A 141,172-nucleotide genomic window follows, 5' to 3' on the forward strand; every position below is an offset into this window, starting at 1 on the left:
CTCCGATGATTAGTGATGTGAATCACTTTTTCATACACCTGTGGGACATTTGTCTGTCTTCTTTTGGGAAATGTCAATTCAGTTCCTTGGCCCACTTTTTAAGGGGATCATTTTTCTCCTGTCGAGTCGTTTGAGTTCCTTGTATGTTCTGGATATTCGTCACCTGTCGGGTGATTAGTTTGCAAATATCTTCTCCCATTCAATAGGTTATTTCTTTACTCTGCTGATTGTGCCTTTTGTTGTGCAGAAGCTTTTCAGTTGTATGCACTGTATTTGTCTATTTTTGGTTGCTTTTGCTGCCTGTGCTTTCAAAGTCTTAGGAATTCTTTGCCTAGACCAGTGTCAAAGAGAGTTTTCCCTAGGTTTTCTCCCAGCATTTATATAGCTTCAGGTTGTTTTTGGTGTTTTCTTTTGTTTTGTTTTGTTTTGCTTTGCTTTGCTTTGCTTTGTTTTGTTTTGTTTTGTTTTGTTTTTGAGACGGAGTCTCGCTCTGTCTCCCGGGCTGGAGTGCAGTGGCGCCATCTCGGCTCACTGCAACCTCCGCCTCCTGGGTTCCAGCGATTCTCCTGCCTCAGCCTCCCGAGTAGCTGGGACTACAGGCACGTGCCACCACGCCCGGTTAATTTTTTGTAATTTTAGTAGAGACGGGGTTTCACCGTGTTAGCCAGGATGGCCTCGATCGCCTGACCTCATGATCCGCCCGCCTCGGCCTCCCATAGCGCTGGAATTAAAGGCGTGACCCGCCACACCCGGCCTCAGTTCTTTGATGTAACTCCTTAATCTATTTGCGTTCATTTTTGTATACGGTGAGAGACACAGGTCTAATTTCACTAACCACCACAGAAATGCAAACCAAAACCACAATGACATATCATCTTTCCCCAGTCAGCATGGCCACTATTTAAAAAGACACAAAATAACAGAGGTTGGCAAGAATATGAAGCAAAGGCAAATCTTACAGCCTGTTGGTGAGAGTGTAAACTACTACAGCCACCGTGGAAAAGAGTATGGCGACTTCTCAACAAAACTGAAAACAGAACTACCATTCAATGCAGCAATCCCATGACTGGGTATCTACCGAAAGGAAAACAAATCAATAGATACAAAAATACCTACTCTTGCATGTTTACTATGTAGCACTATTCACAACAGCAAAGATGTGGAATCAACTTGAGTGTGCATCAACCGATGAATGGTTTTTTAACAAGATGGTGCATACATGTATACATATATCTATGTGTATTTGTGTGTGTGTGTGGAACACAATTATTCCTTTTAAAAAAGAATGAAATCATGTTATTTGCAGCCGCATGGACGGAACTGGAGGTCATTATCGTCAGTGAAATAAAGTAGGCATAAAAAGACAAATATCACACGTCCTCTATTATATGTGGGAGCTAAAACATCTGATCGCATGGAGGTAGAGAATGGAGAGGTAGAGAATGGAGACTGGGAAGAGTGAGCCAGCAGGAGAAGGATGCAGAGAAGTGCGTTGAAGGGAACAAACCTACAGTAAGATAGAAGCAATCAATTCCGTGTTTGAGAGCAGAGTAGGGTGACGGTCCTTCACAAAAAATGTATTGCACGCAGGCGATGGACACCCTAAATATCCTGACTTAATCACTGCACATTGTATACATGTAACAAAATTTCACATGTACCCATAAATTTATATACAAAATACAAAAATTAAAATTAATAACAAATAAAGAAATATTATAATATGAGGCTCTCTAAGGTAACTTAAATTCTACTTCCAAGTCTTTGTTCTAGTTAAAAATGTAATACATCTTCACTGTAAAATGTTACAAAAATATAATTTATAAAGGAAATGAAATTCACACATAATTCCACCAAGCAGATATAATACTCCATTTAAAATCCCGGGTATTATTTCCTTTCATCCTTTTCTCTCTCTAGATAGATAGAGGCATGGGTATACATAAAGACATAGCTATAGACTCAAATAGATATAGCTGTAGATTGTCTTTACGTCTTCTAAAATTATCTTTAACTTTCGTACCTGTCTTTGTTTGCTACCAGCTCTGCAAGTTTCTTTCTGTTTGTAATCATGCGTTTTCCTTCTTTCATCGACATTTAGCAAAGTCTTCAAGACTGTATTCACTCTGATCGTGCTTTCCCACTGCCTGTGCAAGTAACAGGTTAAAGGTAAGGCTATTGTATGCTATTCCCTTTGGATTCACTTGCTTGTGACCATCAGCATTTCACTGGCTCATAGAAAGCCACCAATGTGTTGGGTGAGGAACAATGGGCAAAGGCTACCAGAGCCCTTGCTGTACTACAGACTCTTTGGGAGATCATATAATTGAATGGGGTTTCCTACAGTAACTTTACTGAAAATTATCTCTCATTTCACTTACTCATGTTAAACATTGCCTCAGATTGATCTCCGTCACAATGGCATGTTACTACTGGAAAAGGCATATAGTAGTCTGAAAATATCTGGAGATTTCACCATGTGCTCCAAGAGGTAAGACATAGATGTCTATGTACCATAGATACATCAAGGTTTCATAACTCATCTCAGTGCTAATTCTAAGAACAGCACATTGCTAATACTTCTCCACCTTGATCGCTGCCAATTTACTCCTTCTGATTACCTAGACTCGTGACAAAACATTTTCTCACTGTTTTAGGAGCCCGTGGTGTAGAATTTTCTCAAGGCCATTTGACAGCCTAAATATCACGCTTTGTTATTTCGTTCATAGTCTCAAAGAAATCAAGGTGAGAGTCTGGCTTTTAGAGAAGCGCTCAGCAGATTAAATATTGCTGATCGATACTGAGATATGGGTAGGAGTTTAACAGACGAATGAGGACGGAAAAGATGGCCCATGCCATAAACAAAATAGGATCCAGGCATGTGCAAGGGTATAGGGACGGAGAACATAGGCTCAACATCATTACTCTTAGGGAAATGCAAATCATACCACAATCCTACCAGCTAACCACCCCCCAGGATGTTTACTTTTAAGAGGAAGACAAAAATTGCTACTGTTAAAGATGTGGAGAAACTGCAAGCCTTATACACTGCTGACGGGAATGTAAAATGGTGTGGCTACTATGAAAAACAGTTTGGCGTTTCCTCAAAATGTTAAAAGTAATTAACATACGACACCATCATTCCACTCCTAGATACATAAAGAAAAATTTAAAACAGACATTCAAGCAAGTACATGTGTATGAATGTTCATAACAGCACCATTGACAACAGCCAAATAGGAGCATCCCACGTTACCACCAACAGATAAATGGATGAACACAACATGATGGATTCACCTAACGGGATACTCCGTAGCTATGAGAAAGAATGACGCTCTGATACATGGTACGACATGGATGAACTTGGAAACCATGTTACGTGAAATAGGCCAGACACAAAAGGTCACATACCCTATGATTCCATTTATATGGAATGTCCAGAAGAGGCCAATGTTAAGGATTAGCAATACTTAGAAATCAGGTTGTTATCACGTCATCTGATTACAAAACGGATGAGTGGCTGCCAGGGAAGGAGGGAGGCGGGAATCAGTAGTGACTGCCTAATGGGTACAGGGTTTTCTTTGGGATCGATGCAAATGTTGTGCAAATAGACAGAGGTGATGATTTTACAATACTGTGAATTTACTTTATGCCACCAAATGGTATGCTTAAATATCTAATTTTATGTTATCTGAGTTTCACTTCAATAAATATTTCTTTCAAAAATAACAATTCTTAGACCCATGCAATATATGTTCAAGTATTTTGAAAAATCCTAAGCGTCAATTAAATGAAAATTTCCATTTAAAAATAATCTTCAGCCCATTCATGTTTACATACAAATATGGTCCATGAAAAATAAGTCCATTTTTTACAACAACACAAGTATCGAAAGAAATATGCCAAAGAAATTATCAACAGAGTAACAAGGTAACCTGAAGAATGGAAGAAAATATTTGCAAACTGTGCTTGCTACAAAGAACTAATATGCAGAATCTACAAGGAACTCTACAAAATCAGCAAGGAGAAAGAACAAATAATCCCACTAAAACGTGGGCATATGACGTGAACAGACATTTCTCAAAAGAAGATATACAAACGGCCAAGTCATATTTGAAAAAATGTTCAACATTGCTCATCATCAGGGAAACACCAATGAACACCAGGGTGAGACAGCACCTCACCCCGGCCAGAATGACCATGATTAAAAAGTCAACAAACAATAGATGTTGGTGCAAATGTGGTGAAAAAGAATGCTTTTACGCTGCTGGTGGGAATGCAAATTAGTCCAACCCCTATGGACAACAGTATGGAGACTCCTTAAAGAACGAATAGTCGATACACCATACGATCCAGCAATCCCACGACTGGGTATCTACCCAACGGAAACGAAGTCATTATGTGAAAAAGACAGCTGCACATGTATGTTTATCCCAGCACAATTCACAATCGCCAACGTGTGGCATCGACCTAAGTGCCCATCGACTGATGAGTGGAGGGAGAAAATGTGTATATACACCATGAAATACTAGTCAGGAGTAAAAAAAAAAACAAAATCGTGTCTTTTGTGGCAACTTGGATGCAACTGCAGGCCATTATCCTGAGTGAGCTAACTCAGGAATGGAAAACCGAATACCGCATGTTCTCGGTGTGAGCTAAGCTATAGGTACACAAAGTACCCGACTTCGTGTGTTCTGGCGGTGGGAAAGGTGGCCCCTCACGGGACCTGGATCCCGCGTCCCTGTGCCTCAAGGGAGAACAGAACCTGTGACGCCTTCACTTGCCTCCCTCCATGACCCGTTCTGTGAAACTTCCCCTGCCCCCAGCGCCTAGGCCAAGGAGAATTCCCAGCCATGTTGCGAATCCTTTCTCGGTTCCCGCGTGAGATTGGGCGGGGTGTCACTGAGTGAGCTCCAGATCGACGCTGAGCCTCGGGGGATGTATTGGCGCTTCCTGCTCTCCGTAGCAAGTCGTCATCCAGCAGAACCTCGGGACGACACTTCGGTTTCTATGACAACCAAGGTAAACGTTTCTTTCCTGGCGGCAGACACACATCACAAGGATATTTACAGAGCGGACAGCTGGAATAGCTGTAGGAACGTCAAGACCAGTAGGTGTCTGCTATCGATGTGACTGTGTCGGGGGCGGTGGGGGAGGTGAGGGTGTATGTGTGAGGATGTGTGTCTGTGTGTGTGTGTGACGGTGTGTGCATGTGTGTGCGTGTGTTTGTATGTGAGGATGTGTGTGGACATGTGTGTATGTGTGTGCATGTGTGTGCGTGTGTGAGGATGTGTGTGTGTTTGGGGGTGTGTGTGTGTGTGGATGTGTGTGTGCTTGTGAGGATGTGTGTGGATATGTGCGCATGTGTGTGCGTGTGTTTGTATGTGAGGATGTGTATGTGTGAGGATGTGTGTGTGTTTGGGGGTGTGTGTATGGATGTGTGTGTGTGTGTGTGTGTGAGGAAGTATGTGTCTCTGTGTGTGTGTGAATGTGTGTGGCATTGAGTTGACTGCCCTGACTCACTGTCCTGAGGTGACACCTGTTGAGCCAGAGCATTGTCACCCGAGTCAGTCCTTTAAAGCAGAGATCCGCAAGGATTTCTGAACTCAAAGGAATGTCGCAGGTCTCCTTCAGGATGGAAATTTGCTCGCCTCCTCATTGTAAGAACGTACGATGCATACATTAGGAGAGGGAAATTTGATGCCGGCAAATGAGGAGCTACCATGGGTAGGACTGGAAGGCCTCCTGCCACTTTGAGCAGGCCGGGACTCATGCTGGGCTCATCCTGGGTAGCTGACCCTTGAGACCCATGTTCTGTAAAAGGCGAATTTCCTGGTCTCACTCCGCTAACTACCAAGAGGTGAATTGAGCGAAAATCAGCCAGGGCGCCTTCTCGATGACAGAAGCGAAAAACACAGGCTCCTTCACCAGGGCGGGCCATTGTGTTCCTATTGTCTACCAAACGACTCTGCTCTCCAGGTCGGAGAGCGGTGCAATTGTTCACTAATTGCATCCTCTATTGATGCATGCAATTAGCGAACAGAATAAGGGGAAAACTGGACCGATACCAGTTCTCACCCAGTGGTGCTACAAGTGCACTGCAAACCCTAGGAAAGCGTGAGACCTGTCTCTAAAGGTATGTTGAAAGTTTACGTGCAATTCACCAGCACAAAGGGAAGGTGTAGGAATACACAAGAATGTACTTCCTTTAGAGAAACCATCTAATACACGGTGCCTTTATTGTACTAAAGGATGCCGCCAGCTCATCCTTTGAAGGAAACACCTGTTTGGGGGAAGGTCTAAAATCACACACCCAGCAGCCGACGGGAGCTCCACAGAGCTCTGGTAATGCTAGGGAGGGGTGCTGGAGGGAGGATGCCTGCCTCTCGGTGGGAGGGGGACCATGTCAGGAAAGGGACCCCACTTTGAGAAGAGCTGCTGAGGACTGTGTTCTTTTACTTGTTCCTAAAAAGTAAATGAACCCTCACTTGAGAAAGGAATTAACACAGGGCTTCCAAAATAATTATCCCCCAAATCATGGCCGTCATTGGAAGAAATAAAAGCTCACGGTCTTCTAGTTCCTTCATCCCTCAGCTAAAGAGCAAATGGAATAGAACAAAAGTTATATACCAAAAATAGAAAATAGTCTACTGACAATGTCTTCAGGGACCTAAAATTGACTATGATGTTACAGATTGTGGACTCACTATTTATCCTGTCTTCCTTTTATTTTCATCTGCTTAGTCTCATTGTGCAGGCAGTGTTTGATTTCATTGTGAAGTAAAATAGTCAACACATTATCCTACTCATTCAATAATCTGAGAACTTGGGTTCACTCACAAAACTGAGTTGGGCTTAGTGAATGTTCCCTTTTTATCTCATAGATCCTGGTATGTGGAAGTAGATCAATATTTGCACATCATGATCTAACTGGATCTGCAATATAGACAGGTAAAGGTAAGCCCAGACAGAGATAGATGTAAACCTGTCTAGCTATCTTGCTCTATCTCTAGCCACTCTGCTGTCCATCCATCATCTCTCTGTCTTCATCCATCTCTACCTTTATCTCTATCCATCCATCTATCACCTATCTATTCTTATCATTCTTCATATCTATCAAGCCTCTATCTTCCATAAAATTATATTTATCTATCTCTATATCCAACTGTCTTTCTCTCTATATATCTCTTCATCATCTGTCTCCACCATCTATGTCTCTATCTCTGGCTCTCTATTATTCTGAATATCTATAGACCTTCTAGCTAATATATATCTTTATCCATCTCTACCTTTTATCCATCTATTTTTATCTATCCCTATGAGTCATTCAACCTCATCAATCTATATCCGTCTCTACTTGTATGCATCCATCTATCTATCTGTCTATCCATCTGTCTATCCCCCATCTATCTGCCTACCTACCTACCTCTCTCTCTCTCTAGAGGGAGAGAAAACAATTGTGCTTCCCTTAGTAGAAAATATGGGGAGAAAGTCACCAGCAAGACTTTATGCAAACCCTTGATAGAAGGTATTTGGGCAATGGGCCAACGCATGTGGTGAGAGAACATTTAACATTTTGATTTCACACACTTCCCTTCTGATGATCTCTCGTAAGGAGGCATGGCTTTGGCCATCCGAACTTAGCTGTAATGGAGATTTTGGTGGTCTGTAGAAGGCAGTCCCTTAAACTGTTTCACACCTGTAAAGATGTTGCCAGATGCCAATACTGAAGAATATTCAAATGGCTGTGCAAGCTTTAAGCTTTTAAATATGCTGTAGAAATATACATGTATAAACAGGACAAAAATTCTGGAGTGTGTGGACTCATATACTTGCAATAAGCATTTCTGGGTGATTGGATTGCTGATGCTTACTATATTTCCTATTTAGAAATTTTAGACATCTCTTTAGATGTTTCCCTGTCTATGTTTAAAATAAGAAACTAAATGGAGAAGAAAACAGCATTTGTACTGGAAGCAGAAACATTTGCAGGAATGTGTAGAGGCAGTGAGCATGGATTCTATGCATCAATGCCAGGCCCCCTGAGTTTCCAACGTGTGTGTGTGTGTGTGTGTGTGTGTGTGTGTGTGTGTGTGTGTGTAGAGAGAGAGAGAGAGCGAGAAAGAGAGGGAGGAAGAAAGGAGAGACTCTGCATTTGGGGATGTGGGTAGGCATTGACTTGGGCTTGAGGGTGCCCAGTCACACCTGTTTTGTGACATGGGCTGGCAGGTCCAGTTAAGGGGAGATTGAAGTGCCAGGGTCATTGGTGATTCCTTCTCACTTTTGTTCTGGGTCCTCAGTTGACATTTGTGCTTGACAGCCCAGCACTCTGAGTTCTCCAAAGAAGAGGGCATTAAACCTGTACGTTCATATACCCTCATCTAAGAAAGGTTTTGTACAACTTTTCCCTAAAGTATGTATATCTCATCATCATTATACATTTCATATTACATCTACCAGTGCCCGTGAACAAAGACACACATACATGCATTTATTAAGAAAATAATTATTGGCCTATGAAACCTGTAATTTGAAGTCCAGAATGCATGAGCTAAAATATGTAAGTGAGCTATGATACCCAATATTGCACAGTACCAAATATTGTACAATGGCTATGGAAAACAACAACAGGCTAGCTAGAGTATTTCGATGTGGAAGGTGGGAAGTGAAGGATTGACAAAAGAGTTGCATCTTCAGTGCACGTTTCTATAATATGGGACATTTCATTAAATAAAGTTTGGAACTATCAGGGAAACCTCACTGTACAGACGTTCACACAAATGAGGTAGGAACATGGGCATTCACAAGACAACGTGTCCAGTTACGCTCTTAGGTTAGGAGCTCCAGTTGAAGGTGATATGTGCATGTGTGTGTGCACACTGGCGCATCGGCAATGCCTTGGAAGCGGGCACATTATCATGTAGACTGAGCTTCCGTGACGTGATGTCCTTTCATATGTCTGTCTACACATCTCATATTCTATGCTAACCCATTTCATGTTATTTGAGAATCAGAAAAACACAGTAACATGACAAGATTCACCTGTCATGTTTCCTCATTTTATCAATCTTGTTGAGCACATTTCATTTCACACACACACACACACACACACACACACAGAGAGAGAGAGAGAGACTGCTAACATGGAATCCATCTGTCTTAGGGGGATGCTATCGGGAAAGCACTAGTTCCCAAGGTTCTGAAATGGAAAAAGACTAGCATACGCTAAGTGGCATAACAGGGAAATTTTTTGAGATGCAAAAGAAGGAAGAAAACAAAGATGACAACTACGTGATGCCTGAGATGAAGACGTCGGTTCTGTTGCAAAAGGGCATGCATTCAAGAGTTGGGGAGGGGAACAGGATAAATCACTTGATTGGCTTAATTTCCTATCTCTGTTTGTGTTTCCAGGTTGACATTAGGAGTGCATAGGTCCTGAGCATCTACACGTGGTGCCACTGGGTCGCCAGAAGAACAGCGCACTTCAGGGGCACAGAGTGGGGTTGAAGGGTCTGCACACCAGCGCTTGCAGTGTGAGCAGCAAGAGATCCAGCTCACAGAACCAAACCTGCTGCGATCCATGTGACACTGGGTAAGATTTCCCCATTTACTAAACATTCACTTGCATTCACTTCACACTGACATTTCACAGTGGAATTTTCCTTGCCCGTCGTTGTACAGACACTTGTTTTCAGGATAAGAGTCACTGATTTGGTGTCGGCAGGCAAAAGTTTAAAGCCACGGTAGAGAGGTGCAGATGGCAGCCAGTGACCGCTGCCTGCAGCGATCCTCACGACCGATGGTAGCCAGTAATCACCAGGATGATCGCCACGCAGCTCTGGGTTCTGTACGCTCTTGCACATGACATGGTGCCGACACCCAGCATCTGCATGTGGGAGACCTCCTCGGGCTTCCTGGGAAGCACAGGTCCATACTAGCACCCTAGAAATAAAAACATGAAGCATTTCCCCAGGTTTCCGCCCAAGGAGCCCAAAGGCACAAAATACTCAGTAAAAAACGTGGGGTCCCTGCTGGGACACCCACCTCCCCATGCAGGTGCTCCTCAAGATGGAATTGTTAAAATTAGGAGAAGGCCTTGGGTTTGCTGTGTAATAAAGCTTCTGTGGACCTTCTGTATGATCCCAAATACTTGCCATCCATCTATCCCTCTGTCTAAGACTCACTTGTCATGTTTCCTTATTTTATCAACCTCACTGAGCAGGGTGCTTCGCGTTTCACGAAAGGATGCTTTCCTGTTACATTTCTGCTCTCCCTTTACCATGTTGCAGCATACTCCAGAATTGTCCATTGGAAACACGAGTTCAAGTGCCTCAGGGAGATTCAGGAGGAGGAACACAGCCCACCCACACTGCACACCCTTTGCAGTCCGAAGGCAAAGGATGCTCTGCAGAGCAGCTTGGTTTAGGAGAGACCTGCGGTAGCAGAGGGTGTGGCAGGCAGACCCCTCGGCCTCCCTTAGCTACCTTTTCCCAGCTCATCATGGACTCTCAGTACATCCTATGCTCTTGGAAAGGCCGACTATGGCCAGCAAAGGTTTTGTGCACACGTGGGACTTCACCAAAAACGAAGCCTGAAAAGGCGATTTCTCTAGAAGTTCAAATCCTCGCAGTAGATGAAAAAATCAAGGTGAAAAGCACAGACGTGAAGACCCCAACTAAGTTTGAAATGGAAGACATTGCCGCCTCTGCAGCGGCACAGACGAAGCTCGGTGCCCCACTCAGAGAGAAGATGGGGTACAGAGGAACCCTTCGGGTGGCCCTGGAGATTCTGAAGGAGAGAACAAATCTGGGTGGAGGAAGGAAACCACACGAACTAGAGAGCACCACACCCTCTCAGCTTTCTCAAAAGGTGCCCGAAAAGCCAGCCAGCTCTGTCCCTCGTGAAGATGATTGGAGATGCAAAGGCGACTTAAGGAGGAGTCTTGGGAAGAGGGAAAACCCAAGATCACCGACGGTCCCTTCAGAGAGTAAGCGTGCCCTGCGGGATGAGAGGTCACAGGAGCCCACAGCCATTGCCCCTACTCCAGGCACCCTGCCCGGGGACAGGTCAGGGGCGCCCAGGGCCATTGCCCCTACTCCAGGAGCCAGGCTCAGTGGCAGGTCACGGGCACGCAGGGCCATTGCCCCTACTCCAAGCGCCCTGCGAGGTTACAGGTCTTGGGCGCACAGGGCCATTGCCGCTACCCCACGCTGCCTGTACAGTGACAGGTCACGGGCTCACAGGGCCATTGCCCCTGCTCGAGGTGCCAAGCGCGGTGGCAGGTCACAGGCATGCAGGTCCATTGCCCCTAAACCAGGCTCCCTGTGCGGGGACAGGTCACAGGCGAGCAGGGCCATTGGCCCTACTTTAGGTGCCAGGCGTGGTGGCAGGTCACCGGCCTGCAGAGCCATTGCCCCTACTCCAGGCTCCCTGTGCAGCAACAGGTCACGGGCTTGCAGAGCCATTGCCCTTACTCCAGGTGTCCTGCACGGTGTCAGGTCACGGGTGCCAAAGGACATTACCCCTACTCCAGGCGCCCTGCGAGGTTACAAGTCATGGGCGTGCAGGGCCATTGCCCCTACTCCAGGTGCCCTGCGCGGAGACAGGTCAGCAGCGCGCACGGCCATTGTCCGTACTCCAGGCGCCCTTGGCAGGGACAGGTCACGGGCACGCAGCGCCATTGCTTCTACTCCAGGGACCCTGCGGGGAAACAGGTCATCTGCGTCCAAGGCCATTGCCCCTACTCCAGGTGCCCTGCGCAGAGACAGGTCAGCAGCACGCACGGCCATTGTCCCTACTCCAGGCGCCCTTCGCAGGGACAGGTCACGGGCCCGCAGCGCCATTGCTTCTACTCCAGGGACCCTGCGGGGAAACACGTCATCTGCGCGCAAGGCCATTGCCCCTACTCCAGGTGCCCTGCGAGGTTACAAGTCATGGGCGCACAGGGCCATTGCACCTAACCCAGGCGCCCGGCGCGGTTACAGGTCAACGGCAGACACCGCCATTGCACCTAATCCGGGCGCCCTGGGCGGAAACAGGTCGGCGGCACGCACGGACATTGCCCCTACCCCAGGCGCCCTGCGGGGTTACAGGTCTTGGACGCGCAGGGCCATTGCCCCTACTCCAGGCACTCTGAGCGGTTACAGGTCACGGGCACACACGGCCATTTCCCCTACTCCAGGCGCCCTGCGAGGTTACAGGCCACGGTCCCGCAGGGCCATTGCCTCTACTCCAGCCACCCTGCGTGGTGAAAAGTCACGGGCGCACACCAGCCTTGCGCCCACCCCAGGTGCTTTGCGTGGTGACAGTTCACGAGCACGCAGGGCCATTGTCCCTACTACATGCGCATTGTGCGAGATAGGGTCACGGGTGGGCATAGGCATTGCCCCTATTGCAGATGCCCTGCGCGGTGACAGATCACCAGTGCGCAGGCCCATTGCTCCTACTCCAGGCGCCCTGCGCTGTGACAGGTCACGAGAACTCACAGCCACTGATCCTACTCCAGGAGCTCTGGGCAGTGACAGGTCAGGGGCAAGCAGGGCCATTGCCCCCACTCCAGGCACTTTGTGCAGTGAAAGGTCCCGGGTGCGCAGGGCCATTGCCCCTACTCCATGCGCACTGTGCGGGGAGGGGTCACAGGTGGGCATGGGCGTTGCCCCTACTCCAGGTGCCCTGCGCAGGGACAGGTCACGGGCAGGCAGGGCCATTGCACCTGCTCCATCCGCACTGTTCGGGGTTGGGTCACGGGTGGGCACAGGCATTGCCCTTCCTGCAGGCGCCCTGCACGGTGACAGGTCACCGGTGCACAGGGCCATTGCTCCTACTCCAGGCACCCTGCGCTGTGACAGGTCACGAAAACGCACGGCCATTGGTTCTACTCCAGGAACCCTGCCCGGTGACAGGTCAGGGGCGAGCAGGGCCACTACCCCTGCTCCAGGCGCCTTGTGCAGTGAAAGGTCCCGCACACGCAGGAGCATTGCCCCTACTCCATGTTTACTGTGCGGGGACAGGTCATGGGTGGGTATGGGCATTGCACCTACTCCAGGCGCCCTGCTAGGCGGTAAATCAAGGAAATGCAGGGCCATTGCTATTACTCCCGGGGCCCTGTGTGGTGGCAGGTCACAGAAACGGAAGGCCATTGCTCCTACTCCAGAGGCCCTGCACGGTGACGGGTCATGGACTTATATGGCCATTGCTCCTACTCCAGGTGCCCTGCACGGTGACAACTCACCAGCGCACACGTCCATTATTCCTTCTCCAGGCGCCCTGCATGGTGACAGGCCACCAGTGCACATGGCCTTTCCTTCTACTCCAGGCACCCTGCATGGTGACGGCTCTCAGGCACACATGGCCATTGCTCCTACTCCAGGCACGATGCGCGGTGACAGCTCAACAGCGCGCACAGCCATTGCCCCAACTGCAGGGGCCCTGCGAGGTGACAGGTCATGGAAACGCAAGGCCATTGCTTCTACTCCAGGTGCCCTGCGTGGTAACAGGTCTGACAGGTCACGGAAATGCAAGGCCATTGCTTCTACTCCAGGCACCCTGCACGTTGAGAGGTCACCAGCACTCAGGGCCATTGTTCCAACTCCAGGCACCCTGGGCCGTGACAGCTCACCAGGGCGCACATCCATTATTCCTTCTCCAGGCGCCCTGCATGGTGACAGGTCACCAGCACACATGGCCATTGCTTCTACTCCAGGTGCCCTGCACGGTGACAGCTCTCAGGCGCACACGGCCATTGCTCCTACTCCAGGCACCATGCGCGGTGACAGCTCAACAGCTCGCACGGCCATTGCCCCATCTGCAGGGGCCCTGAGAGGTGACACGTCACGGAAACGCAAGGCCATTGCTCCTACTCCAGGTGCCCTGCGCGATGACAAGTCATGGAAACGCAAGGCCATTGCCCCTACTCCAGGGACCCTGCAAGGTGACAGTTCGCCAGCACACACGGCCCTTGCTTCTACTCCAGGCACCCTGCACGGTGACACCTCTCAGACACACGAGGCCATTGCTCCTACTCCAGGTGACCTGGGCGGTGACAGCTCATCAGCGCACAGGGCCACCGCTCCTTCTCCAGGTGCCCTGCATGGTGACAGGTCACCAGCACACACAGCCATTGCTTCTACTCCAGGAGCCCTGCATGGTGACGGCTCCCAGGTGCACACGACCATTGCTCCTACTCCAGGCGCCCTGGGTGATGACAGCTCAACGGCCATTGCCCCTACTCCAGGGACCCTGCAAGGTGACAGTTCGCCAGCAAACACGGCCCTTGCTTCTACTCCAGGCACCCTGCACGGTGACACCTCCCAGACACACGAGGCCATTGCTCCTACTCCAGGTGACCTGGGCGGTGACAGCTCATCAGTGCACAGGGCCATCGCTCCTTCTCCAGGTGCCCTGCATGGTGACAGGTCACCAGCACACACGGTCATTGCTTCTACTCCAGGAACCCTGCACGGTGACACCTCTCAGACACACGAGGCCATTGCTCCTACTCCAGGTGACCTGGGCGGTGACAGCTCATCAGCACACAGGGCCATCGCTCCTTCTCCAGGTGCCCTGCATGGTGACAGGTCACCAGCACACACGGCCATTGCTTCTACTCCAGGAGCCCTGCATGGTGACGGCTCCCAGGTGCACACGACCATTGCTCCTACTCCAGGCGCCCTGGGTGATGACAGCTCAACGGCCATTGCCCCTACTCCAGGGACCCTGCAAGGTGACAGTTCGCCAGCAAACACGGCCCTTGCTTCTACTCCAGGCACCCTGCACGGTGACACCTCTCAGACACACGAGGCCATTGCTCCTACTCCAGGTGACCTGGGCGGTGACAGCTCATCAGCGCACAGGGCCATCGCTCCTTCTCCAGGTGCCCTGCATGGTGACAGGTCACCAGCACACACGGCCATTGCTTCTACTCCAGGAGCCCTGCACGGTGACACCTCTCAGACACACGAGGCCATTGCTCCTACTCCAGGTGACCTGGGCGGTGACAGCTCATCAGCGCACAGGGCCATCGCTCCTTCTCCAGGTGCCCTGCATGGTGACAGGTCACCAGCACACACGGCCATTGCTTCTACTCCAGGAGCCCTGTGTGGTGACGGCTCCCAGGGGCACACGACCATTGCTCCTACTCCAGGCGCCCCGCACGGTGAGAAGTCATGGAAATGCAAGGCCATTGCCCCCACTCCAGGCACCCTGCACTGTGACAGCTCACGAACGTGCATGGCCTTTGCTCCTACTCTAAGCACCCTGCATGCTGACAGGTCACCAGCGCACCAGGACATTACTCCTACTTCAGGCGCCCTGCATTGTGACAGCTCACCAGCGCACCAGGACATTACTCCTACTTCAGGCGCCCTGCACTGTGACAGCTCAAGAGAAAGCAGGGCCGTTGCTCCTATTCTAGGCGCTCTGCACCGTGTCGGCTCTCAGGCATACAAGGCTATTGCTTCTACTCCAGGCCCTCTGCGCGGTGACAGCTCACCATTTCACACAGCCATTGCACCTATGCCAGGGGCCCTGCGCAGTACCAGGTCACAGAAACGCAAAGCCATTTCTCAGACTCCGGGCACCCTGCGTGGTGACAGCTCAGGAGAACGCACGGCCATTGCTCCTACTCCAGGCGCCCTGCACCGTGACAGGTCACAGACACATATGGCCATGGATCCTACTCCAAGCGTCCTGCGCAGTGACAGCTCACCAGCGTGCATGGCCATTGATCCTACTCCAGGTGCCCTGGGCAGGGACAGGTCACGGGCGCTCATGGCCATTGCTCCTACTCCAGTTGGAATGCAAGCACATGTGTTGCAAAGCCCCCAAGCCTGCCAGGACTCCCTGACACTTTTGCGGCATGTTTGTGAGAAAAGGGGGAAGAAAAGGGCAAACGCCTCAACTCTTATGTCCCTGCATCCCACAGTAACGGAGGAGGGTGCATCTCTGCCTCCAGGTCTCACCAGCCCTGCGCCCCCCGCTCTGAAGGAAGAGATACAGGACAGCCGCCCGAAGAAGGCCCTGGCTGCATCCCCGGAATGTTCTGCCTTCTCGGGGAACATTCAGGACCCTGGAGAGGGTGCCTGGAAGCCAGGCTGGGCAGGTATGGCCACAGCCTCTGGGTCCCGTCAGCACAGGCTGCCTTCTTCACTCCGGCTTGCCAATAGAAAAAGGAAGCGTCCAGGTCCAGATTTTCAGAGGAGACCTCAAGGACCTCAGACGCCTGGTGACGCTAAGCTTGCTAATCCCGTCACCACCGTTCAAAGGGCTGGCGGTAAACAGGATGGGCAGCCCGCCAGCCTTGCTTTTCCACAGGAGCCACGTCCCATTGAAAGGGGAACGATGGTCTGGTTCAAATTTCAAGATCATCCGTTTTGGCCAGCCGTGGTCAAGAGTGTCAGCAACACAGACAAGACCGCGAGGGTGCTCCTGCTTGAGGCCAACCTGCACCATGGAAAGCGGGGCATTCAAGTTCCTCTTCGAAGGCTGAAGCACCTGGATTGTAAGGAGAAAGAGAAACTGCTGAAGAGAGCCCAGAAGGCCTACAAGCAAAGCGTCAACTGGTGCTTCTCACTGATTTCCCACTACAGAGAAGGACTGGTCCGGGGTTCTTTCCGGGGCTCTTTCCTGGACTATTATGCCGCAGACATCAGCTACCCAATCAGGAGAGCCATCCAAGAGGGAGACCTGCAGATTGACTTTCCAAAGGTGAATTATGGCGACCTGGAAGACTGGGAGGAGGAGACCTCCCTGGGCGGGAAGAGGCCTTGCAAGAAAATCCTCCCGGACCGGATGAGGGCCGCTCGGGACCGAGACAACCAGAAGCTGGTGGACTTCATCGTGCGGAGAAAGGGGGCCGACCCCCACCTTCTGGACATCTTGCAAGGCAGGAAGCAGTCCAGGTGGCTGACCGCGTTTCTGAAGCCACACAAGGACTTGCTCTGCATTGAAACATACCTGGAGGATGACGATCAGTTGGAAGTCGTGGCCAAGCATTTACAAGAAATCTACAAGCAAATTGACAAAACCATGCTGACTCTGATAAAGGATGACAAAGTCAGTTTTGTTCTGGAAGTTCTTCTGCCGGAAGCCATGATTTGTGCCATCGCCACACTTGATGGGCTGGATTACAAGGCAGCAGAGGAGAAGTACCTGCGAGGGCCACCTGTGCATTACCGGGAGAAAGAGCTGTTTGACAGAAATATCTTAAAGAAGGCAAGAAGGGAACCAGCAACCACCCGTAAAGCTAATTAGCTCCCCCCCTGCACCCATACCTTTGCAGGGAGCTGCCTCCTTTCTAGAATTAATGAGAACGCCTCGTCCCTTCCCCAACGCGTGTAAGTATGTTCTGGATATTCGAGACTTTGGGAACGTGAGGAATTCATTTGGGGCCCATCTCTCGCATGTGGTGGTGGCACATTCATCACCATGTCTTCATCGCAAACTCGTGAAGAGCTATTTTGTTAAACGATTGCAAACCCTTGCGTTTCCCTCAACGTCTTTGGATGTGTAGTTGTCCCGATAGGTTTGAAAGACAAGAGCATTGATTTTCATAACGTGTCTTTCGACTGGACTTGGTACTTTCATTTAGGACCTATATTCTTTTACACAAAAAGCCACTGGTATCAGCTTTTAAACAATAATCTTTAAAGCCTGGTGTATATTTTTATGGAAACATCGGTGAGACTTTTCATTCTTTTGGCGATACGCAGATAGAAACTATCAGATTCCTTTTTCAGATAATTCCTGCCTTTTCCCTGCTATGCTTGTTTATTTTTTGAACAGTAGCCCCAAGAGTTGAATCCCATGAGAGAGACATTTTCTCCTATGTTAACACGGCCTTGCCATACTTTTTCAAAAAGCAAACTGCAGGCCAAACATGAAGTTACCGAATGGCTTGCACGTAGTCCGTACGTGCATGAGTGAAATCTCAGTGTGCAGTGAGGGTCTTGTCAGCCTCATGCAAGATTGTCGCTCTGCATTTCCCTGAAATTCCACACCCTCCTTCAACGGCTGAACTGTTTCCTAGAACGGGATTCAGGCTGTCTTCATAACTGACAGTGATGGATCTTCTCCCTCTAACTGTCGGTCCCCTGTGGAGGGCAGCTAGAGCCATCTCCTTCTTGGCCTGGCTTCTCTCCACCTATGTGGCTAGCCCAACTGCTTAGGAGCCCATCTACCTGCCCATAAATTGGAGGAAAGCCAGCTCCTTGTTCTGGATCCAGAATCCCCCAAGACGTGGCCATTTGTCTCAATGCCACCGAGCTTCATCTTCCGACTTACTCACGGGCTAGCTCCGACAGGTCCCAACAATCTAGACACAGGCTGGTAAGACATTCCGGGCTGCTAGAGAAGGAGAGGTGCCAGGGCTGGGAGTTGGAAAAATGGGTCACAGGGGCAGCCTTCATTCTGCTAAGTGGGGCCGGCCCTTGGTGGAATAATATTAAACAGATGCAATTCAGACCTAACTTGTGAAGCCCACAGATTGCTAGGCTAACTTGAAACAAGATGGTTTTTGAGGACAAATGTTATGGAAAAGCCAGTTTGTTTTTCAAACTTGATGTTAAAATAAACGTGAAGGCCTTAACATGAACCTGAGTCCTTTTTTAGTTCTTAGAGGAAGTCACCTGTTCTCATGAGACCATGTTATGCATTCACATGGCCATGTGTTTGGGTAACATTGGCAGAGGAGCTGTCTGGCGTCACCTTAAAACCACTGTGTCTCTCACCTTGAACTTCAGCTGTGTCATGCTTGAGATTGTCCAAATCCATAGGTGGAGTGTCTAGGAAATATATAGACACACTTCCAAAGCAATAATAGCTTGGAAATTCTGACGAAATTTTAGAAGAGAGCCTTCCAAGTGGTGTATACATCAGACCCGACGGAACCCTCTCTAGACTCTGCCTGAGTGTGACCAAGACTCCTGGGCACACTGCCTGGACAGTCCATGTGACATCCTCATGGCCCCGGCAATTATTTGGAAACAGACTGTCTCCGTGCTCTGTGTGGACCTCACACACCGAGACAACACACTTTAGCTACTCCACAACACTGTCTCTCCGAGTCCAACATATCACCTGAGTTCAGCTTTCTCGTGGAGCCATGTTTATCTCTAGGTTCTAGTATTACTTTACTACCCCATTCATTCATTCCTGACCTTATGCTAGGTCGGGAGAGCAAGTGAGGTGTGGTTGAAGGCTCTGCTCTGAAGACCGACTTCAGGTGACATAGAAGCAGATGGGAACGTGGTGACTCAGGTGACAACCTAATCTTTAAGGTAACAAGGATGCACTGCTTCCTCCTGTCGGTGAGAAATTCTCACCAGTGTCATGGGCCAACGGCCTGTTTTTGAGAGCGCAGCCCCAGGTTCACCCAACTATGTGAGGTCATAGATGCCTGTTGGCTTGGGGTGAAGGGAGGAGACCTGGTCTCTCTTGGATGTCACTGACACCTGGGGCATCCACTGAAGAGAGGCAGACATGCCTCGGACATGCATCTATTCTCCTCCTCCTTGAATCAGGGTCACTGAAAGGCATCCGGGGCATGTGGGTGGGTTGAGGGATATATAGACTCTGAGATCCTTTCCAGCCTGAGCGGATGCTGCGGCCCCTCCATGATTCCCCTGAGCTGGATCTCCATCACAGGTGCCTGTGTGTTTGATGACAGAGCCCAGCCTGTCACCCACCCTGACCCGCTAGGTTAAGGTGACCTCCTCTTCTCCAGTCAGAAGGCAGACTGCTGCACATCAGGCCCTGATCGTAACTGTTGCTTGGCAGAGCTGCACACACACAGACGGCTCACACCACATTCGTAGGTCTCTATATCCAAGTAAGCAACTGATGGGGAAAGAGGAGAACCCTCAGATTTGTAAGGGTGACGACCAGGAGAATTCTGAATACCTAGAATCTCCTGAACCCTCACCCTGGCATTAGCAACCAACCTAACCCTTGCTAATTGGGGAGCAATCCCCTTATTCATGGAGGCTCTGTAAAGACCTCATCCAAGGGAGCTGCTGTAAAAGAAGTTGCCTTCGAGCCTGTAATTCCAGCACATTGAGAGGCCGAAGCAGGAGCATCGCTTGGGTCTAGGAGTTGGAGACCAGTCTGGGCAACATAGTGAGACTCTGTCTCTACAATAATAAACATTTAAAAACTACACAGGCCTGGTGGTATGTGCCTATAGTCCCAGCTACTCGGAAGGCTGAGGTGGGAGGATTCCTTGAGCTCAGGAGGTTGAGGCTGCAGTGAGGTATGATGGCACCCTCGCACTCCAGCCTGGGAGACAGAGCAAGGCCCAGTCTCTAAGAAAAAAAAATTGCTTGTCTTACCTGACATCCATCCCGCTAACTTTCACCGCTCTGACAAGCACAAAGTTTGAATAGGAAAGATCACAGCACAGAAGAGAAATACGGTTTCTGTTTGGGTGGGAAATACCTCATATTCAGATAAGCTGCAGAAGCTGACTAGTTCGCCTTGGCATGACCTGGGACAGCATAGGTGGGAATGGGTTTTGGGCATGCGGAACCAGCAAGACAGCAGACAGAATACAGTTCAATATAGGGGAGAGTGTATTTACATGGGAGCACGGAGCTATAAGGTGGGGTTCCCTGTCTTGGGGCTGGCCTCAGATCCTGCTGGGTTGGCAGCTTCACGTTTGGACAACAGCCTACAGTAAATGACATGGAGTTATGGGAACTGCCTTGGCAGAATATTGACCAATTGGTGAAAGGGTTGAGCGGAGAGCAGTATTAGATGTGATTCATTATGTGAGACCAGTGGCCCTACCTGTGAATGTTGTCCCCTTCGAGGGCTGAGAAGACACTCTAAAATGAGGAATTTGCTAGTGGGGTGGCCCCGGCATCTTTGAGAACCTCTGCTTTGAATCCTCTCAAAACAATGGTTGGAAGCAAGCGACGCCGCCATGGAACTGGCAGGCAATGAGAGGATTCTCAAACGGCAGGGTCCAGACGGTGACACAAAATTATCAGGGCTCAGGTGGGCACCATTGTCGTACTTGGCAGCACAATCAGGGTGGGCTCAGGCTCATTTGATGCACAGGGACCTGTGGCAACATTACAGATTGCAGTATCTAAGGGTCTGCATGTAGGGACAGCTGACTGGACTATTACTTGATTTTTATTAAAAGACTAACTTGAGCTGGCAAGCAGAAGGCTGATGTTAGCAGCTGCAGTGGAAAACCGTGGTCCCCCAACCAAGGGTCCAGATCTGTCAGTTCATAGGCCCAGAGCTTATTGATGGAAGTGGAGGTCAGAAACACTCAGCCACACATTCTCCCAGAAAACCTGTAGCTATTTACCAACATAAATAATGCAGTTCTGTCTAAAGTTCTTCTAATCGGGGATCCGGTAGTTCTTTGGACCCATCCCAAGTTTGTTTCCCTCAGGACCTAGTTGTCAATGATGTACTTTGGATGTTGCATCATCTTCATGTTGGTTCAGGCAACATTACCTAGAAAGGTACATATGGGAGCCTACTAAGCTGCTCCCTCTTTACAATACAGGAACATAGAAGTAATACCACTTCTATAGTAAAAACAAAGAGAAGACCCAAATTTCTAAATCAGAAATGAAAGCAAGGACATTACTACTTACCTTACAGGTATAAAAAAAAAGACTCTAAGAGTATATCATGAGCAATTTTACATTAAGAATGAATCTAGAGGAAATAGACAAATTATTAGAAGCACACAACTAACAAACAGGCTCATAAACAAAGAGAAATTCTCTATAGACCTATAACAAGTAAAGAGATTGGTTTTGTTATCAAAAATCTCAGAACAAATAAAAGCCCAGCACCAAGTGGCTTCACCAGTAAACTTTACCACACCTTTAAAGAAGAATTAACATAACTCCTTCTCAAACTCTTCCAAAAAATAAAAGAGGAGGGGAGTCTTCCCAACTCCTTCTATGAGGCCAACATTACCACGACACTAAAGGAAGAAAAAGACACCATAGGAAAACTACAGACAATAACCCTTATGAAAACAAAGTTTAAAAATCCTCAAAAAAATGCCAGCAAATACAGGAGGCTGAGGCAGGGGGATCTCTTGAGCCCAGGAGTTTAAGACTGCAGTAAGCTATGACGGTACCACTGCAGTCCAGCCTGGGTGATGGAGTTAAATGCCATCTCCAAAGAAAAAAAAAGTAGTAGCAAACAAAATTTGGCAGCATACTAACAGGGTTATGCACCATGACCAAGTGAGATTTATTGCAAGTAAGATCAGTGTGAGGGTGGTCCAACACGAAAATTAGACAATGTAATACACCACATTAATAAAATGAAGGAAACAAACCATGTGATTATCTCAAATGATGTGGAAAAAGCATCTGAGAAAATCAAACACTCTTTCATGATAAAGACTCTCAGAAAAATAAGAAGGGAATTTCCTAAACATGAAAAGGGTCATTCATGAAAAATCCACAGCTAAAATCACGCTCGATGGTGAAAAAATAAAAGCTTTCTCCCTGAGGTCATGACCAAGACAAGATGTTCACTTTCACCACTTCTAGTCAACAGTTTACTTGAAGTTGTAGCCAAAGCAATTAGGCAAAAAAACAAAAACAAAACAAAACAAAACAAAAAAACAAGAAAAAAGAAAAGAAAAAGAAACAAAAGACATCCAATTTGGAAAAGAAGAAATAGAATGACCTAGACTCATAGATGGCATGATCTTATATATAGAAACTCCTAAAGAATCCACCAAACAAAGCCATCAGAGCTAATGACAAAGTCAGCAAAGTTATAGGATACCAGATCAATATGCAAGATCCATTTGCATTTCCACACATTATGAACAATTTGAACAGGAAATTAAGAAAACACTCCTATTTACGATAGCCTTAAAGAGAACAAAATACTCAGGAATAAATTTAGCCAAGGAGATGTACACTGAAAACCACAAAACACTATTGAAAGAAATAAAAGACCTAAACGAATGGAAAGCCATACTGTGTCCATGGATTGGAAGATGTAATGTTGCTATAATATAAAATTGTTATTGTTTAGGGAGATGAAAATACTCCCCCAATATACCTACTTATTCCATGCAATCCCTCTCAAAATCCCAACAGCCCTTTGCAGAAATGGAAAAGCAGACCCCAAATTCCTATGGGATTGCAAGGGACTCTGAAACCAAAACAATCTTGGAAACAAACAACAAAGTTGGAGGACTCGCACTTCCCAATTTCAAAACTTACTATGAGGCTATGGCAGTCAAGACAGTGTGGTACTGCCACAAATCTAGGCATATAAATCAATGGCATAGAATTGAGAGCGCAGAAATAAACACATCCATGTGTGATCATTGATTTTCAGTAAAGCTGGCAAGGCTACTCAGTGGGGCAAAGGGTTTAGGTGTGTGATGAGCAATAAGGTTTCATAGTAGGCCACTGGGCAGGGCAATGACATTCAGTGGAAGCCTGTCAACATTTGGTAGCCACTGTCTTGAGTAGGCACCCTCCTGAGGCTGCAGGGGAGGAATAGGTCTCCTCCTTGAACTGAAGTGAACTCCATGCATCCTCCAGATGGGACAGCCTCCCAGTCTCATTTTGGAGAAGCCCAACAGAGCTCAGCATCCTGTTGCTGAGAGCCCCGTGTCCTGCCACAGACTGGCCCCCCAGCCTTGCCACCCGCCAACATTCCTGAAAACTCCTTTCTGCACCTCCCTTGCATGCTGTCACGGAAGCAGGACTTCCCCACACCCACCCCCGGATACTGCATCCTCTGAGCCCTTTCCAGCAGGGCTATTCTTGTCCACCCTCCTTGGAGCACAGGGCCCGGAGGTGGCATAGGTGACCTCCTTGCTTCTCACAGTGGCTTCCACATCATTCTCCCTCAATCCTCCCTGAAAAATACCCAGTCCCTTTGAAGTGCATGCTCTCAGACTACACTGCTAGGATTACCAGATTCAGCAAATGAAAACACTGGAAGCCCAGTTAAATTCGAACATCCCATTAAGGATGGCTATCTTGAGTAGAAGGGGTCCCATGCATTTCCAAATTTAACTGGGCATGACCACTGCCCCTCCTCACCCAGGCCAGGCTCCTCAGCCCAGAGCATGGATGGCTCTTGCCCGTCTCCTTACGATGTACTCACCTAGTTCAGCCCCCACTTTGCAGACGCAATGAAACATTCAGGACGTGCACCAGAGTTGAAAATGGGACCCACTTTTTGTCTGGTCCTGTGTTTTGAGCCATCTGTCAGGATGCTCTCTGTGAACTGGAACCCAGTCAGTATAACTCAACCATTCCTTCTTTTTTAAACCATGTAAACCATAGAGACCTCTCTTCTCCCGGCCCTTGACCCCATCAACAGCAGAAAGCGATACATCCAACTGGTTGTCCACCTCTTCCAGGAGAAGGTTCAGGCTAAGATCATTGTATGTTAGATACCCATGCGTCATAGAAACCCAACACCCCCAGCCTGTTCTTCATCACCCAGACTCTCTTCTGCATAAAGCACCGCATATGCTGCCCTTAATCTGGCTGAGATTCCCACTGCCCCTTGCTCATGCACATGCTGGGAAATGCTAGAGCCTGCCAGCCACAAACGCCTCTATCGTCACCTTCCACTGCGCCCTTCATCTGCCTCCATGCCTTGACTGTGTCGTCCCCACTGCAGCTCTCTTGGGCCCACTAATGGCTAGAGCGGCCTAAGTGGCTTCTGAAGGGGAGGGGAATGCTGGGGGGCGGTGGGGGCTGGACGGCGAAGCTGCAGAGGTCAGAAGGGCCTGGGGGCAGAGAGGGAGAGGCCGATTCCTCTCCCCGCATGACTCATGCCCTGCCCATACCCTGTGGAATGGGTGCCTCCCAGCTTCCAAGCCCCACACCTGCCTCGGAGCACCTGCCGCAGGACCAGAAGACACAGGACCGTTGTCCTACTGCAGTCAGTCATCCGCACACCTCCCTGTCATCTCCCATGCCTGGTCTTCACCAACCTTTCTGCCTTGGCTCCTCAGGCCTCTGGAATCCTCCTCTAACTCCCTGCTCTCTCCATCCTTTGCATTTCTCAACTCATAGAGTCTTTTCAGCCATGCGACCTCAGCCACTGTCACATCCCCTGCTTCCTACCACCAATACCTGATGCCAAGGATCCCACCCGCTGACCACCCCTTCTCTCTCTCCTACACGCTCACTCAATTCCCCAACAATCACTTAGCCCCACTACTACATCTCCCACCTCCTCCTTGTCTCCATCCTGGAAGGCATCATGATCACTCCTCACGCCACTCTCCTCACATCACACTCAACGTGGCCAGACCCCAGCGCAACCCTGCCAACTGGTCTCCTTTTAAATGCATCACTGCTCCTCTCACATTGCTCCTTAGAGCCACCCAGTAATCCTACTCCATTTTCCTGGTCAGTTCACTCTCCCGCTCTGCCGTTTCTCATGGTGTCCCCTCTTCTAGCCCAGCACCCTCTTCTCCCCATCACCTCAGTTGATCTTCCCAGTATGCACTAATATCACCCACCTCCAAAGAGCAGGAGCCTTTCGTGCTCCCACATCCCACTCCTGCTTCTGCCCCTCTCTTCTCTCCCCTTGCACAGAATTGCTCCTTGGAAGGGCTTTTCCCTCTCCCTCCCTGTCTGCACCTCCTCCCCTCCGGGTTCTTCTTGAGCCCACTTGTCTTACAGCTTCTTCTACACGTACCACTTGTATTACAGCTTCTATACATACCTCCCAGTGCCGTGGCTCTGGCCAAAATCCCCAGTGGCTTTTCTCTCGCCGAATCCAATATCGTCCTCTGCTCTCAAACCCTTCGTTAACATTCGATGTAATTGAGCATGCCTGCTTTTTCAAGGTGTCTCCACCTGGCTTCCGGGACATCACATTTTCTGAGGCTGTGTGACTAGAAGTGCAAGCCATAAACAAAGAGGAAGAGAGTATTGTTTTCCGCTCTCTTTGACTCTAGTTGGGCCAGACCTAGAGTGCTGCATCTCTGGTCCGACAACATTTTAAAGGGGAACATGGACACAACCCAGTCCCTATACGAGAGTGACCGGAGTGAAAAAGGAACTCCAAATCATGTCCCCAGAAAAGCCAAAGGAACGTGGGACACTTCTCTTGAAAGAGAAGACACAGGGACACGCCTTTGGCCAGTTGGGTGTGACTCACAAGAGAACTGGACTTCTGCCCCCACCACACTAGCACCAGAAGCCAGGACCAGAGAGGAAGAGACAGTTTCCCCACTAGAGAACTGGCACCCAGAACGGCAGCCGTCAGAGAAGGGAAGCTGCCACGTGGGCCCCGAGATCACTGTGACCCGCTGCCTGAGAAGCAGAGCAGAGTCCAGGGCAGCTGCAGTGTCTGGACTCTGCTGGCCGGGGTGGGGCACTTGAGGAGGGACCTGTGCAGGGTCAGGGGGCCCATGAGTCCCGGCCCAAGGCAGGGCTGCACATGCACCGGGTGAGAGCAGGGCAGAGGGCCTGGAGGCCCAGGCCAGCCTGGGTGCGGACAATGCCTGGACCACATCAAAGACAGACATCTGGCGAGACACCTAGCAGGTCACCCCTCGGCAGTGGGGACCACGCCCTGAAGGAAGGACTGCTACTGTAGTCCTGCCCAGGCAAAGCCCAAAACTGCCCTTGGGGAAGAAGCAAGGGTAAGACAGATTTGAGCGGCGCTGAGCCCTGACCAATAAGAGGGGCAGAGGGACCCTCAATCAATGGAGCATCCCGCTTCTGTCTTTCAAGTGCATCGCCCTCTTCGAAGCCTTCCTGAGGACTCATGGGAAAACGTTCTGGGAAATTCCAAGGGTGCGGTCACAGTGGTCTGCAGCCACGTCCAGAACTGCTGTGAGACCCTGCAAATCCGGGAGCTGCCCCCCAGGTTGAGGCGGCGGGGCGCACAGGAAGGCCGGGCCTGAGGCGCTCCCTCCACTGCCTGCAGGCTCCCGCCGTGGGGGCAGTAGGCTGGACCACTGCGTGTTCATTCGTGTTTCTGCATCCCCGGGTCTGACTCACTGTAGACCAGCCGGAGTGGGGGCCCCAGGGCCAGGGTGGGGGGGGAGTTCTCACACTGTGAGGCCCTGTGCCCACCTTCTCCAGCAGCAGGACCCTGGAGAGGGCCTCCCCACGGGCCCGGGGGCCCATCCCACCACGGGAGGGCGCTCCTCAGAGAGTGTCAGCTGCCTCGGGGCGGCAGGCACAAGGCAGAGGCAGCCGCCATGAGAGAGGAGCATCCGGCCGCCCCAGGGAGGAGCTACAATGCTGGGAGGGAAGGCCTCGAAGCAGCCTGGCCATGTGGCTGTGCAAGAGGGGTGAGTGTGTCTCTCTTCCACCCTCCGCCTCCCTCCCGAGGTGGTGGGGGGCGGTCTGTCAATGGAGGCAGGCAGGCCAATCTCCTGGTCCAGCTGCAGCACAGAGGGCCCACTGATGGCTAGAGCGGCCCAAGTGGCTTCTGAAGGGGAGGGGAATGCTGGGGGGCGGTGGGGGCTGGACGGTGAAGCTGCAGAGGTCAGAAGGGCCTGGGGGCAGAGAGGGAGAGAGAGGGCGGGAAGGAGAGGCAAGTGCCACACTCCCCTGCCTGCAGGTGGGCCCCATGGTGACTTGGGCCCCCAGCAGGCCTAGTGACAAAAGGCCTTCCAGGGCTCTTGGATAAACCTGCTCAGGGGTCGGGGGGGCGGAGGGTCAAGGAGACCTCGGGGAAGTGGGGGAGGCCTGTTTCTCTCATTTGTTACCAAGGAGGGGCCCCTGGCTTGAACGAGCCCTTGCTCCAGGACACAGGCACGTGGTGAGTGGGGCTGGTGGGCCAGTGTCTTCACAGACATCTCAGGGTGGGGTCAGCCCCTGTGCCAGCCACCAGGCACACAGAGAGGTAGGGGCCAATGCCCCCACTATCCAGGAGCCCACAGTCTCCCAGAGGAGACGCAAGGGAGGGCTCACCATCACCCTGAAGGTCTAAAGGCGCTGAAACAGACTGGACCCCATTAACTCTCAAATCTTCCCTCCAGGACAAAGGCCCCCACAGAGCAGAAACTTCTGGGAATAGAAGACAAGCAAGACAGGCACAGTAGGGGCAAAGAAAAGAGAAAGTCCAAATCACAATGGAGAGGGAGAACAAACGGAGAACGTATAATAGAAAGTAAACAGACAGATCGTCACAGTTCTCACAGTCACCAGAAGAGAGTGCCCTTCATACGCGGAATCAGAAAACCTAGCCTCTCCCACCCTTCCACAAGTGCAGAAGGACTCATTTCATGGGAAAACCAGTTGACAAGAGGATCAAAGGCAAATTTCGTACAAAGTTACTAAAAGAAAGAAGAAATTAAGGAGCGGAATAACATCCCTCCAAGCCCAAGTCCGGGCCTGACGGAGGCGTCCCTTAGCCCAGCACATCCTCAGCCTTGGGGATCACGAACCCCTTTGAGAACCAGAAGGGGGAAGGGCCCTTCCCTGGAAACAGACATGTATGCACAAGACCCCTAGAAGGGTGCCTTCTCTGGCCAGGCAGTCACAGGCACCCTGGCCCCATCCGTGGTCCCAGCTGGAGCCTGACTTCCGAAGGTGAGCTCTATGTTATTTCCATGATGATACTTTGTCATTGTAATAGTACCTGGGGAAGAACCAGAGCAAAACAATCAATCACTTTGTTTAGTAAAATAATTTTATTTTCTATTTCAAAGTTGGGGAGAGATTTGGTTATTTTTTTTTAAAGCAAGCAAATATTATGATGGCTCCTCAAAAAATGAAACATAAAATTACCCAGCAACCCCACTTTTAGGTAATACCCCCCTAAATTGAAAGCAGAGTCAAAGGGGTTTTTGAACATCCATTTTGACAGCATGTATTATTATTATTATTATTATTATTATTGTTATTTGAGACAAGCTCTCACTCTGTTGCCCAGGCCCAAGTGCAGTGATGTGGTCATGGCTAATTGCAGCCTCCACCTCCTGGGCTCAGGTGATCCTCCTGCCTCAGCCTCTCAAGTAGCTGGGACTACAGGCACACATCACCACACCTAGCTACCCGTTTTATTTTTTGTAGAGAGGATGTCTCAGTATGTTGCCCAGGCTGGTCTTGAACTCCTGGGCTCAAGGGATCCTCCCACCTCAGCCTCCCGCAGTGCTGGGATGACAGGCGTGAGCCACTGCACCTGGCCGATAGCAGCACTATTCGAAGTAGCCAAAAGGTGAAAGCAGCCCAAGCTCCCATCCGTGGATGAATACGCAAACCTGCTCCACGCACAAGACAGAATACGATTCAGCCTTCGAAAGGTACGAAATTCTGAGCCAAGCTACAAGATGGATGACCCTTGAGGACATTATGCTAAGTGAAGTCGGCCAGATACAAAAAGACAAATACTATAAGATTCCACTTCCATGAGGCCCTTAGAGTAGTCAAATTCATAGAGACAGGAAGTCGAATGGTGGTTGCCTTGGGCTGAGGGGTGCGGGGAGTTGGTGCTGAACGGGGACAGGGCTTTAGTTTGGGAGGACAAAGATCTCCGGTGACAGATGGTGGTGATGACTGCACAACACCGTGAATGTGCTGAACGCCTCCTAACTGTCCATTTCAAAACGGTTAAAGTGGTATATTAAAGTGGTATGTTTTGTGTGATGTGTATTTTACCACAATTACAATTGTAGAAAGGAAAAGAAAAGCTGGCCAAGCATCTTAGTTTCGGCACACTGACACTCCATGTCACAGCCAGAACGAGGGACTTCCACCACCGGGATTTGAGAACCTGAAGACGCTGGCCACCAGAGAGAGTCACCAGGCGCCAATGTCTGTGGCCCGCAGCCCGTCCCAGAGGCGAAGCTCTCGGTATCCAGGGCCGGCTCGACCTGTGGCCCGCAGCCAGCGTCCTGCAACCACAGGGAGGAACCGAGAGAGGCGAGAGGGCCTTCGGAAATAGGCACCTCACTGGCCTGCTAGAAGTTACTTGAGCACATCCATTCCTTGGCCATCACGGAAAAGAAAGTATTTTCTTCTAGCGTACCCAGAATGCTCAGCTGAGCTATCTGACCTGACCTGGCCCGGCTCACGGCCCCAGCGTGTGAATTTGGAACCTACGAGCACACTGGCTCTGTTGGCAGCCCCAACTCGCACACCCAGTCTCGTCTCCCCGGCGGGGCTCACCGCTGCTGCGTGGGCCTGTGGGGACTCCTCTCTGCTCTCCCACTGGCTGCAGCGTTAATAAATCCCCCTTCCCCCAACACGGTGCTCGGTACTGAGTAAAAATATACACACGCACGTGGAGCCCAAAACCATATTTGTCCTAGGGATTGGCTCATGCTAGATGAGAAGAATAATCGGAGTGTACACAAGCAGGAGCATTTGCTATTTCTTTTCCAGTCTATGATGAAACAGGAATGTAAACTGAGTTACTCTAGTCGGCCACAACGTGCAGTTCTGGTGTTTATCTAGCTGAAAGCCTATGTAATGTGAGCACAGAGACACATTCATTCATTCAAGAAGCACTTTGGGAGCACCCATGCTACGCCAATAAGATGGCTGGGAGCCGGGATTACAAAACACCCCCAGTCAAGGTGTGCCACAGAAGATGACAGCCCCCCAGAGGGGATCCCGAAAGCAGCAGCTGGAAGTCAGTGGGATGCGTGCTAAGATCCCAAATGGGGGAAGCCACAGGACTACAGAAGGCAACAGCAAGGGCGCCTGCCCCTACCGAGTGGGCAGGGAAGGCATCCCTTGGGAACCGTTTAAGCGAGAAAGGCACTACGAGTAGGAGTTACCCGGGCTGAGGACAGGGGTGGGCAGGCAATACCAAGCAGGGACAAGCACTTCCAGACAAAAAGGAGCAGAGTCATTGGAAGGCGGGGGATGGCAAACATTTTCTGGGCAGGGCCGGAGGGTCAATATTTTCAGATTTGAGACCTCAACTCTGCCGTTGTGGCACAAAAGCCACCCCGCAGGCACAACGCAGAGATGAAGGATCATGGCAACTTGATTCCTGGACAGTGGCATCTGCATTTCCCATCACTGTTGCCTGTCCTGAGATAATATCACTCTCCCTTTGGTCATTTAACTAGTCTCCCCGGGCTGGACACTTGGAACTTTCCCAGTCTTATGCTATCACTAGCTATGCTGCACTGAAGATCTTAAACATATTTCTTTCATCTATGAGAGGGTTCATCTGTCGGCTGGATATTCCTCCCACACAGTGGAGGGATCAAAGGTTCTGTGCATCTGAATTTTTAATGGATCTTGCCAAACTGCCCTCCATGGGAGTTGTGCCAATGTCTACTCCTGCCAACAACCAGTGGGGGCATCTATGTCCCATCAGGCTCACCAACACTGTGTGATCTGACATTTAGAATTTAGCCCATTGAATCAGTAAAAACAAGCAAACCAACAAACAAAAAGTGATTATCTCAGTGTCTTTTGATGTGCAGGTCTGGGGATGTGCATCTTTTCATAGGTTCAAGAGCCTCTTGTATTTCCTTTCTTGTTAACGGTCTGTTCACATCCTTTACCCATTTTTCCCACTGGGTGGTTCATCCTTTTCTCTGTAAGAGTTCATTGCATATTGAGATGGGAGTTGGAGATATTTTTCCCTAGTGTGTCATTTGTCCTTTGACTTTGCTGATTGTATTAGTCTGTTCTCACATTGCTATAAAGAAATGCCTGAGACGACTGGGTAATTTATAGAGAAAAGAGGTTTAATTGGCTCACGGTTCCGCCGGCTGTGCAGGAAGCACGGTGTTGGCGTTACTCTGCTTCTGGGGAGGCCTCAGGAAACTTGCAATCATGGCAGAAGGCAAAGGGGGAGCAGGCACGTCACCTGGCCAGAGTGGGAGCAAGAGAGAGAGTGTGAGGTGCCACACACACTTTAAAACAGCCCGATCTCACAAGAACTGCTCACTGTCACGAGGACAGCACCAGGGGGATGGTGTTAAACCATTCATGGAAAATCCACCCCCAGGATCCAATCACCTCCCACCAGGCCCCACCTCCAATACTGCAGATGATAATTCAATATGAGATTTGGGAGGGGACACAGATCCAAACTACATCACTGATGATGGATCGCTTTGCCACTCACAAGGTTTGGCTTGGCTTTGTACCTTTCTGTTACAGAAGAGACTGTCTAAATCTCATGAAGGAACAGGTGTCAGCGGTGGCAGAGATCCGAGTTACCCCGAGTTACTGGTGGCGAATCTGTACGCGTCTGCAGTAACTGCAATTCTTGCCTCCTCAGAAGAAAGCATTCAACTGAGGGGTATAGGGCAGAAAGGGGGACCGAGGTGAGTTCCAGAGAAGGAGTGTAAGTTTATTTAAAAAGGTTTTAGAATAGGAAAGAACCCTTGGAAGAGATCCAAGTGGGCACCTGAAGGTCAAAGAGAAAGAGAAAAAAAGGGCCTTTCCCCTTGACCCTGGGACTTTATAGGCTCACATATTTCCCATGATTCTTCCCTTAGGGTGGGCTCCCTGCACGCACCGTGTCCTCCTTACCCTTGAGGACTGCACCTGCCCAGTGTGTTCAGGGATTTGTACGCATGCCCACCTCAGGCTTTTTCCCTTTTTCCGGTGGCGTGTATCCGCAAGATCATAAAATACTTCAGCATTTTTGTCTCTTAATGTGCGTGCCCCGGAAGTTGCTTCTCCCTTGGGGCCTGCCTTTAATCAACACTTTAATGTTAACAGGTGCGGACCGTCAGGAACTGGCCTCTCCCTGGCGCCGGCACTACTTTTAGAGAGGCGATGCGATAACTGCTGAACCATCACGGGACATTTCCAGTGGGTAGGGGGAAGAGCCCTCCCCTGCCCCACTCATGGCTAGCTACCTGTATAACACAGGGACTTGATCCTAAAGGCAATGGAGGGCTGACACCGAGGTGTTTTCAGCAAGGAAGTGACCCGGTCATGGGTCCATGTTATTTGTGAAGCTCATTCTGGCTACAGGGTGGTGGAGGGACTGGAAAGGGACTGAAATGGCCCCAAAGAGACCAGCTGGTGGCCAGGACCGGGGTGTGGAAGTTGGGGCGAGTCAAGAAGCATTTCTGAGTGGATCTATGTGATGGGGAGAGGGTGCAGTCCAGGAGCAGGCCAGCCTCTGGGCTTGTCCAGCTGGGTCACTGTACGGATGTCCATGATGATGCCGTGGAATGTAGAAGGAAGAGCGCAGCTTCCTTTTCCTTCCTTCTTTTATTGGGGTGCAGGGGAGACAATGAGTTCTGCATCCTACAGGGACCCTTTTCTTAAACCCCACAAGGAGCCGAGTGCCACGCCTCTGTGCTCCAGGGCAATGGCCTGTGCAGTGCCTGTTTCCCTCAAGAGCCTCCCCCAGGGCAGGGACGATGCTTTAGCCGTATGTGGATCCCTAGTGCCTAGCACAGTGCCAGGCACTGAAAAAATACTAGAAAATAATGCTTACACCAGAGGAAGAGAGCTCCCGAGGGGAAGATAAATCTAAGTCATTAACAACAGCTCAGAGGACAGGATACGTGCTCTGGAGGTGGCACCATAGGCCCACAGGCGGGGCTGGGCCTGGAGAATGAATGAACGGATAAGTGAATGAATGAGGTGCCAGGCAGAGAGGAGTCCTTTCTCCATCCCCTGCCAGTGTCTCTCAGGCTTCCGTCTTTCCTCGGCCCTGCTCTTCTCAACAGGCCATGTCCTACCCTCAGCTCCAAAGGCCACTTGCTCATTCTGTGTTCAAACTTCAAGGTCAGTGGTCCACAGAAAGGAATGGTGGGCGGTGCATGGGTGGGGGACAGGAGAAGAAGGGCCATAGAACCTCCCTTATTCCAACACCACTTTCTGAGTGTCTAGTTTGTGGATGTTTCATAGGATAGTAAGTACCATATACAGCAGTGACGTGTGTGATTTAGACATATCTAGGTGTGCACTTCTTTGGTGGGGAGGTGTCTGTTGGGTCCTCCAGGGATGCCAAAAGAGCCTTAGGAGCGCCAGTGTCTGCCTGCCCACAGCGGGAGATGGAAGCAAAGACGGCCCCTTGGAGGGGCCCCGTGGTGAGCAGAGATAAGAGGTGCAGGCAGACAGGAGGAGTTTGGCTGGGTTGGGGGGATGTTTTGTGGCGGCAGCATCATTGATATATGATGAGCTGGGCAAGGAGGAGCTGGGCAAGGAGGAGCTGGGCAAGGAGGAGCTGGGCGAGGAGGAGCTGCCACCACAGAAGCAGTTACAAATCCGTAAGCTCTGCCTCAAGCAGCAGTAGACTCAGCACCCGTTTCCTGAGCGAGCACAGTGTGGCCAGCAGAGTTCAAGAAGGAGAGTGGCATGGCCCCTGCCCCCAGGAGGCTTGCAGCAGGGGGTACCCCTCTAAATACATCTGCCTCTGTGTGCTTCCCACGGCTGCCATAAGAAAGCACCACAAACCAGTTGACCTAATCACTCCACAGAAAGCGATTCTGTCCCAGTTCTGGAGGCCAGAAGTCTAAAACCAAGCTGTCTGCAGGGCCGTGCTCCCTGGGAAGGCTCCAGGGGATGATCCTTCCTCGTCTCTCCCAGCTTCCAGTGGCCCCAGGTGTCCCTTGGCCTGTGGCCTCCTGGCCCTAATCTCCACCTCCTTCTTCATGTGGCTTTCTCCCCTGGGTCTCCACGTCTGCGTTTCTCCTCTGTTTGGTTCCTACAAGGACATTTGTGATTGGATTTAAGGCCCACTCGGGTAATGTAGGATCATCTCCTCTCAAAATGCTCAACTTCATGATCTCTGCAAAGACCCTTTTTCCAAATAAGGTCACATTTGCCAGATCAGAAGGTGAGGATGAGGCCATGTGTGTTTTTTTTGGGGGGAGGTGCAGGTGGGGGGGGCACAATTCAGCCATGACCCTGGCCCTGTCTCAGCTTGTGCATGGCTGTGCTTCTCAGGGGTTGCCCTCTGCCTTGGAGTCCAGCCCGAGAGGCGGCGGGAGGCTTTGCCACACTCACTGCATCTGGAGGATTTCCCTCGGCTAGAAAGAATGTGATGGGGATGAAGAGCTGACTGCCTGGAAGTCTTCGCATGCTCAGTGCCCTTGGGGGCACCTCCTGGGACTGAACTCTCTGATATCCCTGCCCTGCCTTACAGTTCTGGAGGTCAGAAGTCCAAAATGGGAAGTTCTAGGGGAAGAATCCTTTTCCTTGCCACTGCAGGCCCAGGGAGCACAGAAGTCAGGGAGAGCAGAGAGGAGAGCTCCTGGCCCAGATTAGCAGAGCCTGGCCTTTGCCTAGGGGCCCCCAGAATCAAACAGGGAGCCATAAGGATGCCAGAAGTATCTCCTCACCTCATCTGCAGGACCCAGCCCTTGAGCAGGGCGCACAAAACTCAGCTCGTTACCGCCTGTGGTGGCACAGTAACAGCCCCCAAAGATGTTCGTGGCCTAACCCCTGGAAGCTGCACATATGTTACCTTACATAACAATAGCGATCGGGCAGATGTGAGATGGGTGGGGAGATTATCCTGGATTGGCCAGGTCCTTACACTTGAAGGACAAGGGTCCTTAAGTGAGGGAGAGGGAGGAAGAAGAGTCAGTGTCAGAATGATGCCGCCAGAGAAGGACTCAACCGGACATTGCTGGCTTTGAAGACGGAAGGAGCCAAGAGCCAAGGAATTCAGGCAGCCTCAAGATGACAGGAAAGGCAAGGAAAAGGGTTCTTCCCCTAGAACTTCCCATTTTAGACTTCTGACCTCCAGAACTGTAAGACGATAGCTCGGTGTTGCTTGAAGCAGGCGGGTTTGTGATAATTTGTTACGGCAGCAACGGGGAACGAAAACACCACCTGCCTGCAGATGCACATCTGCACCACACTGCGGAGGTGGGGGTTGCTTTCACTGTGGTAAAATAGACATAACATTACATTTACTATTTTAACCACTCTAAAGTGTACAGCTCAGTGTCATTAAGTACATTTGCAATGTTGTGCAACCACCATCTCTATACCCAGTTCCAAAAAGAATTTCATCATCCTCACAAAGACTCCTCCTCCCATTAGCAGTCATGCCCCATTTACTCCTCCTCCCAGCCCCTGGAAACCACAAATGCACTTTCTGTCTCTATGGATTTGCCTTTCTGGGCGTTTCATAGAAATGGCTTCCTGTAATATGTCAACATTCGTGACTGACTCCCTTGTCTTTTTTTTTTTTTTTTAAATTGTAGTGAACTACACATAACACAAGATTTACCGTTTTCACCATGTCTAAGTGTAGACTTCAGTGGCACTAAGTACATTCACATTGTTGTGCCACCATCACCACCATCCATCACCAGAGACCTTCATCCTTCCAAACTGAAATGATGCCCCCCGCCCTTTAAACACTAGCTCCCTTTCTGTCCCTCCCCTGAGTCCCTGGCACCCACCATTCTACTTTTTGTCTCCATGAATTTGACTGCTCTAGACCCTCATATAAGTGGAATCATAGAGTATGTTCCCCTCTGTGACTGGCATGTTTTGCTCAGCATAACGTCTTCAAAGTTCATCCATGTTATAGCATGTGTCAGAATCTCCTTCCTTTCCAAAGCTGAATACTATTCCATTGTGTGGACATACCACAATTCGTTTATCCATTCATCTGTCAATGGACAACTTCGTGTCGTTTTACAGCCCCAGTGCCTGCATGTTTGTAAATTTAATGCAAATTTATCGAGTGGGTAAAGTGCTGCCCATTCTGTATTTGTACAATTGTCATTCTAGACTATAAATGCATCACTGCACTTGTCCCACAAAGTAAAGCTAGGTATTAACTGCCCCTCTAAGCCTTGTGACAACTACAGATTTCATGAGCTCGAGCAGCTTCATCAAACTTCACGCTTGAACAGAAGACCTGGATGCACAGGACTGCTCAATGTAACGGAAACTTCAAGCTGCAGTTTGTTACACGTGGAACATTTTTTAGTTATTCCCAGGTAGTAACCTGGCTGTGACTATCAGAGACCAAAGATGTTTAATCTGGAATTGTAAGGAGATTTTGACAGTTGAAGACATATTCCAAGAAGAAATAAACACACACACACACACACACACACACACACACAGAGACAAAACTTTAGTGAACGTGTTAGCCGTGAGTGTCATTTCCTGCTTCCTCATATCTTAGAAGGTTTCATATACTGATTTACTTTAAGTACCTGCCTGCATGTCACTTACCTACAAGGTAAGTATCATTGCTCCTGTTTTACAAATCGAGAGAGAGAGAGAGAGAGAGACGTAGAAAGGTTAAGTGGCCCAGGGAACCAGCTACTGAGAGATTCTACCAGATTGCACTTTGCTTCTCACTGCCCCAAGCTTTCTCCAAATGGGGTCCCAGTTCAACTCTGTTTCTGAAGAGATGAAATCTCGGCCAGGAACAGTGGCTCACACCTGTAATCCCAGCACTTTGGGAGGCCGAGGCAGGCGGATCACTTAAGGTTGGGGGTTCAAGACCAGCCTGACCAACATGGAGAAACCCTGTCTCTACTAAAAATTCAAAATTAGCCAGACGTGGTGGCACATGCCTGTAATCCCAGCTACTCGGGAGGTTGAGGCAGGAGAATTACTTGAACCCAGGAGGCAGAGGTTGTGGTGAGCCGAGAGGGCACCATTGCACTCCAGCCTGGACAACAAGAGCAAAATTCCATCTAAAAAAAAAAAAGAAAAGAAAAACAGAAAGAAGTACATACATTCTGGGATGAGGTCCAGGCACTGATACAAGTTTAGAGCCCCACCCACATGTTCCTGTGCAGTTAGGGCTGAGAACCACTGCACCAAAAACCTATGTTTCTCCTGTTGGTGGTAATGTAAATTAGTGTAGCCATTATGGAAAACAGTATGGGGCTCTCTTAAAAAAGAAAAAAAAAAATCTACAAGTAGAACTACCATATGATCCAGCACAGCAATCCCACTACTGGGTATATATCCAAAATAAGGAAATCAGTAGATCAAAGAAATATCTACACTTCCATATTTATTGCAGCACTATTCACAATAGCCAAGATATGAGATCAACCTAAGTGTCCTACTGCTGGTCCTATGTATAGGACTCACATGAGTCCTACATATAGGTCTCAGCCTACCCACTGAGACCTGACAAGGAAAATAGGCAAGAAAAAATATGAAAGCACAATTCATAGAAGAGTAATTTACCAATTAATGCTTCAAACAACATCCAGACTCACCAGTCATCAAACACAAATTAAAATTAAAATGATATGTCACTTTTCACCTATCAAATTAGTGAAGGTTGTACAAAAGCAATAAGGAACGCTGGACAAGGCACATTCAGAAGGGACGCTCACTCAGACACTGCCCATCGAGTGTAATTTGGTAAAGGTTTTGTAGAAAGCAATCTGACCATGTTGAATGAGACCCTCAAAATGTATTAATGCTTTGAGCCAGTAAAGGAACATTTAGTATCTATCCTAAAACAAACCAGAGACTGAAAATATGGGTTTAAATGTAAAAATGGTCACTGCAGCATCATTGAAAACAGTCAAAACAGGCGAAAAGCCAAAATGATGAACAAGGTTCTGATTGGTTATGTACATCAGAGAACTACACTACAATGTGAAGAATTATTATTTAGATATGAAAAAGAATTCTTAAGGAATTTTAATTGTCATGAAAAAATGATTCAGTGGAGAAAAGCAAAACTGAATATACAGAATGGTCCTAAGTATGTTTAAAGATACACACTTGCCCCTGCTAAGAAAAAAAAAAAAAAAAAAAATGACTGAAAGGAAAGAATACACTAATGACATTAGAGTTAGGTTTCAAGACAATAAATAACATTTGGTTTTCCATGATAAGCACAAGTGGCTTACATAACCAGCAAACAATAAAAATCTAGCTTGTTTTTGGTAAATACTTTTTAATTGTTTCCTTTTCTACGTTTATGTTTGGTGGTTGCCTAAGGGTCTTCTTGGTCATGCTCCAAATAACCATGGCTGACTTTATGTGCATTACTTCATACCAGGCCATGCTGCCTGCTCCCCCTTTGAGCATGAGCTTCTCTGGGGAGAGACCGGTTATTGTATCCATTTACAAGGGGAAAAACTGAGGCTTAGAGGGGTGAAAAAATGTACCCAAAGATCATATGGCTAGGAAGTACCAGAGATGAGCCTCTTCACCAAGCCTAGCTCTGCCCTCAGCATTGTTTACTCACTGTCTCTCTCCCTTTCTCTCTTCCTTCTCTCTCTCTCTCTCTCTCTCTCTATCTATCTCTCTCTCAGCTGCACCACTCTAACCAGTTGCAAATCCACTCAACTTTGGAGAAACCACATAAACAAGAAGGGTAAAATCCAGAGGGAACACTCCAGCCTGCTGAGACTTCCACTGTCCCAACAACCCTAAAGGTTATAGAGACATCCTTGAGACCATTTTTAAAGTGTGAGTCACATTGCAGGGATAGAATGCTGAAGCCATCCTACTCAACAATAGGTGACAGAAGAAACAACACAAGAAGAGGGGAAATGGGAAAGGCGGCAGGCCCTGCTTCATCCCAAATCACCCCTATCCTCACCTCCAGGGAAGAGAAAGGGGTACAAGACAAAGGAGATGATTGATGGGGCTCCCTACCCAAGCTAAGCTGTTCTCACTTCCACATCCCTGCTTGTCCCTTCTCCCTCGCCTGGCCAGGCATGTCTATACATATCTCCAAAACTCAAGAATCCACTGGATTTCTCTTGCACCAGGCCTAACGTCACTTACAGTTGGAAGCTGTTGATCCTGTTCCTGAGAATGAAGAGACACACTGTAGTTCTATCTTGACAGAGATGGCCCTCTTTCGTGAATCACGACAGGTACAGATGGCATGTGGCAACATGGGAAAAGAGAAAATAGAATAGCTAAGAAACTGATACTCAGAAGATCATAGAAGAGGGCTCCAGTTCCATGGTTCCAAAGACCCCCTGAATAGCCCCAGGACAATTCAACACCAACATGATGAAAACCAACTCATCCCTCCACCATGTGGTTTCTCCCATAGTCCCTGTCTCCGTTTGTGGCACCTTCCAACCCAAGTGCCAAGCTAGAAACAGTAGAGTCATCTGTAACATTTTCCTTTGCACTGCCAACCACATCCTATCATCCTCACTGTCTCCAGCCCCAGGATATGGCTCTATCCCTTGAGGTTTCCCGACCTCCAGCCCACATTTCCCTCAATTACCCAGCTCAAGTGTGACTCCTGCTTCCTGCAAGACCTACAGAAAGAAAATCACAGTACATCCAATCTTATATCCTGCCTTTTTTCTATTTAACATATTTTGAACAATATTCCAAGCTAAAAAATAGTTTTAAATGTCATGTTAATGGTTGCATGACATTTCATTGAATGGATAATTTATTTAGCCATTGTTGGATGTTGGTTTGCTTTTGATATTTTACAGTTAAAATGGTACTGTGATGAAAAAAAAAGACACAGCACAGAAAAGTTCTCCAGGTTAAATAGATAGGAACTAAAGAAACACATAGCATAAGATAATGGGCAAGTCAGCAGTCATGGGATCCAGTAAAAAATTAAAGGAAATTTCTGTGGGCCTAAACGGCATCTATTCACATCAGGAAGCCAGGAGCACACCTGGAGGCCAATGCTACTAGACCACCCTCCTTGGTAGTGTCTTATGGTATGATAAGGGGGGCTGGAGAATAAACCCTTTGTATGCCTATTTACCACAACCCCCTCCCAGCACCCAGGACAGGGACCTGCCATTGTTGCCATAAAAGAAGCCAGAGTCTCCCTTCTCTCTCCTGCTTCAGGAGGTGGCACTGCCACATCTTGAGGAAAGAACAATGATAAAATCTGCAACACCCTATTGTTCTTAGACAGTGGAGCCTCATTCCAGCATCACTCTAATACCAAAACCAGATAAAGACACAACACAAAAGGAAACTGCAGGCCAATATCCCTGATGAACAGAGGTGCAAAAATCCTCTAAAAAAATGCAGGCAAACTAAATCCAACAGCACATCAAAAAGATTATTCACCATGATGAAGTGAGATTTAGCCCAGAGATACAAGGATGTTCCAACATAACAAATCAGTAAATGTGATGCAACACATCAACAGAATAAAGGACAAAAACTAAATGATCATCTCAATATACACAGAAAAAGCATTAGATAAAATTCAACAGCCCTGCATGACAAAAACTCTCAACAAATTAGATATAGAAGGAACATACCTCAATGCAATAAAGGCCATATATAACAAACCAACCCACAACATCATATTGAATGGGGAAATTTAAAAAGCTTTTCCTCTAGGAACTGGAACAAGACAAGGATGCCTACTCTCAACACTCTTGTTCAACATAGTACTGGAATTACTAGCCAGAACAATTAGGCAAGAGAAATAAATACACAGCATCCAAATTGGAAAGAGGAAAGTCAAATTGTCCCTCTTTGCTGATAACATGCTCATATATACATACATGCATATATATACATATATATAAAGATTTCACAAAAATACTCTTAGAGCTGAAAAATGAATTCAGTAAAATTGCAGGATACAAAATCAACATACAAAAATTAGTAGCATTTCTATACACCAACAACAAACTAGCTGAAAAATAAATCAAAAAAGCAATCTCATTGTCAATAGCTACAAAAACAATCAAATGCCTAGGAATAAACTTAACCAAAGAGGTGAAAGATTTCTACAAGAAAAACTATAAAATACTGGTGAAAGAAATTGAGGAGGACAGCAAAGATAAAAGGCATCTGTATTAGCCCATTTTCATGCTGCTGATAAAGACATACCTGAGACTGGGTAATTTATAAAGAAAAAGAGCTTTAATGGACTCACAGTTCCACGTGGCTGGGGAGGCCTCACGATGATGATGAAAGGTGAAAGGCACGTCTTACATGGCAGCAGGCAAGAGAGAATGAGAGAACCAAGTAAAAGGGGTTTCTGCTTATAAAACCATCGGATCTCATGAGACTTATTCACTACCAGGAGAACAGAATGGGGGAAACTGCCCCTGTGACTCAATTATCTTCCACTGGGTCCCTCCCACAACACATGGGAATTAAGGGAGCTACAATTCAAGATGAGATTTGGGTGGGGACACAGCCAAACCATATCAGCATCCCATGTTCATGGACTGTAAGAATTAATATTGTTAAAATGACCATACTACCCAAAGTGATCTACAGATTCCATGTAATCTCTGTCAAAATACCAATGACATTCTTCACAGAAGTAGAAAAGGCAATCCTAAGATTCGTATGGATCCAGAAAAGACCCCTAATAGCCAAAGCAATCCCAAGAAAAAAGAAAAAACTGGAGGCACTACACTACCAGATTACAAAATATACTACATAGCTATATGCTATTGTTTGGATATGGTTTGTTTACCTCTCCAAATCACATTTTAAAATTTAATCCCCAGTGTGGCGGTGTTAGTAGGTGGGAACTAGTGGGAGGTGTTTGGGTCATAGGGGCAGATCCCTTATGAATGACTGGCTGCCACCCTTATCTTCACAGTAGTGAGTGAGTTCATGCTCTATTATTTCCCATGAGAACTGCTTGTTAAAAAGAGCCTGGCACCTCCTTCTCTCTCTCTTGCTTGCCTCCTCTCACCATGTACATGCCAGCTCCCCTTCCCCTTCTGCCATGATTGGAAACAGCTTGAGGCCCTCACTTGACTTTAATGCCAGTGCTATGCTTCTTATACAGCCCACAGAACCGTAAACCAAATAAACCTCTTTTCTGTATAAGTTACCCAGCCTCAGGTATTCCTTCATAGCAACACAAAGGAAATAAGGCACTGTAGGAACCAAAATAGCATGGTACTGGCATAAAAGCAGATAAATAGACCAATGGAACAGAATAGAACACCCAGAAATAGAGCCACATATTTACAGCCAACAGATTTTTTTAAAAGCACCAAGAACATTCATTGGGGAAAGGACAGTCTCTCCAATAAAGGGTGCCAGAAAAACTGGATATCCATATGCAAAAGAAAGAAACCAGATCCTTATCTCTCACCTTATACAAAAACCAACTCAAAATGGATTAAAGACTTAAACCTAAGACCCAAAACTATAAAACACTACTAGAAGAAAACATAGAGGAAATGCTTCATGACATTGGTCTGGGAAAAGAATTTATAAATAAGACCTCAAAAGCATACAACACAAAAGCAAAATTAGACAAATAAGATTATATCAAAATAAAAAGCTTCAACACAGAAAAGGAAACAATCAACAGAGTGAAAAGACAACCTACAGAGTGGAAGAAAATATGTGCATTCTATTCATCTGACAAGGGACTAATATCCAGAATATACAAGGAACTCAACAGCAAAAATACAAATAATCTGATTTAAAAATGAGTAAAAAGCAATCTGCCCGCCTGCTTGGGGCCAGGAGTTCAAGACAAGCCTGGCCAACATAAATAGCCCCATCTCTGCTGGGAATACAAAAATTAGCAGGGCATGGTGGCAGGTGCCTGTAGTCCTAGTTACTCAGGAGGCTGAGGCAGGAGAATTGCTTGAATCCAGGGAGTGGAGGTTGCAGTGAGCCAAGATCATGCCACTGCACTCCAGCCTGGGTGACAGAGTGAGACTCCGTCTCAAAAAAGAAGATGCAGTCACCTGCCTTGGATATCCCACTTCCCCTCCAGTGGGCTGGAATGACAGCATGATACAGACAATAATATCACCCTAGGAGATGCTGGAGCAACAACAGAGAAGGGGCTTAGGTCCTGGAGGACCTTTCAGAACAAAGCTGCCTACTTCCCCTGAATAGCCCACTATCGTTTAGACCAGGGGTGTCCAATCTTTTGGATTCCCTGGGCCACACTGGAAGAAGAAGAACTGCCTTGGGCCACACATAAAATATACTAACACGAATGACAGCTGATGAGCTAAAAGAAAAAAAAAAAAGTCACACAAAAAAATCTCATGTTTTAAGAAAGTTTACAAATTTGTTTTGGGCCACATTCAAAGCCATTCTGGGCCGCATGCATGCCACAGATTGGACAAGCTTGTTTTAGATTGTTCCTTGAGAGAAAAATGAACTTCTACCTTATTGAGTCTCAATATTTTTGGTTTCTTTGTTACACAGCTCAGTCTGTACTTTACTGATACTAACATATACATATGCTGTCAATAAATGTTGACTGTTCAATTATAAATTTAAATGATGAAATCTGAGAATCAACAATTGTTAGCCATGTCTACTATGTCCATTTTTCTATTCAATTTTCAAAAATGCTTATGTTACTTATAAGTTATCTATTATATTTGCAACACATATTTCTCCCAGTTTGCATTTTAATTTTATAATCTGTTTTGAAGCATAAAGCTGGAAAATGTTGTCAAAATGTTAGCTTAACTCTAACCTAAAAAAAAAAAAATTGAGTAAAAAATCTTAACAGACATTTCTCAAAAAAACCAGAAATAATCAACAAATGTATAAAAAATGCTCAACATCACTAATCATCAGGGGCATGCAAATCAAAACCACAATGAGATATTGTCTCACCCCAGTTAGAATGGCTATATTGTCAAAAAGACAAAAAATAACAAATGCTGACAAAGATGCAGAGAAACCAGAACTTTTATACACTATTGGTAGGAATGCAAACTAGTGCAGCCACTGTGGAGAACAGTATGGAGGTATCTCAAAAAAACTACAAATAAAACTACCACATGATCTGGCAATCCCATTACTGGGTATATAAAAAACTACAAATAAAACTACCACATAATCCAGCAATCCCATTACTGGGTATATACCCCAAAGAAAGGAACTCAATATATCAAAGGGATATCTGCATCTCCATGTTTAGTGCAGCACTATTCACAATATCCAAGATATGGAATCAACCTAGATGTCCAATAACAGATAAATTGATAAAGAAAATGTGATATCTATACACAATGGAATATTACTCAATCATAAAAAAAGAATGAATTCTGTCATTCGTGGCAACATGATGAGCCTGGGGGACATTACATTAAGTGAAATAGGCCAGGAACAGAAAATTAAATAATGCATGTTCTCATTCATATATGGAAGCTAAACAAGTTGATCTCAAAGAAGTAGAGAGTAGAATAGTGGTTACTAGAGGCTGGGAAAGGTGGAGGGGAGAGAGAGTAGGAAAGGATTGGTTAAAGGATACCAAATGACAGCTAGATGGGAGGAATGAGTTCTAGGGTTCTATAGCACTGTAGGGTGACTACAGTCAACAATAATTTATTATGTAGAAGAGAGGATTTGGAATGTTCCCAACACAAACAAATGATAAATGTTGAGATGAATAATATGTGAATTACCCTGATTAGATCACCGTACATTGTAAGTATTGAAACTCACTATGTGCCTCATAAGTATGTACAATTATTATGTGTCTATTTAAAAATTTTTAATTAAAAATAAATAGTGGGTGGAGACTCATGAAAAGTTTCAAATTGGTGGAAACACATTGTCCAGAAGTGGCTGAGGCATGTCCAGCGCAGACAAGAAAGGCAGGAAGACAGGTCGGAGGCTCAGACTCTCCAGGCTGAGTTTGTGAAAGAGTTAGAATAAGATCTATCTTCATGATGCTTTTGAAGCTACTTGGTTTTAATTCTAGGATTCAATGAGAGATGTAAGAAATTAGATTTGATGTAAGGAAAGACTTGGCATTTGTCCCACCCTTGTGGTTAAGTAGTCCAAGTGGAAACTTTCCATGATATTCCAGTAGATCTCCCAGGGTAGGCCCTCCCAAGTGGCATGAGGAAATATGCCCTCAGTTTTAGGGCAAAAATTGGTGATTCCTAGCTTTTTATGATTGCAGACCCTTCTGGAAATCTGGTGTATTTTTGATGGCTGCTTTTGTGCCACAAGGGCAGAGTTAAGTAGTTGTGACAGAAAATCTATGCTATCTTCTCTTTCAGGAAAAACATGCTGACCCCTGGTGTGGATGGCTGCGTTTTTCTTGTCTTACAAGGTAGTGAGGTGATTTTAAATGTTCGAAAGAACTGTGTGTGCTGCCTCACTATCTTAACCCATCCATCTATCCACTCTGAAGATGGCTACTAGCTGGTTGGCCCAAGGTGTGTCTAACCCATGGAGCCAGTGCGGGAAGCAGGGAGCAGGGAATCTTTTGTGGTTCTTTTCTGTATTCTTTGGAGAATGGTGAACAGGCTTTTACAGACCTAAGTAAGCTGTAGAGTTTTTGGTGTTGACTCTAAATAAAAATCAGGGAGATGATGAAAGAGCCAGTTAAGATATCTTGTTTTCTAACAAAACTGAGAAAATGGGTTATTTGGCCACCATGTGTGACGTTAGGTAAGGAGCCACTCTCTTTGGGTATCGGTTTCCTTGCAGGTAGAATGAGGGGCACTAGGGAGATGCCCAAAGTTCCCCTCCAACTGAAAGGCACTCGAAGAGCCTGTGATTCTCTCCAGTAGGTGCCCAGTTGGCAAAGTAAGTACAAAGGAGTAAAGCTGAGATTTGAATCCAGGTTCACGTGCTCCAAAGCTCTGCCCCATGGATTCACAAATTGGGGGCAAGTTTAAGAACCACAGAGCCAGACTGAAGCCTAGAGACAAGAGGATCACATACATTTGTGGGGGCTTCAACTGGCTCTTGCTGTAGTTAGCTCCTGCCCCAGGGCCTTTGCATTTACTGTCCCTCTGTGCTAGACCATGCCTCTCTCATTATCTCCACAGCTGTCCACACCTCCTGCAGTTGTCTGATCAAATACCACATTCTCAGGGACCTTCCCTGACCACCTTTTACAGAGTAAAATAGCAACCCCCTCCCCATGTTCCCCAGCCCCTTACTCTGCTATACAATCAGTTCACAGCACATCTCTCCAGCTGACATGTTTAGTGTAAATTTCCCTGTTAACTCTTTTGTTGTCTGCTTCCCTCCATTAGAATGTCAGCTCCAAGAGGCAAAGCTGTTTTGTTCACTACCATATCCCCACAGCCTCTGCCAGTGTCAGGCATGGAGACAGAGCCCGGTCCTTTTTGGGGCACGGATGTGAAGCATAATGGGGACCACGATGGCCCATGGCACTGAGACTGTGTGCTAACCCCTGTGTTGCTACTCAGAATGCCCTGCCAGAAGGACACTAGTGATGAAAAGCCATGCATTTTTCATATGTGAACCGAAGGCAAGAAGTTCCCGGATACCAGCCTCCATGCTGCTTTTAAAGCCCTCTGTCTCCAGGGATGACAGCCTCCTGCCCTCTTTGGAAGCTGTTGAGTTACCATCCAGCTACCTAATTGTCCATAAAGAGGAAGTCCTTCACTCTCCTGAGAAACATGCACGTGAGGACTGGGGAAACAACGCATGAATGCAGGTGACTGCTACCTCCTCCAGAGCCCTTCTGACATGGTCACCCAATTCAAGCATGTACAGAGGACATTCATCAATTCAAATGTCCACTGGAGAAAAACCTATGGCCTCCTAGCCAGCAGCTTTCCTCCTTTCCTCAGCCCATTAACCCACTCAAGGCTTCCCATGCTTTAAAAACAAATGAATGAACAAACACCATGAAATGCTCCTTCCCTTCATCCTGCATCCATCTAGCAACTGCCCCGCCTCCCTTCCCCTTCAGAGCCAAACTTCTAACAAAAGAGTCTGCACTGGTCCTGGCCCGTGCTGTTTCCTCACTGCCCATTTCTGCCTCTCTCCTGGGACCAGCACTCACCCCCACCACTTCCCCGAACTGCTTTTGCACTGAGGTTTCAACCATCGCCCATTTGCCCGTGATTCTCAAATCTTTCCCGTAGTCTCAAACTCTCTCCTCACCTCTCAACCTACATTTCCAGCTGTCTAGAAGGCATTTCCTTTGGGTTATCTCCTGACCACTGAACATGCTTAAAACTGACCTCATTAATTCCCCGTGAGCTCTCCAGCTTGCCTGAATTCTCGACAGCAGGGAGTGATAACCTCACCTCCAAAGCTCCTCTGGCTAGCACTGCTGAAATCTCACTCTTTCACTTACTCTTTAGCCTCAGTTTCCTCATCCTTAAAACAGGGATAATAACTCAGAACCTGAAGGGTGGTTTATAAGGGGTATAAATACTTGAGGTAGGTGCCTGGTAACCCATCGGTAGTCCACAGATTATAGCCATTATTACCCTTGACTCCTTCCTCTCCCTCACGTCCCCTACCCAATCCTGAACAAGTCTTGGCAATCTCACCTCCTAAATAGGACTAGAACACAATCATTTGTCTCCAGGCCCACTACCCTGAAACACAGACAAGTCATTGTAGATTCTTGCAATCACCCCAAGGAACTCCCCAGAATCCACCCTCTCCTGTACCAATCCTATCTTCCACCCAACCACCACACTGAGCTTTCAGAAAAGCAAACCTTGTTGACATAAAACTGCTTCAAAGCCTTCCAAACATCTGCAGTGCCTACGGGACACAAGTCCAAAATCTTTAACGTAGTCTCCATAGTTCTTTGTGATTCGGCATAGCACTCCTCCAAAGCTATCCCCAGAAGCTTCTATGCTCTGTCATTCCTGTGAACCTCTGAAAATAAGCTACCCCTCATCCTATCCATTCATTTCACAAAGCTCTACTGACCACTTACTATGTGACAGGCACTGTGCCAACTGCCATCCTAAAGAGTTTACCATCTGCTGGTATAGGCAGTGCTCTGCAAAGGACAGAATGCCAGGGGGCACAGAACAAGAGGTCATGGGTACACCTTCAGCAGTGAGCCAAAAAAAGAGAGGATGGCAGGAACAAGCAGACGTGGTCAACCGGGACATCCTTGACATTTCTCTCTTGTAGTAGCCTTGTGAAGTCATCCTTGAATGTCAAGTTAATCATTTGTTTCTCTTGGCTCCCACAGACCAACTGAACAGCCCTCTCCAGGTTTTCACATCTGCCTCCCCACTAGCTGGTGGGCTCTTTGGGAGAAGCCACCGTGTTTTTCCAGAAGTGGAGACTTTAGGACCTGGGGGTGCTCAGTGAATGGATAAAAAGAAGTTGGTTCTAGCTTTACATGCGTGCACCATACATGTGTGTACAAAATCTGCCTGGAGGAGCCTTCTAGACTGCCCACACTAGGCCAGGTGTGGGAGGTCTGGAAGGCTCCTCCAGGCAGATTCATGCACCCCCATTGTCCTGAGAAGCTCTCGATTTCACAGTCTCAGCTGTCAATCACATGCTGTGGTTATTGGAGTAATGTGTCTCACTGCCATTAGCCTGCAGGCTGCATGAGGCAAAGGACTGTGTGGGCCATACTCACTGTGGTGTCCGGCACACAGGAGTGCTCAATAAGAAATCCTTGCTGGTAACTGAAATTGAGCAGGCGGCATCATCTCTTTGTTTTATATCTCCCACAGCACCAAGCACCAGAATAAGCCCTTAGTAACTAGATACTCGTGGAGTTGGACTTATTAAATCACATATATTCTCAAATGACTCCACTGCAAATGATCTCAACAAGTCAGGTCAGCAAAGGAAAGTGATGGTGATGCACCACATGTGAGGAGAAAGTGGATTTGAATTCCTGGCCCTACCAGAGAGCAGCTGTGTGGCCTTGGCAAGTCACCCAGCCTGTCCACCTCTGTTTCTTCACCTGAAAAAAAATGGTCATACTGGATTCCCATGAGGTGTCTATGAAATAACCAACACAGAATGTTTAATACATGTGTCATGATCACTCAGCATCTGCTTCAGTTATTGTAATTACTGTGAGTGTAGTCACGGAATTCAGTTTCCTCCTGGCCCCTGTCACCAGGGCCCGCCCTTGCCCCCAAGCCATCTTATTGACTAACTTCTCCCCTCTTCCCTCACATAGTCAGTAGCAATGAGCTCACCATCCAATGACCCTTTCATCTGAGTTCCTCCTCATCCACCTACTCATTCACAGCCTGGGGCATTCAGCCTAGGCGCTAAACCCCACACATTCACACCAGGTGTCCTGAGCAGCTAGTTATTGAGAATGGCTTCTAGTTATTGGGCCACTAAACACAATAGTTACAGATTTTTCATTCCAAAGGATTGGAATACAATGGAAAACTGAAATTATGCTCAAAGTTATACTCAAAACCTTGGAGTCCTGGTCAATTCCAAAGCTGCCTGGATCTTTCAACAGCCTTAATCTTGCATGGTCCCCTGTCCCTGATCCTGGAATGGTGGCATTGCCACCTCAGTTTCAGACATGTTTCTCAGCATCATCCTGGCCATGTGACTAAAATGTGGACTCCAAGGCCCCACCGTAAGACTGATTCCGAGAACAGGACCGAAGCCCTAGCATTTGCATTTCCCTAGGCTCCCTGAGGACCCGGATGCTGGGGAGGGGCTGCTGCGTGGAAGTCCAGGCCTGCGGTGCATCTGAGCAGACCCTAGGTGCTGCAGGGTGCAGGGTGCAAGGTACTCACTGTGCCTGTGGAACACCTGTAACTGTGCTGCTCAGTGGCTCCAGAGCCCCACGTTCTGGCCTTTGCCCATGTGACCACAGGCTCCTGCACCCTGGGATCCCTGCCTGCCACGCCCCAACCACCCTGCCCCCTCATAGGAGCTGGTTGGACCCCATGAAGTGCCGCCCAGCCTTCTCGCCCCGGGGCAAGGCCCAGGCAGGCAGGAGCCGGGCTGACTGTAGGGGGAGGCCCCTCTGGGAAAACCACACTGCTGCTTCCCACCCCACCTTTGCGCAGCGCGGAGTGTGGAGATGCACAGAGTGACGCTGGGGACACCTGGAACAGCAATCCCAGCAGTGATGGAAAGGACAGACAGGAGTGGCCACTGAGGTGCAGGAGAGACTGTCTCTTGTAATCTCACTTGCTCGCTCCACCCAGAGAGCACATTTTATGATCCCCATTCTGCAGATGAGGAAACTGAGGCCGGGAGGTGGGGAGAGAGTGGTGCTAGACGGCGACAAGGGGCAGGCTGCAGAGGACTCCCGGGTCTGACAGTGCTCATGGAGGCAGCCGCAGGCGGGCCCTGGGGGCTACGTGGGACTGAGTGCTGCCTACACACTACCCCATTGATGTTCCCTGCACTCCCAGTGAATATCTTTATTATGGTCAGTTTACAGATGATGAAACTGAGGTTCCAAAAGGTTAAGAGCATTGCTCAGAGTCACAAAGGTACTAAGTGGTGGAACTGGGCCTAGAATTCAGCCAACCACACAAACCTCTGTGGCCCCAGGTCTCCACCTCATCTCCCATCATTCCCCCCAGCACTGGCCCAGCAGTTCTCCAAATCCCGGAGATTCTGTCCTGCCTGCACGCTTTGGGACACACCCTTTGCCCTGTCTGGAATGTCCCCCTCCCTGAACTCCCTTGGGAAATTCTCCAGATATGCTCACAGTACATGGATTTCTCTGTGACTCGTCCTCCTCCCACTGCAACAATCCACCCCAGCATTCTATTTGCTACTCCAGTAGCAATGATCTCAGTTTACTGTGCATACTTTGTTTTGTCTTTATCTGTATCCCATGCTGGGTTCTTACTTTCCCAGGGAAAGTGACCTTGTCCTACTTATCTTTTTATGCCCAGCAAGCACGGGCTTACAGAAATGCTTGCTAAAGACTGCTCTGTATTGCCTAACTTGCAGGGCCCTCCACAGCCCTGGCCTAACCACTGTTCCATCGTTATTTCTGGGCATTCTGTTGACTCATCCATGCTACTCCTGATTGCTTCGCATGCAGTAACAGCATCACACAGGACAGGTGCAGCAAGGAGAACCCGCAGACATGAAAGGCATGGTTAACGCTAACAGTGACCAGGGTCAGGGCAAGATACATGTCCGAAGGACCCAAGAAGTATGGGCTAACACTGCAGTTCTCACATCTGGGTCCAGGGACCCCAAAGGGTCCCCCAGACTGTTTCAGGCAGCACTTTACAAGATCAAATCTCTTTTTATAATGACACGAAGAGATTTTTGCCTTGGCTCTTTTCTTCTTGCCCAAGGATACCATGGAGTTTTCCAGAGGTTACCTGAGTGTGATGCCAAGTTGCGTGGAAGTCAGAAGCAGATGAAAATTCAGCTGTCTAATATGTTATTGGTGTTAATGTGCAATGCTTTTATTACTGTCATCTTTCAATAAGTGAAATTTTTATTTTTATTTTTTAATTTTAATACAGCAAAATGTATACTGTGTGTATAGATAGAGATAGAGATAGAATCTCCACATAAACAAACATTCTTTGGGGTCTTAAATAAACTGTAAGAGTGCAAAGGGGTGCTGAGACCCAAAAGTTTGAAAGCTGCTCAGTTAATCTTGCTTCATTTGATGCTCCAAAATGAAATGCAGTTAAAAAATAAATAAATAAAATAAAACAACAACAACAAAAAAACCTTTCATGTCATGTTAGGTTGGGGACAGGGTGGTCTTTATCTTTAAAGACAACTTTGTTTTGTTTCTTCTGTGATGATGGTGCAGGTACCACAGAACGCAAACTTAGGAGAGCAAGTGTGGAAGATTTTTGTAATCCATGTGAAACATCAGATATTTACATTAACAATTTTTATGTCCTGATTTTTAAGATCTTTCTTCTTTGTTTTTATACAAGAGGGTCAAATCGATGCAGCACAAATAGGGAATTGTGGGTTCAGCTTGAAAACTGCCTAAGATCAAGAACTGGATTGTGTAAGTGTGCTCCAGTTGCCGTGACCAAGACCCCACAGGCTGGGAGGCTGAACCGACAGAAATGGATGCCTCACCATTCCAGAGACTGCAAGTCAGAAATCAGGATATGGGCAGGGCCACACTCCCTCTGAAGGCTCTATGGAACGATCTGTTCCAGGCCCCTCTCCTAGCTTCCAAGTACTGCCTTGGCTTGTGGCAGCAGAACTCCAAGCTTCACCCTGGCATTCTGTGTGTATGTATGCATGTCTTTCCAAATTTCCTCTTCTTGGAAGGACACCAGTCATATCAGATTAGGGCTGATCCTAATGCCCTCATTTTAACTTAATTACTTCTGTAAAGAGCCTATCTCACCTTCTGAGGTGCTGGGAGATTAGGGCTTCAACATACCTTTTTTTGCGGGGGAGCAGGAGGGGAAACAATTCAACCCATAAGAGTGGGCAATGCCACAGATTTGAGAAATTATAAAGGAAAATGGTATGGGATAAAATTATGGGGCTGAAATCAAGGAAGCAAACAGCACATTTCGGTTCATGGTAATAAGGAACTAGAGAAGGTTTCCAGGGCAAAACCTCGCAAGACCTTGTTGTGTTGTGTTTTGTCACCATACACATGAGAATGTTACTCAGGGAACTGGGTTTTATGCTGTGAAGTTCCTTGCTGGGCCTCATGGAAGCTGGGAACATTGTGTTGGGCTAAGGGGGTGGGGGTTACTTTCTGTAAGACAGCCATGCTCAGACAGTGCAGGTGGGGAGAATGATCTGGACCTACAAGTTTTAGAATCAATTCCAAGACTCTTGCACCAAAAGTCCAGAGGAGGGTGGAATGTACAGCGAAGGAGAAAAAAGAAGAAAAGTGGAGTTCTCCAGAACTTTAACATCTTCTACAACTACAGACCTCACCGCCATTTAAAGCTATAGCTTGCAGTGATGAGAAGTGTTGCTAGGAATCAAATGAGTTTGGTTAGCAAATTTAGGGAATGAAATCTTGTAAAGGAAGACAAAGTGAGGAAGAAAACACTGCCAGATTTTGCACTGTTGCAACCATGGTAATGACTTGAGCCAGGAACCTAGGTGGAAGTTGACCAAAGGAAACCCAGCACCCACCATTCCTCATGGCCTTGATGAGAAAGGCCATGGCCATCAAAAAGAGCTGCACGTAAAGGGGGAGTCAATGCTGTCTACCTAATCCAGCTTCACATAACAAATTGCTACCAATTTTGAAGCTTAAACCAACATGCAGTTATTATTGCACAATTGCCCTGGGTCAGGGGTCCAGGCCTAAATTAACTGGGTTAAGTTAGGCTGCAGTTAGAGTGTTGGCTAGCTGGGTGTTATCTGGAGGCTTTGGGGGAGAATCTGATTCCAGGCTCACTAAAGTTGCTGGCAGAATTCAGTTCCTTGAGGTGGTAGGGCTGTGGTCCCCATTTTGTTGCCAGCTGCCTCCTGGATTGTTCTCAGCTCCTAGAGGCCTCTCTCCAGTCCATGCATGTGCCTCCCCGACACTCTCAAAACTAGCAATCATGTGTTGAGTTCTTCTGATGCTTTGAATCTCTCTGATTTCCCCTTCTGCCCCCAGCAAGGAGAAAGATCTGCTTCTAAAGGCTCATGTGCATCCTAAACCAGGCATAGCAGAGAACGCAAGATAATCTCCCTATTTTACGGACCACTGATTAGTAACCTAATTGCATCTGCAAAGGCCCTTTTGCCATGTGACCTCACAGATTCATGGGTGTGACACAAGGAGGTCATGGTAGCCCTGTGTCTCTGGGGAGGCTATCTTTGAAGACTAGTTTTCATTCACCAGAGGATTATTTTCTGGTCTATTCTCAAAACCTCTCGACCCTTCCAAATTGCTTTTAAGCCACAATTGACTTGTCATCACAGTGGTTCCCTTAGCAACGGCGGGAGCTGGCCACCTCTCTCCCGATACAGACCACACTTGAATATTTTTCCACAGAATGTGCTTCTTTCCATGGCATATTCCAAGACAGCTCCCTACCTGTTAGGAAAAACCCTTCACCATGGGCCCCCGCTTGCTTCTCCAGCCTCACGCCTCACTACTGCCCTCTCACTGCTGCCCTGTTCCTGGCATTCACTCCCAGCCTCCTCCACATGCATCCTGCTGCTGGCATTGGCGACACCTCCTTCCCCAGTCCTCCACCCTTTAACAGTGGCTTGGCCTTTAAGACCAAGCTCAGAATGCATCTCCTCCAAGGACTGCCATGGAGTCCCCCAGACTGAGTTCTGTGCTCCCAAGTGGCTCCCAGTCTCATTCAATGCACACGTCCCCACCCCAAACCAAACACACGCAGCCCAAGTACCATGTGCCTGTCCCAGCAAAGGATCTCCAGACTCTGCAGGTAAAGCCAGCAGCAATGCACACAAAGTCCTAAGGAGGCGCCTAGCAAGTATCAAGAGCTCAGCCAGCATCACTTTTGTTCCAGCTGTCACTGTCTATGGCCCAAAGGACTAGGATAGTATGTGCCAGCCCAGGGGACACTGAAGAGATGCCCTGACAAGTCCCTGCCTGGGAACAGACTGGAGCAGAAGACTGAGCCCCAGCTCTGGGAGCCCCGCCCTAAGGAGCACAGGCTCCTACAGGCCCTGGGGACATTGCAGACACTGAGTAGAAAGAAGTTGAGTGCTCACGACCATCTCAGGTCCCCAAGTGGATGGAGGCAGTCACTGAGAACATGTGGCCCATGTCGTTCTGGTCTCTTCTTAGAGTCTTTAAAAAGACATTGACATTGGTTTGGGATTTTTGTTTTTCTGGTTACAGAAGCAACATGTGTTGACCACCAAGAGAGCACTGATCACTGTTAACTGCAGGCCCTATGTCCTCTGGCCATGTTTTCAAGGGCTGTCACCATTAACCACATGCCACCTGTCCTCCAGCTGTTTCCACGGCACAAGCTGTGAGGTCTGTCAGCCTGGGCTAGAATCCCAACACATCCACTGATGAGCTGTGTCACTGTGGGCAACTTCCTGAACCTTCCTGTGCTCAGTGTCCTCATTTGGAGAAGAGTGATGGTGACACTGCCCACCTCCCCTCCCGAGGGCTCCTCTGACAGCTTGAGGAGTCAATGCAAGCTCAATTGCTCAGCCTGGTGCCTGGCCCTAGGTAGTTCTCTAAGCGAGAGGCTCACTATTCTCCCAGGCTCCAAACCCTTCAGCACCCCGGGGTGGATGGCTGGTGTGGGGGGAGGGCCATTATGACCAGGTTTCTGCTGTCCCTGATTTGGCCAGGTGTAATCATGGCTGTCAAATGGCCATGGGGGACTGAAAGCAAGATACGGGGGTGCCACAGAAGGCAAGACCACAGGCAGTGCCATAGAAAGTGCAGTGTGGTGGGCATGCAGTGTGGCCACACTATGCAGAACCCAGGTGGGTGTGCGCTAGGACTCCTGGATCTGGGGCTCAGGGAAAAGTTCAGGTCCCAGTCTCCAGCAGTGCAATGTGCCCTGGAATAGGGTTACAGGTCCCCAGGGTACTCACTGGTGATTGGGCTGACTGTCAGCCTTGCTGGAGAGAAATCCACCCACCCCTATTCCCAGGACAGGAAACTGATCTGCTTGGGGGCTGCTTTTCTCTCTTTGTGATAGGTGCTGTGGCTCACAATGAGGTTCTGGGGATAGAAGGACCTGGGGCTTTCCAGGAGGAGAATGGGAGCCATGAGTTTGAGCCCAAGCAGGCACGTGGAGCCAGGAGCAGGGCAGCTGGAGGTGCTGGAGGCCAAAACGCTCAGGGGACTGACTGCTGCGTGCAGGGACTGCAGGCCTGGGAGGCAGGCCCTGCTCTGGGCTCTCTGAGGAAGGGGTAGGATCTGGAGGAAGATGGTAGCCTTGAGAGAGGCTGCCCCACAAATGCCAGGGTCTGTGGATGGGGAAAAGCTCAGACAGCAGAGTATAAGCCCAGGCCCAGAGCCAGCCGAGCCTCTGGGGCCCATGGCTCAGGGGACCACAGCAGCAGGGGACCAGGGTCTGCCCTGCAGGCCCAGGGAAGCAGCCAGCAGGTACTTGGGCTTTGGCCTTTGCACAACCCACTGTGGGTGAAGGAGTCGGGGCCTGGGTGGTGGCCCTGTTTGCACAGGCAAAGAGAAAGGGGAGACAGAGGGAAAAGGTCACATTCAGCTCTTTCCAAATTATCTTGCTCCAGGGGACAAGACCAAGGGCTGGGAAAAGGGTGGCCCCCAGGGGTCTCACTCTTCTGCGCCAGGCCCTGTTCCTGTGTCTGGCAGCCAGAGGGCCCATTCCCAGAGCCCATCTAGACAGAGACTGCCCAGGGCGTGACCTTCCTCCTGGCACCCTGCCATGGGAGTGGCTGGGAAAGTGACTGCTCTGTGGCATCTTCATCTTCAGAAAAATGAAGCTGCCACACGGCTCACCAAGAGGAGGTGATCCCAGGCCAGGAACAGGTGGAGGTCGGGAGACCAGAAAGGCCACAGAGGGTGCTGGATTCTGTGGGAGAAGCAGCAGGGGGTCCCGGCCATGCCCCTAGGTTGGCCTTGTCATTCCCAACCAACTGCAATGGGACATAGACTTACCTTACAAGGCAGTGAATCGACAAGTTCTCAGATGAGCCTAAAATTAAATACAACACATGCTGGCCCTCCACAGACCCCCGGGTGCTAGCCACAGAAGGACAGGGCACAGGCCTGAGGACGGCACCCCTGTCAGTCCTCTCTGCTAAGGGGCAGACCTGAGGATGGGACCCCTGTTAGTTCATTCTGCTCAGGTGAAAGGCCCGAGGATGGCACTTCTCTCAATCCACTGTGCTGAGGAAACAGACCTGAAGACAGGACCTAACTCAGTCCCCACTGCTAAGGGAAAGAGCTAAGAGAAGCTCTCCCAGTCTTCTCTGATCAAAGCCAATGAGGGAGCAGTTTTCTCAGTCCTCTGCTCAGGGGACAGACCTTAGGACATGACCTCACTCAGTACTCTCTACTCAGGAGCAATTCATAAAGGGACACCTCTCCACATACATGTCACTCAGCAAACAGGAGAACAGGAACTCTGTTGGTCCTCTCAGCTCAGGGTACAGGCCTGAGGATGGGACCCCTGTTGGGCCATCTTCTAAGGGGATAGATAAGAGAACAGGACCTCTCTCAGTCCCATCAACTCAGGGGACAGGCCTGAGGGTGGGACCCCCCTTGGCCCATCTTCTAAGAGGATAGATATGAGGACAGGACCTCTCTAGGTCCCCGCAGCCCAGGGGACAGGCCTGAGCATAGGACCCCTGTCAGCCCATCTTCTAAGGGGATAGAGGGATTGATATGAGTACAGGACCTCTCTCGGTCCAGTCAGATCAGGAGACAAGCCTGAAGATGGGAACCCTGTTGGTGCACTTTCTAAGGGGATAGATATGAGGACAGGGCCTCTCTCAGTCCTCTCTGCTCAAGGGACAGGCCTGAGGATGGGACACATGTCAATCTGTCTTCTGAGGGGATAGATATGAGGACAGGACCTCTGTCGGTCCCCTCAACTCAGGTGACAAGCCTGAGGATGGGACCCCTGTCCATACATCTTCTGAGGGCATAGATATGAGGACAGGACATCTCTCTGTCCCTTCAGCTCAGGGGACAGGCCTGAGGATGGGACCACTGTCGCTCCATCTTGTAAGCGATTAGATGTGAGGACAGGACCTCTCTAGGTCCCCCAGCTCAGGGTACAGGCCTGAGGATGGGACCCCTGTCGGTTCATATTCTAAGGGGATAGATGTGAGGACAGGAACTCTCTCAGTCCCCTCAGCTCAGGGGACAGGCCTGAGGATGGGACCCGTGTCGGTTGATCTTCTAAGGGGATAGATATGAAGACAGGACATCTCTCAATCCTCTCTGCTCTATACACAAACCTGAGTTTGGGACCCCAGTCAGTCCAACTTCTGAGGGGATAGCTATGAGGACAGGACCTCTCTCCGTCCCCTCAGCTCAGGGGACAGGCCTGAGCATGGGACCCCTGTCAGTCCATCTTCTAAGGGAATTGATATTTTGACCACAACCCTCTCAGTCCCCTCAGCTCAGGGGACAGGCCTGAGGATGGGACCCCCTCTCCTTCTGAATTCTAAGGGGATAGATTTAAGGACAGGACCTCTCTCAGTCCTCTCTGTTCAGGGGACAGGTCTGAGGATGGGACCCCTGTCGGTCCATCTTCTAAGGGGATAGCTATGAGGACAGGACCTCTCTCCATCCCCTCAGCTCAGGGGACAGGCCTGAGCATGGGACTGCCGTCAGTCCATCTTCTAAGGGGAAAGATATACGGACAGGATCTCTCTCAGTTCCCTCAGCTCAGGGTACAGGCCTGAGGATGGGACCCCTGTCAGTCCATCTCCTGAGGGGATAGATATGAGGACAGGATCTCTCTCAGTTCCCTCAGCTCAGGGGACAGGCCTGAGGATGGGACCCCTGTCAGTCCATCTCCTGAGGGGATAGATATGAGGACAGGACCTATCTCAGTCCCCTCAGCTCAGGGGGCAGGCCTGAGGCGGGGATTCCTGTCAGTCCATCTTCTAGGGGATAGATAGGAGGACAGGATCTCTCTCGGTCCCCTCAGCTCAGGGGACAAATCTGAGGTTGGAATCCCAGTCCGTCCATCTTCTAAGGGGATAGATATGAAAATAGTACCTCTCTTGGTCCCCTCAGCAGAGGGGAGAGGCCTGAGGACAGGTCCCCTGTCCGTCCATCTTTTAAGGGGATTGATATGAGGACAGGACCTCTCTCAATTCTCTCTGCTCAGGGGACAGGTCTGAGGATGGAACCCCTGTCAGTCCATCTTCTAAGGGGATAGATATGAGGACAGACACTCTCAGTCCTCTCAGCTAAGGGGACAGGCCTGAGGGTGGGACCCTTGTCAGTCCATCTTCTAAGGGGATACATGTGAGGACAGGACCTCTCTCCGTCCCCTCAGCTCAGGGGACAGGCCTGAGGGTGGGACCCCTGTCGGTCTATCTTCTAAGGGGATACATGTGAGAACAGGACCTCTCTCAGTCCTCTCTGCTCAAGGGACAGGACTGAGGATGTGACCCGAATCGTTTTATCTTCTAAGAGGGTTGATGTGAGTTCCAGAGCTCTCTCAGTCCTCTCTGCTCAAGGGACGAACCTGAGGATGGGACCCCTCTCGGTCCATCTTCTAAGTGGATACGTATGAGGACAGGACCTCTCTCAGTCCTCTCTGCTCTAGACACAGACCTGAGTTTGGGACCTCTGTCGGTCCATCATCTGAGGGGATAGATATGAGGAGAGGAACTCTCTCAGTCCCCTCAGCTCAGGGGACAGACCTGAAGATGCGACCCCTGTCGGTCCATCTTTGGACCCTCTCAGTCTTGTCTATTCCAGGACAATCCTGAGGACAGGACTTCTCTGAGTCCTCTCTGCTCAGCCTCACCCCCATGATTGGGCTCTGATCCAGCTCCCTCATCCACCGCTCAAGCCCTCTGTGAGCCCAGGAGGCTGCTGCTTATTGGATGGATTTGGTCAGCCCCTGGGCACCCAGGAAGGCACCTTGATGGACCTTTCTGTCCCCAGGCCACACATGCCCCCCTCCTCAGGGGCACTTGGTGAGGACTGTGCAGCGAAACACAATGCATGGTAGGAGCTCTGCCAGCCGGCACGCGCCAAGGGCCTGGCCGGGATGAAGGGGACAGGTGGCTCCACGGGGGAGCCCATCCTTCAGCCCCAACAAAGTCTCCTTGCTCTGGGCTGGTGGGGAAGCAACTGGTTTCTCCCGGTACCTCCTTCCAGACTCCCTGGCTAGATCCCTTCCAGGTTTCACAACCCAACTGTCCAGCATGTGTGCTCACATGCCCACTGACACAGTCACACACACATTCACTCACACACTCACGTTCCAGATACACTCACATGTGCACACACATTGAGTGACACACATTGAATGACACATTCATGCCTGCTCATTGACACACCCACATCTGCAGTCAGCACACGCAAGCACAATGACTCACAAACTCACACACACACTGACACACATTTACACACTCACAGTGTCACACACATTCAGCGACATGCTTGCTCACCCACAATGGCACAGCCTCATTCCCCCACACCCTCCCACTCACACACGCTCAGTGTTGCAGTCACATGCTGTCACTTGGATTCACACACACATTCTCAGAAACTCATGCACATGCTCACACTGACACACACACGCACACGCTCAAACACACCCGCTCACTCACACTCACACCTGCTAGGGAATCACGGCACACACAGGTCTACTCTGAACAGGGAAAACCAAGGAGCCCTGACAGGCCCTGGCAAAGTCAGCCAAGCTCTATGCCCTCTCCTCTTGTCCTGTCCCCAAAATCTGGGGGGGCCCTTGGAAAGTGAGCAGTTGACTTGGCCCTGCTGAGACACAAGGGACGGACATGCTGGGGTTGTGCCCAGCCTGAAGGAGGCAGAGAGAACAGAGCACAGTGGGGGCCCCAGGCATGCCTGCAGGGCACCCCGATGGGACACACTACAAGGGTCCCTGAGACACTGGTTAAGCACCTTCAGGCCGAGGAGGCTGCACGCCCAGCCCCAGGGACCTGCCGCCCCCTGCCCCTCCCCGACAGCCCCGCAAAACTACCCCTCCCATGCCTGCACTCGCCTGTGTATGCCTAGTGTCTCCCAGGGCCCCTGCCACCCTGCAGACCTGCTGACTGCAGCTCTGCTCAAGCAGACAGGTCGCCTAGATCTAGGATTCCTCAGCCCAGGTGGGCAGCCACCCATTCCCAGCATTGGCTCTGAGGCTGCTTTGGGGGACCCTGGCTATCATCTGAGCCATGGGGATGGCCGGAGGCTCTGTGCTCCAGAACAGCCGGAGGAAGTGTGTGGACACAGACTGAGTGAGCCCTGGGAGACCCTCGCCATGTCCAAGTCAATGATCCCGTCCCCTCCCCACACATGTGCAGGGAGGGGCCTATCACTTGTCCCAGTTCTGTCTCCCACAGACTCTGGGTTAGTTAAATGGCTGATCGAGGACTACCCTCCATTTGTGGCGAGCTCCCTGGCCTGTTGGGAGAGAGAGCCAGTCCCAGGAGGGCTCAAGAGGGCGGGTTCCAGGATCCTCAGGCCCCCACCAAGAACTGCCCCTCTGGCCACAGTGCTCAAGGAGGATTGCTGCCCTGGGGATTCAATCAGCCACTGCCCATGAAAACCAGCATCCTGTCGCCAGGCTCCATGCAGCCCAAAGAACCCCACAGGCCTTCAGGGACCCTGCCCTGCACGCACCCCAGTGTCAGCCTGGCCACTGTGGCCCTCACCCCACCCAACCCCATCCCCAGCAAACCTCACCCCCAGTTTCCCACAGCAGAGGCAAGGCCGGCTGGAACACTGAATGAAGTTTATTGAAGAGAAACATGTACTGAAACCATTGAAGAGAAGGGAATCACAACACAGAGAGAAACTGCAAATGGCCACCACAGGACACAGGTCCCACACAGGTCCCGGGCTCCCTCCTCCTGGGGTTCCTGGCAAGGCGCCTTGTCTACCCCACCTCCTGCTGCCGACCCTGCTGCCACCTCCCCCCTTCCTGAGGGCCCCAGGTTCCGCCTCTTGCCAGGATGGTGGACTCTGGCAGTGTCCACTGGCTTCAGCTAGCCCCCTCCCGAGCCCATCCGCTGGGGCAGGGCCCTGCCCTATAGCCCTCACAGGACACTGAAAACACAGCAGGGAACACTCCCCCCAAGTCAAGGAAACTGAGTCACGAGTAACAACAGGAGTAGAACGCCAAAGCACAAAGCTCCCCGGGGAGCCTCAGGCAGGGCAACTCTGCTCTGTCCTAGGTCCAGTTCTTCCTCCCACAGTCATGGTCACCATCATGGTCACGGGCACTATCGTGGTCATGCTCACCATAGTGATCACAGGATGAGCATCCATCGTGCCCTGGCGCCTCCTTCCACCATCTCCCAGGACTGTGCTGGGGGCCTCCGGGGAGGAGCTGCTCAGAGAAGAACACACACAGCTCCACGAGAACAAGCAGCCCCTGGCCTAGATCTACACCAGGAAAGCAGAGGTGGTGCTCACGACAAGGGACAGATAGCAGCTAGCACAGCCTGAGCTAGCAGGAAGCTCACAGCATGTGCCCCAGGCCCAGAGGCGGCCGCACCGATGGGCGCACAGCATACAACTTTGTGTAGGAACAATGGCTAGCCGTGGGTGAGTGGGCGTCTGCTGGACACGTGGGTCACTATGGGGCCTACAGAGGTGAGGGTGGGCTTCCCGGAACAGGGGGCAGTGTGCCCCAGGGATGGCAAGTGGGGGCCACCTCTTGGGAGATGCAGGCAGCTGTCACCCTTGAGAGGGCCTCTTTCCCCCATCTCTCCCAACACAGGACAAGGGGTGGGGGACAGACATCTTCAGGCTGGCCGCTCAGGGCTCCCTCCAGGCCAGCTCCCCATTTGGTATCAAATGTGGTCATCTGGGTCACTGGGAAGGGCTGGGTGGTGGTGGCCAGGGCCTATTAGGGAAGGTGGGAGGCACAGCTCCCAACATGGGGTGAGGGACCGGCCCTGGCCTGGCCTCCGTCTGCCTCCAGGGTGCTGCTGCCTGAGAGGAGAGGAGCCCTCAGGGCCCTCAGAGCCTATTTGTCCTGGGGGGACTTAGGCTTGCCTGCCTCCCCAGCCCCATCCTCATCCTCGTTTTCTGACTCCTCTAAGATGGGCTTGAGCCCCTCCTGGGGAGGCTCCTCAGCCTCCTGGCCTCCGACCTGGACAAGGCCCTCTGGCTCCCAGATGGGACCTCCTGGGGCCATGTCGACTGCACTGCCCATCCTGGCTGGGAGGCCCCCAGGGGCGTCGGGGAACCTTGCCTGACCTAGGCCTTCAAGGCCTGCAGGGGCATTTTCATCTCCCCCAGTGGCAGGGGCACCCCTGGTGGCCTCTTTGGTGGTGGAAGCAGCCTCAGCAGCATCTTCTGCTCCGGGATCAGCCTCGCTGGCATCCCCCTGGGCTGAGGAGGCCTGGGCAGCAGCTGGGTCTTCACTCTCCACTGGGGCCACTGCCCAGGCCACACCCTGCTGGCTCCTCGCTAGGGAGGCTGCCCACGCCTCCATGTCCCGGATGAGCCGCAGCAGCCTCAGGAAGCCAGGTGGCCTCCTCTCCAGCTGCATCCTCCTCAGGGTATCCTGGAGTGCCTCGATGGGGCGGGCCCGAGACAGCACCTGCCGCAGTCGCAGGTGGTTGGCCATGGCTGGGTGGACGGCCCCCTTCTCCACGGCCTTCTGCAGCAGGCCTTCCAGGCGCACCACGAAGGCAAACAGCCCCTCCTGGGGCCCCTGCGTGCAGGTCAGGAACTTCATCCGCGAGGTCATCCATGTATCCCGGCTCCTAAACACCTGCCCCAGCGCCGTCAGGCAGTCCTGCGCAGAGAAGTCTGGATCTTCCTCCAGGAGGCTGCTCACGATATCCAGGGCCAGGCCATCCAAGCTGTCCAGCAGCCGCCTCCTTCTCTCCCCTTCCGACGCGTGGCACCACAGCTGCAGCATATCCTTGGCGTCCTCCAACCAGCTCTCAAAGGACTCTTCCACGCAGCCTGGCTGCTCCCTCCCGGAAAAGGGTTTCAGTTCCCGGTAGGCCATAGTTTTCACCAGAGGCCGCAGGGTCTGGCGCCATGACTGGGTCCAGGCCTCCACCACACCTGCACCTACTGCCTCACCTGCGCCTCCTGCCTCACCTGCACCTCCTGCCTCACCTGCTGCTCCTGCCTCACCTGCTGCTCCTGCCTCACCTGCTGCTCCTGCCTCACCTGCAGCTCCTGCCTCACCTGCACCTCCTGCCTCACCTACACCTCCTGCCTCATCTTCACCTGCAGATCTTTCGTCATTCACACCTCCTGCTTCACCTACAGATCCTGCCTCACCTGCAGCTCCTGCCTCACCTGCACCTTTGGCCACTGCTTGCCACTGGGGCTGTGCAGGGAAACTGGGTATATCCTGAAACTCAGCATCAAGGGCCTGGGGCAGGGAGATCACTTTCCAGGGTCCCCCTTTGCCTGCTATTTGGAGGGGAATCAAGCTTCGGTTTAAACCCTCAGCAAATTCCACCAAGGCTGCCCTGGCCCCAAGCTCCTTTCTGAAGACCTTGATGAGCACTCGGTACCTGCCCAGGGGCGACAGGGCAGCCCGCACGGCCTCCTGGAACTCATGTTCCTCGCAGTCATCAGGGATATCCAGGATGAGCAGAGAGCGCTCTGCGTTCACACCCATCCTCCTGCACCAGTCGTGAAGCATCGACAGAGCCATCGCAGAGGACTTGAGGGAGGGAGCCTGATCAGACAGGAATGTGTGCTGACTGTTGCAGTCTCTGACGCAGCCTGTGAGTGCAAAGGGGAGAGAGGGACGTTGCTGTCAATCAACCCACCCCCACTACAGGCCTTTGCCCTCCCCTCCCAAGCACTGCAGCAGCCAGGGATCCACTCCCTCCCACTGCTGCAGCCCATGCACCCCCAAAGCCCTCCCCCAGTTGGTGACACTTAATCCCTTGGCACACACCCACCACCTCTATTGGGAGATCCCCTTTTGCCTGAGCTGATGTCCCCTTATCACACCACAACAAGTGCATCTCCCCCTGCCACCATCATCTGTAACATTGCAGCCAGGAGTCCTCCCCTATCCAAGCCCCTGCAACAGGTAGCTCTCCCCCCAGCCAGAATCCCTGCGGCCAGGAGTCCTCCCCTACACAGATCTTCGCAGCCTGGAGTCCTTCCTTACCCAAACTGCGGAAGGGAAGCAGAGAGACCTCCCCCCTCTCTTTTCTGGCGCCAAACCAGGAGCCCCCTCCCTCTTTTCATCTTCCTCTTTTGATCTTCCGTGTAACCTGGCAACCCCCTCCGCGCCCCCCACACCTGCAGCCAGAAGTCCCCTTCCTCCCCCGAAAGCCAGAGCCCCCCTCTCTCCCACCGTCCCCTGCACCTCTGCAACGGCAGCCCACCTACCCACCCACCCCCGCCCCGCCCCACCAGACTTCTGCAGCCAGGAGCCCCCTCCTCCTCTCTCTGCGGGCCCTGGGGCGGACCGGGACCCTCTCTCGCGCCCACTGTCTGCGGAGGCAGCGATCTGGCACCTGTCCAGGGCGCCCGCGGTCACTCTGGGGTCCCGCTGGCGCCTGCTCACTTTCTCCGACTCTGCGGACGCTGCGACCACCCGCGGAAAAATGCCGCCTTCAAGCTGTGGAGCCCACTCTGGAGGCCGCCTAGAGGCCCTGGAGCAGAAGGGTGGAAGATCGCGCCTCAGTCACGCGGCCGCGCTGCGCAGCGCAGGGGTCTCCAAAGCCAGCTGTGCTAAGACCACAGGGCTTCCCGCTTCTCCCAGAAGCCCCAGGTAGATGAGGAAGAAAGATTTCGTAGTCTCTGTGGAAGACAAGTGGCTAGACAGGAGGAGACATCTGTGTTGCCCTGGCAACGGGACCTGCATGGTAAGGGCTTAATGTTCCAAGGCTTGGAGCCTCTGGGAGCAACAGGCCCACCGATTGGCCCTCCACCATCAAAATGACCTCCATCAGTAACTGTGGCAAATTGCTGGGATGGGGTGGACTAGAAGTCACGAGGAGAAGATCCTAAGACCAGGTCCCCAGGGTATTCACAGCCTGCCCTGCTCAGGCCTGGAATCCCTGCAACATAGATTGATTGCTGGCTGTGTTCCTCATCACAGCTCTTTACCGGCTGGAGGCCGGCCTTCAACCACCTGGGCAGCCATTGCCTAGGAAAGCGTGTGGGCTTTCAGTCAAACAGATGCAGCCTCACCTAACAGCTGGGTGGCCTATATCTGTCAGTGAACATGTATGCCCATCATCTGGAAATGGGCAATAAAACACTTGCCTTTTTATATATTGCTGGATATGGATTTCTAATAAATAGTTTTGCTATACTGTTTGTGAGGGATATTTTTCTGTAATTTTCTGGTTTTATATCATCTTTTTATCAGGATTTAGGTTTGTACTGGCCCCATAAACTGAGTTAAGAATTGTTCCCTGCTCCTCTATTTTCTGAAACTGTTGTGTAAAATTGGCAATTTTTGTTCCTTAAATATTTGCTGGAGTTCACCCATGAAATCATCTGAGCATGGATTTTTGTTTTGTTTTATTTTTAGAAAAGTTTCTTGTTAATAAATATATTTATGAAGTATAGGGCTATGTGTTTTTTCTATTCAATCCATTGGAAGTTTCGGTAAATTGCTTTGTTTCCAATACATGTGTCAATTTTATCTAAGTTGTCAAAATTATTGTCATAAAGTTAATATTCCCTCACTATTCTTTTAATGCCTATATAACCTCTAATGATATCACTCTTTCATGGCTGATATTAATGATTATTTTCTTTTTTCTTGATTAGCCTTCCTAAGGGCTACACATTTGGTTGCTCTTTTAAAATATGTATGATTTGCTTACTTTTAGTTTGTTTTCTATTTTGTTGATTACTGCTCTTGTATCTCTATTATCTCCTTCCTTCTACTTAGTCGAGATTTACTTTGCTATTCCTTTTCTAGCTTCTTTAGGTGGAATGTTTTGTATATTTACTGATTTATATTAAATATTAAATATGTTTTATATATTTACTGATTTCTTGTCTAGTGGTTATATCAGTTGCTGAGGCAGAGATGATGAAATCTCCAACTATAATTGTGGAAATGCCTAGTTGTTCCTTTATACTGTCAATTTTTGTTTCATATATTTTGAGGCTCTGTTATTGGGTGCAAACATATTTTTGAGTTCTATGTGTTTCTGATTAATTGAACCTTATATAATTATTACCTTTATATCAGGTGATACTCTTTGGAACTCCACTTTGTCTGCTATTAACATAGACATTCTCACTTTCTTATGCTTGCCCCTTGCATGGTATATGATTTACAACCTCTTACTATCAACCCATCTGAGTCTCTTTATTAAAATTGCATTTCTTGGAGACAGCAAAAGTCTTGCTCTTTTATTCATTCTGACAATCTCTGCCTTTTAATTGGAGTGTTTAGCCCATTTACATTGAATGTTATGTTTGATATGTTTGGATTTAGGTCTATCCTTTTACTATTTGCTCCATCTGATTTTTGTTCCCATGTTCCCCATTTCCTGCCTGGATTAATCAAATATTTTTTATAATTCACTTTTAATGTATCTGTTATCTTCTTAGCTATACCTCTTTGCATTTTTGTAGTGCTCACTCTAGAGATTACAATATATATCTTGAACTTTTCACTGTCGACTTAAAGTTAATATTGTACATAAATGTAAGAAACTCTCCATCATATAGATTCACTTCCATTCCACCTCATCCTTTATGAGTTGCCAAACCCTAGTATATACTATTAAACTGTTTACTTTAAAGTCATATTATTATAAAGAAATTAAGAGCAAATAACTATTCATTAATATTTACCCACACATTTATCATTTCCTGTGTTCTTCATTTCCACCCAAAGATCAAAGATTTCCTCTAGTTTCATTTTTCTTCAGATTGAAAGACTTCCTTTAGTATTTCTTTTAGTGCAGTTCTGTTGATGAATTTTCTTAGCTTTCATATATCTCAAAAGATACTTACTTCACCTTCATTCTTTAATTTGTTCTATTTCCCTAGATATAGAGTTCTGGATTGGAAGGTTTTTTTTTTCTTTCACTGTTTTAGAGATGTTGCTCCACTGTCTCCAGGCTTCCATTGTTTCTGATGAGAATTAAGTTCTTAATATAATCCCATATGTAGAGTCATTTTACTCTGACTACTTTCAAGATTTTTCTTACCCTTCTTTGTTTTCAGTAGCTTGACTACAATGTGCCTAGATGTTGCTTTCCTTTGTAATTATCCTCTTTGCGGTTCACCGAGTTTCATTAAATTTGTAAATAATGGATTTCCTAAGAAAAATGATACTAGAGGAATTTTTCAGCCATTATTTCTTCAGATAGCTTTCCTTCTCCATTTTCTCTATCCCATCCTGGCACTCAAAATACACATTTGACCTTTATATATTGTCCCACAGACCACTGAGGTTCCATTCCTTTCTATTGTTGTTCCTCTTGGTTTATCCAAATAGATCATTTCTATTGATCTAGCTTCAAGTTCATGACTCTTCTGTCATCTGAAATCTGTTATTAAGACAATCCATTGAATTTTTCACTTTATGTTTTTCAGTTCTGGAATTACAGTTGGTTTGTTTCTCTTTTTTAAATTTTTATTTTAGGCTTAGGGGTACATGTGAAGGTTTGTTGCATAGATAAACACGTCATATGGGTTTATTGTACATATTATTACATTACCCAGGTATTAAGCTCATACCCAATAGTTATCTTTTCTGTTCCTCTCCCTTCACCCACCCTCTATCCTCAAGTAGACTCCAGCATCTGTTGTTTCCTCCTTTGTGTTCATAAGTTCTTATCATTTAGCTCCCACTTATAAGTGAGAACACGCAGTATTTGGTATTCTGTTCCTGTGTCAGTTTGCTAAGGATGATAGCCTCCAGCCTCATCCATGTTCCTGCAAAAGACATGCTCTTGTTCTTTTTATGGCTGCATAATATTCTGTCATGTATATGTACCATATATTATTTATCCAGTCTGTCATTGATAGGCATTTAGTTTGATTCTGTATCTTTGCTATTGTGAATAGTGCTGCAGCAAACATTCACGTGCATGTGTCTTTAGGGAAGAATGCTTTATATTCCTCTGGGTATATACCCAGTAATGAGATTGCTAGGTTGAATGGTAGTTCTGCTTTTAGCTCTTTGAGGAATCACCATACTGTTTTCCACAATGGTTGAACTAATTTACACTCTCACCAACAGTGTATAAGGGTTCCCTTTTCTCCACAACCTCACCAGCATCTGCTATTTTTTGACTTTTTAATAATAGCCATTCTGACTGATGTGAGATGGCATTTCGTTGTGGTTTTCATTTCCATTTCTCTAATGATCAGTGATATTGAGCTTTTTTTCATATGCTTTTTGGCCACATGTATGTCTTCTTTTGAGAAGTGTCTGTTCATGTCTTCTGCCCACTTTTTAATGGGCAAATGGGTTGTTTTCCTCTTGTAAGTTTATTTAATTTCCCTACAGATTCTGGATACTAGACCTTTGTCAGGTGCACAGTTTGCAAATATTTTCTCCCATTCTGTAGGTTATCTGTTTACTCTGTTGATAGTTTCTTTTGCTGTGCAGAAGTTCTTAAGTTTAATTAGATCCCACTTGTCAATTTTTGTTTTTGTTTAGATTGATTTTGGTTTCTTTGTCATGAAATCTTTGTCTGTTTCTATGTCCGGGATGGTAATTGCCTAAGTTGTCTTCCAGGGTTTTTATAGTATGCGGTTTTAGATTTAAGTCTTTAATTCATATTGAGTTGATTTTTGCACACAGTGTAAGCAAGGGGTCCAGCTTCAATCTTCTGCACATGGCTAGCCAGTTATCCTAGCACTATTTACTGAATAGGGAGTCTTTTCCCCATTGTTTGTTTTTGTCAGCTTTGTCAAAGATCAGATGGTCGTAGGTGTACAAGCTTATTTCTGGGCTCTCTATTCTGTTCCATTTTTTTGTTTTTGTACCAGTACCATGCTGTTTTAGTCACTGTAGTCTTGTAGTATAGTTTGAAGTCAGGTAATGTGATCCATCCAGCTTTGTTCTTTTTGCTTAGGATTGTCTTGGCCATTCATACTCTATTTTGGTTCCATATAAATTTTAAAATAATTTCTAGTTCTGTGAAGAATGTCATTGATAGTTTGATAGGAATAGCATTGAATCTGTAAATTGCTTTGGGCAGTATAGCCATTTTAATGATATTGATTCTTCCTATACATGAGCATGGAATGTTTTTCCATTTGTTTTTGTCTTCTGTAATTTATTTGACCAGTGTTTTGTAATTCTCATTGTAGAGCTCTTTCACCTTCCTGGTTAGCTGTATTCCTAGGTATTTTGTTTGTTTGTTTGTTTGTTTGTTTTGTTTGTTTGTCTGTTTTTAATTTTTTTTTCTTTATTATACTTTAAGTTTTAGGGTACATGTGCACAATGTGCAGGTTAGTTACATATGTATACATGTGCCATGCTGGTGTGCTGCACCCATTAACTCATCATTTAGCATTAGGTATATCTCCTAATGCTATCCCTCCCCCCTCCCCCCACCCCCCACCCCACAACAGTCCCCAGAGTGTGATGTTCCCCTTCCTGTGTCCATGTGTTCTCATTGTTCAATTCCCATCTATGAGTGAGAACATTCAGTGTTTGGTTTTTTGTCCTTGCGATAGTTTACTGAGACAATGGATGAAATTGGAATTCCTAGGTATTTTATATTTTTGTGGCAACTGTGAATGGGATTGCCTTTCTGATTTGGCCCTCAGTTTGGTTATTATTGGTGTATAGGAATGCTTCTGATTTTTGTGCATTGATTTTGTATCCTGCAACTTTGCTGATTTTTTTTATCAGCTGAAGGAGCTTAGGGGCCAAGACTATGGGATTTTCTAGATATAGAATCATGCTGTCTGCAGATAGAGATAGGGTGACTTTCTCTCTTCCTATTTGGATGCCCTTTATTTCTTTCTATTGCCTGATTGCTCTGGCTAGGACTTCCAATACTATGTTGAATACAAGTGGTGAAAAAATGTATCCTTGTCTTGTGCTGGTTTTCAAGAGAGGAATGCTTCCAGCTTTTGCCCATTCAGTATAATGTTGGCTGTGGTTCTTATTATTTTGAGTTATGTTCCTTCAATATCTAGTTTATTGAGAGTTTTTAACATGAAGTGATGTCGAATTTTATCAAAAGTCTTTTCTGCATTTATTGAGATAACCATGTGGTTTTTGTCTTTAGTTCTGTTTATGTGATGAATCACATTTACTGGTTTTCATATGTTGAGCCAAACTTGCATCCTAGGGATGAAGCCTACTTGATCATGGTGGATTAGATTTTTGATGTGCTGCTGGATTTGGTTTGCAAGTATTCTGTTGAGGATTTTTGCATTGATGTTCATCAAGGATACCGGCCTGATGTTTTCTTTTTTTGTTGTGTCTCTGCCAGATTTTGGTATCAAGATTATGCTGGCCTCATAGAATGAGTTGGGGAGAAGTCCCTCATCCTTAATTTTTTGGAATAATTTCTATAGGAATGGTAACAGATTGTCTTTGTACATCTGGTACAATTTGTCTGTGAATCTATCAAGCCCTAGGCCTTTTTTGGTTGGTAGGCTATTTATTAGTGATTCAATTTCAGAGCTTATTATTGATCTGTTCAGGGAATCAGTGTCTTCCTGGCTCAGTTTTGGGTGGATGTATGGGTCCAGAAATTTATCCATCTCTTCCAGGTTTTCTAATTTGTGTGCATAGAGGTCTTGTAGTAGTTTCTGATGGTTGTTCTTATTTTTGTGGGGTCAGTAGTAACATTCCCTTTATCATTTCTAATTGTGTTTATTTGGATCTTCTCTCTTCTTCTTAATTCATCGAGCTGGTGGCCTATTTTATTAATTTTTTCAAAAAACCAACTCTTGGAATTTCAAGCCAGTGGGTTTTATCTTGTGAGGTGCTGTGGAAGTGGGGGCTGCAGGCTGTTGCTGCTCAGCCCCCCTAGATTCAGCCTCTTTCCTAGGGGTATGTACAGGAGTCTAACCTTCCAGTTTGCCGAAGCTTCAGCTACTTTTGCCGGAAAGCCCAAGTATCTAAGGTTCCAGGTTCTCCACACATGCCTGAGTGGCTGCTCTGCCAAGACTCCACGTGGCTCTGTCTGTCAGACTGAAAACTGAAAGGCCCTGGTGGAGTGGGTTCACAAGGAGATCTGCTGACCCGCGTGTTGCAAAGATCTGTGGGAGAAGCGTGGTTTCCTAGGGTCGCTCATTCAGTAACCACTTTCCTGGGTAGGGGAGGATCCCCTGGCTCCGTATTGCTCCCAGGTGGGCCATTGTTCTATCTTGTTTTCTTCGTTCTCTGTGGGTCAAGTTGTTTCCTTCATTAATCCCAATGCAAGTACCTGGATGTTTCAGTTGAAGGTGGTGTATTTACTCACCCCTTTTGTTCCTCTCTGTGAGAGCCACACATACTACCTGCTTCTAGTCAGCCATCTTGGCCACTCCCCCAATTGGTTCTTTTCAATAGTTTCTTTTTCTCTACTAAAATTTCCTATTTAAAACTTCATTGTTATTCTCTTGGGCCATGTTTGTATATATTTTACATTTTTACACTTTTATCTTTTACATTTTACACATAACATTTACATTTCTACACTACACAATTGGCTTTGTGTAAATCATAATAAACACAACAGCCAAAGTGATAAGTAGGTTGGTGTATATAATTCATTCATTAATTTATTCATAGATCCACCCATTCAACAAGGATTTACAGTGCACCTACTGTGTCAGGCATTATTCTAAGTCCTAGAAATTTAGAGACAAATTAGAAATAGTCTCTGTTCTTAAGGAGCTGCCAGAATGGTAAGAAGAGGCAGGCATGTAAACAAATTTAGTAATACAATTTACTGGGGATAGTGATAGGGTATGTACAGAGTACAGGGGGATACCAAGTGGGCAGGTCATACCTGGAAAGGGTCAGGAAAGTCCTCACAGGGAAGGTACACCTTGCATTAGGATAGAGGAGGAAAGATAGAGGTACATATCAAAAACGTAGCAAACAATCATCAAATGGCTTGAAGAACATCAGGGAGAGGTGTCCAGTGAGCAGGTGGACATTGAGATTTAGAAAGCAGAAGTTGGTCCCAGAGAGCCAAACCTGATGGCATTTAGCCTTAAGGTGGTTGTGTGAAGCTGGGTGTATTAGTCTGTTTTCATGCTGCTGATAAAGACATACCCGAGACTAGGTAATTTATAAAGAAAAGGAGGTTTGATGGACTCACAGTTCCACGTGGCTGGGAGGCCTCACAATCATGGCAGGGGGTGAAAGGCACATCTTACATGGCAGCAGGTAAGAAAGAAAATGAGAATCAAGCAAAAGGGGAAGTCCCTTATAAAACATCAGATCTCATGGGACTTATTCACTACCATGAGAACAGTATGGGGAAAACTGCCTCCATGATTTAATTATCTCCCACCAGGTCCCTCCTACAACACGTTAGAATTATGGAGCTACAATTCAAGATGAGATTCGGGTGGGGACACAGCCAAACCATATCACTGGGTGAGGAGCTGATATCCCCAGATGGCACCACAGGTAGCCTAAGAGGATGTGGGTGAAACAGAGTTGTTCTGAGCCTTAGTCAGTGAAGGAGACCAGAAAAGAATTTGTTGAAACTGAGGGCCAGAAGCCAAGCCTGAGACATTCAGAGCAAGTTTTACCTTTATACTTTAAGGACGCAGGCTCTGGACTCAGACAGAGCAAAGTTCTAAGGCCAGCCATGTGGCATTGAACAAATTATTTAAACTCTGTTTGGCTCAATTTCCATAACCATGAAACAGAAGTAATAGTAGGACCTGCCTCAGGACTATTGTAAGAATTAGATGAGATAATATTTATAAAACAATGTCTGGCACACAGCAAACAATCATCAAATAATAGCCTTTATTATCAATTTATTGTTTTAATGGATATGAAAAACTAGAGAATTAATTTTAACCCCTCAATCACTAGATTGTAACACAGATGCATTCATTTATTTGAGAAATATTTATGAAGCATCTACTATGTGCCAGGCATGTTTTTTGGTACTATCAGGGAGAAATCAATATCTATGGTCTTAAGACCTTAACCTGGTGTTAAGATCTCAAAGGATCTATGAATCAGATGGGGAAAAATGCATCCTTATTTTTACTAAAATAACTAAACTTTAGTGTTTCCTTCAATTATGAATGTAGGCAACAAACCACAACAGTATCGGCAGTACATGTGACTTTGTCACCGACAGAAATAAATATTTTCATATCACATTACAGTTATTGCCAATAGCTAGACACATTTGCTGGAAATAACATTTCATCAATTTATGACATTGGTAAAGAACTTTTAAGTACTGCTGTTTTACTTGTTAATGAAGAAGCACATATATCAATATAAAAATCATTATGAGCATGCTTTATGTTCTTGACTATGGTCAGCCCAGGGTGAGTTTCCCTTGGATGCTTTTTTCCTTGAGTATCAGAACAATTCTTGTTTCTTTTAGCAATCTAGCATTATATCCTGGACACTGTCCATAATGAATTCTAGTAGATTTGGCTTCTTGGTTTCTGTTATATTTCTCCAAAGATGGGTCTTTGTTTGTTATTGTTGTTGTTGTGGTGGTGGTGGTGGTGGCTTGTTGTCTTAGTAGACAACTAAACTAGCTAAACTCACATGAAGTCTCCTCTGTATTGGGTACCAACTGCAATCTCCAGACTCCGTTTCCTTGGTATTGGGCATCAGCTGAAACCTCTGCTCAGTTCTTTTCTTGGACTCAGCCCTGTGCATGCATAGCTCCAGGGTCAACCTGAGATTTGGGCAGAGTGTACAGGCCAAACATGGAGCTCGTCAACACGGTGCTTCTCTGCTCCCAGGTATTGCCCCTCCTGCTTTCCCTCTGCCATGGCCACCCTAAAATCTGCTCTCCGGGTCTCTGAGTTTTAGCCACCCAGCATAGCATCCTCTGTGGCCCACACTCACATGCGGACAAGCAAGAAACTCACCTTTGCAGAGAGGAACAAGATGACAAACCTCACCGCAGTGCTCAGCAGTTCAGGCTCCCCTGTGGCTCCCACCAATGACTGGGCGGACATTGCAAGACTCAGGATGCTGCCAAGAGAACCACGGCTACCAGTGCTTCTCAGGGAATGGGTGGCACGACGCCTGCCACCAGCAGCCCAGCCTGAGTGAAATCTGTGGGGACCCTGCTTCTTCCCACCTCGGGTCTCAGACTCAGTGGGTGGTGGATTCATGTGACTGGTGGAGCCTGAGTTAGGTGCCCACGCTGTAGCTACAAAGGAAGCTGGGAGAGTGAATACTAACCATCTTTGGGATCTAGAGTGGGAGGCAAACTCTACTTCGTGGGATGGGGCAATGCCCCAAACAGAGAATGGTTAATATAAAAATGATTGTCATTGTCTACTTTATATGGTATTAAATGGACAGAAGAAAGAAGAGAAACACAGATTAAGAAACAAATAAAACACACAGATTACCAATATTAGGAATCAGGGTGGTGTTATCACTGCAGATAATAATAGAACATTGTGTACAATTTTATATTAATAAATTTGGCAACTTACATGAAATGGGCAAATTTCTTGAAAGATACAAATAGCAAAGCTCAGTGAAAGAGAAATAGATACAGGCATACCTCCGAGATAGTATGCCTTCTGTTCCAGACCAGGGCAATAAAGCAAAAATCACAATAAGCCAGTTACCCAAATGTTTTGGTTTCCCAGTGCATACAAAAGCTATAGCCTATTAAGTGTACAATAGTATTATGTCTGAAAAAAAGTACTCATCTTAATTTTAAAATATTTTATTGCTAAAAATGCTAATGATCATCTCAGAGTTTGGTGTGTGGTGAGGGCCTTCTTACCATGTCCTCATATGGTGGAAGGCAGACGCAAAACAGCAAGCTAACCAGATGCTGCATGAAGCCTCTTTTATAAGGGCCTTAATTCCATTCCAAGGGAGTAGCCCTCTGGCCTAATCACCTTTTAATAGATCTGGGTCTCTCTCTCTTCTTCCTTCCGTCCATTTAATACTATATGAAGTAGACAATGACAATGCCTTACCTCTTAATAATATCACATTGGCAACACCTGAATTTTGGAAGGGATACATTCAAGCCACAACATCCAGTCTCAGGCATTTTGTCATGGCAGTGCAAATGGACTAAGACAATTTCCAAATAATTTTGTTGAGTGAAAGGAACCAAACACAAAAGAAGACTTATTATAACATTTTATTATATAAAACTCTAGAAAATACCCTATAGTGACAGAATGCAGATCATTGGTTGCCTGGGGACAGGAGAGGAGAAAGGGATAGTCATGGGCATGAGGAAACTTTGAAGGTGATGGAAATCCTTATTGCCTTGATTGTGGTGATGGTTTCATACGTGTGTGTGTGTGTGTGTGTGTGTGTGCGTGAAAGCTTATCAAGTTGTTTAGCTGAAACATGACAAATTCACAGTTTATTGTCTGTCAAATATATCTCAGTGTAAACAGTCAACCTACAGAATGGGAGAAAATCACCTGACAAAAGTCTAATATCCAGAATATAACCCCATCAAAAAATGGGCAAAAGACATGAACAGACACTTCTCAAAAGAAGACATACAAGTGGCCAAAAAACATATGAAAAAAATGCTGTCATCACTAATCATCAGAGAAATGCAAATCAAAACCACGATGGGACACTATCTCACTCCAGTGAGAATGGCCATTATTTAAAAGTCAAAAAATAAGAGATGCTGGAGAAACTGTGGAGAAAAGGGGATACTTATACACTGCTGATGGGAATGTAAATTATTTCAGCCACTGTGGAAAGCAGTTTGGAGATTTCTCAAACAACTTATAACAGAGCTACCATTTGACCCAGCAATCCCAGTACTGGGTATATACTCAAAGGAAAATAGATCATTCTACCACCAAGACACACGCACCTATATGGTCATCACAGCACTATTCACAATAGCAAAGACGTGGAATCAACCTAGGTGATCATCGGTGGTGGACTGGATAAAGAAAATGTGGTAGGCATTCACCACAGAATGCTATGCAGCCATAAAAAAAAGAATGAAATCATGTCCTTTGCAGCAACATGGATGCAGCTAGAGGCTGTTATCCTAAGTGAATTAATGCAGGAACATAAAACCAAATGCCACACATTCTCATTTATAAGTGGGAGCTAAACATCGGGTACTTGTGGACATAAAGATGGGAACAACAGACAACGGGAACTACAAGAGGGGTCAGGGAGGGAGGGAGGGGTCAAGGGTTTAAAAACTAACTATTGGGTACTATGTTCAGTACTTGGATGACAGGATCATTCGTACCCCAAACCTCAACATCACACACTATACCCAGGCAACAAGCCTGCACATGTACCCCCTAAATCTAAAATGAAAGTTGAAAACATAAAATTTCTCAGGAACTAAATGTGTGTGTATATATATATACATACATACACACACACACATATATACACACACATTGCACATAATGGGCTAGCTTTCTCTTTTGTCTCTCTCTCTCTATATATATACACACACATATATATACATATATATACTGCACATAACATTGGGCAAACTACTTGAACAGACACTTTACAAAGAAAGATATAGAAATGGCCAGTGAGCACATAAACGCGTACTCAACATAATTAGTCATCAGGGAGATGATAATTGAAATAACAATGAGATACCACTTCCCGCCCTCTCAAATGGCTAAAAATAAAGGCTGACAACCTCAAATGTTGATGAGGATGGGAAAGAAAAGGAGCTTGCATACATTTCTGGTGGGAATGTAAATTGCACAACCACTTTGGAATACATTCTGGCAGTTTCTTATAAAACATAAAACTATCCTATGATGTGGCAATTCATCTCTTAGGTATTTGCCCAAGAAAAATGAAAGCATATGTCCACACAAAGATGTGTACATGAATATTCATAGTAGCTTTATTTATAATCACCCAAACTGGAAACAGCCCAGATCATAACCTGGTGAATGAACAAACCAACTCTGATATATCCAAACAATAGCATACTACTCAGCAATAGCACATTCAACAACATAGATAAATCTTAAAAACCTCGCGTTGAATGAAAGAATCCAGACACACAATAGTACATACGATCTGATTCCATTCATACAGAATAGTGGCTTTCCTGGTCTTCGCCCTCAGTTCCCGACTCCTCACTCTCCCCACCACCATCTTGAAGACGCCCAAGGGGGAGAGGTCCCTTCCGTTCCTTCGTTCCTTCCTTCGTCTGCTGGTCGATTTGTTCGCTCGTTCATTCATTCATTCGCACGCTCATTCCACTCCTCCCCACCTCCACCCAAGCGTCCAGCCCGCGCGCGCCGCTCCCCCGCAGGCTGATCAGACTTGCCTGCCCAGTCCGCCCCGCCCAAACCCCGCCCCCTTTCAGCCACGCCCCCCTTTCCGGGCCAATCGGGGACGAGACTGGGGCCGGGGCGGGGCCTCGCTCCCTCAGAACCCTCGGCGGCGCTCACGGCTCCGGAAACGCGCCGCGGGGCTGTTAGCTCGGCTGGGCACGGGCGGCTCCGTGGCGCTTCCTGCCACGCCAGGCCTGCCTGGGCCGCGCCAGCGCCGCTCCACCGAGGGCCGCGCGTCGGCCGCCGCCGGGCCTGGGTGAGTGTGCGGGCCGCGGGAGGATGTGCGGGGGGCGCTGGAGGGGCCGCAGGGCGGAGGTGATCGTAGGGGCGGCAGGAGGACGTGCGGGCCTGAGTGAGCGTGCAGGGCCGCGAGAGGATGTGCAGGGGGCGCAGGACCGTGTGCGGGGCTGGAGCGAGTGTGCGGGCCGCAGAAGAGTGCACGGTGGAGGGAGGGGGCGTCTCTGGGCGGTTGGAGAGCTGCTCGGCCTTGGGCGGGCCAGAGCAGGGAACGGGTCCCGGATGACGAGTACCAAGAGGCCCGAAGGCCTTCCCGAGGCGGGCGGGGGGCGGCGGTCCCGGGTGGGAATCGCTAAAGTGCAGAGGCCTGCTCTGTTCTTTGGGGTCGCTAGGAGATGGGAACCGCTCAGGGCCTGAGAGAAAGGACCCCTGCCCCTAGCGCCTAGGGGCCCGATCTGGAGGGGGCATTGTAGGGGTGGGGGTTAAAGGACTTTTCCCTGGTCTAGGGGAGGGGCTGAGCCGCAGTCTGGGAGCTGGGAGGGTGGGCCAGGTGGGAACAGTTCCCGCTGGGGAGTCCCTCCTTTCCTTTTGAGTGGGGCGGGGGAGGGTTGCGGTTAAGCCTCAGCTTGGCGGGGAGAATGGGGGCAGGTAAGTAGCCTAGAGAGAGAGCTGTGGAGAGGCAGGGGAAAGGGGGCGGTGAGCCGAGCTCAAGGCCCTCTGTCTGAACCAGTCTTTTTCTGTCGCCCTGCTGGGGGCCGCCATCTCCCACTTCAGTGCCCCCGCCCCCTTAAACTCCTTTGCTGGCTCCTCCAGTCTATATTTGGGTGATTAATTACATATCTTTTCCACACCCCCCCCCCCACTCACCTGCCGCCCAAAGTCCATGGTCCCTTTAAAACAATCCCCTGCCCCCATTCCTGGCCCACTTCCCAGAGGTCCCACCCTGCCACCTTGTTCCAACTGAAGCCCTCCAGCCAGCCTTGGCGTAGCTGGGCATGCGGCCCCCTCCAGTCTCCTTGGTCAATGAAACATTTCCTCTTCAACCTCAGCCCGACATTTTTCCTTTACAAGAGAATTTCAGATGGGATTGCTGGAACAGCACCTCCCCTAGGTACTAATGCTGCCTCAGCCCCTCCCCACCCTCACCGTCCCCCCACCCCGCAACATTGGACCTTCAAGTAGAAGCCACTTGCACAGTGTCTGGCCCAGTTCAGTACATCCCCCCAAAATGTTACTAGGGGGATGTACTGAACTCGGTCAGACACTGGGTTTTATATATAGAACCCTATTGAGCAGTGATTTGTAGCCTTCTGTCTGTGAGGGACCCCTTGGAAATCTACTAGAACATGTGAATTCTCTTCTAACCATCAGCACAGACTCAGAGATAGTGGGCTCCCATTTCAGCAGGTTCCTGGGCAGGAATCCTGTCAGTGACAGAGATTCTGAGAGTTGGAGAATCCGGGAACCTCCAGATTCTAGACAGGCCCAGTGTTAAGGAGGTGCAGCTCTGCATCATAATCTCCTAGGGTGCTTGTTGAAAAATGCAGACTCTTTGGTCTCTCCCAAACCTGCGACACTCCCACATGAGTTCTTAGTGAACTCCACACCAACTTTCTCACCCAGTGATCCAGCCCTTACCCAAACCTGCCTGGGCTCCTTGGATGGCCCTGGGCCCTTTGCAATTTGCATAGCATCCCACGCCACCCCCAATTTCAAATCCTTTGTATCCAGGCGGTGTTACCTGAAGGAAGCTATACTTACAATTTATTTCGATTTTTAGTAAGATGCCATGAATCTTCTTGGGGAAATGGGAACACAAAGCTTTCCTCAATTAAGTACAACAAACACTACAAAATCCCCTTCTGGTCTACCTTCTGGCTTTTTATAGAAAGGAAATAAGATAGAAACCCAAACAGAAAGAGACAGGTGCCCAGGCAAAGTGAGAGGAAACAGATGCCTTCCCACCCACACATACAGAAAAAGGCACACACAGACACAAATACCCCAAGAGAGAGAGACTTTCCTGGTGAGATGCCCTCTCTTTAGGCCCTTCAGGATTCTGCTACTTCGAGTAGCAGCCTGTTTGCTGCTTTGGGACGGGACGGGGTGGGCCTACATGGGGCCTTCACTTCCGCCTCCTGGCCTGTCAGGTGGAAAGAACATGAAGGCCAGGCTCAGTGTGGCCCAGGGCTTGGCTCAAGGGTTGCATCCTACCCTGGCTGGGATGGATCCAGATCGTGGCAGTATATATTCAGTTGAACCCTGTATCTGGCCCAGTTCAGTACATCCCCCAAAATGTGGGGGACAGTTTCCTGGGAGGTGCACACAGGTCTGCTTCTGTTCACCTGAATTATTGCAATCCAACAGGTGGGGCCTTACCTGCCAGGCTGATCCCTTGGAGTAGTTCTGAGGCATGATGAGTCATCCGTGTGTGTCTCTTTTGGGTAAGTCTGGGTGTTTATGCATGGTGTCTGCTGGCCTTGATGCTGGGCATGCTATCAGAAGACCCTATAGGTGGGGTTACAACATGGTGAGGAGTATCATTTTGGTTCCAGAAGCACTTATATTTTCATCCGTGCCAGTGTTGCTGAACTGTCTTTGCCCAGAGACAGTTCTCTCAATCCAAGCAACACAACTCACAGGAGAAAAGATATTCAGGAAAGAGAATGTGGAGTCTAATCTCCCTTTTGGATGGGAGAGGGAGCTGAAGGCATCCATCTGAATTGGATCTCTCGTGAGTGGAAACCTTTGAAGACACCCGTTGCTCTGGCCTAGAACTGAACAGAACACAAGCCACCTGTTGTCTTCTGGGTAAACTCAAGCTTTAGGGCCTGAGGACATTCTGCTCCAGGTCTTTATTTAGATGCTTCAGAGAGTCCAGGTGTTTCTGGCACCCCTTGGAAGCTTCTGGAACCTTCCAGAGGAGCCTTATTTGGGTGGCCTTGCTGCCTTTCCCCTGCCCAGGGAAGGACAGCGCACCTGTTAGAGAATGTTGCTTGGCTATTTGTGCGATAAAATCAGTTGAACGCTGGTCTTTAGGCTCAGAAGCTACCGTTAGCCAGTAGCCAAACATCCAGCAGTGAGGCAGGGATGTCCTTAATCCAAAGGCAACCAGAAAACATCTCATTATTACTACATTTTGTGACGTGGGTTGTTTTTTGTCTCTGTTGAGTTCAACTCTTCATTTCTGTTCTTCCACATCAAAGTGGAATGATTATTTTGAGTCTCTTAGTATTTTCTGCTTCCATGCCGTAAATTTGATTTAAATAAGTCGGTTAAAATTTACATCGTGATCTAAAGCACGTTAGCAGGAAGATTTGTTCACTCACTGAGCTCTCATGTTTTTCAAATGATCATTGACATCACTATTTTCCATTTATTCTAGTAGATGTTTGTTAAACAGCTGCAGTGTAATGGCGCTTGCCTAGGTCCAGTGTGCAATTCACAGCTGACCTTGTCGGGGCCTTTGCTGGGAGTTTATAGTCTTTAGACTATCTTCAGATCCCATTGAAAGAAGGAGAGTAATACCACTTACGTTAAGGGTTGGAAATGTGTTTTCCCACAGTATTTTTTTGAGCTTTCATATTTCCCAGTTGTATGTAGGAGTGCACCCTATGAGATTCAGGACATGCTTTTGTGCTGTGAGTGAAAGTGCCTTACTTCAAGGTCAGCATTACCCTGTGTGTCCATTGGGTGTGCATTACAATGATTTGCATGTTCTGTCTGGAATTCCTTCGACCTTGATTCCCCAAGATCCACTGTCAGAAGGCAGTGGACACCTGTGTTTGTCACTTTTGTCACAGCATCCAGCTTCTTTTCCTGATTAGTTCCACCATTTTAAAATAGAAGAGTTGTGTAACATGTACCCTAAATGATCTGATTGTCTCTAGGATTGATGATAATTTTATCTTGAACTGCAGTAGGGATTAATGTGTTATCTTTTTTTAATGATCTTCCTTTGCTTCTCATGCAGCTCTTTTACGTGATATACTTGATTGATTAATTATGCAGAGTTTCGTTTCCTTTTGTGGAAGCAGGGCCCACTTCTTTCCTCCCATTTTTATGAGTACCTTTTAAATGATCTCCATGTCCAGGGGCTCTGTCACTGTGGGTGGTGATCACGCAGCCACTGAGAGCTAAAGTACTCTCAGGCTAAGTCCCCTGCGTGAGCTGCTACAGGAAGGGGCACTCCTGTTGCTGCACAGGAAAGGATTATTAACAATTCATTTGGGGGTTGTGGCTCCAGGATTTCAACAGTTAATCATGCCAATTAAGTAAAAACACTTCAGTAGGATTTGCCCAATTAAATTGAACACTTCAGGAGGATTCACTCAATTAAATGTGGGTGGCTTGGGAGGACTGTGTGTGTGTGTGTGTGTAAGAGACAGAGAGAGATGAAGAAAGAGAGAGAGGAATGACATGTCTCGTGCAGTGAGGTCATGTTAACAGGATGGTTTAAAGGCAGCAGCCAGACACCCATATATACCATTAGGCCTAGATGACACTAAGCCTCACCCGCAGTCTGTCTTCTGGCTGTGGCGTGGTGTTATAGGTTGGATATTATTTCACTCTTCTCTGGTGTGGTTTGAAAAATCTCAAATCTTGGGAGCTAGATATTAAGCAAGTTTACCTCTTGGAGCCCTGGTTTCCTTCTCTGTGAATGGAGGCGGTAATAACCGCAGAATGTGATAAGTGAATTACAGGAAGGCAGATGCGTGTCTCCAAACACGTGTAGTGCATGCTCCGGGGATGGAAGTGTGCTCCATTTAACATGCCCCTCCCCACACACATTGATTCAGTCACCCCGCAATTTATCACGTACCCACTCAGGGCCAGGAGCTGCTGCAGACACTGGGGACTCAGAAGTGACCAAGAATGAGAAAGCGCCCCTGCGCTGTTGGAGCTCCATTTCTCCTGGGGACTGTCAGTTAGAAACAAGCAATTTCATTGGATAGTTTTTAGTTAGCAAAAGTGTTCCGAGTAGACTATGACAGGGACTGGAGAGTGAAGGCATTCTAAGGAGGTGACGTTAGAGTTGAGGTCTGATGTGGGCCAGACGCAGTGGCTCACACCTGTAGTCAGCATTTGGAGGTTGAGGTGGGAAGATGGCTTGAGCCCAGAAGTTCGAGACAGTCTAGGCAGCACAGTGAGACTCCATCTCTACAATTTTTTTTTTTAATTTAAAAAATTAGCTGGGCATGGTGGCACGCAGCTGTAGTCCCAGCTACTCAGGAGGCTGAGGCAGGAGGGTCACTTGAGCTTGGGAGGTTGAGGATGCAGTGAACTGTGATGGCACCACTACACTCCAGCCTGGGTGACAGAGTGAGACCCTGTCTCAGAAAAATAAAAATAGAGTTGAGGCCCGAATTCTCAGAAGGAGCCATCCATGAGAAGCCCATGGTACTCTCAGCAGTTTCAGAGGCCTTGAAGGCCAAAGTCTTGGCCTATCGAGGATTGAATGAAGGCCAGTGTGTCTGGATGTCACTGCGAAGTGGCAGGGCAAGATAAGGAATTGGGGGGCTGGGCCAGGGCGTTGTCAGAAGGCTAAGTTCTTAGGTCTCTGGCCTGAGGTCAGCGAGAAGAGGTCACTAACAGGTCCTCTTTCTCAAAAGGTGTATCCACAATATCCCCCTCTACATTCCATTTGGCAGCCAAACGTCAATGTCAATTGGAAGTGAATTTTTTTAAATGAATTGTGTAAGTAATTCATGACCAGTTCATTTTGTACTGGAAGCCAAAGTCAAATCAGACATCGAATGCATACCAGAGGAATCCAACGGACCAGCAGGGCCCTGCCCAGGTGACAGTGGGACAGAGAGGGTGTGGCTGCTGAGCACCTGAGGATGAACACGATCTCATACTGGGGAAGCCCCTGTGCCAGACAGCCAGTTAAAGATGGAAATGGGGCTGCCTTGGACTCTGGGGCTAGATGAGGCCTTCTGCCTGCACTTCTTAGGTGCTGATAGCTTGCAGGGAGGAGCCCAGGAAGTCACAACCCCATGGGCCTGTCTCTAGGCTTTCTGGTCATTGCCCTTCATGGACCGCCCACAAATTCCTGCCAGCCCTTCTCCCCTGCACTTGGCTTGCTGTGTAGGGATCCCAGGAAATGCTGGGTTTTTTACCCAAGCAGAAGGGCTGCTCCCCATTGACTCCTTGGCCTCAGCCCTTGGCTTCTCACATGCTGAGCAGCTTTCTTACTCAAAGTCTTTTAAAACCAAAATATTTTACAATTGTTATGCTTTTCTGATACCAACAAAATTCAGCTTGGTTACTAAAAATTCTCACATTACAGAAAAAGAAAGCAGATCTTTCTAGACCTTGACTCTCCCCAACTCCAACCTCATGTGGTCACATACACATTAGAGATGTGCTTATTCTAGCTACAAGTCACTCTCACTTTTTTCCTTTTTTCTCCTAAAATGCAAATATATACTTAGCCATCTCCTCCCCTTCCCTTACCCTCTTTAGGTTTTCAAGGGAGAAGTAACTATGTCTGCCTGTATCATCTACAAAGGATTCACATTTTTGTCATCTGCAGCACATCATCCTACGTTGGCACCTGTTGATTTTATATTGAAACCCTCCAGTTTTCTTCCTGCTGAGTTCTAGGACTCTGGTAGTGTCTCCAGAGCTCTTAGCCACATCTGTCATTCATTCTTTCCCCCACTTTTTTATGACATTGGGATTTTTTAGACTCTTTCTGTTGGTTATAGTATCATGTTTTCCATTCTCCATCCATTTACTTTTAACTTATCCGTGTCTTTATATTTAAAGTTTCTTGTAGACAGTATGTCTTGTTTTTATTACAGCCTGACAATCTCTGCCTTTTGATCCAAGTGTTTAGTCCATTTACACTTACCTTAACTATCCACGTGGTTGGGTTTAAGTTTGCCATCTTGCTATTTGTTTTTATTTGCCTCTTCCATTCTTTTTTCCCCTCTTTTTCTTTACCTTTCTTCTTTTAGATTATTTTTAGTACATATTTGATCTCTGCTGTTGGCTTATTAGCATGTATCAGAGTCTTGGAGGACTTGCCAGAACACGCAATCATATGTTTTACTTTTGATGTTATAAACCCCACACTAGCTTTTTATTATTTTTGCTTTAAATGATTGATTAATTTTTTTAAAAGATTTAAAAGTGAGGTGGGTAAAAGCATTGTATATTTCCCCACATATTTACATTCCTGGTGTTCTTCATGCCTTTGTGTAGATGCATCTTTCCACCTACTATCATTTTCCTTCAACCCGAAAGATTTCCTTTAGTATTTCCTATAATAGAGATCTGCTGGTGATGAATTCTCTTAGCTTTTATCTGAAAACAAACTTTATTTTGCCTTCATTTTGAAGGAAATTTTCCTTGAATATAGAATTCTAAGTTGACAGTTTTGTTTTTCTTTTAGCACTTTAAAAATGTCATGCACTGGTTTTCTGACTTGCACATTCTCTGATAATAAGTTAGTAATTACTCTTTGCTCCTCTCCACACAGCAACATCATTTCTTTCCTCTGGCTATTTGAAGACTTTCTCTTTATCACTGGTTTTTCAGCAGTCTGATTATTATGGGTCTTTTAAAGTCTTGCTAGGGGTTGATTGACTTTCTTGGATGTGTGAGCTTATAGTTTTCATCAAATTTGGAAAACTGCCCTGCCATTATTTCTTCCACTGTATTTTTTATCCCTCCCCCCACTTTTCCTCACCTTCTCAGGTTCCAGTTATATAGGTGTTAGACCACTTTCTCTTACCCCAGGTCATTGAGATGCTGTTTGTTTTTAAAAACTCTTTTTCTCTCTGAGCTTCATTTGAGATCATTTCTATTGCTATGTCATCAAGTTCTCTAATTTTTTTTGTGTGGTATCTAATCTGCTGTTAATCACATCTAGTAAAATTTTCACTTTAAATATTATAGTTCTCACCTCCAGAAGTTCCATTTGGTTCTTTTTATATCTTCTGTTTCTCTCACTATATTACTGTTTTTCTTTTAATGCTTGTACATCATTAAACTCGCTGTTATCCTTGTCTGTGAGTCGTCACTGGTCATTTCTGTGTGTTTTTATTAACTGATTATTCTCCTTGTCCTGGCCACATTTCTGTGCTTCTTGGCATTTCAGTAACTTCTGATTGGATGTTGGGTATTATAAAGATTATATTATTGAGTGTCTGGATTTGGGGTGGTAGTTACTTGTGGATCAGTATGATCCCTTTGAGGCCTATTTTTAAGCTTTCTTTGAGACAGGTCTTGTGTAGCTTTGGCTCTAGGAATAGATCAGCCCTACTACTAAGGCCTCTGGATTCTTTACCGCATGTCCCAGGTGATCACAGAGGACTCTCTATACTGGTTGGTCAGACCTTGAAGGTCTCCCTACCTTTGTGTGTCCTGAGAATTGTTCAGCTTACAGCTTCCTGGTCACCCTTTTCTTGGGCTTTTGGAGTTTCACTCTATGCATGCATGGCCTAGTAGTCAGGAAAGACTCAAGGGGAGGCTTATACAGATTTTTTGAAGCTCTTTTTACTGCATAACTAACTCCTTTCTGGAACTCTGCTCTGCAACTTCCAGCTGCCTCAGCTGCTCTGAATGCTGGCCTGTGTCTCCTCAACTTGGCGAAGCCACTAAGCTCTATTTGGTTCTCGCCCACCCCAGCACACAGTCTCGATCTGGAAATTGCCTCCAGGCAGAGAGCTGGGGCAATGATAGGGCTCCCGTCATCTGTTTCTCTTCTCTTGGGGATCATGATTCTGTGCTTCCTGCTGTCCAGTGTCTGAAAACTTGTTTCACATATATTTTCTCCATTTTTTTCTACTTATTTATGGCAGGATGTGAAATCTGTTCCTTGTTACTCCATTGCAGCCAAACGTGGAAGTTTCTGTCCATTCTTTTTAACATAACATCTTTAATTTTATATAAGAGTCTTTCTGGAGTAGCTGGATTTTGTGGGCCTTGAGCCAGTGTAAAAAGCCTTCCTTTTCACTGAATTATGAGTTGAATTGAATTGAATTGTCATCAAAACAGGAACTGTGTAGCTGTTTCTTAGAATTCACTGAAGTGGGAGGCCTGTGAGGCATGGATGTCGGTGGTTGAATCTTTCACATATTTTGCAATTTGGAAGAAGAAGATAATTTGTACAAATCATTCAGCTCTTTTATTTAACAGTTTAGTGTTTGAAGATCTTTTCTTTGAGGCTTATTTTTCCAGCTGTTTTGTTCCACTTTTCATTTGGTTGAACACATTAGAGAACTGCTGTCATGTGTACCTGTCTCGCTGTCACCGGGCTCCTTGTGTCAGTGGCCTGTGGCTTTTAAGGGCCTCACTGCTGGTCTAGAAGCCCCCATTCCTGCTCTCTTCCCTCCGGCATCTTGATCCGGTTTTTTGTTGCCTCTACAAAGTTGGAAAGGGTCTCTCATTTCCTGGTTATTTCTTCTGATGACCTTGGTGTGCCTCCTTCCTGTACAGCATCAGCATGGACTTCTAGGCTTGCCAGTCTCCCGGCCCTTGGCTCTCTGTCTAGGTCTGTCTTCTCCTAGCTGTGCCTGGGCTGGCATCTGCTGGTCTTGTCTTGGCTCCCTCTGGCCTGCCTCTGTTCATTCTTTGCCAGGCTACTTTCCCCATTGTTCAAGGTGTGTTTTCTCAGGCATCTCCGTGCCCTGGCTCGTCATTCAGCCAGCATGTGAGAGAAGACTCAACAAGATGAGAAACCAAGGAAGAGGAAATCACCAGTCTCTTCCCAGGGACAGGGCTGTCGTCACTCATGGCCTTTTTCACTTTCTTTAGTTCCACCTACTCCCCAAGGTCTTACCCTCCCCAGGATGGAGCCCCAGGAAACCAGGTCCTGGCAGTCCCTCTTGAGATGCCAGAGGCCCAGGTGAGCTGTGCTTCCCTCTGCCTTGCTTGGGATTCTCTCACCGCTCCCTGAATCTGGCCTCAGCCTCTGTCTCTTGCCCCAGCATGACACACGGCAGGGTATGAACCCCAGCTGCTGCCTTCCTGCCCTCCCTCTGCTTCTCTTCTGGAGGCTACCAAGGATTGGATATCCACTGGGCTTGGAGTTCCAATCATCCAGGTGGGGAAGCTGAGTTTCCATCCAGGAAAGTGATTGAATGGAGGTCCCTTGGAAAGACGAGAGGCCAGGTCCATGGCCCAGGGATCCTAGCGCTTGATCAGGTTCTCTTTTCAGGACTAACTGGAGCTGTGGTTAGGCCTCCATGTTAGCAACAGACACCCACTCCAGACCCTCACCTCTTGTCCCTGGCATTACTGGCGCTGCCCTTGCTCATTCTAAAATAGATGGAAAGACTGATTAGCCCTGGGAATTCTTTCAGGATTTGGTGACATTTGATGATGTGGCATGGTACCTCACCACAAGGGAGTGGTTTAAGCTGGACCCTGAACAGAGGGCACTGGAATATTATGGGAACGTGACCTCTGTGGGTAAGGATGTCCCAGCCCTTCCTCAAATTCACCACCTTCTTGGAGTGGGGCAGGGGGCACGTGGCTACCCCCACAGAAGCTCACCTTCTCCTTGGGTTGTGGGGAAACACAATGGGTCTGCCACACCTGATATGTCAAAGTAGTATGAGCTCCCCCAACTCCTCTTGGCATAGAAAGAACCCCTCTCAGTCTTTTATTGGGAAAGAAATTAGAGCACTGCCACTGCAATGTAGAATGCCCTTTTCATTTTAATGCACAAATTATGCAAATTGCATGGCCATTTGGTTTGAGTTTATTTATGAGAAAGGTTGACGTGATCAAGATCTTGTTCACCCATTAGGGGTCTGCATGTGTGCAGTGGGGAGGAGGTTTTAGGAGGAGAGACTGTTGGGAGTCAGATTTGGGAGCTGTGGAAGTCCACGTGTCTGGGAAGAGCATGAAGTTAAATGTGTGAGCTCTGAGTGGGCGGACAGGGAGAAGGCAGGGTGAGGATCACCTCCTCAGGGTGGCCACTTGATACTCCACAGAGCCTCCCCCAGGTGGGCCCAGAGCCTGCCTTCCTCAAGCTCCTGGAAGGAGCCTGACCTTGGGAAACACCTTTGAACTGAATGAATGACTTGCCTAAAGCCTGGTCTTTGAAGATTGAAGGGGGTTCCCCTTCAAAGGCCTTGCCTGTGTTCCTCCACTATTCTCATGTCATCTCTGGCTGTCGCCGTAACCAATCTCCTTTCCCATGAGCAGGTGTTCCTGTTTTGAATCCTGCCTTGGTCCCTCACCTGGCACAAGGACAAGTGCTATTGGTATCAGACCCATTGCCCAACACTGACCCCGCTAAGTACTCTGGTGAGTGAAAAAGAAATGTGAGGAAATTGGGGGAGACCCAACCAAGCTGCTATGGGGCTTGGGTTAGGGTTGGAGGGCCCAGCTGAGCTGTTAGGCTTCAGGTTAGGGTTGGGGGTCCCAGCTGAGCTCTTGGGGTTGAGGTTAGGGTTTGAGGGCCCTGCTGAGCTCTTGGGCTTGAGGTTAGGGTTGAGAGAAACAGCTGAGCTCTCAGGGGTTTGGGTTAGGGTTGGGGGCCCAGCTGAGCTTTTGGGGTTGAGGTTAGGGTTGAGAGGATCAGCTGGCCTCTTGGAGGTTTTGAGTTAGAGTTGGGGGGTTCCAGCTGAGCTCTTGGGTTCGGGTTAGGGTTGAAGGACCCAGCTGAGCTCTTGGGGTTGAGGTTAGGGTTAGGGGGTCCAGCTGAACTTTTGAGGTTGAGGTTAGGAGTAGAGGGGCCCATTTGAGCTCCTGGGGTTGAGGTTAGGATTGAGAGGATCAGCTGGGCTCTCTGGGCATTCGGGTTAAAGTTAGGACCCCAGCTGAGCTCTTGGGGTTGAGGTTAAGTTTGGGAGCCCTGCTGAGTTCTTGGAGTTGAAGTTAGGATTGGGGGGCCCAGCTGAGCTCTTGGAGTTGAAGTTAAGGTTGGGAGGGCTCAGTTGAGCTTTTGGGGTTCTGGTTAGGGTTTGGGGCCCCAGCTGAGCTCTTGATGGTGAGATTAGGGTTGAGAGGATCAGCAGGGCCCTTTGGAGATTCGGGTTATGTTTGGAGATCCCAGCTGAGCTCTTGGAGTTAAAGTTAGGGTTGGGGGTCCCAGCTGAGCTTTTGGGGTTCTAGTTAGGGTTTGGGGCCCCAGCTGAGCTCTTGACGGTGAGGTTAGGTTGAGGATCAGCAGGGCCCTTTGGAGATTCAAGTTATGTTTGGGGATCCCAGCTGAGCTCTTGGGGTTGAGGTTAGGGTTGGGGGTCCCAGCTGAGCCTTTGGGGATGTGTATGGCTGCTCTCTGGTCACAGAAGGGGTGACCTCCTCAGCACCACTGGGGTAGAGAGTGTCCAGAATGAGGTCCCTCTGCCCCTGGCTTCTGCAGTCCTTGCTTCTGGTGGCTTCCGGGCCCAGGCCCCGTGCTCAGTGGCTGTCTCAGAAAGAAAAAGATTCTTGACGAAGGAGAGGCCCTTCCCTCCTTCGTCCTCTGCAGACTACACTGCCTTGTGTTTATCGTTTCAGAAAGCACCTCCGCGACCCGACACCAGATGAAGGGGGAAGACGCCCAGCCACAGGAGATGGCATCCACAAGCTCCCCAAGGGCCAGTGGTCCCAGTCCTGAATTCAGACAGCACGGGGACTCTGACGGGAAGAGAGGGAGCCCACAGAATCTGCCCATAGAACATCATTTTGCTTGTAAAGAGTGTGGGGACACCTTTCGGCTTAAAGTCCTGCTTGTCCAGCACCAGAGAGTCCACAGTGAGGAGAAGGGCTGGGAATGTGGCGACTGTGGGAAGGTCTTTAGGGGGGTGGCGGAGTTTAATGAGCACAGGAAAAGCCACGTAGCTGCGGAGCCCCGGCCCGGCCCCAGTAGGGCCCTGGAGAACGCCGCAGAGAAGAGGGAGCAGATGGAGAGGGAGGCGAAGCCCTTCGAGTGCGAGGAGTGCGGAAAACGGTTTAAGAAGAATGCAGGCCTGAGTCAGCATCTGAGGGTCCACAGCAGAGAGAAGCCCTTTGATTGCGAGGAGTGCGGGCGGTCCTTCAAAGTCAACACCCACCTCTTCCGACATCAGAAACTTCACACTTCGGAAAAGCCTTTCGCCTGCAAGGCGTGCAGCAGGGATTTCCTGGATCGCCAGGAGCTTCTCAAGCACCAGCGCATGCACACTGGCCACCTGCCCTTCGACTGCGACGACTGCGGCAAGTCCTTCCGAGGGGTCAACGGGCTGGCCGAGCACCAGCGCATCCACAGTGGGGCCAAGCCATATGGGTGTCCCCACTGCGGCAAGCTCTTCCGAAGGAGCTCGGAGCTTACCAAGCACCGGCGGATCCACACGGGCGAGAAGCCCTACGCCTGCGGCCAATGCGGCAAGGCCTTCCGCCAGAGCTCCAGCCTCCTGGAGCACGCACGCATCCACAGTGGCGAGCGGCCCTACGCGTGCGGCGAGTGCGGCAAGGCCTTCCGCGGGCCCTCTGACCTCATCAAGCACCGGCGCATCCACAGCGGACTGAAACCCTATGAGTGCGACAAATGCGGCAAGGCCTTCCGCCGGAGCTCCGGCCTCAGTCGCCACCGGCGGATCCACAGCGGGGCGCGGCGCTGCGAATGCAGCCAGTGTGGCCGCGTGTTCAAGAGGCGCTCCGCACTGCAGAAGCATCAGCCAACCCACCACGAGTAGAAACGCCCCGTGGTCCCGCGGGACAGGGACGGAGTCCCCAGAGGGGATGGCAGAGTCAAAGGAGATGAACAGTTTTGTAGCGCTTATATATTTTGTCTTCCAAAAGGTTGAGACCGATTTATACTGCCACCAGCAATTTATAAGTGTTACGTTATGCCCATCAAGAGTAGCTTGTACCATTTAACTTAGTTTGGCTAGTTTAACTGGTAGGAAGTACCATCAAGGTATTTCAGTCCACATGCCTTGAATCCAAGAATGAGAGAGGACAAATCTGGATGTGGGGTAGGGAGGGGCTTAGAGGTCATCAACTCCAAGCTCCCCCCGCCCCAGAGAAACACACAGAGCTATTCCACGATGGCGTCCTTATAATGTGATCCCAGCTTTCCTGAAGAGAACGTTGCCCTCATGATTTTTGGCCTACTTGAATTTATAAATTTTTAGGGATGTAAATAGAACACTCAAATGTCTTAAAATATTTAATTTATTAATTTAGTTATACATACATACTGTAAATCACATATTATATAAAATAATATATTAATTTAGAAAATACCCCGTTTTTGCCACCCTCCCTTTCACGAAATCATTTTACTCTGACTCCTCACCGTCTTCACCAACATGGGAACCCTGTTTGAGTCATCAGACAGTTTCAAGACACACCCAGTCACTTCCATCCGAGCTCTGCACGGTAGCTCAGTGACGATCCCTTCATGAGGCTCTCATTAGAAATTTTCTCCCAAGCCAGAAGACCATATTTGCAGAACATTAGGACGATTTCTCTTGTCGTTTTTTAATCTGTCCTGTGACTCTACAACATAACCACTTGAGGTCATACTTTTTCAAACAACCTTTAAACGTCTTTTCTTTTAAAGCACCCAAAATGTCATTGTGAGGCCAAACGCCTAGTAACAGTTACTGAATCTGGATTAAATGTATCTTTTTTTCTTAAACCATTTCAATTTGGTGTCCCCATACATATCCAAAACTAGCATCGATTGAGGTTGTTTTGAACTAATGGGTCTTGTCCTCAAGCAGCACTATTTAGTTCAAAATAAAATAGTTGAGAGCATGCCCCTAAGAAGAGATACATCTCAAGGACTCAAGTGCAGGGTGACGCCTCCTTTTGGAAACGAGCCTCTCCTGGTATCAGGCCTAGATGGTACTTCTCCAGCCTTCCATTTCTTGCTCTATAAAATGGGGGTGATCACAGCACCTACCTCTGAAGGTTATCACGAGGACTGCCATCGTGCCTGCAGAGTGCCAGGACCACCAACCTGGCACGGAGGTACACACTCAGTGAAGGCCATCTGCTGTCATTGTCATTGTCATAGTTATTGCCGTCATTCTGTGGCTTGTCAATTCCAGAACTGGGGATAGACCCCAGGCCTCCTGACCACCAGTCTCATCTTTCTCTTATGCGATGACTTAAATGCTGTTTCTGTTTTTTGCATGCAAATTGTCTGTTCATCTCCTTTGACTAGTTATCAACTTACCTTCGGATATATTAACTTTACGTAGCAGTTCTTTCTATATTGATGGTGATGTTCTCTTGTCCAATTTTATTGCTTTGCTCTTTGTAGCAGTTTTATTATGTTTTTGTTGTAAAAGCTTTTAATTTTTACATATCCAAGCATTCATTTTTTGTCTACTCAGTCATAACTTTCATTGCGTCTGTAGCTAGATATGATGACATTTTCTCTAGAATTTTAATTACAAACAAAAAGCTGCAACCCCTGCCCATCAGCAGGTGAGTACACCAGATGGGCAGGCTGGATGGAAATGGGCCAGAGAAGCAGGCTCTTTCTTCATCCGAGATGCAGACTCCGTGTCTATCTGTGGGCACCACTTGACTATCCAACCTGGCCACTGCGGCACACTGGAGATGCTCCCATCATAGATTAGCCAGAACTCTGTGACTGCTCATCAATATAGACCCCGCCAGCAGCAGCAGGGCTTGGCCTCACCTAGATCAATGGAGCGATCCAAACTTGGTCTGGGAGCAAGCAGCCCAGCCATCCTTTGAGCTCCTGGGAGCCTTGGCAATGCTCGGAGTGGATTCAGTGACTGAGCAGCAGATTCACCCAAGAAACATCTCCTTGGACACAAGAAGACTCGCCTAGACCACATCCTCCTTTCAGCCGGTGACTCTAGAACTAGAAAGAGATTGGTTCATAGGCTTCTGCTGTGGGCAGCTAGGAGAAAATTCACCCATGTGTTCTGGCATCACTTCCTATAGCCACACCTAAGCGAGGGCAACAGAGCAGAGGCTCGGAGAGGAACCCTGCCCCTCTGATGGCTTGCGCGTTATGCTGATAGAAGCTGGCAGCACTGCCCTGGGCTATGACTTGCAACAGCCATGCCCAGGAGGAGCACTAAAGCAAAGGTTTGGAGGGCAGTGGAACCCTTCTGAAAGCCTGTGTGGCATAGAAGTAGAAGCTGGTCCTCCTGGGTGTCAGCTACCATTTCCAGCGGGCTCCCCCAAGAGGAACAGCAGCAAGGGCTAGCGAGGAACCTGCCCCTCCAGTGGCCCACAGAAGCCACAGATAGAAGCCAGCCCCACCAGGGCTGTGCTGTGACTTCCCAGCAGCTGTGGCTGGGGACAGGGACACTAAGAGGGCCTGGCAAGGAAGTGTGCCCTTCTCGTGGGCCCACCAAGGCTGAGGCAGAGCTTCCTAGCAGACACAACTTGGAAGGGCTTCTGAGGCCCCCAACCTGGGAAGCAAGGTCCTACAATGACCCCTGTGACCTTGGCCAGAAGGTCCTCTCAAATGGACCCAGGCCACCACAGTGGCACTATGCGACATCTCCACCCTGACCCCCAGGCTGGAGAGGAGCCAAAAGCACTTGTTACATAGTGATTCCTTTTGCCCTGTGGGCCTCAGTTCTTGCAGTAGTTGTGAATCTGTGTCTGAAATCACTACTTTCTTCTCTGATCCGTTTTCTCTTTTCGAGTTGTTAGGATGTGTTTTGTACAGCTGTCATTTGATAAGGTTGACCTCTACCAGGGGCAAGTCTGGCACCTTTACCTAGAAGTACTCTGCCATGTCTTGCCCGTTCATTCATCGTTTGTTGGGTTTCATGAGGGATCCCATTGAAGTAGATCCCTTTTATGAAGGGATCCTATTGAATGCAGCATTAACTTAGAACGTAGCATAAAGTTGTCACTGCTCCCAGCTGGGATGTGGTGTCTTGGCATCCCTTCCTGCCGTCCTTGAGTCTTTCCCATCTTCAGTTCTATAATTTTCTCTCAAACAAATGCTCTTTTAGAGTTAACACTAAAGATCTGGTCTTTGCCATCAAGGTTGACAGAACAGCTGTTCATGGTGTTTGCAGTGAAACCTGTGTTCTCTTTCAATGCAGTCTGTGGCTTTAACGTGTGTCCTGTAATTTCGCCAAGTTCATTTCTCGCCTCTGGTAACTTGGGGGTGGATTTCCTTGGACTCTCTAGGTGTACTGCTATGTCAGATGCAAAATGTCACCCAGCTTCCTGTCACATATCCTTGTCTGTGCATTCACGCATCTACCTCATTCCGGTTTTCTTTCTAATCTCATGTATTCCTATTGCGAGGGAATGTGTTCTTTTCCCGATCCTTTTGTAGTTCATACACGTGACAATTGGGTTTCCACGCACGTGCGTGAGATGTGCCTCCTTCAAACCTTGTTACTATGTCGGCACATTACCCGCCTGGCATGGAAAAAGAAAAAAAAAAATGTGTTATTTTCCTACCATTTGAAAAAAGAAATCCTCCATTGCTTTTATTTGAGTTTTGAATACTTGTGAAAATTTTCAAAAGAAAGTAATTGTTTACCATTTTTGCTGCTTATTACAATGAGCTGTGTCCATTAGCTGTGTCACCCCACTCTTGCATTTCCAGAATAGTCCCTACCCGATTGCAGCGGGCATGTTTCTCGAGTGGTATTGCATTCCATGTGCTTGATTTTGTGCTAGAACTGGCACAGCGCCTGCCCTACCTGCAGCCCTGGGTTGTGGCCTAGTTGTGTACCATGTGATTTGCCACCCCCCTTCTAGGCCCTATTAATTCAGCCAGAACTGAACACCTGACCCAAGGGCAGCAAGCAATCATCAGAGCATAGAGCTGGCAGAACACGATGGACCACGGACACCACCAGGCCTTCCAGATCTGAAATGCAAACAAGGAAACAGAAGCTTCTAGGCATCAGAAGGTGTGGGGAGCAGCACAGTACTCAGAGGAGTGAGGAGCTTGGCGCCTGCTGGGAGGAAGGCCTGGCCATGGTATGTTCTTGGATTTCTGGCAGCAGCCCTCACTGGTCCACGTGCGTCCCCACTACAGACTCCTTGACTTGAGCCAGCTTGAGTGGGTCTCTACTCTTTTCTATTGTTTTGCCACTTGGCTGCTTCCTGGCCAAGTTGCACCTGACTGCGTGAATACCTGTTCAAACGTGTGTTCTCTGTTCTCTAAGATGGGTGAAAGTTGATGCCTTCTAGTCTCAGTGAATTTAACCTGTGATTTTATGTCTAGGTATATTGTTCCTTTACGGAACCCACCACGTGCGGGCCATAAAATGAGTGAAGTCACAGTGCACCCTGTTCTCTTATTTTTGAAGTGTTTCACGATTTCCAGCATGTCCATCAGATGGGGGGATTGCTAACTTCTCTCTTACTCATGTACTTACATTCTGTAGTTCTCATTGCATCACTTTGGATGTTTACTTTGAAAAGCAGAAACTGTCTCTTTAAACTTGGCCCTCAATGTCATTTGCGTATCTCTGAGAACAATAGCTATGTCCCACCCCAGTCTGTATTTCCGTTGGTTGTTGGCACTTTTTTCTCATTCCCCCCATCTCATTACCTTGTCTGTTTTCTGGCACTCACTATAATCAGTCTTGCACTAGAGCTGTTTGTGGACTTGGCTTCACCCCCTCCTCCTCAGCCCTCACCCACCCATTAAATTGTGAGCTCTTAGAAGACAGGGGTGGCCTTTCGTGTCTGATCCCCTACCAAATCTAGCACAGTGCCTTGCATCAAGTAGATTTCAATAAATATATGTTAAATGGCATTGGTCTTCCTTGACTTCTTTTGTCAAAGCTTCATTTACCACTTCCCTTGCTCCTTTCTCCATGCCATGGGGTTCTATACTTGTCCTTGCACTTGGAAACTGCCCCCTCCTGGGGTCCAGGTGCTGTTGTGGCCCCTGCTGGGAATGGTTATTCCAGTGCTTGCTGGGCACTTGGAGGGAAGAGGAAGCACCCTGATGGGGAGGCTGGTTTGCCTGGAACTCTGAGCTCTCCCTTGGCAGAAAGGGGTCTTTCACTCAGCCCCCCCTCACCGCAGCTAGGGCTCCCCAAATCGGAATTCCAGGTGGGAGCAGAAGACAAGGCCAGATCCTCAGCTCCTCCCTCAGGGACTGGGAATGGGATAACATGGCTTTGGGACTTGAGAATCATCGCTAGGCTGCGTAGGGTTGGGAGCAGGAGTTCAGTCCTCTTGGTGGCCTGTGGCTGGCCCTCTGCCTGGTGACCACTGCCTCAGAGAAGTCAGGGGCAGGAGCAGGCCCCAGTTTCCTGGCCCTTCTAAATGCCAACGGCTCAGCTGTGGAGGCAGCAGCCCAACGGCAGAAGGACATCCCATCCCTCGGGCTCCGGGATGCACGTCCCGATGGGAGCCAACAGGAGGAGACAACGTGACTCTCTCCACTGCCCCAGTCTCCCTGGCTTCTGGCAGGGGCCCATGCTCATCACAACTGTCGATTCTCCTACCCCAGGTGCAGCTCTGGGTGGGTGGAGCGATACCGCCCCCCTTGAGGGTTGCTTCCTACTTAGCAAGGCAGCCACCTCCCGGTGCATCCAACCCCAGCCAATGCCTGACCCGGCCTGGCCCAGCCCTTGCCGCTTGCAAGTCACTTAGTTGCTGGAAAAACATCATTATGTGCTTGTTACTGAGAATTCTACCTGTTTGTTTTTTCTTAAAATGTGTGCAAGCTGTTCTGACAAGCCTCAGATGTGCATGGGTCCATTTGGACAGTTGACACTGCACCCAAGGCAGGAGGGGACAGCATGGGGTTTTCTCTGGGGATCCTATAATCCCCTAGTGGAGGATTGAGAATATTCTCTCCTGCCTCTCTCGTAGTTCCCCTCAGCACTGTAGCTCTTCCAACACCACCCTCTGTAGAGCAAACAAGAAGGCATCTGAGGAAACGGGATGTGCCTTTTGGCTCTCCTCCCTGGTGGAACATTAAAAAATCCAAGATTAGTGGAAAGATCATGTGCTACACCCTAGAAGTCTCTTGCTGGCCTGAGATTCACAGTCCCAAAACCCTAATCTCTGGGCCAGTGTCTGCAGCCCTGATTCCTCTAGCCCAAATTCCCCATCACAGCTCTCTGCCCCAGCCTACCTCTCATTACAGGAAGGACACTGCATTTTAGCTTCCCCTCCCCAATACTCTCCCAGCCTATTTTCCTGAAGCTTCCAGAGCTGTGTCTTTGTCCACCCTCACTAGTCTCCAGTAGACGTGATGCACCTTCTGGGCTAAAATGCATTTCATTCAAAAGCTCCCTGCACAATAAAAAACATGGCCTCAAATTTTTTTCGGGCAAGATGTGTCAGAAAAACTCTCTGCTCTGTCATCCCTTTTCTGACCTTTATTCAACAAGTATTTATTGAGCACCTGCTCTGTGCTGGGCCCCAGAGATGTAAAAGCAAGTGACAAGGTCCCTGCCCTCAAGGACAGAGTGCCAGAGAGAAACAGACATGCAGCCAAAATGTCACCACAAGTGGGGCCTATGTAAATGTTCACCAAGCTGTGCTCCTGGGTAGGATTTGTGCACTTGAGTGGAGGCAGGTTACACAACAACTACCAAGCCAAATACATACAACATTAGTGGATAAATCCCCCCACTCCCTCCTCAGATGCTATGGGGTTTTATTAATACATTCCTCTCTGGCACCTCTCCATCCTTGCCCCAGCCCTGCTCCATCAGCCTCACTGGCATCCCTGCCTCTTTACCTTGCCTTGCCTTGCCTTGCCTTTCTGGAACCAGTCCATGTTCCACTCTGCACCTGTCGACCTCTGGGGGAGGAAGGCAGCTCCAATGGGGTGATCCTCACCCGAGCCCAGCAGGCCCCACCGTGCTACAGAGAGTTCTTTACTGTAAGGTCGGCCTGTCACTTCAGCACTTTCAAAGGTGGGTGGGGCCGGCACCTCAGGGTGCTGTGAGCTGGCTGGGCTACATCACTCCTGGGATACTGTGCTGCTAATTCTCTGTCCATCCCAGTCCTCTGCCCCATCTCCTCCAACAAGCCAGCTTCCCCCACAAGTTTAAGTCTGTTCATCCCTTTCTTCCCTATCGTAAATTCTGCACTCCTGAGGTGTTTCCTCTGGGCCTCTACAGTCCAGGGGCTTCTGGCACCACCACCCCTTATTGAGCTGTTCGTCATTGGTGTCTACAGGTGTCTCCCTTCCCCCACAGAAGTCTCCTTCACCTTTGAACACCCACCTGCTGGATGCCACAGGGGTCCAGACAGAGAGGGCCCTAACCACACCCTGCCCCCAACCGGGAAGAGGCCCCTCCCTCCTCCCTGGGCTCCCTGTGCTGCCAGACCCTGACCCCACAGCCTGGGAGGGGCTGCAACCCCAGACTGGGAGCCCCCTAGGTAAGGTGGGGCAGATCTCCCTGGACCCCACTGGACACTGGGGCCCTGGATGAAGATGTCTTTGGAATTCATGAGAGGAATTGGCTCTCCCACCCAGGGCCATGTCCTTGGGGATGGGACAGGTGGGACAGAATGTAGCCTAAGCCTGGGCCTCCCCTCACCTCCTGCACCCCCAGATGGAAGTGGTGGAGATGATGGATCAGATCGTCTACTGGGTGTGGGAGGACTCGTCAGGACTGGGCCAGCCCCAGCTCCAGGGGGCCCCGGCCACAGAGCCCATGGCATTGTCCATGATGCTGCTGAACCTGGCAGAGCAGCTCAGGGAGGCAGACAAGGAACTGGCAGGCAAATACACAGAGCTGGGGAACTGGTGCACTTGGAGGATTCTGCAGCTCATGCAGGTTGGGTGGGCCTAGGGACCTGGGCAGCAGGGGGCCCTCCACTCCCCAACTCCCCAGGGTGTCCTCGGGCTTTACACACCTGGAGAGAGACATAGGGAGGTCCCCACCTGAGGAAGGTGGAGGGCTCAAGGGCTGGAGGGAGGGAGCGGAGCCCTAGGCAAGGCCTGACAGCAGGAGACCCTCCAGATCAAAGTCCCTCCCAGGCATGTGGGTGGCCACCGCACAAAGGTGCTGACCTCCTGGTTGGAGGTGGCAGGTGAGTGGCAGGTGCCTGGAGAATGGGGATGGATGAGGCCTCCACCATGGCTCAGAAGGTCCCCAAGGTCAGGAGCTGCCAAATGGGAGGGGCCAAATGGTGGAGATTGGGGGTGTTGACCCTGAACCTCAAGAAGCCTCAGGGCACCAAGCCCACTTGAGAAGGGCAACAAATGCCAATGACCAAGGCCAAAGCCCAGATTTCACCATCGGGGAATGAACTTCCAAGATTCAGTAATAATTCTGAAATTTATCTCTGGTATGGTTTGGCTGTGTCCCCACCCAAATCTCGTCTTGAATTCCCACATGTTGTGGGAGGGACCCAGTGAGAGGTTCAATTCAATTATCATGGGGGCAGGTCTTTCCCATGCTGTTCTCAGGATAGTGAGTAAGTCTCACAAGATCTGATGGTTTTTAAAAGGGGCGTTTCCCCGCACAAGCTCTCTTCTCTTGTTTGCTGCCATGTGAGATGTGCCTTTCACATTCCACCACGATTGTGAGGCCTCCCCAGCCACGTGGAACTGTAAGTCCATTAAACCTCCTTCTTTTGTAAATTGCCCAGTCTTGGGAATGTCTTTATCGGCAGCATGAAAACAGACTAAAACAGTAAATTGGTGCCAGTAGAGTGGGGTACTGCTGAAAAGATACCCAAAAATGTGTATGGATGAAAAGTTAAATATTAAATTTGAACTCAATTGAACATGGACACAAACAATGGTCACCAAGTCCCGGAACAGGTTGTGTGAGCCCCTTGAGACGTTCATCCACTGCTGTGTCAGAGAAATCTCCATTTCAATCTATTCCTATACATTGAAAAACAACAGACAATCGCAAAAACAAGTTGACCTATTCGTGTTTCTTGAGCCCAGTTGTGAAGGGCCCTCGTGACTGGGCCTCATGCCAAACAACTCGTTACAAAAAGAGCTAGGGTCCCAGACTGCACCAAAGCTTCATGAGACCTCTCCTTGTCTGTGCACAGATGACTGGCCAACTCTGGAGCCCAGGATGTTGCTTCCCAGTCTGGTGGTGAATCCTCCACAATCTGGTGAGTGTAAATATATATATTCCCTTCTCCCCTTCCCATTGCAATTTGCTTATTGTATCAATCTGCTTATTATATCATTTGCTTATTATTATATCACTTGCTTATTATATCTGCATTGCCATTTACATGGGATAAAGGTTGTTTACCCTTAAAGGTATTGTGTGTGTATCTTTTCTTCTCCCCTCACGCATTTCCTGCACAGAAAAATGTGGAAGTGACTTTGGAACTGGGTAAAAGGCAGAGGTTGGATTCCAAATTTTGAAGGGCTCAGAAGAGGACAGAAAAATGTGGGAAAGTTTGAAACTCCCTAGAGACTTGTCGAATTGCTTTGATCAAAATGCTGGTAATTATTATATGAACAATGAAATCCAGACTGAGGTGGTCTCAGATGGGGATGAGAAACTTGTTGGGAATTGGAGTAAAGGTGACTCTCGTTATGTTTTAGCAAAGAGACTGGCAGCATTTTGCCCCTGCCCTAGAGATTTGTGGAACTTTGAATTTGAGAGAGATGATTTAGGATATCTGGTGGAAGAAATTTCTAAGTAGCAAAGCATTCAAGATATGACTTGAGTGCTGTTAAAGGCATTCAGTTTTAAAAGGGAAACAGAGCATAAAAGTTAGAAAAATTGGCAGCCTGTCAATGTGATAGAAAAGAAAATTCCCTTTTCTGAGGAGAAATTCAAGCTGGCTGCAGAAATTTGCATAAGTAAAAAGAAGCCAAATGTTAATCACCAAGACATTGGAGAAAATGCTTCCAGGGTGTTTCAGAGACTTTTGTGGCAGCCCTTCCCATCACAGGCCTGGAGGGCTAGAAGGAAAAAATGGTTTTGTGGGCCAGGCCCTGGGTCCCTCTGCTGTGTGAAGCCTAGGGACTTGGTGCCCTGTGCCCTAACCACTCCAGTTGTGACTAAAAGGGGCCAAAGTATAGCTCGGGCTATTGCTTCAGAGGGTGGAAACCCCAAGCCTTGAGAACTTCCATGTGGTGTTGAGCCTGCGAATGCACAGAAGTCAAGAATTGAGGTTTGGGGCCAGGCATGGTGGCTCACACCTGTAATCCCAATACTTTGGGAGGCCAAGGTGGGTAGATCACTTGAGGTCAGGAGTTGGAGACCAGCCTGGCCAACATGGAGAAACCCTGTTTCTACTAAAAATACAAAAATTAGCTGGACGTGGTGGTGCAAGCCTGTAATCCCAGCTACCCAGGAGGTTGAGGTTGGAGAATCACTTGAACCCAGAAGGTGGAGGTTGCAATGAGCCAAGATCATGCCACTGCACTCCAGCCTGGGTGACAGAGCAAGACACCATCTTAAAAAAAAAAATTGAGGTTTGGGAACCTCCACCTAGATTTCAGAGGATGTATGGAAATGCCTGGATGCCCAGGCAGAAGTTTGCTGCAGGAGTGGGGCCCTCATGGAGAACTCTGCTAGGGCAGTATGGAAGGGAAATGTGGGGTCAGAGCCTCCACACAGAGTCTCTACTGGGGCACCACCTAGTGGAGCTGTGAGAATAGGACCACCATCCTCCACACCCCAGAATGGTAGATCCACTGATGGCTTGCACTGTGCACCTGGAAAAGCTGCAGACACTCAACACCAGCCTGTGAAAGCAGCCAGGAGAGAAACTGTATCCTGCAAAGCCACAGGAGTGGAGCTGCCCAAGTCCGTGGGAGCCCACCTCTTGCATCAGCATGACCTAGACATGAGACATGGAGTCAAAAGAGATCATTTTGGAGTTTTAAGATTTGACTGCCCTGCTGGATTTCAGGCTTGCATGGGGCCTGTAGCCCCTTTGTTCTGGCCAATTTCTTTCATTTGGATCAGCTGTATTTACTCAATGCCTGAACCCCCGTTGTATCTAGGAAGTAACTAATTTGCTTTTGATTTTACAGGCTTATAAGTGGAAGGGACTTGCCTTGTCTCAGATGAGACTTTGGACTGTGGACTTTTGAGTTAATACTGAAATGAGTTAAGACTTTGGGGGACTGTTGGGAAGGCATGATTCACTTTGAAATGTGAGGACATGAGATTTGGGAGGGGAGAGGGCAGAATGCTATGGTTTGGCTGTGTCCCCACCCAAATCTCATCTTGAATTCCCACATGTTGTGGCAGGGACTCAGCAGGAGGTAATTATTCAATTACCATGGGGGCAGGTCTTTCCTGTGCTGTTCTCGTGATAGTGAATAAGTCTCACAAGATCTGATAGTTTTTAAAGGGGTATTTCCCTGCACAAGCTCTCTTCTCTTGTCTGCTGCCATGTGAGACATGGCTTTCACCTTGCACCATGATTGTGAGGCCTCCCTAGCCACGTGGAACTGTAAGTCCATTAAACCTCCTCCTTTTGTAAATTGCCCAGTCTTTGGTATGTCTTTATCAGCAGGGTGAAAACAGAGTATTACAATCTCCAAACCTAACCGTTATTATAATGTAATGATCCATCTTCATCCTCACTTTCAGAGCTGGCCCTCTGGTGCCCAAAGCAGACTCCTGGGGTCCCTGTATTGGGCTCTTACCCACTTCCTGCTGGCCGCAGCATGACACCTGATGCTCCTGGAGCAGCCAACTGGATTCCAGAAGAAAGGCTTCAGTGGTGTGTTTTCCAGAAGGAACCTGGCTCCTAGGATTAACAGTTGAGTCAAATCTCAAAAACCCTTTGCCCTTAACTACTGAAAACTACCAGCATCTATAGCAGTCATAGTCACAAGATTTCCTTTAAATTTTTCAGCAATTGTTTTCCTAAAGCATTCTGTAAAGACTGGCTTGAAGTTTGTTTAGTTGAGATAAAAATGTGTTTGACTGCACTCCAGCCTGAGAGACCGAGTGACATACTGTCTCAAAAATAAATAAATAAATAAGTTTTTTAAAACGTGTTTGAGAACCACATTTTTCTCCGATGCTTTATTTTTTTCTTTATATTTTTATATTCTTTATTTCTTGGGATTCGAGACAATTTATCAGAGACACAATTGTACACAGCTTTGGAGTTTTTCCTTCTGGAGATTCTCCTTTTTTTTCTTGCAAGATGAGAATTCCCCATGGTGCTCTTTCTGAAGACACTTATGACTTAAATGGAGTCAAACAAGTAAAAACTAAATTCCATTCTTAAAATTCCTTCATTCAATGCTACAAACGCTGGTGTGCCAAATCATCAAGTGAGATTTTTTATCCTGTTCTGTGTTATTATTAAAAATGTATGAACAGGCCGGGCACAGTGGCTCACTCCTGTAATGCTAACACTTTGGGAGGCTGAGGTGGGCAGATCACTTGAGCTCAGGAGTTTGAGACCAGCCTGGGCAACATGACAAAACCCCATCTCTACCAAAAATACAAAAAAAAAATAGCTGGGCATGATGGCACGCACCCATAGTCCCAGCTACTCAGGAGGCTGAGGTGGGAGGATCACTTGAGCCTGAGAGGCAGAGGTTGCAGTGAGCTATGACTGCACCACTGCACTCCATCCTGAGTGGCAGAATGAGACTGTGTCTCAGAAAAAAAATATGACTATTGTCTATTTTATATTCATTTTTAATTACACAAACAAAACATGAATATAATCTCATTTTAAAATATTAAACAAATACAAATAAAATAAAAACCCCATGTAGTCACTCTCTGGCCCCTCTCAATCGCACCCCCCTTTCTGAGAAGATCTGTCCTGATGTTTTTCTGCATATTTACCTGCATATATGTACACACACAATAGACAGTTTATCATGCCAGCTGCTTATCATGCAACTTACTTTCTTCACTTAACTAAGCATGGGAGAATGTTGGGAGAGTGTTGTTAACTACAGGTCAGTATTTCATAGCATGAGCATAGTAAGGTTTATTTGACCCTTCCCCTTCTTGGTGAATATTCAGGTATTTTCCAGGGTTTTGCTAATAGAAACAATGCTGCAAGAGCCTTGCTCAGATCTCTTGTGCACAGGTGTGAGCTGTATGACAGATGCTGAGTTAGGTAGAGTGACACTAGATTGCTTCAACAAAGAGACCTGCAATAAAGCAGTAGCTTAGAGAAAATTGAGGATCGTTTCTCATGGAAGTCTGAGCCACGTAGTCCTGGTTGATGGGGCAGCTCTGCTCCACACAGTCACTCAGAGACCCCAGCTCCTCACATTGCCTTTTTCCTCTCTTCTCTAGGACAGCACTTCTCAAACTATCTATGGTGAAAAGCCAGTTTATTTCATTCAATTGTGGAATGAAATATTTTTTAACTTGCAATAAAGATGCCATGGTGATATTCTGTTACTATAAAAGCCTTAATATCTGTACTAACCCAATGTAAACTAAAAATAAAATCCTAAGCCCCCAGCTGACTGAACAGATCCCCTCTTGGCCAGGGGGACATTAGAAAACCTTAAAAATGAGTTCACAGCCATGACGAGACAGGATGTCAGACATGCCTCATTGTACCCCCTCCCTTTTGGAGATTAAACACAACAACTAACCTGCATTGGTGTTAAAATAGAGATCATAAGACTGACAGAACACACTCTTGATGACAATTAGATGCGAAATTATAAACAGGACCTAAGGCCATGCCACGCAAAGGTTAAGTCCCACACCCCTGCACTTACAGAATGAACTGTGCTCTCACTGCCACAAGCTTTTTCTTTTTCTCTAGCAGCTAAACAAGCACTGGCCTTGAAATAAGCAAGATTATAAACAATTGCAGCTCAGTCAGCTTCAGACATGGACTAACTGAACCTCTGTTCCACCAGGCATAACTACAGCTTTGATTGGACAAGAGATCGATGTCAGTAACTTTCTCCTGATAAGACCAGCAGCCACATGCTTGTTCTTGCCAGTTTACAGAGATTTCATGCTTGAGTGACTTCATGTCCTGAAAAGACCTTTGGATGTATAGGACCTAACTGTAATACATTTAAATGTTGAGTCTCCACCCCAAAGTGAACATGGGTCATATGTTACATGCATGTTTGTTCAGTACACATGTGTCAGGACCCCCTTTATGAATATTCATAGCTCTTCCTGTAACCTGTTGAATATGTATGTTTAGCTAACCTGTCCAGCACCAAGATCCTAGCCCAACCCCTCCTCCTTCAAAGTGCCTGTCTCTTGTCTTGGCCAGAGGCATGCTTCCCAGCCTGCAGGATGACCACCTTGCAAGCTGTAACCCTTAAAAAGAAGTAAAGTCTCCTTTTTCCTTTCCAAATTTATAGATTTGTTTAAAAGTTAACGCTGGTCATGGACCCACCATTAACAGACAATTTGTGGGTGCACAGTGGTTCAGGGACCCTGCTATAGCAGCTCCACTTGAGGAGGAGCTTGAGTGGGGAGTGGGCACCACACTCACCCCAAGGGATGCTGGGTAATCTCGTCTCACTGAGCAGCCTAGCACCCAGGAATAATAGCCGTTGGGCCAGAGAGACAATGAGCAGTCTCACCCACAGATCCCCAGAAGTGGCATTTACTGGGTTCAAAAGGTACAGGCATTTTAAAAGTAGATTCTGGCAACTTTCCCTCCAAAAAAGCCTGTACCAAGTGGCAAGAGTTCCCATGTCCCCCTACCCTAGCCAAAACCAATAGGCAAAAATGGCAGGTACTTCCTTATCATTTGCACTTCGCTGATTACTAGTGCAGTCAGGTTGAACATCTTTTTACTATTACAGACCATTCAATGGCATCTTCTGTAAACTGCTCTTTCATACTCTTTGCTGATTTCCCTATGGACATGCAGTTCTTTTTATATGCTTGATAGTAATCCTTTGTCTGTTATGTACGTTGTAGATGCTTCTTCCACGGTGTTTTTTTGTTTGTTTGTTTTCTTTTGGTTTTTTTTGAGACAGAGTCTCGCTCTGTTGCCCAGGCTGGAGTGCAGTGGCGCAATCTCGGCTCACTGCAAGCTCCACCTCCAGGGTTCACGCCATTCTCCTGCCTCAGCCTCCTGAGTAGCTGGGACTACAGGCACCCACCACCACGCCCAGCTAATTTTTTGTATTTTTAGTAGAGACGGGGTTTCACCACGTTAGCCAGGATGGTCTCGATCTCCTGACCTCGTGATCCGCCCGCCTCAGCCTCCCAAAGTGTTGGGATTACAGGCATGAGCCACCGCGCCCGGCCCCGCAGTGTTATTTTTAACTTAGTTAATGGTGCATTTATTGTCCTGTAGAAGTTATATTTTTCACAGTTATGTCCTCAAATGTATCAGGCTTTTCTTTTATGGTGTGTGCATTTTGTGCCTTACTTAATAACATCTTCTTTATCCTCTAGTCTTGTTTTCATAAATTTGCTTGTATAGTTTTTTATAGTTTTGTTTTTTATGTTTAGACTTTTTATTAATCACTCAGGAATATTGTCTTTTCTATGATATATAGTTAGAATCTATTATTTTGTTTTCCTTACATGAATAGCCAATTGTCCCAACACCATTCTTCCCCCGATTATTTGAAATGCCAAGTTCATCACATAGAAAGTAAGCTCCATGCTTCCGTGAGGGCAGAGGCTTTGTTTTCCTCACCCCTAAAATAATGTCTGGCACATCATGATTTGTCAACTGAATGGATGGATGAATGAATGAATGAATGAATGAATGAATTCTAAATAGCCAAATTTTCATGGGTGTGTTTCTGGAATTTCTGTTGTCCTATCAATTAATATGCTGATTCTTGCTTCAATACTCTACTGTTTTAACTATTGCTTTATAAGTTTTGATATCTAGTAGGCTCTTTCTTTTAAGATTTTTTGCCAATCTTGTACCTTTCTCTTCCAAATTGATTTAAGATTTGCCTCACAGGTTCTATTGAAATCCTTTGAGGATTATGATTGGGGTTGCATTAAAGTTATAGATTAATTTCAGAAGAGCAGACGTCTTTCAAAGTTGAATCTTTCTATCCAATAACATGACATATCTTATCATTTATTCAGGCTGCTTTTATGTCCTGTAGTGAGTTTTTATATTTTTCTTTATATCAGTCTTATGCATTTTTATACCTTTTAAGTTCAAATGATTTTATAGTTTGCATTGCTCTGGGGATTACAAGGTTTTTAAAAATAGTATATTGGTTAATTGGTCATTCCTAGAAAGGTAGAGCTTGTGAAAACATCTCATGTGAACACTAAAGATTTGTCAGGTGCTTCTTTTAGATTCTTTAGAAAATGAGCACAACATAGCTGAATAATTACAGTCTTTTCTCGTCCAACATTTATACTCTGTATTTCTTTCTTGTCTCACATTGATCAGGCTGAGTCCATTACGGAAAGTTGGCAAGGATGCTGTGAATAGGTGCTGAATTTTATCAAATGCTTTTCCTACATCAGTTGAGATAATATATTATGTTTTCCCTTTAACCAGTAATGAAGTGAATTACATTAATAACTCTGTTAATATTGATTTGTCTTTGCATTCTTGGAGGGAACCTGTAATTTGACATGATAAAGGATCCTTGTAATGTCCTCATGGATATGAGGTATCTTTGTGTTTTTGTTCATGAAGAAGATTGATCTACACAGTGCTTTTACTGTATTCTTATTCCAATTTTGGTATCGGGATTGTAATAGCCTCATAAAATGGGTTTGGATGCTTTCTATCTTTTTCAATGCAGGGAAGGGTTTGTACAATATGGGAATTACCTATTTCAATTCAGATTTAGCAGAATTTAACCATATAACCACCTGGGCCTGATGCAATATTGAAGCATAGATCTTTGACTATCTTTACATTTCTTCTACGGATATTGGTTTATTCTGATTTTCTACTTCTTGACCAATTATTATAATTTATATTTTCCTAGAAAATTTTCTATTTTATCTATATTTTCTAATGTATTAACATAAAACTATATATAGTATTCTTTTTTTGTGTGTGAGACAGAGTCTTGCTCTGTCACCCACGCTGGAATGCAGTAGCACAATCTCGGTTCACTGCAACCTCCACCTCCTGGGTTCAAGTGATTCTCCTGTCTCAGCCTCCTGAGTAGCTGGGATTACAGGCATGTGCCACCATGCCTGACTAATTTTGTATTTTTAGTAGAGATGGGGTTTCTCCATGTTGCCCAGGCTGGTCTCTAACTCCTGACCTCAGGTGATCCGCCCACCTCAGTCTCCATTGCATCCGGCCTATATATAGTATTCTCTTACAAGTTTTAGAAAAATTGACTCTGCATCTGAAGTTTACACCCTGTCATGTTTCTTATCATATTTATTTGTTTTTTCACCTTCTTTTCTCCTGACCAATATCTCCATGAATTTGTGCATTTTTAAATATTGGTCTTTTCAACTATTCTGGGCTTTTTGCAATTCATTTATTTTATTAATCATTATTTTCAGTATTGGGGGCTTTCCTTTGGTTACTAATTTCTTATTTTAGTGCTTTGGATTCAATAAATATGGTTTCTGCCTTTGAACTTGAGATTTTCTTTGTGACCAAATATATAGTCAGTCTTGGATAATGTTTCATATACTTTTGAGAAGAAAATCTGTGTTATCTGATTGTCAGATGCAGTTATACACACTGTGCACCTTACGTCAAGCTCCTGACTTGAGTTATTCAGATCCTCTATATTCTTATTTATTTTGTTGTTTCCTTGGTCTGTCAGTTCCTGAGAGAAGCATAGTAAGTCTCTTTCACTCTGACTATGAACTTGTCAATTTTTTTTGAACTTCTATCAAGTTTTTGTTTCACATATTATGAAACTATATTGGGCACCAAGCCTTTAAGCTTGTGTCTTTTACATATAGGAATAGTCATATTTGTCCCTGAGAAAGCTTTTTGCTTTGGGCTCCATTTTACATGATAGTAGTATTGTTCTACCTGCTTTCTCTCTGTTAGTATTTTCCCGGCATTTTTAAAATCCATTTATTTTGACCCTTCTCATTATTTGTTTTGTAAAAAGACCCTGAGTTTGTTGGGAGTAGTAGTGTTGCAAGTTTCAAATCTACATTTCCCATCCTTCCTTGCAGATAGGGGTGGCCAGTAAAATGAGAGTGGAAGTCATTGGGTGGAGCTTCTAGAAAGTTCCTGACAGTGAGCTGAATTACCAGGAGCTGCTCCGTTTGGTCCCCATACTTTCTATTTCTCCTAACCTAGAACACATACTTGATGGCTGGAGCTTCAGCAGCCTAGTTGGTGCAGATAGAAAAAAAAAGCCAAGAAAATCGTAAAGATCTCTCTTGACATCCTCAAGCAACTAACCAAAGCCAGCAACTGCCTACTTCCATATGTCTCCATACGTGGAAAAAATAAACTCTTTTGTGTTTAAATCCCCATTGCTGGTTTTCTGTTACTCCATTGAACACAATTCCTAATTAATACATTGCCTGTGGAGGCAACCAGTATTACCCAGTTTTTGTTTATTCTTCCAGAGATATTCTTTTTACTGTCATCATTTTAAGTATATTTTCAACTTTTTATAACGGGCAATTTCAGACATACACATAAATAGCAAATGGTATAATGAACCTCCACGTACCCACCACCCAACTTCAACAATTATCCATTGACCTTCTATGCATGTACATGCACACACACACACACAAACATGCACATTCCTGTTTTATACAAATGCTAGCATGCTACTCACACTGTGCTTTACTTTTCTTTCTTAAATTAACAATGTGTGTTGGAGATGGTTTATATCAGCACCTGATTTCTTCATTCTCTTTAATGTCCATCTAGTATTCTTTTATCTCTTCACAAAAATATATCTGTAGAATCAATTCCTGCCTGTGCAATTGCTGGGTCAAAAGGTACACAATTTGTAATTTTGATAGATGTTGTCAAATTACCCCCACAGAAGTCGTACCAGGTCCAACTCCCAAAAGTAACATAGTGAGAGGTGACAGCGTGCTGGCAGTCCTCACAGCCCTCGCTTGCTCTCGGCACCTCCTCTGTCTGGGCTACCATTTTGGTGGCACTTGAGGAGCCCTTCAGCCCACCGCTGCACTGTGGGAGCCCCTTTCTGGGCTGGCCAAGGCCGGAGCCCACTCCCTCAGCTTGCAGGGAGGTGTGGAGGGAGAGGCGCGAGCGGGAACCGGGGTTGCGTGCGGCGCTTGCGGGCCAGCTGGAGTTCGGGTGGGCGTGAGCTTGGCGGGCCCTGCACTCGGAGCAGCCGGCCGGCCCTGCCGGCCCGGGCAATGAGGGACTTAGCACCCGGGCTAGCGACTGCGGAGGGCATACTGGGTCCCCCAGCAGTGCCAGCCCACCGGCGCTGCCCTCGATTTCTCACGGGGCCTTAGCTGCCTTCCCGCGGGGCAGGCCTCCGGACTGCAGCCCGCCATGCCAGAGCCTTCCCCCACCTCCCTGGGTTCCCATGCAGCCCGAGCCTCCCCGACGAGCGCCGCCCCCTGCTCCACGGCGCCCAGTCCCCTGGACCACCCAAGGGCTGAGGAGTGCAAGCACACGGCGCAGGACTAGCAGGCAACTCTACCTGCAGCCCCGGGTGCAGGATCCACTAGGTGAAGCCAGCTGGGCTCCTGAGTCTGGTGAGGACGTGGAGAGTCTTTATATCTAGCCCAGGGATTGTAAACACACCAATCGGCACTCTGTATCTAGCTCAAGGATTGTAAACACACCAATCACCACCCTGTATTCAGCTCAAGGTTTGTGAGTGCACCAATCGACACTCTGTAGCTAGCTGCTCTGGTGGGGCCTTGGAGAACCTTTATGTCTAGCTCAGGGATTGTAAACACACCAATCGGCACTCTGTATCTAGCTCAAGGTTTGTAAACACACCAATCAGCACCCTGTGTTTAGCTCAAGGTTTGTGAGTGCACCAATCGATACTCTGTATCTAGCTGCTCTGGTGGGGCCTTGGAGAACCTTTATGTCTAGCTCAGGGATTGTAAATACACCAATCGGCACTCTGTATCTAGCTCAAGGTTTGTAAACACACCAATCAGCACCCTGTGTTTAGCTCAAGGTTTGTGAGCGCACCAATCGATACTCTGTATCTAGCTGCTCTGGTGGGGCCTTAGAGAACCTGTGTGTCGAAACTCTGTATCTAACTAATCTGATGGGGACATGGAGAACCTTTGTATCTAGCTCAGGGATTGTAAATGCACCAATCAGCGCCCTGTCAAAACAGGCCACTTGACTCTACCAATCAGCAGGATGTGGGTGGGGCCAGATAAGAGAATAAAAGCAGGCTGCCGGAGCCATCAGTGGCAACCCGCTCGGGTCCCCTTCCACACTGTGCAAGCTTTGTTCTTTCACTCTTTATAATAAATCTTGCTACTGCTCACTCTTTGGGTCCACGCTGCTTTTATGAGCTGTAACACTCACCGCGAAGATCTGCAGCTTCACTCCTGAAGCTAGTGAGACCACCGGGGGGAACGAACAACTCCAGACGCACTGCTTTAAGAGCTGTAACACTCACCGCGAGGGTCCGTGGCTTCATTCTTGAAGTCAGTGAGACCAAGAACCCACCAATTCCAGACACAATAGGACAGTGCCTATTTGCCCACACTCTTGCCAACATTGGGTGCTATCAAACTTTTCTATTTTCACCAGTCTGATAAATGAAAGCAGGCAATTCTGATTTGGATTTCTCTTATTTGGAAGTCATTTGTATTTCTCTCCAGTGAACCGTATTCCTAGTTTATGCCTGTTTTGCTTGTGGTGTTGTCATTTTTCTTACTATTTTGTAGGAGCTATTAAATAATAGGAAAACTAGCCTCCTTGTCTCCAACAGGAATTGCGAATAATTTTCCCGGTTCAACATTTGCCCTGGACTTTGCTGGTAGGAAGTTTTGTATTGAAGAAACTTTTTGTTTTTATGTACTGAATTAATCAAGCTTGTCTGTTTTGGCTTCTATCATACTTTAAAAGGCCTTCTCTCTTCCAACATATTTTAAATGTCCCATATTTTCTTCCAATATTTTTATAGCCTTTTTTTTAATCTTTAAATCTGATCCATCCAGAATTTAGTTGGTTGCACATTATGAGGTGGGATTCAACTTCACATTTTTCCCAGATGGCCACCTACTTGTCCCTACACCATTTATTGAATAACCCATCTTTCCCCAAGGAACTGAAATAACATTTCTATCATATTCTAAATTCCTCGTTTGTATTTGGATGTATTTTAGACTTTCTGTTTTTTCTATTGTTCTGTCTTCTATTCATATATTAGTATTACACTGTTCTTTTAAATTACTCTCAATTTGTATTTTAATATAATTATTATTAAATATTATGTCAAACATATATTATGTTATAGTAAGTATTATATTAAATATTACCTCACACATATGTTATAAGTATTGTATTAAATATTACATCAAACATATATTATGTTATAAATATTATATTAAATATTACATCAAACATGTTATAAGTATATTAAATATTACATCAAACATATATTATATTATATTAAATATTACATCAAGCATGTATTATGTTATAATAAGTATTATATTAAATGTTACATCAAACATATATTATTATGTTATAGTATTATATTAAATATTACCTCACACATATAAGTATTGTATTAAATATTACATCATACATATATTATTATGCTATAAGTATTATATTAAATATTACATCAAACATATATTATGTTATAATAAGTATTATATTAAATATTACATCAAACATATGTTATAAGTATTATATTAAATATTACATCAAGCATATATTGTTATAATAAATATTATATTAAATGTTACATCAAACATATTATTATGTTATAGTAAGTATTATATTAAATATTACCTCACACATATAAGTATTGCATTAAATATTACATCAAACATATATTATTGTTATAAGTGTTAAATATTACATCAAACATATATTTGTTATAAGTATTCTATTAAATATTACATCAAACATATATTATTGTTATAGTATTATATTAAATATTACCTCACACATATAAGTATTCTATTAAATATTACATCAAACATATATTGTTATAAGTATTATATTAAATATTACATCAAACATATATTATTATGTTATAATAAGCATTATATTGGTAGGACTACTGCCCCTTTCATTAGTCTTCCTTTTCAGAATACTTCTGGCTAATTTTACTCCTTTAGTTTTCTACACCAATGTTAGAATCATCTTGACGAATTCCGAAATTTTCTGTGGTTGTGTGTGTGGGATCATCTTTAATTTAGAGATTAATGTAGGGAAATTTTGCTTCTTTATGAAGTTCACTTTTTCTATCTGAGAATATAATAGACCACTCCATTCACTCAGGACTTTTTTGATGGCCCTGAGGAGCATTTTAAAATTTCTTTACATAGATCTTGCACATTTCTTGTTAAATTTATTTCAAGGTATTTTATTGTTTTTATTAAATGGCGTCTTTTCTTTTATTATATGTTCTAACTTATTGTTTGTCTCAATGATTTTGTACCCATACAACTTACTGAATTCTCCTTACTCTTCCTAACATTTTTTTTTTAATTTGTTTTTGTTGCTGTTGTTGTTGTTGTTGTTTGTTTTGAGACAGAGTCTCACTCTGTCCCTCAGGCTGGAGTGCAGTGGTGCAATCTTGGCTCGCTGCAAGCTCTGCCTCCCAGGTTCATGCCATTCTCCTGCCTCAGCCTCCCGAGTAGCTGGGATTACAGGCGTGTGCCACCACACCTGGCTATTTTTTTTTCTATTTTTAGTAGAGACGGGGTTTCACTGTGTTAGCCAGGATGGTCTCGATCTCCTGAACTTGTGATCCCCCGCCTCAGCCTCCCAAAGTGCTGGGATTACAGGCGTAAGCCACCGCGCCCAGCCCTACTCTTTGTAACTTTTTTAGTAGATTCCCTTAGATTTTTCCTGATGCAGAGACATATATATAATAGATAATCTGCAAATAATCATTGTTTGAATTCTGCTTTCTAATGTCCCAACTTTTCAGACTGTGAAATACAGCCTAGATACAGAGGACTGTGTAAATCATATATATTTTTACATGCATTTTCTGCACTTTAAAACTCTACAGTTATAAAGTGAACATACGCAGCTAACCCCCTGGACCCCAGATCAAGGGCTAGAGCCTTGGCCGCCACCCCAGCCCAGAGTGTGTCCCTGGCAATCGCCTTCTTACTAAATTTTTCGTAATCTTCCTTGCTTTGCATCAGAGTTTTGCCACTGAAGCACACATCCATCCATAAATCATATGATTCCACTTTGCTGTTTTTGAACTTTACATAAATGTAACTGTAATGTATGTTTTTTGCATGTCTTGCTTTTTTCATGCATCACTGTGTCTTTAAAATCCATCCTTACTATAGCATACATAAAGTGTATTCCTTTGCATCCCGGTAGAGTATTCCACTGTACAACATTACCATGATGTATTTATCCATCCCACCCCTGCTGAGTATTTGTTTTATTTTCAGCCACCAAATGCTGTGATGAACCATTGTACAATTTTCCTGTGGCTGCTGCAACAAAGTACCACAAAGTGGTCGACTTACAATAACAAAAATGGATTCTCCCACAGTTCTGGAAGCCGGAAATCCAAGATCAAGCCATCAGCAGAGCCACACTTCCCCTGAGGGTTTGAGGAGAGATTCTCTTTCTTGCTTCTTCCTCCAGCTTCTGGTGCTCCAGGCTTGAGGCCACATCACTCCACTTTCTACTTCCATATTCACAAAGCCTCTCTCAAATGGCCTCGTGCCTTTCTTTTATAAGGACACTTCTCATTGGGTTTAGGGCCCACGTGGATAACCAAGGATGATGTAATCTCGAGATCCTTAACTTAATTACATCCACAAAGACCATCTTCCCAAATAAGATCTCATTCATGGTGCCTAGGGATTAGGACATGGGCATATATTATTTTTGTTGTGGAGTGGGGGGCACCATTCAAAGTATTGCAACCATCTACACTTGCTTTCTGGCGCCCACATACACAAGTGTCTCTAGAGTTTGTATACTTAGCAGTGGAACTGCTGGGTCATAGGGGAAGTGTGTCTTCAATATTACTACGGGATGCCAACTCTTTTCCCAAAGCACACTCCACCAGCAGTGTGGGAAGTTTCCATTGCTGCACAGCTTCGCCAGCTTGCAACTGTGATACTTTTTGGTTTCTGCCAATCGGGTGGGTATGTAATGGTATCTCCCGCTAATATTAACTTACAGTTCTGAAATGACAAATGAAGTCGGGCACTTTTCATATGTTGTGAAGAATTGTCTGTTCAAGACTTTGGCCCATTTTTCTATTGTAGTCTATGTATTTTTCTTATTTTTTGTTCCTTCTATCTTCTAGTTATGAGAACTTAGTTACATGTTTGTTTCCCTTCTGTTCTCCAAATCTCCCATCAGAATCTCTAATGTTGCCCATCTCACCAAAACCTATAGGAAAGGGAATTCTGGAAAACATAGTTCAGGCTAGCCAAGTTGACACATTACAAAGCCACCTCAATCCATTTCTTGAACTCTCCTCAAATTACTCAGTCTGCATGTGACATTCGTTTCCTGTCAGACAGCTGTTACAGACGTGTAGCATGTTTTATCATTCAATAAAATATTTATTAATTCCCATGTTACTGTCCTTGAGCCCTGGGTGATTTCAATGTGCATTTCTTCTTTTCTAAACACGTGGGGATTTTTCTAGTTATATACAGTGAGCTTCTTCCTCTCTGCAGTGAGGGAGATGTGCGCCATCTCAGAGAAAGTACTTTAGAAAAAAACCTATTAGATTTGGACTTTTGTGGGGTATTTTGAGGAGGTTCCGAAGAAGCCGGGGTTTTCTCTAAGCACTGTCAGAGAGTGAGGACAAGTCTATGATTGGGTATCTTAGTAAATCTTTTCTCTGGGGAGGGCAGGCTAGAACAAAGCTAAAGCTGTAATTTGTAAAGAAGCAGCAGTCACCCACACTAGCCAAGCAGGAGGAGGACATTTGGTATTTTGTGGGTTGCATGTTAACCTTGTTTTTATCTGCACTTAGACAAAATAATGAAGTGGCCTTGCTTTGTCTCATTTTCTCATGGTCTCCAAGTAACCTTGTCTGAGGTTGGTATTCTGCGAGATTGTTTATGTCCAATAGGAGAACAGCATGGCCTCCCTGCAAGGGCCAGGCCAGCTTCCAAATGTCAGGGTCTGCTGTTTATTTTCCCTTTCTCTTGGGTTTCTAGCTTAATGACACTGTGGTCAGAGATCACACTCTGAATGATTTTAACCCTTTGAAACATGGTAAGATTTGCTTTAAGTTCCAGTTTGTGGTTGGTTTTCATGAATATTCCATGTGTGCCCAAGAGAATGTGCAGTCTGCAGTTGGGTGTGATGTTCCACATATGCCCATTAGGTTAAGCGGCCAGTTCCTACTCAAAACCATATCCTAAATTGTATTGTGTTTGCTTGATCTACCAATTACCGACAGAGGTGTGTTAAAGTCTTCCAACACTGCATATGAATTAGTCTTGGAAAAAAAATGAACTCACATCTGATTAACCTTCTGAATCCAACTACCAATACAGAAAATACAGAGTTTACTACCCTACAGGGCTGCAGCCATTAATATCCAGACTGTGGGGAATGCCACAGTACGAATAACACTGTTTTATTCAACAAATACATTGCAAGGGGAAAGCAAGAGACAGAGGGAGAACCTGTAGATTAAAAGACACTTAAAACCAGGCCAGGCACAGTGGCTCACTCCTGTAATCCCAGCACTTTGGGAGACCAACACAGGAGGATCAGTTGAGCCCAGGAATTCAAGACCAGCCTGGGCAACATAGCGAGATTCCATCTCTAAAACAAATTTTTTTTTTAATTAGCCAGGTGTGATGACACATGCCTGTGGTCCCAGCTACTCAGGAGGCTGAGGTGGGAGGATGGCTTGAGCCTGGGAGATGAAGGCTGCAGTGAACCTGGATGACAGCCTAGGAAACAGAGCAAGACTCTATCAAAAAAACAAACAAACAAACAAAAACATAAAACCATTATCAATCAGTGTATGAACCTCAGATGGCTTCTTATCCAAGCAAACTATAAAGGAAATATGTGACAATGGAGAGCTTGAATACTGACTGGCTATGTGACAATAATTAAAAATTATCACTAATTCTTAGTGTGATCATGTCATTATAGGATGTCTGGACTTTGCCTCAAAATACTTCAGGAAATTCTGGGAAGATGGCAGTGGCATAGCTCTCTAATCTCCCCAAATCCTCGCATAAAACAGAACCGGTGGCAGAATCAAAACTCCAAAGACAACATTTACAACAGTGCAAGTGGAAAGGTCTTCCTAATGAGCTCCAAAATACAAGTCGGTGGGTGCAAACCACCAAGAGCCACAAAATCCACAGAGCAGCCTGAGTGCAGGGTTCTGCTTTATGTGAGGATTTGGGGAGATTAAAGATTCATGCCACTGCCATCTTCCCAGAATTTCCCGAATTATTTTGAAGCAAAGTCCAGACATCCTATGATTTCTCTCATAGATTGCAAGTGTGGGCCTATAAGACATACTCTATTAACATAACTACAATGCCACGATCATATTAAGCCCAGGTAACAAACGGACAGGTGACTGACTTGAGAACAGAGGACACCAAAGTAGTCAACAGGTGCTCATTGGAAAACCAGGCAGGCCAATTTGAGAACAGCAGCTCAACCTAGGAGGGGTTTTGCTGAAGGCAATGGAAAGTGAACAAAGGGGGCCCTCAGTAAGGTCTGGCCTCTGTGAGTACCTGAAACCTGCCAGACAGGGCTCCCTTCTAGGATAGAGCCCCACACTGGGGGAAACTGCTGGAGAGAAGCTGAAATCAAGGAAAACACAGAGAGCAGAGCCAAAAGAAAGAGGAGATCTAGCTCAAGGTCAGCTGGAGGAATTGAACCAGAAGCTTCAGAAGGCACACCACCACATTTTTGATCATTAAAAGAAAACAATGAAAGAAAGAGGGAGATGGGTGAAGTTAGAAAAGCTATCCTGAACCATGCCTCCTTCTGAAAGTTAAAGAAAAATAATTTCACATGAAAACTACCGTGGTAAAATCCCATACCTTTTCTTATAATGAAAGCTGTTTGGGGAAAAAAAAAAAGCTGTACTGTAAGAAAAAAAAGCAAATAAAGAACAGATTCCTATCTATCTGAAAAGAACAGATTCCTATCTGGAAAGACAGCAAGCACACCAGAAAGCTATGTCCTCAAAACAAATCCAAACTAGAATTACGATTTCCCAAACAAGCAGAAAGAAATTAAGAAAGTAATGCAAGACATGAAAGAAAAACATAAATCAGAATTAGCAAAACTCGGAAATTAGGTGATAGGACTCAGGAAAGAATTAGAAACAAGATTTTTAAATGTTAAAAATGAAAACTAAATTGGAAGGAACACAAAAACACAACAGATAATGTATTAAGGGACATAAAAGGTGAAAGCAAGGACTTTTCTTAGCACAAGAAATAATGAAGAAATAGATTAAAAGGATTTGAGACAAAGTGACAAATATCGAAGTGACCTTATGGGTAATCAAGTTAAAATCATCAGAGTGGACCAGTATCCAATATGAGTCATGTCCTTATAAGAACATAACAAGGAAATTGGGGCACAGATGATACACCCAGAGGGAAGATGATGTGAAGAGACACAGGGAGAAGACGGCCATCTACAAGCCAAGGAAAGAGGCTTGGAACACATCCTGCTCTCACAGCCCCCGGAAGGAACCCACCTTGCCAATAACCTGGATCCATTTCAGTTGTTGAAGCCCCCAAGTCTGTGGTATTTTGTTATGGCAACTGGAACAAATCCATCCACTCCCAAATCTGAGTGAATCCCAATTTTCAGCTCTGTCCACTCTGGTGTTTCACTCATCTATTAAGATTTTATTTCAATGAGCATTTTTACTTTCTAAGATTTCACCTTGGCTTTCTTATCTGCCTATCTTTGTTCTGTGACCTCCTAATTTTCTTCTATGGGTGCTAGTCCTCCTTTCTTTATTTGGAATTTCCCAGGACTCTCTTTCAGGGCACTGGACTTGTGGTGTGTTTTATGCTTGCAGTCTGAGAGTTTGTCCTCAGAGAGAGAGATTTTCCACAGGGGTCCTGAGCATGCCTGGGTGGTAGTCCCCTGCTTATCTGCAGTTTCACTCTCCACAGTTTCAGTACCCGTGGCCAACCTCAGCCCAAAAATATTAAGTGGAAACTTCCAGAAATAAACAATTCAATTAAATAAACCATTTTAAATGGCGCTCCCTTCTGAGTAGCATGATGAAACCTCAAGCCTGCTCCATCCTACCCGGAGCGTGAGTCCTCCCTTTTATCCAGCCATAATTTCTGCAGCTTCAAAAACTAGCACGAATTTCTTATTCCTTCTTCACAGTTTCATGGATGGAAGATTTGTTCTTACTGCAGCTCTTAGCAACATCAACATGTATTTTAGGGCCATTATTAAGTAAAAGAAGGGTAACTTGAACACAAGCACTGTGATACCGGGAGAGTCATTCTGAGAACGAAGGTGGCTACTAAGTGGCTAATTGGCAAGTGGCTACTAAGAGGCGTTGACAGCGTGGAGCCACTGTACAAAGGGAGGATTCACATGCTGGACAGGACGGAACGAGACTTTATCATGCTACTCAGAGTGGTGCACAATTTAAAACTTTTAATTATTTCTGGAATTTTCCATTTAATATATTTGGACCACAAGTCACTGAAACCACAGAAAGTAAAACAGAGGAGAAGAAGAGACTACCGCCTTTGGGAAAAGGGTCTTTGCAGATATAATTAAGGTAGGGATGTCGAAATTAGGTCATTCTGGATTAGCGTGAGCCCTAATTCAATGACAAGGGGCCTTGTAAGTGACAGAAGAAGAGAAAGACATACAGCAGAGGCTGGAGTGAGGCAGCCATCAAGCTCAGGATGCCTGGAGCCTTCTGGAGCTGGGAGAGGCAGGAAGGAGCCTTCCCTAGAGCCTCTGGGGGGAGTGTGGCCCTGAGACACCTGGATTTTGAACTTCTGGCCTCTAGGACTGGGAGAGGATCCACTTCCTTTGTTGTGAGCCACCCAGTTTATGATGCTTTGTTCTGGCAGCCACAGGACACTAAAGCCCATAGTGTACCAGGCAGAGTGGGATGTCTACTTGCCAGAGCAGCCCAGCCCAGTGAGAACTTTTGGTAGGGAGAAAGGCTGATATTATGAGGAAGGCTGCCTGCAAGAGGTAGAATCAGGCAGCATCCTGAAGGAAATGAAGGTTTTGATCAAAGAAGCATGAGCAAATGCTGAGATAGGCAAGGATGGCATGTGTCCAAGGCACATACGTGTGTCACCCTGGTGGCTTCTGTGCACACAAAGGAGGGGGCAGGTGAGGCTGTGGAGGAGTCAGGCCAGCTCTGCCACCCCTGCAAAGCATGGCCCTCTGGAAGCATGCCCCGTTCCCCAGGGTGGCTTTAAGCCCAAGAGGGCAGATATGGCTTGCAGCATCCAGGGCTCTCAGTGGCTGCAGGCAGAGGGGTTTGGAGACTCTGGCCTGCCAGGCAAGCTGGGAGAAGGCAGTTGGGGTGGTCCAGAGGAGAGAGGGCCAGCCCAGTCAGGAGACCTATGGCAAAGTCAAGTCAGCCAGGTGGCTGGAGAGGAGGTGGGAAAGAGATCCTCATGTCTGAGCCACCTGGCCTGGGGTGTGCAGCCCTTTGGAGACCAAGGAGTGGCCTTGATTTCATATTGAAGCCAACATGGCTTAATGTGTACTCATACAAAATAAGCAGAGAAAGCAAATGAAATAGGAAACAGGGCAGTTATGAGAGTGCTCCCTCAACCCCTAACTGGCTGGGCCCCAGGGTAGTTCCTGATGGTCAGATCCATCTGCCATGTCACCCCTTCTAGGCAGCTGTAGCAGGCCTTGCCCTCCGTGGGCTCCAATTTGGGCTCAGTGATTCCCAGCTGGGCCAGGGCCTTTCCAATCCTTCCTGTTCCCAAATAAGCATAATTAAGTCCTGGATACATGGGACTTGGCCGTTGCAGGGATTAAAGCCTCTAGGCTTAGTTCTGACATTCCATTGAGATTGTGCTGTAGATCCCTGCAGAGAGCAGAATTTTCCAGAGGGGAAAACTCACCCCTGGCTGTGCTCTCAGGCTTCTGTCCCTCATGTAAGGCTCAGGGTCCATGTGGCCAAGTCCACTGGACATGCGATGGCCCCCAAAAGATGTCCACATCCTCATCCCTGGAACCTGTGAATGTGACCTTATATGGCAAAAAGAGACTTTTCAGATGGGATTTAGTTAAGGGCCTTGAGATGGGGAGATGAGTGTGGATTATCTGGGTAGATAGCTAGGTGGACCAAACAGTCACACGCATCCTTATAAAAGAGAGAAGACTAAGTGATGGAACACAGAGAGGTTAGAAGGTGCTGCTGGCTTTAAAGACAGAGGGAACAGTCAAAAAAGTGAAGAGACAACCCACAGAATGGGAGAAAATGTTTGCAATACATAAGGATCTCAAAAAACTCTACAGGAAAAAAATCTAATAATCTAATCAAAAAAGGGGAAAAGATTTGAATAGACATTTCACAAGGGAAAATATAAAATGACACACAGGCATATGAAAAGATGTCAACATCGTTAATCATCAGGGGAATGCAAATCAAAACTACAATGTGATATCACCTCACCCCAGTTAAAATGGCTTATATCCAAAAGACAGGCAATAACAAATGCTGATAAGGATGTAGAGAAAAGTACACTGTTCGTACGCTGTTGGTGGGAATGTAAATTAGTACAACCACTATGGAGAATAGTTTGGAGGTTCCTCCAAAAAACGAAAAATTGAGCTACCATATGATCCAGCAATCCTACAGCTGGGTATATACCCACAAGAAAGGAAATCAGTATATCGAAGAGATATCTGCACACCCATGTTCATGGCAGCACTGTCCACAATAGCCAAAATTTGGTAGCAACCTAAGTGTCCATCAACACAAAAGAATGGATAAAGAAAATGTGGTATGCATATACAATGGAGTACTATTAAGCCATAAAAAAGAAAGAGATCTTGTCATTTGCAACAACATGGATGGAACTGGAGGTCATTATGTTAGGTGAAATAAGCCAGGTACAGAAAGACAAACAGCACACGTTCTCACTTACTTATGGGATCTAAAAATCAAAAAAATTGAACTCATGGAGATAGAGAGTAGCAGGATGGCTACCAGAGGCTGGGAAGGGTCAGTGAGGGGCTGGATGGGGAGGTGGGGATCGTTAATGGGTACAAAAAATAGAAAGAATAAATAAGACCTACTATTTGCTAGGACAATAGGGTGACTATAGTCAATAATAACTTAATTGTACATTTTAAAATAACTTAGAGTGTAATTGGATTGTTTATAACTCAAAGGATAAATGCTTGAGGGGATGGATACCCCATTCTCCATGATGTGCTTATTTCACATTGCATGCTTGTATCAAAACATCTCATGTACCCCATAAATATATACACCTACTACGTATGTACCCACAAAAATTGTTTTAATTATGGAGGAAGTGTCCGTGAGCTAAGGAATTTGGCTAGAGGTGTTGGACGTGTGAACTGGAGAAGGTGTGAACAGGATTCTCCCGTGGAGCCTCCTGAGAGGGTGTGGCCCTGCTGGCATCTTAACTGTGGCCTAGTGAAACTGATTTGGGACTTCTGCTTCCACCACAGCCCCCTATATGAGCTTAGGGCCCTTCACTGCACAGACTTCTTCTCAGGGCCTGGGAGGGGTCCCAGAGATTTTGTATTTGTAATTTTATATTCTTTTCCTTAAAGAGGTCCCTCCAAATTCATAAACTTTAGGCTCCATAAACTGTGGATCCACCCCTACCCTGCCTAAACCACCCACCAGCAAATGGAATGAGACCCCCACAGGAGGCTTCCAGTGGTAAGCAGAATTCTAAGATAGCCCCCAATTCCCCATCACCTGGGGTACAAGTCCCATGTGACACCCCAGGTGGTGAATCTGAGGGACCATCACCCCTATGATCGGGTTATAGTACATGGCACAGGTGACTTTAAGAAAGGGAAGCTCTCTTCAGTAGGCCTGACATAATCACATGAGCCCTGGAAATCTGGGTCTAGAGGCCAGAGATAGAGAAGTTGGGGAGTCCAGGCGTGAAAGGGGTTGAATGAGACAGCAGCTCTTCTGCCAGCTTTGAAGATGGGGAAGCCCAGAGTGGCCCCTGTTGACAGCCAGCAAGAAACGGGACCTCAGTCCGATAGCCACAAGGAGCTGAATTTGGCCAATAACCTTCATGAACTTGAAAGTGGGTTATTCCCCAGAACCTCCAGATAGGAGTGCAGCCTGTGAGACCCTGAGCCTCAGACCCAGCCACTTCACGCCCAGAGCTTCTGACCCACAGAAAGGAGTGTTGGTGACAGCTGCTAAGTTTGCGGTAATCTCTCCCACAGCAATGCCTAACTAATCCCCTTACAATGGCAATTCAGCCCCTGGTGGGAGGGCTGAGCATGTGGCCCCAAGATAGGGGCCCTGCCAGCAAGGGTGACACAGGGTGGGGTAAGCAGCTACCCCAAATGCAGATGGGACCCCTGCAGATTATAGTGCAAATGTCCCTTCCTCCAGGGACTCTCCTCTGCCCTTTCTCCTCCTAGATGACAGCAGAACTCCTTTTCTGCTCTCAGAACACCTGGCATTGGCCTATACATCACTGTCACCATTTGTAATTGTCAAATAACTGGGAAGTTACTTTTTAATGTCTAGACCACTGTATCCACAAGGGCAGGAGGCTGGCAGATCTTGGCTCACTGCTGTACCCCAGCACCCAGCATAGTGCCTGCCCTGGCACACAGTGGGGACTCAGTGAATGGGGGTGGGGGATGGGCGCATTTGCTTTCATCCTCTGCCTGTAGGTCCTTAGTTGCGGTTTCATGGAGCGGCCACGTTGAAGGCAGGGGAACAAGGGGTGGCGGGAAGTGCTGAAGGGGTGGTTGAGGGGCAGTCCTGGAGTCTGCATGGTGAAGAAAGGAGGCCTGGAAGAGGTTGGGGCCAAGGTAGGCGGGGACAGGGGCTGTTGCTCTCTCCCATCAAGGTCATGGGGATGTAGAGGAAGGAGGAAGAGGCTTCCACTGAGAGAGGGTGCTTGGGAGTGGGAGGTCGGGGGCAGGTCCAGGTTGCATCCATGAGAGTAGGGGACCCAGGGGGATAAACAACAGCATGGACACTCCAGACAAGCATGACTAGATGGGGCAGGCCTAAAGGGGAAGAGTGCAGTGCTGGACATGACATCGCAGGGCAGAGGGGGTGCTGGCCCCTTCGCCTTCCCACTGTGGTACGTGGGGCCATGGCCTTGGACGCATGCCAGCCTCGCCCAAGGCAGGAGGTGGAGGAGAAGGCAGACACAAGGACCAAGGGCAGGGGCACAGTGGGAAGCCTGGGGGAGGAGGGGAGCCCAGGCAAGAATGCAGGGCCGGGAGGGAGTAGTGGGAAGAGCACTGCTGAGTGCCCACCTCCAAGGGCCGGGAGGTAAGGTGGAGGGATCACTGGGGTCACCCGGGTGCAGAGGGTGGGGTCTAGAGGGAGTTTTCCATCTCCTTGGCCAAACTGAGTTCTATGTCTGTGCCCCGAGCTCCTAACCCAGGGCCATCCCAAGTGGGTGCTCCACGCATGGTTGTGTCATTAACACCTACTGCACAGAGGCAGAGGCTAAGGGCTGGGGTGCCTTGAGAACCCTCATGAAGCTCATGGCCTCAAGAGAGAGATGGGCATCATGCCAGGAAAGAAGTGGGGTCTGAAGTAATCTTGCTGGTGACAGGAGCTCTGAGGATAGCAGGGATCTGTCACAAACTCCAACACGTCAGAGCCACTCATGACACTCACCATTGTGAGCCTCCGTTTCCTAACCATTTCAATCCTGCCTGCTGCACGAGGCCGTGGCCCATGAGCCCCTCTTCTGTAGAGCAATCTCTTGCCTCGCTCAGGTTTCAGATTTAGGGTCACCTACTCAGAGTCCCTTCCTCGAGCCCAGCCGCCAGTCATCTTTGTCCTGCTGGGTCACTTCACAGCACTTCTCCCAGTCCGTTCTCTTTTGATGGCCACCTCCATGTGTCCCCTGGGCTCTCTGGAGCCACACCCACCCAGCTTACCAGTGTGTCCCAGGACCCAGCCCTCGAGGAATCAGCAAAGGGAATGGCTTATAAAGAGGAAATGAAGTGAGGTGAGGAAAAGTGCCCAGCACTGCATCTGCTACAAAGCGCTTCTGGCATTTCCTTGAACCATGAGATGCAAACAGATTGTAAGTTTAGGAAAGTTGGTAACCAAAGCAGTGGAGCTGAGAGGGTTTCCTGGCAGGCGGGCTGTAATCCCTGGCCCACATGGCCAGAGAAGCTGCCTGCAGCCCTTGCTGGGCAGCCATGCACAGACAGGCAGCCCCGGCCTAAGTCGCAGGACTCTGAGTTAGAGCATGTTTCTGTTGGCCGAGCTGTCACCCATGATAGCTGTCCTTGTCAGCACTGACCATCCTCCCAGTTCTCAAACTCGAGGCCTCGGGGCTCTGCAATAGAAGCCACCAAAGCAGGTGGAAAAGAGGTCAGCTGACCTTCAAGGGGCCACTGAGGGCGGCCTTCAGGCCAGAGGGTGAGACAGAGGTGGCCTGTGAGGGCACCAGGCGCCCAATGGGGATGTGCGCCGGGCTATTTGATTCTTTTGACAAAATATGTCACCTAGCTCCTCTGGGCATCAGCAGAAGGTAAGAGTGACCTCCCCAGGTGATCTCGGACTCCTTTCTGGCTGGATACTGGTGACATGAATACAGTGCAGTCACTCTCACTCTTTCTCTGTCCCCTGGGCCCCCCAGAGACCCATCACCTGCCATTGTCTGGGAGGGGGACCTAAAACTGACTTTCAAGGCCTCAGGCAGGCACCAAAGGCCTTTTCTCCTGGGGAGCAACAGCGGGGTTGGAGGAGTCCCAGGGGAGACGGTTCAGATATTCACCTTCATGAAGACCTCACCCCACAGGCTGGAGGGCCCCAGTTCCTACTTCTCTCCTTCAGCCCAAGCCAGAGGCCTTGGGGACTCAGACCCACAGACCGCATAATGGCCCCAAGCCCAAGCTTACCGAAATAGAGGAGGCCCTGCTGCCTCTCTCTGATTTCAGGGGGCCAGAGAAGAGAGGTGTGAGAGCTAGGGGGTCACCAGCAATTGATCTTGGGCTGAGAAATTAGGAAAAAGATCAAATCCTAAATGACAAGATTTTCTTCTAGAACTACCATTTGCCTGCCTTGGTCCACAGTGAGCTCAGATGGACTAGGAGCATCGCAGGGCTTGTTTATAGAGGGAAATGTTCCTGGTGTGGATTTGTGGACTGAGCTAAACTACTGAAGCCAGGGCAGGTGGAAAGGCTCCTGTCATGTGCACGTTTGTTTACCAGTGGCGCCATGTGCCTGGCTGGCTCTGGCTGGCCAGTTACATATGTTGAACTACCAGGGGCTCTGTGTCTTTTAAGGACGTGATTCCAGATTCCGCTGGAGTCAAACCTATTTCGTGGTGCAGAGTCGCTGGGCAACTAGCAATCTGCATGTGGTTTTCATTGCAAATCTCATCTCCCATGTCAGATGAGTAGTCTGCTGTTGCCGTGGTGAATCTGTATTATACTGTGACCTTGATTCTGGGCAGAAATGTACGTTGCCTTGACCATGATTACACAAAATACGTTGTCTAGGAAACAGCACAGTTCCGAGAACAGGAAGGGCTAGATAATTCCTGGCTTTGCTTGGAAACCACACAGTGTTACCTTGTACCCAGCGGGGTCTCAGCTTTCCTTGGGGGCCCCTCTGCTGTCTGTGTGTGTGACACAGACAGAAAGGCAGGACAGAGCCAGGGGCAGACAGAAAGGGGGAAACATTGGAAAGTCACAGGCTAGAGTGAGCCTCTGCAGCTGCTATGTGAGAGCTGCTGGGGAGGGGGCCAGGCTTCTGGCCTCTTGCCCAGTCTCTGTCACCCAATGCAGTTCCACAACTGGGGAGGTGTGGCACTGTGGGAGGGCATCATCCACCTCTGGGAAATGTTGGTTGCCTACAGAGAGTGGCCTGGCTCCATCTATGGGAAGCTCTGCAAATACATGCACCACAAACCCCCCACATTCCCCACACACAAACACACACACCATACACCCTACACACACCACACATGAACACACATGCCACACATAAATGCACACACACCATACACATCATGCACACCCTACACATGAACAAACACACCACACATGAACACACACACACCACCACACACATCACACACACCACACACATGAACAAATACATACACCACACATGAACACACACACACCACACATGAACACACACACGCCACCACACACATCACACACACCACACACGAACAAATACATACACCACACATGAACACACACACACCACACACACCACACATGAACACACACACCACACATAGACACACAATCATGCCACACACTCCACACACATGAACACACACGCCACACATAAATGCACACCTTACACACATCACACACACAAACACACAAACAGCCCAGACACACAACACACACTACACATGATCACACACACCACATATGAACACATACACACCACACACACCACACATGAACACACATATACCACACACAACACACATAAGCACACATACACCACACACACATCACACACACCCCACACATGAGCACACAAACACCCCACACACCCCACACACGAGCACACAAAACCCTCACACACCACACAGGAACACACATACCACACACACACACCTCATACATCACACACATCCCACACATGAACACACAAACACCCCACACACCCCACACACATGAGCACACACACCCCACACACACCACACATTAATACACACACACCACACACATCACACAAACCCTACACATGAACACAAATACCCGACACCCCACCCACGAACACACACACTCCACACACACCACACATACCACACATACATGAACACACACTACACACATCACATACACTCCTCACGCCCCACACACCACACATGAACATGCACACATATCACACACCACAACACACATACACATGAACACAAACACCCCATACACACACCACACATGAACACACACACACCACAAACCTCACACACATAAGCACACAACCCATACACACCATACATGAACACACACACCACACACCCCACACACACACCATACATACCCCATGAACACACACACCAAACACCCCCCACAGCCCCACACATGAACACACACACCCAGCACATGAACACACACACCACACATGAACACACACACACCACACACCATACACCCCACACACATGAACACACACACCACAAACCCCACACATATGAGCACAAACTCCACATACACCACACATGAACACACACACTACACACCCCACATAGCCCCACACACAAACACACACACCACACACACACCACACACACCTCACTCATGAACACACACACCACACATCACACACACACCACATGAACACACACAAACCACATATATCACACCCTACACACACACCACACATGAACATGCCCACTAAACACACACACAAGAACACACACACATTACATACACCCCCTACATGAACACATCACATACCTCACACACCCTGCATGAACACACACACCACAAACACCCCTCCACCCCTACATGAACATACACACACCACACTGAACACACACACAACATGCCCCACACACATGAGCACACACACCACACATGAACACACACACTACACAGACCAGACACACACCACACACCACATATGGACACACAAACCACACATGAACACACACACCACACACCCTGCACACATGAACACACACAACACCCCACACACCACACACCCCATACATGAACACACACCACACACCTTACACAGCCCCCACATGAACACACACACACCATACTTGAACAAACACACCATACACGAAAATACATCTCACACTACTCACACACACCACACACACCACACGTGAATGCAAACACACTACACACGGACACACATACCACACCCCACACATCAAATACACCACACACCCCACACAAGACATATGAAGACACACTATATGCATGAACACACACACAGAACACATACCCTACACATGAACACAAACATCACACAACCCCCACACATGAACACACACACCCCGCAACCCGCACCCCTCACACAGCCCACACCACACACACACCACACACACCCCACATGAACACACACACCACACACAATCCCATGTGAACACACAGAGACACCACACACAACCCCCACTTGAACACACCACACCACACCCATGAAAACACACCCCACACAACCCACACACACCACACATGAACACAAACACACCACACACTAACACACATCACACACCACACACACCACACACACGACACATGAACACATACACAGCACACTCCCTACACATGAACACATTACACAACCCCCACACATGAACATACATACCCCACACGACACAAACCATACACACACCACACATACCCCACATGAACACACATACCCCACATGAACACATACACCCCACATGAACACACACACAGCAAATACACCCCACGTGAACACATACACCACACACACCCCACACACACCCCCACATGAACACACACACCACAATGAACACACATATCACACATGAACACACACCACATACACATCACACAAGAATACAAACACACCACACACAACACATGAACACACACACCTCACACCCCACACTCACCCCATATGAACACACACAACACACAAACACCACACATGAACACACACATCACACATGCACCCATAACACACACACTACTCACACCCCCTACATGAACACATGTACACCACATACTTCACACACCCCACATGAACATATACACCCTACACATGAACTCACACACCACACATGAACACACACACACCACACACGAACACACACACCACACATGAACACACACACCACACATGAACACACACCACACATCACACATAACCACACATGAACACACACCACACACCACACATAGCCCCACACACGAACACACACACCACACATGAACACACACAGCACACACCACATACATCCCAAACATGAACAGACACATGCCACACCCCTCACACGAACACATACTACACACATCACACATGAACACACACCACATATGAACACACACACATCACACACACCACACATGAACACACATCACACACCACATACCACATGGACCACACACATGAACACACACCCCACACACCCTACATAAATACACCACACATGAACACACACACACCACACACCACACATGAACACATACACCCCACACGCCACACATGAACACACACCACACACATCACACACCCCACACATGAACACACACCACACACACACCACACACAGTTCCCCGCATGAACACACACACACACCACACACGCCCCACTTGAACACACACAACACATACACCACACACGAAAACACACCCCACACAACCCTCACCACACATGAACACAAATACACCACACACAAACACACACATCACATAGACCACACACACACCACACATGAAGACACACACCCTACACATGAACACACATATCACACAACCCCCACACATGAACACACACACCCCGCACTACACAAACCCCACACACCCCACACCACACACGCCACATACACCCCACATACACCACACACCCCCCATGAACACATACACTACACACACCCACATGCATCCCCACATGAAAACACACAACACACATGGAAAACACCCCACACAGCCAACACACACCACACACACCACACATGAACACAAACACACCACATGTGAACACACACATCACACCCCACACACACCACACAGACCACACACACCCCACACACACCACACATGAACACACACAAACACACCCTACTCATGAACACACACATTACACAACCCCACACATGAAAACTCACACGACCCACGCCCTGCACCCCCCCATACAGCCCACACCACACACCCCACATACACCACACACACTGCACGTGAACACACAAACCACACATGAATACACACACCACACACACCCCACATGAACACACAAACCACACACCCCCACATGAGCACACACCACACATGAATACACACACCACACGTGAACACTCTGATCACACACACACCACACATGAACACACACACACTACATATGAACAAACACACCACAACCACATCCACACATGAACACAGCACACACATGAACACACACACACCACACACCACACAGACCCCCCACGTGAATACACACACACCAGACACACCACACACACACACACACACACAGGCACACATGCACCCCATGCCAGGGGCAGACTGACACGAGAGTAGCATCTGGAGCCTGGAGTCCATTTCTCTCCCCTTATAAGGTATTCACTCCCTCAACGCTCTCCCAGCATGGTGGCGGAAGTGAGGGACCAAACCCAGAGAAGAAGGCTGTCAAGGTGGGGCCTGCGCCCTGACAGAGGCTGCCCACAGGGGGAAAGGTGGTGCTGTACCTGGTTGACTTCCAGTCCAATGTCTTGCTCATCCTCCCCTCACCATGGGTTCTTCCATGCCGGCAGCCCAGGCTGAACAACTCAGTGTCATCCAGAAACCCCCACCCCACCAGGCACCTCGCTCATTACTCATGAATTCCTGCTATGTGGGCCCCTCAGCAGCTCCCAACCCATCCACCACTCTTCTCCACACTGCCTGCCACCTCCTCAGACCAGGCCCGCAGCCCCACTCACTCGCACGCAGGAGGAGCACAGCAAATACTCCTTGAATCAATAACTGAGAAGCAGAGAGAGACCACCATGAGCCAACTAGCAAGGAGAGCAGGAGAGAGAGTGCAGGCTTGCTAGGGAAGGCCGAGCACCACAGAAAAGTTCAGGGCGGCATTGTGTCCACCCCACATCGCAGCACCTAGAATGCCACCATGAACATCACCCCAGACCCAGGACTGTGAAAGACGGGCTGATGAAGGAACTGGTGGGTGGCAGAACAATTTCCACAAAATGGGGTCATCCAATGTGCTCAGTGAAAGAAGCCAGACACAAAAGGCCGCATATTGTGATTCTATTTGTATGATATGTCCAGAAGAGACCAATCCACAGAGATGGAAACAAATAAGTCGTTGCCAAGGGCTGGGGCTGGGAGGAGTGGGGAGTGACTGCTGATGTGGACAGGGTCTCCTTTAGGGTGTCAGAAACGTTCTGGGAATAGATAGTAGTGATGGTTGCACAACTCTGTGAGCATATTAAATACCACTGAATTGTACACTTGAAAAAGATTAATTTTGTGGTGTGTATATGATACATCTCAACAAAAATGGGATCATTATATGTCTATACATTGTGTTTAATCAAAAGTAGTATACTCATCTTATTTGTTAACACTGAGGGCCTGGTGTGGTAGCTCACGTCTGTAATCCCAGCACCTAGGGAGGCAGAGGTGGGAGGATAACTTGAGCCAAGGAGTTTGAGACCAGCCTGGGCAACATAGTAAGACCCTTGTCTCTACAAAAAATACAAAAATGAGGTGGGCATGGTGGCACGCACCTGTAGATCCAGCTACTCAGCAGGTTGAGGTGGGAGGATCGCTTGAGCCCAGGAGGTCGAGGTTGCAGTGAGCCGTGGTTGCACCACTGCACTCCAGCCTGGGCAACAGAGTGAGACCCCAGCTCAAAAAATTTTAAAGAGAAAACAAACTGAAATAAAGCTGAAAGGATTGTTGAACTTGTAATAAATGTTTCTTCACAAGTATTAGTTCCCAAAAAAATCCCACTAAAGGAATAAAACTATGAAAAATGCTAAGCTATTTGAAATATTCTGTTTATAATAATTACATGTTCTGGCCGGGCACAGTGGCTCATGCCTGTAATCCCAGCACTTTGGGAGGCCGAGGCGGGCGGATCATGAAGTCAGGAGATCAAGACCATCCTGACTAACACAGTAAAACGCAGTCTCTACTAAAAATACAAAAAATTAGCAGGGCATGGTGGCACACGCCTGTAGTCGCAGCTACTCAGGAGGCTGAGGCAGAAGAATCGCTTGAATCCAGGAAGCGGAGGTTGCAGTGAGCGGAGATTGCGCCACTGCACTCCAGCCTGGGCGACAGAGCGAGACTCTGTCTCAAAAAATAATAGTAACAATAAAAATAAAAATAATAATAATAATAATAATTGCACGTTCTAACACAGTGCCTAACGATTCCTTCCTGTAACAGATGAAGAAATCTCTCCTCAGCCTCAGTCCTTCACCTGCGATCTTTGTTAATTTTCTAATGTCAAGGTTTCTCACCTTTAAATTCTATAGGAAGCACCAATGCATAATTCCACAGTTGTTTAATATTTGACCTGTATATAAATGGATTCAATGTTCGCAATTGTTCCTGCATTTCTGAGTTCTTTTTTTTACTACATCTTTTAATTGGCTCAATTTTATTGTCCAGTAGTAATTTTTCCTTTTTGCTTTTAGACTTAAAGGCCAAGTTGGATGGCCATAGCATTATTGAAGCAAACCAAAGTTTGTAAACTTCAGACAAACTTCGAAGTTGGTAAACCTTGCCCCACTGTCTTCTGGCATTAAGAACTGATCTGGAGAAGACTAAAGCGAACGTGATTCTTTCGAAGTCTGTTTTATTTGGTTTATTTGTGCTGTTTTTCAGGAATATCATGCTATGTACGCAGTGTCTATTTTTCTATCTTCCATAGTCTCTCTTCCGCTTTGTATCATGTGACTTCTTCAAGTCTTGCCACGAAGTCCCCAGATGACCAGTATGTCTGTGGTTTAGTTTCCTGAAATTGTCATTGCTTTGCACGGGATTTTCGTCCTGGTAATATTTTTATTCTTTTCTTCCATTTTTTTCCCTGAGCTCTGCGACCTTCATTTTATTTCCTTCTGTTTTCTTACCATCTCTTCTCTGAACACTGCATCTCTCCTTTAAGCTGTGTCTTTTGTTCTGAGAGTCATGTTTTCAGGACTTTCTCTGAGTCTATGGAGAATTTTTTTGTCTGGGGGCTTTCTGTGTTTTTTCATAATTCCTCCTTGTGGTTTTCATCTGCTCTTAGCTCTCCCTTCCACCTATTGTTTTTGCCGTTGTTGCTGTTGCCATCGTATGTGTAAAACCCGCGTTGGTTTGCAAAGGCACTGGATTTCACCAGCATCTTCCCATCGTCTCCCTCGTCTGCATCATCTGACCAGGATGTTCTGCCACACCAGTGGCCTGTGGCCTTCAATTTCATTAATCTAGTCAGAGATTTGTTTTCAAGTGCTCTATTACTTTGGGGACAGTGACCCTTAGCTTGGGGGCGATCTGATTTCTGCCTCAGTTCTGAGGAGGCATTGCTGGCTCGGCTCGGCTTGTTCTCTACTCCCTGTCCAGACTTAGCAATGTGCGGCTGGGCCTCTGGCTAATTTGTGGTCTGAGGTTGTAGCAGTTTTCAATGGTATTTTTCTCTTTGAAGTTGTATTTGAGGCAAGGCCAGCCCATCATTTTTCTGTATAACTAAAAAAGAAAAGTGCCAAGACCATGAAGGAATGTTTTTCTTTAGTCTGTATCTTTTGCAAGCAGATAACATCATAAGCCATACCTATATATAATATAGAGTGCTCAGCTCCATCTGTTCCCAGGCCATGTCAGTCACTGGGAGGCAAACTGCCAGGAGCTCTGGACTGGGGAGGGAGCATCTGTAGCTCCTGATTGAAGGCTACTCCAGGCCAGGAACACCCAGCCTATCTCAGCTGGCAAGATGAGGCTTCTCAGGCAACTCTGGACTGTTTCTTAAACTGTGACCTGGGACATTGGATCAAGGACCTTCAATCCACTTGGGAAGACGTTAAAGAGGATGTGGCCTGGAGTAACTCCTGAAAGGCCAAGGCGGTGAGGTCCGCAGGCAAGGAGAGCAGGTGCCCTGACTGCAAGCATCTCTCAGGAGTCCCAGGAGGACAGAGCAGAGCAGGGAAGGTGAGGAGTCCCAGGCTGGGGGAGGGGGCCAGGCCGGGTAGGCCAGGGCAGGAAGGCCCTGCAGGTAGAGTGGATGAAGGTGCTCTGGGAACAAGCTTGACTCCAGCCCAGGCCTGTGGTGTGCTGGTTAAGGTTTAGTCCCAAGCAGAACTCCCACCTGTGGGATCACAGTCATCGCAGAGCCGAGGTGGAGCACCTCAAACCTCCGCAACCAGGGACCAGCAGGAGTCATGCCCACCCCAGGCTGGAAGAAGTGGAAAGCAGGGGTGTGGTGGGGGCGGCAGATGAAGGTGGCGGAGGGTCTGCTATGGCTCCCGGCCTACCACAACCTCCTGGGCGTTTAAAGGAAAAACAGCTTCGGCTTCATGTCTTCTTTCCAAATCTCAAGCAAATTTCTCCTGTGCCCAACCCTAATCTGAGACCATAAAGGACAGGGTATTCTGAGAAGACTTGTGCCACTGCAGCCCAGGGGATGCTGCACAATTGACCCTTGCTGGCCTCTCTGTATGTGCAGCTGGGGACATCAACCTTCTCCTTCAGAGGTTCCCCAAGACCCCACACCCTGCTTTGCCAGGCGTGCCACCTGCACTGCTCAGCCGAACCTAATGCCCTCCTACCCAAAGAGGATCCAGAGTTCCTGGGGAGCCACTGAGCAGGGAGCGGCCCATACCCAGGCCATTGGGAGCAAAGCTAGCAAGACAGCTGTGCACTTACACAACGATTCTGGGGCCTGTCCTGCCTGGGAGCAGGGCTTTGGCGACTTCTCCAGCCCCAAACCTTCAAAAGACATGGAGACATGGGCTTTAGGTCCTACAAGGTGCCCAGTGAGGTGACAGGAGGCTGCCAGGCTCAGCCACGGCTCACCAAGCGTTTCCTTCCTGGCCACCCTGAGCCCTGAGCCCTGAGCCCCTGCTCACCCAGAAATCTTTGGCTCCCTGGGTAGATGGCTGCCAGGAGGGTCTCTGTAGCCCCTCTCCAGTGGACTTGTACCCCAAAGCCCAGGGTGGCCTCTCAGTAACACTCAGGCTCCCACACCAAACCCCTCTGGAGGAGCTGCTCGAGGCCAGTTCCTGAATGCCCCAAGAAGCAGGCACCAAGTCACTCACCAAGCAGCCTCTCCACAGCAGGGTCCCAATGCCCTTCTGCTGAATACCATCTCCCCCTCCACAGACAGGAGCCGGGCTGGCACCGGGATGGGCACAGGGCAGGGAGGGTACCCCAGCAGAGTGTACTGGGCTTCGAGGAACGCTGTCCACTGTGCGGCAAGGTGCTTTACCCTCTCCAAGCTGTGGCCCTCGGCCTGCGTCAGCTCTGGGACCTGACACTCTCGGTGGACAGGGTGGGTGGGTGGGGTGCAGGGGCTGCAGGCGGGTGCAGGAAGGGGCCAGGCCAACATGGATTTGGACCTCAAGTCTAGACGGAGGGCACAGCATGGAGACTGAGAAGGAAATGTGAATGGTGCCATCGAGGCCTGTGGAGAAAGCTCTCACTTTGTCCCTCAAAGCTTCTGGTGTTTTACTCATGTCCCAGAAGCTTCGGGCAGCGGCAGCAGGGTAGGGAATTGGTGACAGAGCACCCCCCAGCAGCCAGCCTGCTGTGCCCCCCAGTTGGCTGAGCTTCACAATGGCTGCATGCCGCCCTGGGCTGGAGGTGGCCCTCATGCCCTTGCTGTGGTTGGTGGGCAAGAGGGAAGCCACCGGAAGTCTCCAGCTCCCGTCAGAGATGAGACCAGCTGAGAGAAAAGCCACCCTGCCCAAAACACACTGCACAGCACGCACACTCACACACCACACACACTCGCACATCACACACAACACACACTCACACACCACACACACCATGCACACCACACACACACATCACACACACACACCACGCACACTCACACACCACACACACCATGCACACCACACACACACACCACACACACTCACACACCATACACACACCACATACACCATGCACACCACACACACACCACACACACTCGCACACCACACACACCACACACACTCACACACCACACACACACACCACATACACCATGCACACCACACACACTCACACACCACACACACACCACACACACTCCACACGCACACACCACATACACCATGCACACCACACACCACACACAGTCACACACCACACACACCACACACACTCACACCACACACCATGCACACCACACACACACCACACACACCATGCACACCACACACACACCACACACACTCACACATCACACACACACACACCACACACACCATGCACACCACGCACACTCACACACCACACACACTCACACACCACACACACACACCACACACACACCACATACACCATGCACACCACACACACCACACACACTCACACATCACACACACTCACACACCACACACACCATGCACACCACACACACTCACACACCACACACACTCACACACCACACACACACCACACACGCCATGCACACCACACACACTCGCACACCACACACACCACACACACTCACACACCACACACACACACCACATACACCATGCACACCACACACACACACCACACACACACACCACACACCATGCACACCACACACACACACACCACACACACACACCACATACACCATGCACACCACACACCACACACAGTTGCACACCACACACCACACACACCATGCACACCACACACACACACCACATACACTCACACACCATGCACACTCACACACCACACACACCATGCACACCACGCACACTCACACACCACACACACTCACACACCACTCACACCATGCACACCACACACACCACACACACACACCACACACACACACCATGCACTCTCACACACCATGCACACTCACACACCATGCACACTTACACGCCACACACACCATGCACACCACGCACACTCACACACCACACACACCACACACACTCACACACCACACACACACACCATGCACACTCACACACCGTGCACACTCACACGCCACACACACACGCCACACACACCATGCACACCACGCACACTCACACACCACTCACACCATGCACACCACACACACACCACACACACTTGCACACCACACACACCACACACACTCACACACCACACACCACACACACTTGCACACCACACACACACACCACACACCATGCACACCACACACCACACACACCATGCACACCACACACACACACCACACACCATGCACACCACACACACTCACACACCACACACACTCACACACCACGCACACTCACACACCGCACACACACCATGCACACACACCACATACACCACACACACTCACACACCACACACACTAGCACACCACACACCATGCACACCACACACACCACACACACGCACCACACACACCACACACACCATGCACACTCACACACCACACACACCATGCACAGCACGCACACTCACACACCACACACACACACCACTCACACCATGCACAGCACGCACACTCACACACCACACACACACACCACTCACACCATGCACACCATGCACACTCACACACCACACACACTCGCACACCACACACACTCGCACACCACACACACACCACACACACTCGCACACCACACACCATGCACACCACACACACCACACACACTCACACACCACACACACTCACACACCACACACACACCACACACACTCGCACACCACATACACCACACACACTCGCACACCACACACACCACACACACACCACACACCATGCACACCACACACACCACACACCACACACACACACCACACACACTCACACATCACACACACTCACACACCACACACACTCGCACACCACACACACCACACACACTTGCACACCACACACACCACGCACACTCACACATCACACACCATGCACACCACACACACCACACACACTCACACACCACACACTCAGACACCACACACACTCACACACCACACACACCACACACACACACCACACACACTCGCACACCACACACACCACACACACTTGCACACCACACACACCACACACACACACCACACACCATGCACACCACACACACACCACACACACTCACACACCACACACACTCACACACCACACACACCATGCACACCACAGACACACACACCACACACACACCATGCACACTCACACACCACACACACTCACACAACACAGCCACTCCTACAACCCCACCCCACCACTGAAGCATTGCCAGACTCCCCCTTCCCATGGACTGGTGCCATCGAGCTGGCAGCAGTGTCTGTGGGAAGGGCCCAACTCTAACTGGGACTGGGAAGGCTTCTCCAGCAGGGCTTACACTGGATTGGGGGCTCCCCAAGGCCCTCACCTTCAGCTCCGAGAGTTTCCCCCAGACCTGCCCACCCGACGGGCCTCAGCACCGGCACCCTGCCTCCACCAGGTCACAGGTGAGCAGCAGCTCTACAGTCCATGGTGGCCATGGAGTGTCTACGGCCCTTCCAGGGCAGCAGCAAAGTGGAAGGGAGCCAGAGACGTTGACTTGCTTTCTTTCCTCTGACACGGAGAACTCGGGCACAGGTGGAGCCCCAGACCTGAAAACGGAGAACTCACAATTGGCTGTGTTGCTACATGCAGGCCACCCCCAGACTTACTCACTGGCCGACCACTCTCTGGGGCTCATGGAGCACGATGGCC

At 47.8% G+C, this 141,172-nt stretch overlaps 3 protein-coding genes, 1 long non-coding RNA gene and 1 other non-coding gene across 6 annotated transcripts; 4 read left to right on the forward strand and 1 right to left on the reverse strand.

Moving 5' to 3' along the window:
* The first annotated feature begins 10,500 nt into the window (after positions 1-10,500).
* Positions 10,501-18,581, forward strand: LOC129024906 (PWWP domain-containing DNA repair factor 4-like). Its single transcript, XM_054472191.1, has 5 exons — positions 10,501-13,936; positions 14,450-14,557; positions 14,666-14,980; positions 15,143-15,304; positions 15,359-18,581. Exons 1-5 carry the CDS (start codon positions 10,501-10,503, stop codon positions 17,248-17,250), a joined length of 5,913 nt encoding a protein of 1,970 aa, XP_054328166.1. The 3' UTR covers positions 17,251-18,581.
* Positions 18,582-61,785: 43,204 nt separating this feature from the next.
* Positions 61,786-65,826, reverse strand: PNMA6F (PNMA family member 6F). Of its 2 annotated transcripts, none has more exons than XM_054473227.1 (2): positions 65,564-65,826; positions 61,786-64,764 (listed from the first exon to the last, which is right to left on the reverse strand). In XM_054473227.1, the coding sequence occupies exon 2, from the start codon at positions 64,691-64,693 to the stop codon at positions 63,035-63,037; it is 1,659 nt and encodes a 552-aa protein (XP_054329202.1). In that variant the 5' UTR covers positions 64,694-64,764; positions 65,564-65,826; the 3' UTR covers positions 61,786-63,034. The 2 variants fall into 2 exon arrangements, with proteins under 2 accessions (XP_054329202.1, XP_054329203.1); XM_054473228.1 differs by having other exon boundaries at positions 65,514-65,578.
* Positions 65,827-78,534: 12,708 nt separating this feature from the next.
* ZNF275 (zinc finger protein 275) lies at positions 78,535-97,321 on the forward strand. The gene is made up of 4 exons (XM_054472446.2): positions 78,535-78,679; positions 81,028-81,104; positions 89,827-89,928; positions 91,126-97,321. Exons 2-4 carry the CDS (start codon positions 81,074-81,076, stop codon positions 92,280-92,282), a joined length of 1,290 nt encoding a protein of 429 aa, XP_054328421.1. The 5' UTR covers positions 78,535-78,679; positions 81,028-81,073; the 3' UTR covers positions 92,283-97,321.
* On the forward strand, positions 95,870-95,973 carry LOC129025578 (small nucleolar RNA U13). Its single transcript, XR_008497323.1, has one exon. It is a non-coding gene; the product is annotated as a small nucleolar RNA U13 (small nucleolar RNA).
* A 4,229-nt stretch (positions 97,322-101,550) lies between the features above and the next one.
* LOC129025016 (uncharacterized) lies at positions 101,551-104,479 on the forward strand. Its single transcript, XR_008497152.1, has 2 exons — positions 101,551-101,616; positions 104,070-104,479. It is a non-coding gene; the product is annotated as an uncharacterized LOC129025016 (long non-coding RNA).
* Positions 104,480-141,172: the final 36,693 nt, after the last annotated feature.

Source organism: Pongo pygmaeus, chromosome X (assembly GCF_028885625.2).
Source record: "Pongo pygmaeus isolate AG05252 chromosome X, NHGRI_mPonPyg2-v2.0_pri, whole genome shotgun sequence".
NCBI classification, from domain to species: Eukaryota; Metazoa; Chordata; class Mammalia; order Primates; family Hominidae; genus Pongo; species Pongo pygmaeus.

Coding starts and splice junctions, on each gene's coding strand:
- LOC129024906 (XM_054472191.1), top strand. CDS start 10,501: ATGGACTCTCAGTACATCCTATGCTCTTGGAAAGGCCGACTATGGCCA. Junction 14,981..15,142: donor GGCCATTGCTCCTACTCCAG/GTGACCTGGGCG, acceptor CTCCTACTCCAG/GCGCCCCGCACGGTGAGAAG. Junction 15,305..15,358: donor GGACATTACTCCTACTTCAG/GCGCCCTGCATT, acceptor CTCCTACTTCAG/GCGCCCTGCACTGTGACAGC.
- PNMA6F (XM_054473227.1), bottom strand. CDS start 64,693: ATGGCTCTGTCGATGCTTCACGACTGGTGCAGGAGGATGGGTGTGAAC.
- ZNF275 (XM_054472446.2), top strand. CDS start 81,074: ATGATGAGTCATCCGTGTGTGTCTCTTTTGG. Junction 81,105..89,826: donor TCCGTGTGTGTCTCTTTTGG/GTAAGTCTGGGT, acceptor TCCCATGAGCAG/GTGTTCCTGTTTTGAATCCT. Junction 89,929..91,125: donor TGACCCCGCTAAGTACTCTG/GTGAGTGAAAAA, acceptor TTATCGTTTCAG/AAAGCACCTCCGCGACCCGA.